The sequence below is a fragment of the Capra hircus genome, chromosome 2, assembly GCF_001704415.2.
Source record: "Capra hircus breed San Clemente chromosome 2, ASM170441v1, whole genome shotgun sequence".
NCBI classification, from domain to species: domain Eukaryota; kingdom Metazoa; phylum Chordata; class Mammalia; order Artiodactyla; family Bovidae; genus Capra; species Capra hircus.
In genome coordinates this window covers 869,574-1,008,222 of record NC_030809.1, presented here as the reverse complement: position 1 = coordinate 1,008,222, position 138,649 = coordinate 869,574, and the positions used below count along the sequence as shown (strand labels likewise).

The 138,649-nt window shown below is 56.6% G+C and overlaps 3 protein-coding genes and 1 pseudogene across 5 annotated transcripts; 2 read left to right on the top strand and 2 right to left on the bottom strand.

Moving 5' to 3' along the window:
* On the top strand, nt 55,834-79,562 carry RCC2 (regulator of chromosome condensation 2). 3 transcript variants are annotated; one of them, XM_018054712.1, is made up of 13 exons: nt 55,834-56,037; nt 57,056-57,341; nt 62,045-62,138; nt 65,126-65,269; nt 68,000-68,131; nt 68,498-68,586; nt 69,883-69,997; nt 71,895-72,061; nt 73,797-73,977; nt 74,257-74,362; nt 75,240-75,312; nt 76,706-76,783; nt 77,407-79,556. In XM_018054712.1, exons 2-13 carry the CDS (start codon nt 57,063-57,065, stop codon nt 77,509-77,511), a joined length of 1,563 nt encoding a protein of 520 aa, XP_017910201.1. In that variant the 5' UTR covers nt 55,834-56,037; nt 57,056-57,062; the 3' UTR covers nt 77,512-79,556. The 3 variants fall into 3 exon arrangements, with proteins under 3 accessions (XP_017910201.1, XP_017910202.1, XP_017910204.1); XM_018054713.1 differs by having other exon boundaries at nt 55,867-55,927; nt 77,407-79,562; XM_018054715.1 differs by lacking the exon at nt 55,834-56,037 and adding an exon at nt 56,400-56,418 and having other exon boundaries at nt 77,407-79,562.
* On the bottom strand, nt 80,540-99,513 carry PADI6 (peptidyl arginine deiminase 6). Its single transcript, XM_018054709.1, has 16 exons — nt 99,404-99,513; nt 98,519-98,702; nt 96,624-96,696; nt 94,015-94,079; nt 92,509-92,617; nt 91,621-91,743; nt 89,760-89,950; nt 89,411-89,514; nt 87,210-87,321; nt 85,743-85,850; nt 85,386-85,540; nt 84,540-84,696; nt 84,311-84,434; nt 83,247-83,317; nt 82,057-82,218; nt 80,540-81,024 (listed from the first exon to the last, which is right to left on the bottom strand). The coding sequence occupies exons 1-16, from the start codon at nt 99,493-99,495 to the stop codon at nt 80,791-80,793; spliced, it is 2,064 nt and encodes a 687-aa protein (XP_017910198.1). The 5' UTR covers nt 99,496-99,513; the 3' UTR covers nt 80,540-80,790.
* On the top strand, nt 99,494-105,369 carry LOC102174173 (annotated as a pseudogene).
* On the bottom strand, nt 105,451-138,395 carry PADI4 (peptidyl arginine deiminase 4). Its single transcript, XM_018054703.1, has 16 exons — nt 138,262-138,395; nt 132,755-132,935; nt 130,559-130,625; nt 128,978-129,045; nt 127,022-127,136; nt 125,487-125,612; nt 123,480-123,658; nt 123,218-123,321; nt 122,207-122,318; nt 119,978-120,085; nt 111,629-111,783; nt 109,656-109,797; nt 109,299-109,401; nt 108,395-108,465; nt 107,772-107,912; nt 105,451-106,178 (listed from the first exon to the last, which is right to left on the bottom strand). The coding sequence occupies exons 1-16, from the start codon at nt 138,351-138,353 to the stop codon at nt 105,945-105,947; spliced, it is 1,998 nt and encodes a 665-aa protein (XP_017910192.1). The 5' UTR covers nt 138,354-138,395; the 3' UTR covers nt 105,451-105,944.

Sequence of the window (138,649 nt, the reverse complement as noted above, 5' to 3'; positions counted from 1 at the left end):
GGTGGCATTGATGCCCGGGAGCTCAGTGCTCAGGGGGATGGAAGGGAGGGTGGTCCCCGAATGAGCCTCAGGAGACGCTGGTTCAGGGCCACTACACAGGGAGGCAGGCTCATGCAGACAGCCCTGAGCATCCGGACATACCAGGATCTTCTGGGCTGGCTTGGGGAGGTGTACACTCTGTTGAAGTCGGGGGGAGGGTCTGACTCTCCGCCGTCTCTGAGGCTTCAAGTAGGTCACCTCACCACTCTGAGCCTCACCCCTCCCCTGAGAGGTCAGCCAGAGAGACCCCAGTCGTCTGAAGCCCCCAGGCCAAACCTCAGCCTCCCCATGCTTGCTCAGCGTGACTCCCGCCCTGGGAAGCCTCCTCATCGCCTGGCCACGGCCAAGAAATGGAGCTGAGGAGTCAGCTGGCCTCTAGAACGAGGCTTGTCTGGCTTCAAATCTCAGCTCCCTTTGTTGAAGCTGGGAAACCTTGAGTAAGTTACTTAACCTCTCTGGGCCTGGTTCCTCAGCTATGAACAGGGATGATGATAATAAGACTTACCTCATGGGGTGTTGGAAAGACTAAATGAGCTCATTCATGTAACTCCCTCAGCAAAGCATTTGGCACAAAGGAAGCACCCAGCAAGTATGATGCCAGCCCTCGGCGGACAGTGGGTACACAGATGAAAGGCTGCCTCCAAAGACGGTGAGCTCTCCAAAGCCGGAGGTCATTGAGCAGGGGCTGAATGGCCACCTGTCAGAGACTCGGGGCCAGGCCACTGGGGTGACCTTTACAGGCTTCCAACTGTGAGCTCATGAAATCGCCCCCGTGGAACTGCGCGCAGTGCCTTGCTCCCTGCTAAGGCGGCCAGGATGGGACAAGGCGGGAGAGGGCACAGACAGAGGAGCAGGCGCTGCCTGGGGCGCATCCGGCCCCTACCCCGGCCCCTACGCCGCCCCCGACCGCGGTGTGGCCTGCAGTCGCTGCCTCCCCTTCGACCCCAGGTTGCCCAGCGGGCAGTTGATGCCTTTGAACTAGACTGGATCCAGCTGCGAGGGTCACACTCTGACCCCAAGAAGGGAGCTGGGGAAGATTCCCACTGCGTACACGTGCAGGCCAGGCTTCCCCTCAACCTGACCGTGAGGGGGTGACCTTTAACAGGCTCCCAACTGCGAGCTCATGAAATCGCCCCCGTGGAACTGCGCACAGTGCCTTGCTCCCTGCTAAGGCAGCCAGGATGGGACGAGGCGGGAGAGCGCACAGAGGAGCAGGCGCTCCTCTGTCCACTGAGGACATGGGTCCTGTCCACTGAGGCCCTCAGCAGAGTCCTCCTCCCTGAGTCCAGCACCAGCCATTCCCAGCCCCACCGCCACCTGCCAGGGAGCGGGGTGTCCCCGAGCCCAGAGCCCAGGGGTGTCAACAGCAGCAGAGACCAAAACACACACCCAGTGACCTCCAGAGCGTCCTGCTCCGACTCAGCGAGAGGCCGAGATGCTTGCAGCCCGAAAGCCTGACCTGGATTCTGTGCAGTCCAGTTCCGACCGAGGAAGAAGGGAGCGCAGGTGACGGCACAGTCCCCGGTGGCAGGGAAGGGTCTCGTCCGTCGCAGAGGCTGGCTGGGCTGGCCGGAGCCTGGAGGTCACGTCCGCTGGCTCCCCGCGCGGGGTGTGCAGTCGGCCCAGGTGCGTGAATCACTCACCTGCCAGACCTGCCGGGCGGGCAGGCAGGAGGCGGCCCCTGGCAGCCCACAAGGAAGAGCTAGACTGAGTCAGGCCAGGCAGGGCAGGGCAGGGCTGGGCAGAGCTGGGAGCACCAGGAAGCTGCCAGGATGAGAAGGGAGGCGGGGCGTGAGCAGGCCGGGGGCCGCCTCTGAGGGGGCCTGAGCAGAAGGGCCGGGCCCCAGCAGTTGCGTGCGTGCCGGGAGAGGGGCACAGGCCACAGGCGCGTGCAGGAACGTGACTCTCAAGTCGAAGCACTTCAGGTGTGAATCCCTGCCCTCTCCAGCTGCATGCCCGTCTCTCGAGCCTGTTTGCCCCTTGGCCAACTGCAGCAGTTGTGATAGTCCCGATACGACAGCATGCTCGTGAGAATTACATGAAACTCTGTAGGCATGGAGGCTCTCGAGTCCCGGCTGCAAGCTGATAGACTAAATGGTGACCAACAGGGGATGAATTTTCCGGAAAGCAGGACGGCACGCTCAGGCTGGCCCCGGCTGCGTTCTCACTGTCCGTGTCAGTCACTTTCCAGATTTTAGTAAAACATCTGCTGAGCTGATGAACAGCATGAGTATCTGGTCATCGAGGGAAAGGTCACCTAACCACAAACACTCTGCCCCAATTGCGTGTTCCTGAGATTCCAGGAAGGGGGTCTCAAAGGAGACCAGCCCCTGCCCGTAACGTGTTCATGGACAGCTTGCACTTCACTCCAAACCTGAGCTGGACCTTTCTCCACCTTCTGCTGCAGGACACTGACGGTCAAGGCTCCGGGGTCTTAGATCAGGGGCCGGCAATCTACCTTGGGCCAAATCTGGCCCTTCACCTGCTTTTGTAAATAAAGTTTTATCGAAATGGGCATGCACACTGGCTCATCAAAACATTGGGCAGGCTTTGGAGAGACAAAGGCAAAACTGGGAGTGGTGACAGAGAGAGCAGGGTCTGCAAAGCCAAGACCAGTTGCTACTGGCCTCGCAGAGAAAGCCTGCCGATCCCCGCCCTAGCCGATGAAGAGGATGAGAACAGAAACCCTGGGTTTTGGCTCTTAAATGTTTCGTCCACTCGATGAATAAGTTCCTGTGAGCCTTGCAAAAGTGTCTCCCCTCTTACAGAGAATCAGTCACTTGTCCAAGGCCGTGTGGGGCGCACAGTAGATGGACATTTTTTTTAACTTATTTATTTATTTGGTTGTGCCATGTCTTAGCTGCACCACGTGGGACCTACTTCCCTGACTGGGGATCGAACTCAGGGCCCCCTGCATTGGGAGCGTGGAGTCCTAGCCACTAGACCACTGGGGAAGTCCCTAGATGAACATCTTGAATCATGGGCGGACAGAGGCAGAGGCCTCTGGTGAGCACAGAGGCTTGGGGCACAAAAGGCTCAGCAAACCCAAGAAGGATCAAGACTCCTGCCCCATGGGAGAGGGTGAGCAGGCCTGGTTCACTGGATTCCCACCCGGGAGGCTGCCAACCTCTGGACCAGAGTCAGCCGGCCTGGGTTCGAGTCCAGCGGGAGCCAGCCGTAGGGCGGGAAGGGGACTAATACAGAATGAAAGCCCCCAGGACAGCGTTGGGGGCAGCGGGAAGCCTCCACGGCTAGAGCTTCCTTATTATCATTGGACTTAAAGCACGAGCAAAAGCTAAGGCCCTTCTGCCGCAAACGTGCAGAAGAGGAGGGCTCTGCCTGCCGGCGGGCCTGGCCGGGGCTGGTAAGGCCTGATTCTGGATCTGGGGTCTTGAGACAGGAGGCACCGTCTCCTACACGCCCCTTGCCTCCATTCCAGCACATTCCCTCAGGCTGGCCCGGGAGAGGCTGCCCCACCAGGAGGCTGTGCCCTCACCCCCAGAGCCCCACCCCAGAGGGCACGGCCTTCACCACCAGCAGGGCGGCCTCGTCCCCCAGAAGTGGCAGCACCAAGGGTCGTGGAAAGAGGATGGGAGAGGCCAGGGCTGCTCCGGGTGTTTCTGTCTGGAAGCCCGAGCCGCCACCCCCGACACACCCGTCTTCTGGAACTTCCTTCCCTGCCTCTCTGGCCCCTCCTCTCCCAGCCCATCTCCAAGGCCCAGTGGCCGAGGAGGGGCTGAATATTAGTTGAGGAAAAGCCATGAGTCCAGAAAAATGCTCAATGAATTCACCTCCACTTCTTTTTCCCAAACTGTTGGTCCCTCAAGAAGTTCAGGGAGGTTTGCTTTCTGCCATCAACATGGTAACCGGTTGCCTAAGCAACGCTCTGCTAGGTGAGGCTGCAGGGCGGCACTTGGAAGCACCTGTTTGCCGACATGGGCTGTGCTCACCCACAGCAGCTGATTTATTCGCTGATCCAGTGTTCCAAAGGCCCCCTGCCCCCTCCGAGCCCTTTACCCCTAGTCTGCGCCGCCATCTGTGCAGGCTCTAAACAGCCCCATGCCGAGCTTTCCACCAACTGAGGCTAAAAACAGAATCTGAGTGCCCGCTACCTGCCAGACCCTCTGCCCTGCCCCACAGTAAGGAGGGGCGGGGTCCTTCCTGTTCTTACAGCCTCACCAACCTCCCTCCTCCCCCAGTCAGAGCCCAGCACCAGAAGATGCTCAGAAAGGCTTGCAGGGACTGCCTGGTGGTCCAGTGGCTAAGATTCTGTGCTCCCAACGAGGGGGCCCAGGTCCCATCCCCAGTCAGGATCCCATAGGCTGCAATGAAGAGTGTGCAAAATGCAAGTGAAAGTGTTAGCCACTCAGTCGTATCAGATTCTGTGCAACCCTATGGACTGTAGCCTGCCAGGCTCCTCTGTCCATGGGATTCTCCAGGCAAGAGTACTGGAGTGGGTTGCATGCCCTCCTCCAGGGCATCTTCCCGACTCAGGGATCGATCCTGGGTCTCCTGCACTGCAGGCAGATTCTTTACCGTCTGAGCCCCCAGGGAAGCCCAAGACTGTGTATGCCACAGCTAGAGTTCCTGAGTGCCACAGCTGAGACCCAGCGCAGCCTAATAAATAAATAAGATAAATATTTTAAAAGGCTTGCTGCATGAATGAGTCTTCGCGGCTCTAGAACAGCGTTGCTCAGCCGTGGAGAGGCGAACATGCTGGACCAGCTAACTCTTGGTGTGGGGGCCGCCCTGCGCTCTGCAGAACATTTAGCAGCTCCTCTGATGCCAGCGGTACCCACTCCTCCAGGTGTGTCAGCCAGAAGTGTCTCCAGATGTTACCAGGTGCCCCCGGGGGACCGAGTGCTGGGTGGAGCACCCCTGCCCTGTGGCCATCAGTTTCACATGACGCCTGCGGCAACAGCTAAAGAAAGCAGACAGGGTCATCAGCCACTGTGTCACTAAGAAGCTGAGGTTTCTCAGCGTCAAGAGACGCGTGCCAGTGCGTGTACCCTCACTGCAGTCGTGTCCGACTCTTTGTGACCCCATGGGCTGCAGCCCACCGGGCTCCTCTGTCCATGGGATTCTCCAGGCAAGAAGAGTGGAGCGGGTTGCCGTGCCCGCCTCCAGGGGAGCTTCCCGACCCGGGGATCGAGCCCGCGTCTCCCGCATCTTCTGCACTGCGGGCGGGTTATTTCCTGCTGAGCCGCCCTTCAAGAGATGTGCCCCACGTCAATTAGGCAGCGGCTCCCATTCACAAAACAGAGGCTGGAAAAGGTACAAGTCACTACTGAGGGGCCAAAGGATGAGCGAGGGTGCTGAAGTGGAGTCAGGGCTGGATCAGGGACCACCGGCCCCCGAGCAGCTGGGGGAGACTCCCTCCTCCCACACCTGCAGCCCACTGGCCTCCAAGGCAAGCAGGCCCCCAGGCCAGGTCAAGCTGGCACAGCCTAACCAGCGTCCAGGGTGACTCACAGAGCCCCCCCGACAGACAAGAAGCCAGCTGACACAGAGCCCCCCACAGACAAGAAGCCAGCTGACACAGAGCCCCCCACAGACAAGAAGCCAGCTGACACAGAGCCCCCCACAGACAAGAAGCCAGCTGACACAAAGCACACACGTGTGCAGAAATTACTGCAGTATCTTTCTGAGTCTTCCGACTTTTAAATTCCAGATAGGTTCATCAAAGTGGGGACATTTCCGTCTGTGTGCGCTCTGGCCCAGTCCCCAACAACTCCCATTTCCTTTCTCAGAACCATTCCCCGCTCCCGAGGATGGATTCCACATTGTCACCACGAAACCCCACGGCGCGCACACCTAACACTCACAGTCTCTGCCTCGGAAATTTGGAACCGGGTCTCTACTGGAGGCCAGAACTGGGCACTTTCAATTCACATGCTGCAGGGCGGCCACCCTCTGCCACGCGCCCAGCGACGCTGAGAAACCCAGTCCCAGACGCAGAGGGGGAGCAGAGATGAGACGATGCCCTGGGTGTTTTCTCAACAGCCAAAAAGCCGAGACCACCAGATGTCTGCAGATGGACAGATGAATGAACAGAATGTGGCCCATCCACAGGATGGCGTATTATTCAGCCTTAAAAAGGACTGAAATTCTGCCACACCTACAAAGTAGATGAACTTCAATAGCGTTGTGCTAAGTGAAATAAGCCAGACGCAAAGGGTCGTGTTATCATGGGGCCGCTTCCGTGGAGGACTGGGAACAGGAGAATTCACAGAAGGTAGGGCGGCGGTCCCCAGGGGATGGGGAGGGCGGAGAGCTGCTCTTCACGGGCGCCGAGCTCGCATCAAGGGCGATGAAAATCGTTCTGCAGATGGACGGTGGCCACGGCCGCACGACGCTGCAAGCGCAGCTGAAGCCATTAAATAGTGCACCTCAAAATGGTCACACAAACAGGCTTGATGTTATCCGTGCACGCTCAGTTATGACCCAAGGACTCCACCAGGCTCCCCTGTCCATGGGATTATCCCAGGAAGAACACTGGAGTGGGTTGCCATGTTCTTCTCCGGGGATCTTCCCGACCCAGGGGTTGGACCCACGTCGTCTGCAGCTCCTGTGTCAGCAGGCAAATTCCTCACCCCTGAGCCTCCTGGGAGATTCCTCACCCCTGAGCCTCCTGGGAAGCCCCATGTTACACATATTTCACCACAGACTCAAAACAGAGAGAGACCGTAGGAGTAGAGACAGGAGATGCTGCCTGGGTTCCCAGCCCCTGTCTAGTTCCTGGTCGCAGCTCCCATAAGGCCAGGCTCTCTGGGTTTCTAAGACACCCCTGAATTCTCAGAATATATGTTCCTTTTTTGCTTAAGCGCACTCTTGCAGGGCTCTGTACCTGCAAATGAAAGGATCTTGGTCAAATATCAAGGGACAGTTACTTCTGGGGGGGGGGGGCGTCATCCTCTGCTCAAGGTCAGCCCCCAAAAAGGCCTACATAACCCAAGCATCTCTTCCTGACCCATCAGAGAACCATCCTCCACACATTTATTTTAAAACTGCTTAAATTAGATCCACAGCCCTCCCTGATAGAAATTCTTTCTCCACCCTCCACCCTCCCCCACCCCCTGCATTTTAATTCTAGTTTTCCCTTGTCAGCGTTTCCCAGTTCAAATCTCCACCCAAAGTCAGCAGTCTTGGGTCCAAAAGATTCCTTGCTAATTCCAAACACCAGACCCACCCTCAGAGGATGAATGTGCCTCTGCTGAGCACGTCCAAAGTGATGTCGCAGGTTCTGGGACGTTTCCAACAGCCGAGTTGAAGACACAATAGCCTCTCATCTCCCGCAGGGGTAAGCACTCACGTGTGTGCTAAGTCGCTCAGTCGTGTCTGACTCTTTGCGACCCTATGGACTGTAGCCCACCAGGCTCCTCTGTCCATGGGATTCTCCAGGCAAGAACACTGGGGCAGGTTGCCATTTCCTGCTCCAGGAGATCTTCCCAATCCAGGGATCAAACTCCAGACTCACATCTCCTGCGTTGGCAGGCATGTTCTTCACCACTAGCGCTGCCTGAGAAGCACTCACGAGTTAAAATCAGAGAAAGAGCATTTGTGGACCGTGCTCTGTTCTGCAGACCGTTTGCATCAGCTGGGGACATGCCAACACCCCATGTTCCCAGCAGACTAGGATTCAGTTTTACGCTTCTTGTCTAAGACTACATAGCCAACCAGGAGCTGGGTGAAATACTCTTACATAAACCATCTCATTTAATCTCTCAAACAGCTTGAGAGGCAGAGCTTATTATGCCCCATTTGAAAGATGAGGAAACTGAGGCTCAGAAAAGTGAACCAACTTGCCGAAAGTCACACAACTAGGGCGGATGCTGGAATTTCAGTCTAGGTTTATTTTCATTTCCATGGCCCAGGCTCTCATCCATGAGGAGAAGAGGGCTGGTGCTGTGGAGGGCAGAGCAGACTAGAAGCGGGGAGTCCAGGTTCTGAGCCTGGGTTCCTCCATACTGGCTTCAGGTCCTCCTAAACCACCTGCCCACAGCCTTGAAAGGGTGGAAGGTCGAGGCCGCGAGACAGGCTGGCCGTTGGGGCTGCGTGGATGCCCCGCCAGGGCTCCCTCTCCCGACCCCATCGTCTCCACCCAGGTTTTGCGAGCAGATTCGAGGCCAGGTGGGCTTTTCCAGGTGGAGGGATGGTGTGTCTCGGAAACGGACGTCATTTGCTCCCATTTGTTGAGAGACAAGCCTCAGGGGCGTCCCTGGTGACCCAGGGGCTAAGACTGAACTCTGGGCTTCCCTGGTGATCTCGTGGTTAAGAATCCGCCTGGAAACGCCAGGGACACGGTTTCATCCCTGGTCTAGGAAGACCCCACGTGCCACCGAGCAGCTAAGCCTGTGGGCCGCAACTGCGGAGCCCCCGGGCCTTAGACCCCTGAGCTCTGCAACAAGAGACGCCACCACAGGGAGAAGCCTGTGCTCTGCAGCCGGAGGGCAGCCTCTGCCCACAGCTGGAGGACACCTGCGCCCAGCAGCAAAGCCCAGTGCAGTTCAAATTAAAATTACAAACCTCCGCACTCGCAATGCAGGCGCTCTGTGTTCAGTCCCGGGTCGGGGAACTGAGATCCCACAAGCCACACAGTGGGGCCAAGAACCAGAGAGAGACAAGTCTCTGGACCGAGCCTGGACATTAGCAACCGCAGGTCTCACTGCCCTGCCGTCCCCTCTCCCGGCTCGTCCTCGAGGGAGGGGACAGGGTCAGTTCTCGCCTGTCGCTCTCTGAGTCCTCCGGCCACACAGCGTTAGAGCTCCCTGCACAGGCCCAGCAAGACTAACAGTGTGGCGTGAGGCCCGGCCAGCCCGCACGGGTGGAGTCTAATTACAACAGCAGTGGGTCAAACAAGCCCAAGTTGGAATCCAGCTTCCTCAGCAAGCCGTGTGGCCTTAGGCAACTCACTTGACCCCTCGACCTCTGTGTGCTCACCTGTAAAATGGGGATAATGACACTCGACCAGGAGGGCCGTCATAGGGAGTGAGTGAGCTTGTTTATGTAAAGCACTCACTGACGTGCTTAACCTTAGCCAGCCACTGATGTCTATGGACGCTGCCGTGCTTATCACCATTTTTATTGTAATGCCCCAGGAAAACCTTCCATGGGCTAGGCTGAAACTTACCTTTGGATTATTTAAGCTTTAGTAAGCAAAGGAGTTTGTTCCGTCCAAGGCACTTTTGCAATTTGTAACTATTAGTGTGTAATGTCGGAGAAGGCGATGGCACCCCACTCCAGTCCTCTTGCCTGGAAAATCCCATGGATGGAGAGCCTGGTGGGCTGCAGTCCATGGGGTCGCACAGAGTTGGACACGACTGAAGCGACCTAGCAGCAGCAGTGTGTAATGTCCCTGTGTTTGCTCAGGTTTTATCTGTGCTCTCCACTCTGCTGAAACTTCATGAATGTAGGAGCTCACCTGTCTGGTTTACCAGTACCCTCAGAAGTCTGGTGGCTCAGAGGGTAAAGCGTCTTCCTGCAGTGCGGGAGACCTGGGTTCAATCCCTGGGTCAGGAAGATCCCCTGGAGAAGGCAATGGCAAGCCACGCCAGTACTCTTGCCTGGAAAATCCCATGGATGGAGAAGCCTGGTAGGCTACAGATGGGGTCGCAAAGGGTCAGACACGACTGAGCGACTTCACTTCAGCAGTTAGCCTACAGCCTGGCACATCCCAGGGGTTTAAGCAACACTGAGTGAATGAAAAATAAACGTGAGAAATCTGAGAAAGTGACTTGGAGATTATCATACTCAGTGAAGTAAGCCAGACTGGAAAAGACACTTATGTACGTCACTTACGCATGGAATCTAAAAGAAAGATACACACGAACTTACAAGGAAGTAGACTCGCAGAAACAGAAAACGGGCTTAGAGTTACCACAGGGGAAGAAGGGAGGGATAGGTTAGGAATTTGAGATTAATGTACACACACTGCTGCTGCTGCTGCTGCTAAGTCGCTTCCGTCTTGTCCAACTCTGTGCGACCTCACACGGCAGCCCATCAAGCTCCCCTGTCCCTGGGATTCTCCAGGCAAGAACACTGGATATACACACTACTGTATATAAAACATTTAAACAAAAAGGACCTACCATATACCAAAGGGGACTATACTCAAGATTTTGTAATAGCCTGTAAGAGAAAAGAATATGAAATAGAGTATGCGTGTGTGAGTGTGTGAGTGTGTGTGTGTGTGTGTGAGTGTGTGTGTGTCAGCCGCTCAGTCGCACCCGACTCTGTGCAACCCCATGGACTGTAGCCCGCCAGGCCCCTCTTCGTGGGATTCTCCAGGCAAGAACACTGGAGTGGGTGGCCATTCCCTCCTGCAGGGGATCTTCCCGACCCAGGGATTGAACCCGCGTTTCTTACATTTCCTGCATTGGCAGGTGGCTTCTTATCACTTCTGCCACCTGGGAAGCCCCAGGTGATTCTCACCTGTCAGTTAAACAGACTCACTGAAAGGCTCAGGTCAGTTCATCACAAACGCGCATAATGGATTGAACATCTCCCCTTGGAGTTCAGGCTTTCAGCTGCCCCGTCGACACTGACTGTCCTGAACTGACAAGAAGGCGGGAGGCTCCAGGTAGGGCACAAGTGGGGAAGCGTCAGCTTCAGGCAGCTGCAGGGGCCAGAACCCAGCAGCTGGATTTGCTAAGAGCCTGCCCCGCCCCCAGCACCGTGCCACCCGGATTCACCCCCACGACCTAGTCTAGGTTTGTTAGTGTATTTCCCATTTTGCAGATGAGAATATTGAGGTTCGGAAAGATCTGAGTCTCGCCTGCAGTCACACAGAGAGAACGAGGCAGAGTTGGGATTGAAGCTTCTGTTTTGTTCAGTCTGGGCCTGACTTGGCAAATGTCAGCCCAACAGAGGTCCATCCCAGGCTGGGGTCTGGACAGTGGCATCCAGGTGGGGGCAGTCTGCCAGGTCAGAAAGCTGGTGGCACTGCCATTTGGAGTCATCTCTTCAACTGTCTGGGCCCAGAAGGGAGGATCCAGCCCCTCTCTACTGCAGGAGACAGGCCAGGCAAGAGGCCCAGCGCAGGGAAACTAAAGGGCTGCCCAGGCACAGCGGACGGGTAAGGCAAGGGGGCCACGGGAGGGCTGAGCCGCCAGGGTGCCCCCAGGTGCCATCACAGCCTACTTGGCACCCGCAGTGCCACACGGCGCTCAGCCCTCAGGCCTGCGGCACCCAAGGCAAGGCTCCCCGAGTCCTGAGAAGTTTAACGGCCGATTCCCTGGAAAGTGGCCCCTCCCGGCAACTCCACGGCCCAAGGCCTCGCTCTCCCCTCTGCCTCTGAAGCCCCTGGTTCTGGATGGCTGCCACAGGCTGTGTTTCCAAAAGCTGACGCCGCAAGACTTCCCTGGCGGTCCAGTGGCTACAAGTCTGCGCTCCCAGCATCGGGGGCCGGGTGCGACCCCTGGTCAGGGAACCAGACCCTGCACGCTGCAACTGAGAGCCGGGACAGCCAAAGAGAAAGAACTGACGCTGTGTCTTCAAACCTGCAAACAGGCCTCGGGATCACAGCCCAAACCTGGGAGGAAGGGACGGCGAGAAAGATGACTGACCTCTGTTGCCAAGAGAGGTTCTCAGCTGGAGTCTCATGACACTCAGCTCCACTCTGCAGGCAAATGTCAGCTGCCCACGAAGAGAAGCTGAGACCCTTGGGGCTGCCCTGGCCCTGCCTGGAGATGTGGAGAGGTTGGGGGGCAGGAAGGAGAGACGAGGACGAGCAAGGCCCAGCCTCCGGGGGTGGGCAGTGCGGGGGCGGAGAGCAGGCAGGAATTTCCAGGAGCCCCAGTGACTCGGGCTCCCATCTGGCAGAGCCGTGACGGCAGGGAGGGCTTCCTCACCCCCCACGAACGGCGATGCCCTTCACGGCTGGAGGATGAGCTTCTCCGTGTATCGTGGGTGCCCATTCCCAGGAAGGCTGGCTGTTACTGCTCCCAGGAAAGTCCCCGGTCTTTTCCCTGGACCTCAGTGTCTCCTGTGGGCCTTAGGCCTGATGCCCACCTGTCATCCAAGATGACGCCCACACAGGGGGCCGCGGGCACAGGCCTGAGAGGGCAAGTCATTTGTAAAGACAAGAGGTATTCTCAGCAACCTCGCTCAGACCCTTGGAGCCGCTGGAAGGCAGTCCCGGGAGGCCTGCTCCTGGAACTCTGTGTCTAGCCACTGTGACGGCCGGCACTCAAACGTCCGCAGTCTCCCCGAGCCCCCAGGTGACCCGAGGCGACTCGTGACTCATGAATCTGCCTCCTCGGGCTCTTCTTGCAGGAATGCAAGAAGGCAGGAAGCTGTCAGTGACCACCCACTAAGGTGCCAGGGCTTCTGTAAACCTGTCCACCTCCCGATGACTCCCTGAGGCAGGCGCCGCTGACATCCCCATTTTCCAGGTGAGAAGACTGAAGCCTGGGGTAATGCCTTGCCCGGAGTCTAGACGACACCATCTGTCCCCAAGGGGCTTGCAGGGGTCTTGGGAGGGGAGCGTTCCCCTAAGAAATGCAGGTGCTCCTTGGAGTCCTGGAAACCAGAGGGTGACGGAGCCCAGCCGCCTCGGCCTCGCCTCTGGGGAAGCCCAAAGTCCAGACCAGGGGTGTGGTTTGTCCCAGCTCGCGACCGGCCAGGCTGCAAAGCCAGTGCTGGAGCCCCGCCTGGACTGCGGCCCCAGGGGGTTCGTGGAGCTGGCGCAGCTGGTGAGAAGCAAGGAAAACCAGCGACAGCCTATTGGAGTCCATAGGGAGGGGTGTGGACACAGCTGGGGTCCCGCCAGAGCTCCTCGCTGGGCAGTGGAGACAGAGCGTCCAGAGGCGCCCTCTCCTGCCCTCCGCTAACCTGGGGACGCCAAGGGCTGCTGGGCGCCCCCTGCTGGCCACCAGGAACGTGTCCTCCCGGACCAGCACGCCCCAGAGCCCTGCCAAGGGCTCCCCTGCCTGAGACGCCGGGCTCCCAGTGGAGGGGCCAGGGTCCAATCCCCGTTCAGGGGACGAAGGCCTCACATACTGCAACTAAGCACTCGTGCCACAGTTAGAAAGCCTGTGCGCGGCAACTGAGATCCCGCACAGCCTAAATAAATAAATAGGGGGAAAATTTTTATTTTGTTTGGCCAAGAGGCAGTGGTGGGCTGCTGGAGGTCAGCACTAACCCGAGTCTGTGTTGTCCCATCTGGGTTCCACACTCACCGTCCCAGCTTTCCACGGCCAGGCATCGATGCCCTCCACATGGAGCTTGCAAACATGCCCACAAGTGCTCTGACTCCCCTCGTGGAGAGACAGGGTCTGCGCCTGAATCTGGGCAGCCTTGTGCAGCCAGCAGAACGCCACAGAAGTGATTCTGCCAGCTCAGACGAGGGCGTGTGCCTCCGTCCTGTTAGCTCCCACTCAGCCCTGAAGCCACCCCATGAGACAGAGACCAAAGGTCTGCCACGACGTGAGGAAGCCCCAGCTGCACAACGAGGTCGGGAGTCAACAACCCCGGTCTCAGCCGGGATCAGCTGCCAGCAGACGATTCCAGCAGCCTGCTCTCGAGTCAGCCTGGGCTTCAGGCCTTTCAGCCGAGGCCCCAGACAGCACAGAGCAGAGACGGGCTCTCCCTGTTGTACCTGTCCAAGTCCCTGAGCCGGTAAGCATCACAAAACAGTTGCATTCTGCCATGAAGGTTTGGGGGCTGTGTGTGTTTGGGGGAAGATGAGTTCAGGGACGTTAAAGCCCTCTTAGTGGTTAAAAGTGAGGGTGTCGGGAGGCTTCCCTGGGGTCCCGTGGTTAAGAATCTGCCTTCTCGTGCAGATGTGGGTGCGGTCCCCGGTCAGGGAACTGAGATCCCGCGTGCCTTGGAGCCCGCTAAGCCAGGACGCCACAACTACTGACCCCAACGCTCCAGAGCCCTCAAGCCCAACCGGAGAGCCCCACGCAGTGCAGCGAGGGGCCCAGCACAGTCCCCAAAACAGAGAAGAGACAGGCTGTGGGGCCAGGCCGCCGGGCCTGCAGTCCTCACCAGCTGGGTAACCTCGGAGGGGCGCTTAACCTCTCTGAGCCTCTGTTCCCACCTGTGTAAAATGGAGCTGATAACAGGGCTGCAGAGAGGTTTCCGTGAGAAAACGCTCATGAAGCAGTTGACAGCCACGGGCGAACAGGACGGGAGTGTGGCAACTGAGGACAGTTGTTACAAACAGCTCTGCAAATGGGAGGAGCCTGCCTCCAGTCCGATGGGTAAGAAAGTCCTGAACTGGGCTCATCTGGAATTCCTCAGAGAGACAGTGTGCTGCGAAGCCAGAAGGGGCAAGGGGAATGAAAGTGCACCAACAGGTGCTTTCTGGGTTTCTGATGGCGACTGGTGGGAGCCCAGGGACAGCCTTGCCTGGCCAGCCTTGTTTATGGAAGCCTGGTCTGGCCCTTGCCTAACCTCTGGGCATTCTTTCAAATGCGCCTTGGTCAACCTCTGGGGACTTTGAAAAGGGGCCACACAGTCTGCTAGAAAGACAGTGAGCTTCAGAGCCCTGGGTCTGGACTCAGGCTCCGCCACCAGCCTGGAGCCCCAGGCCGGCCGTGTGGCTCCCGGAGCCGCGTGCTCCACTGGGGAAGTGAGGGCCTGATGACGCGCGTTCGGCCTCTCACAGTGCCTGGCGAGAAGCGGGCTCTCAGTAAACAGAGCTGCTATTAGCACCGTTTCTCTTATTGTTTTCACTTTTCCACTCCCTGGCCTTGAAGAGCAGGAAACAATAGCCACCATTGACGACCTTGGTTCAGCCAATATTTCCGGCTCTCTCCTGCTAAGAAGGATCACTTCCTGATCCCTGGGTGGGTGCGGCCCCTGAGCTGTGAGCGCCCCGCGTGTCACTTCCGGGCTGAGCGCTCCGTCACCAGCTGAGACTCTGAGTCCAGGCACCGTGCCCGGCTCAGCACCACTCAGAACGGGGACCTCAGCAGCCCAGGTCTCTGCACGGCAAGACGCGCCAAGGCCCAGCCCATGGGCCATCAACAAGTAGTGAAAAGCCGAGCTTTCTTGTTTTCAGTTGCTAGGATTTGGAGGTGGCTTGTTTTGTCGTTGTTTTTTGGCCATGCTGCACAGCGTGTGGAATACTGGTTCCCCAACCAGAAATCGAGCCTGTGTCCCCTGCTTTGGAGGAGCAGAGTCTTAACCACTGGACCGCCAGGGAAGCAGGGCTCCTGCACCAAGCCTGATCTCAGCTAGATTCGACTCGCTCCTGCACCTGCCGTCTTCTGGTCTAGGGCAGCCTGTCTCGGGCTGCTCTCCACGGCCCCGGCCTCCAGCGCACGCTGGTCTCAGGTGGAGATTACAGAGGTCCGAGAGAGAGGACATGCAGGAGCAAGACCCTGAGACCCTGGCTCGGCAGCCACGTGCCCTCACTCTGCATAGGTTAAGACAAGGAGTGTAAACTTGATCCACACCAAGAGGGAATCAAAGCATGGCGGCCCTCTTGGGCCAGGATTTGAATGCAGGCCTGGTACTTCGACATTATGCCAACCTGTCTCTAAACTGAGTGAAACTGAACGTTTCTCAGCCATGTCTGACTCTTTGTAGCCTACCGGGCTCCTCCGTCCACGGGATTCTCCCGGCAAGAATACTGGAGTGGGTTGCCATTCCCTTCTCCAGGGGATCTTCCTGACCCAGGGATCGAACCCAGGTCTCCTGCGTTGCAGGCGGATTCTTCACCCTCTGAGCCAGTGGGAAGCCCGTCTTGTCTTTAATCTCGGCTCAAGTCAAGTGCTGAACTCCTGCCTCCTCCCTTTCCAGCTCAGGCCCTCGAACAGTATTCTAAGGATCTCACCCCTCCTAAGAGGCTCAGCGGCACGGCTCAATCACATCTATTTGCCTGGGCACCCATGCGTTCATTAGATTCCTACGTGCCTCTCTTCTATCAAGCTCAAGGCCATTCTGGGAATGAAATTCACAGCACAAACAGCTGGGGCACACTCAAGACATTGCAGAAATAGAAAGCAAGTCAGAGGGGGGACCAAAGCCAAAGGCTTGAGGGGAACCAGCTCCCAAGAGGCCGGGGTGGGCATTTATGGATCGTTACCAGCTACAGAGCTTTCCTCCCAGAAGTCAGTGGTCGGCCGCTGCTGTGGCCCAGAGGGACAACCCTGGGGCCAGGTTTCACCAGAGGGGTCTGCCCGGTGGGCGGCGCCCATGGGTGCTGAGCGCTGAACTGAACAGCACAGGCAGGATGGGGCTGCATCTGGGGCTGGACGAGTCCCGGAGGCCCTGCGCCCGGCCCGGGCCCTCTCCCCCGCCCCCGGGAGGCCCTGCGCCCTCTCCCCCATCCCCGGGGAGGCCCTGTGCCCTCTCCCCGCCCCCGGGGAGGCCCTGCGCCCGGCCCGGCCCTCTCCCCCGCCCCCGCCCGCCCCCGGGAGGCCCTGCGCCCGGCCCGGGCCCTCTCCCCCGCCCCCGGGGGGGCCCTGCGCCCGGCCCGGGCCCTCTCCCCCGCCCCGGGAGGCCCTGCGCCCCGGCCCCGGGCCCTCTCCCCCGCCCCCGCCCGCCCCCGGGGAGGCCCTGCGCCCGGGCCCCGGGCCCTCTCCCACACCCCCGGGGAGGCACTGTGCCCTCTCCCCCATCCCCGGGGAGGCCCTGCGCCCGGGCCCCGGGCCCTCTCCCCCGCCCCCGGGGAGGCACTGGGCCCTCTCCCCCATCCCCGGGGAGGCCCTGCACCCAGGCCCCGGGCCCTCTCCCACACCCCTGGGGAGGCACTGTGCCCTCTCCCCCACCCCCGGGGAGGCCCTGCACCCGGGGCCCCGGGCCCTCTCCCACACCCCCGGGGAGGCACTGCGCCCGGGCCCCGGGCCCTCTCCCCTACCCCCGGGGAGGCCCCGGGCCCTCTCCCCCATCCCCGGGGAGGCACTGCACCCGGGCCTCGGGCCGTCTCCCCCATCCCGGGGTCAGCTGGTTCTGCACATGTGGATCTTCAGCAAGTCACTCCACCTCCTGGAGCCTCAGTCTTCTCATCCATAAACCGGGACGATGATGTTGCGATGAGGATTCAGGGAAATCCTGTAAACGAAGGGCAGTGGACACCGCTGGAGGTCCAGGCGCTGGCCTGGGGAACATGACCTCGTCCTCTTTAACTGAAGATTGCACAGGAGGCCATGTGGCTTCTAACATAATAACAACAGCGAGAGCAAAGCAAACGCACACAACACATGCACGCCATTTTCAGTCCCCCAGCCTCACTGGGAGGAAACAGACCCAGAGCGTTGGAGCCGCTTGCTCAGCGCCACATAGCGCACTGGCGCCAGGGTGCAAAGCCAGGTCAGCTGCTCTAGACTGGGCTTTCCCCCACATCTGGACAAGGATGTCGCTCCGCCAGCCTGCCCTGAAAGGAAGAGAGAAGACAGGACGTATCATCCCCACCGTGTGGATGGAGAGAGAGAGAGAGGAGGTCCAGGCTCCCCCTGCCTCCCACGCTGGCTGCAGAGCTGACCCGGCCACCGCCCCCCGGCCCCTCACAGAGAGCAGGGCCTGTTCAGGGGCTCAGGGCTGGCTCGGTTTCTGTGGGGTGGGTGTGGGGGCACCCTGGATCATCCCGGACTCGCACTGCTGCCCTGAGCTGCAGCCACGTTCAGGGAATCCAAGTTTCCAGATGCCAACTGGCGCCCCAGCTCACACCAGGAACTCAGTAGACTCTTCCCAGGAAGAGCTGGGGTGCTGATCTTGCCCCACCAGGAGACACGGCTCCGGACGAGCAGGAGGAGCCAGGAAAGCGGGTGGGACAGCCTTTAATCTGGAGCCACAAGCAGCAACAACGGAACAGGTAAATACCGAGGCTTGACCACCATCATCATCAATAACAATGATAAAGGGAGCTGGGCCGGTAGTCCACAAGGGGGTAGTTTGAATTATCCCCATTTTACAGATGAGGAAACTGAGGTGCAGAGAGGTGCAATCACTAGCCCACGGTCACCCGTGCACGTGCTAAGCCTGACTCGGGCTCTGGGCTAAACAAGTCATGTGACCAACTTATTCAGTGTCCAGAAACTTCCATGGGGCATTATTGTAGCCGATTTACAGAGAAAAACTGAGGGCCAGCTGGGTGAGCCACAAAGCCCAAGATCACACCGCTAGAAATGTCCAGACCCAGGTCCCGGCACTTAACCACAGATGAGATAACCAGGTTGTCTCAACGCCGGCCCTTTGCTTCAAGGCCTTCTGAGGACAGGAAGGTCTGGGTTATTCACCCCCAAGGCTGAGCCCAGCTGGGGAGAATTGTGGTACTGAGCTGCCCTCTGCTGGTTGAAATGAAAAGAACGCCAAGAGGACTGGGGATGCATCTTCCTTGCCCTGATAATGTGGACATGATCCACAGTCCCCTCAGAGGAAATGGCCCATTTATGAGAGTGGTAAGCAGACAGCTCAGAAGAGACACCTGCTGGGTCTGAGCAGTCCTGGAGGGCTTCCTGAAGAAGGTGATCTGCGTAGAGCAATGGGGTAGCCTGATTCAGGAGGCCAAAACAATTTAGGTTTAATTGGCTAGGGCAATTAGCATAGGGCATCCTGACCATGATTTTTTTTAAAAAGCTGAAAATGTTATCTGAGCTGTTACCTTACAGAATGATAAGGTATTAGTGAGTCCAGAAAGATGAGAAGAACCACACGTAAGGACAGATAGAGGAACCCCAGGCCAGAGTAGACGGGGGGCAGGGGCCAGGAGCTGGGCCGAGCAGGTAGAATTGAAGCCACAAGTTTGCAGGAGGCCGTTAACCATCTGGAGAATGTGCTGGTCTATGAGCCGGGGGGGCTGGCAGCACCTTGTCACCTGGGAACGTGCTAGCAATGCAGATTACCAAATAAGCTTCCCCCCCCCCACCCCACCCACCGCAAGTGATGCTGAGATTTGAGAACCGCTGCTCTGAGCAATCCCTGAGGATGGCCAATCCCTGTCTGCATTTCTCATCCCCTTCAAAACCAGGTGAGCCCAGAGGAGGAACTGTCTGGACAGAGTCTTGAGGGCCAGTGGCTTTGTGCCATGGTTTTGCGGGCTGCTGATGTGCTGACGTTTGCTGCTCAGGATTGCTGGGCAGGGCAGCTCGCCTACAGGCTTCCAGCAAGCGCCAGCCGCAGCAGCGCGCCCACCCTAAAGGTGAGGAGATTGTGTCGGGAGGTGAAGGACGAGAGGTGAAGGACGGGGGTCCGCCGCGACACCCCAAGGACCAAGCCCAGCAGCCGGTCTAGAACTCTGGAACGTGGCCTCCATCATGACACCCACTGCCGCGGCCCTGACCTCCGTCTCTTTCCTCGTCTCCCCTCGGTCTCCCTGTCCTTAAAATAGCGGGGTCCCACCCCAGTGGTCATAGCAGCGCTCTCTGCAGCAGTCAAGAAGTGGCAACAACCGAGGGCCCGTCAACAGATGATCGGTTTAAGAAGCTGCGGTGACGGCGTCCCTGCGGCGCAGACGGTAAAGGAATCGCCTGCAAGGCGGGAGGCCCCGGTTCGATCCCTGGGTTGGGAAGATCCCCTGGAGCAGGGCACGGCAACCTACTCCAGAATTCTTGCCTGGAGAATCCTGTGGACAGAGGAGCCTGGCGGGCTACAGTCCATAGAGAAGCGAAGAGTCAGACACGACTTAGAGAGTAACACACACGTATATGCACACACACACACGCACGCACATATATGTGTGTGTATATATATATGTTAGAAGATTAGTGATAAAAAGGATGAAATGTTGCCATTTACAGCAACGCGGATAAACCCTGAGATTATCATACTAACTGAAGTCAGAGAAAGACGGATACTGTATGGTATCATAGGTAGAATCTAAAAATTAATACAAATGAGCTTATGCACCAAACAGACACAGACTCACAGACACAGAAGAGAAGCTCATGGTAGCCAAGGGGAGAAGAGAGGCGAAGAGGGAGGGGCTAGGAGTGTGGGATGAACAGATACACACGGACATACGCAAAGTAGAGACATAGCAAGGAGTGATTGAACAGCAAAAGGAACTATATTCAATATCCGGTAATGTAACGTATAATGGAAAGTAATCTGAAAAGTGCATATATACAAATACATATATAGAGCTGAACTGCTTTGATGTACACCTGAAACCAACACAACATTGTACATTAATCCTATTTCAATTAGAAGGGACTTCCCTGCTGGTCCAGTGGCTGAGACTCCCAACTCCCAGGGCAGGGGGCCCAGGTTCGATCCCTGGTCAGGGAAATGGATCCCACATGCTACAACTTAAAAATCCCGCATGCCTCAGCTAAAACACGGAGCAGCCAAATAAACAAATAAAATTCCGTTTGAAAGGAAAGACAGAGGGGAGGAGGGAGAAGGAACACCGTGGAGGGAGACAGGGTCCGGCTCTTTCAGATCTTCAAATCCGGGACTCCCCAGAGGCAGATACTGGCCCGTCCAGTCCGAGCCCAAAAAGAAAAGAGCCTCAAACCGAGCAGCCCTGTGCCGTCGCTTCAGTCGCGGCCAACTCTCTGCGACCCCATGGACTGTGTCCCCCCAGGCCCCCTGTTCCTGGGATTCTCCAGGCAAGAACACTGGAGTGGGCTGCCATTGCCTCCCCGGGTGACCAATGCTTCAGTGGGTCTGGCTCACTTTTCTCAGCCGCTGTTAGTCAAGTTAAGAGAGAAGTAATCTGTTATTTTCTCTTTGGTCCCGTTCAAAGCAGCTTCCAGTCTTTCCATGGTCACTGTGCCTCCTGCAAACCTGGGTGCGATTTCCAACCCCATTCCACCCTAGTAACAGAGACCTGTTCACTAGGGGTCTAAAGGGGCCCAGGCGGGTTCACTGGGCCGACGCTGCTAACAAAGGACAGGGAACTTAGCTGTCCAGCCTTGCTTTAAAAGCTGCCCTGTGCATCTGTGTTTCCTTCATCTCCCCCGATGTTCTTAAGAAAACATCCAATTTTCCGAGAGCATCTGAGTCAGTTCAGCATGAACCACGAAGTCACTGAACGCGCTCTCAGGCGCTCTTCCGGCTCTTCGACTCTTCTTCATGAAAAGAGGCGATGTCCTGGCCCCGCTGCGGCTCGCACTGCCTTAAGTACCGACTGTTCACTTACCCTCACACCTAACACTGGGTAGAGGATCCTTACATTTGGTTTCGGTTTTACAGAGTTCAACATCACAAAGCTATTAGGAAGCCCGGCCATCACGCGCGGCGTCGTTCAGCGTTAAAACGGGGAATTTGCCTTTCCTGGGCAGACCAATGCTGACTATACACTCCTCTGGGCACCTCTCCTCCCTGGGTGCACTTGATCCTCGCAGCTCAGAGACGTGAAGTGACTGCCCTGAAGGCACACAGCCATTTAGAGCTGGGCCAGGATCAGAACCCAGACTCCCCTTCTTCCCCTTCCCTTTGAGGAAGTGGCCCTTTCTTCTCTCTAATCAAGACATCCCGCACGTGTCATCACCTTTCGCTGCGCGGAGGAGTCTGGTCATTCTCAGAATTTGCCAGCACCTCTAAGACAACGGGAAAGCAGTCTCTGGGCCCCCTCTAGATACAAAACACATGGCCAGCAAGTGAGCTGCAGTGTGACGATCAGAGCGATACATCTGGTTCTGGTCACCTCCCCCGGAGGGGCCCCACACCAGCCCCCTTCCTGCTCCCACAGCTGAAAACAATTCTTCCCAGTGACTCCGGGGTTCTCAAGTGGAGGAGGACGCAATCTTACTCTCAGGGAACAGCTGGCGAAGTCTGGAGACGAGTTCGGCGGTCGTAACTGAGAGCAGGTGCGGTTGGCGTCTAGTGGGCCGAGCCCAGAGTCGCTGCTCAGTGCCCTGCAACGCACAGGACCACCCCACGACAAACCCTGCCGGCCCAGGTGCCCGCAGTGTCTGCAAAACGCCCGCAGTGGCCCAAGCACGGGAGTGAGAGCTCCTCACGGACCCAAGGAAGACGACAAATCACAGGCGCCAAGTGGGGAGGAAAATTCTTTAGCAAAGGGCCAGGCGCTGAGAGGGGAAGCTGATCTGGGCTTACTCACAACGAGAGGTGAAAGTTCCTACACTCTGTATCTGGAAAAGCTCTCACTCAAAAAGATACATGACTTCAGTGTGCACAGCAGCTAGAAGCCAAGACGTGGACTCTAAATGCCCACTGATAGACGAAGAAGAGGGAGCTGCCTGTGGCTCAGATCATGAGCTCCTTACTGCCAGATTCAGACCGAAATTGAAGAAAGCAGGGAAAACCACTCGAACATTCAGGTATGACCTAAATCAAATCCCTTATGATTATACAGCAGAAGTAAGAAATAGATTTAAGGGCCTAGATCTGATACACAGAGTGCCTGATGAACTATGGAATGAGGTTCGTGACATTGTACAGGAGACAGGGATCAAGACCATCCCCATGGAAAAGAAATGCAAAAAAGCAAAATGGCTGTCTGGGGAGGCCTTACAAATAGCTGTGAAAAGAAGAGAGGTGAAAAGCAAAGGAGAAAAGGAAAGATATAAGCATCTGAATGCAGAGTTCCAAAGAACAGCAAGAAGAGATAAGAAAGCCTTCCTCAGCGATCAATGCAAAGAAATAGAGGAAAACAACAGAATGGGAAAGACTAGAGATCTCTTCAAGAAAATTAGAGATACCAAGGGAACATTTCATGCAAAGATGGGCTCGATAAAGAAATGGTATGGACCTGACAGAAGCAGAAGATACTAAGAAGAGGTGGCAAGAATACACAGAAGAACTGTGCAAAAAAGATCTTCACCACCCAGATAATCATGATGGTGTGATCACTCACCTAGAGCCAGACATCCTGGAATGTGAAGTCAAGTGGGCCTTAGGAAACATCACTATGAACAAAGCTAGCGGAGGTGATGGAATTCCAGTTGAGCTATTTCAAATCCTGAAAGATGATGCTGTCAAAGTGCTGCACTCAATATGCCAGCAAAGTTGGAAAACTCAGCAGTGGCCACAGGACTGGAAAAGGTCAGTTTTCATTCCAATCCCAAAGAAAGGCAATGCCAAAGAATGCTCAAACTACCGCACAATTGCACTCATCTCACATGCTAGTAAAGTAATGCTCAAAATTCTCCAAGCCAGGCTTCAGCAATATATGAACCGTGAACTTCCTGATGTTCAAGCTGGTTTTAGAAAAGGCAGAGGAACCAGAGATCAAATTGCCAACATCCGCTGGATCATGGAAAAAGCAAGAGAGTTCCAGAAAAACATCTATTTCTGCTTTATTAACTATACCAAAGCCTTTGACTGTGTGGATCACAATAAATTGTGGAAAATTCTGAAAGAGATGGGAATACCAGACCACCTGACCTGCCTCTTGAGAAACCTATATGCAGGTCAGGAAGCAACAGTCAGATCTGGACATGGAACAACAGACTGGTTCCAAATAGGAAAGGGAGTATGTCAAGGCTGTATATTGTCACCCTGCTTATTTAACTTCTATGGAGAGTACATCATGAGAAACGCTGGGCTAGAAGAAGCACAAGCTGGAATCAAGATTGCCGGGAGAAATATCAATAACCTCAGATATGCAGATGACACCACCCTTAGGGCAGAAAGTAAAGAGGAGCTAAAAAGCCTCTTGATGAAAGTGAAAGAGGAAAGTGAAAAAGTTGGCTTAAAGCTCAACATTCAGAAAACGAAGATCATGGCATCTGGGCCCATGACTTCATGGGAAATAGATGGAGAAACAATGGAAACAGTGTCAGACTTTATTTTTTGGGGGGCTCCAAAATCACTGCAGATGGTGATTGCCGCCATGAAATTAAAAGACACTTATTCCTTGGAAGGAAAGTTATGACCAACCTAGATAGTATATTGAAAAGCAGAGACATTACTTTGCCAACAAAGGTCCGTCTAGTCAAGGCTATGGTTTTTCCTTGCTCATGTATGAATGTGAGAGCTGGACTGTGAAGGAGGCTGAGCGCCGAAGAATTGATGCTTTTGAACTGTGGTGTTAGAGAAGACTCTTGAGAATCCCTTGGACTGCAAGGAGATCCAACCAGTCCATTCTGAAGGAGATCAACCCTGGGCTTTCTTTGGAAGGAATGATGCTAAAGCTGAAACTCCAGTACTTTGGCCACCTCATGCGAAGAGCTGACTCATTTGAAAAGACTCTGATGCTGGGAGGGATTGGGGGCAGGAGGAAAAGGGGACGACAGAGGATGAGATGGCTGGATGGCATCACCGACTCTATGGACGCGAGTCTGAGTGAACTCCGGGAGTTGGTGATGGACAGGGAGGCGTGGCGTGCTGCGATTCATGGGGTCGCAAAGAGTCAGACACGACTGAGCAACTGAACTGAACTGAACTGAAGTATATAATGTGTATATAGTATGCCCTTAGTTGCTCAGTCGTGTCCTACTCTGTGACCCCACGGACTGTAGCCCACAAGGCTCCTCTGTCCCCGGGATTCTCCAGGCAGGAACACTGCAGTGGGTTGCCCTGCCCTCCTCCAGATGAGGAATACTACTCAGCCGTAGAGAAGAATGAAATAAACGCCATCTGCAGCCCCCTGGATGGACCTAGAGGTTATCACACTAAGTGAAGCCGGTCAAACAGAGAAAGACGGACAGCATGAGCCGTCCCCGTGTGCGGGATCTAAACCGTGATGGAAACGAATGCGTTTGCAAGACAGAAGCAGAGTCACCAACAGCAAACAGGCTTACGGCTGCCAGAGGGGACGGAGGGCGAGGGAGCATAAGTGAGCGGTCTGGCGGAAGCAGAGACGCTGCTAACCCACGACAGTACCGCACACGGCAGATAAGCGAAGGCGTTCTGCCGCAGAGCACAGGGAACCGCGTCCATGTCTGCTGTGAACCACGGTGAGGAAGAATATGTATGACTGAGCTACTCTGCTGTAGTAGAAGCTAACACGGCATTATACGGTAGTTATGCTCCAATTAAAAAAATACCCCCAAATGCCTGTGCTCACACCCAAGCCTTGGCCCGAGGGACAGAGAAGGCTACTGGACATGTCCTCCTTCACCAGTGGCTACAGACATGTCAGCCCCAAAGCATGGCTGTGGACCACCAGATTGGGCAGGTCGACCTTCCAAATCTTCTCGGGGCCACTCACACATCCCCGGTGCTGGGCCAGGCCTCGTGCAGTTTACAAACGTGATCAACCACCAGGGTCCCGCCCCTGGGGGGTTATTCCTGCAAGATCATCACAGACACCCTGCCTACAAGACGGCTCCTCCTGTAAAAGAAAGCATTTGCACAGCACCTGTTACAGAACAGACAGGCAGGTTTTATTCAGGGCCGACTGCAACACAGGCCTTCCCGGGTGGCTCAGTGGTGAAGCATCCCCTGCCAGTGCAGATGCAGACCTGGGCCCAGTCCCTGGGCCGGGAAGATCCCCTGGAGCAAGAAACGGCAACCCACTCCAGTATTCTTGCCTGGGAAATCTCATGGACAGAGGAGCCTGGTGGGCTACTGTCCACGGGGTCACAAAAGTGTTAGACACGACTTAGTGACCAAAAGAGGAAGAAATCCCCCAACTCTCAACTCAGAATACAACCAGAAGTGGGAGCGTATAGCCAAGGAGCGGGGGGGTGGGGTCTGAGGCTAGAAAATTCCTAAGAGGGGGCAGCAGGGCTTGGGGGGATTCAGGACTATAAAGAAAAAACCCACTGTTGTTTTCCCTTACACCCCCCCAACCACACACACAATACTCTGAACACTTCTGCACTCTCACCAAATGTGGGGTGTGTGTGTTGGGAGTGGGAGGCAGGATCCGAAACCACGCGATTCTCCCACACCAGCTTCAAGCCCACCAGTTCAACTCCACCCTACCACTGGTCACCCAGAATCTACATCAGATCCCACAGGTTAAGGGCTCAGACCCAAGAAGCCACTCACACACACTTCAGACACTAACTGGCGTCCAGGTTGCTGTCTGTGCTTCTGACCCACAGACCATAAATCAGAGATTGCCACAAGCCCCGCCCTGGGTTTTGTAATCAGCTAGAATGGCTCACGGAGCGCAGGGAAGCGCGTTCCTTGCCAGGCGCCCGATTTATTATGTTGCTGTTACCTAGACGCTCAGCCGTGTCCAGCTCTTTGCGACCCCAGGGACTGCAGCCTGCCAGGCTTCCCTGTCCATCACCAGCTCCTGGAGCTGGATGAGCTATTATAAAAGGACACCGGTCAGGAATAGCCCAGTGGAAGAGAAGCAGAAAGCAAGACATGAGGAGGGGGCACCGCGACCCCAGCACCGTCCTGCGTTCACCAGCCCAGAAGCTCTGAACCTCACCCTCTTGGGCTTTTATGGGGGTGTCATGACACACACATACCTGATTCCACCACTGGCCATTGCGAAGTGAACTCAGTCTCCTGAACCGCTCCCCTTCCGGTACACAGGAGGGAAGCTGAGAGGTGGGGTTGAAAGTGCCAACCTTCTAATCTTAGTTGGTGTCCCTGGCAACCAGCCCCCGTCCTTAGGGGCTTTCCAAAAGTCACCTTATTAACATCAAGTCAGGTATGGGTTGAAAGGAGCTCGTTATGAGCAACAAAAGACATCCATTTCCTTTATCCAGCTGGTGGTGGTTTAGTCACTCAGCCATGTCCGACGCTTGCGACCCCGTAGACTGCAGCCCACCAGGCTCCTCTGTCCATGGGACTCTCCAGGCAGGAGTACTGAGTGGGCATTTCCTTCAGGGTTTATTCCTCTGGAGCTATTCAATATTTCAGGAACTAAGTAACAAAAGTAAATATTATAACAAAAGATGCCCCCATGGCTCTTTTATAAGAAATGACGAGGGTTTTAGAGCTCCGTGCCAGAAGCAGGAGAAAAGCCTAATGTATATGTGTTGTTATAAATCAGAGAATGACACAGACCTGGCAGGATTCCTGCTGAAGGCGGGTCAGGGCGATCTGACATCAGCGGGAGGAGGTGGAGGAGAGGCACCTAGTCAGATGTCGGGGCTGACCAAACATCAGGGGCAGATCCTGGCTGAACTAACTCGGCAGGATTCTTGAGAAAGCAGGACAGAGCAGAGGCAAGCCCCAAGTCAGAGCCCACGCGACGGGACAGCTCAGAGGAACTCGCGCAGAGTTTGGCCAAGGAGAAAACCTTCATCAAGACTAAACAGACATAGAGTGACAAAGACCCGGAGCCCAGTGCGAGGTGAGATGAGCAGAGGACAGAGAAGAGCCAGGGATGGTCCAGGCATGAGAGACAGCTGGCTTCCTGGAGGAGGGGGCACAGAAGGGGCTGGGGAACAAGGGGCGTTGGACCAGGGGTCAGAAGTCCCTCGTCCGCCACCTGCCAGGTGGCTGTAAGGGGTCATCTTAGCATCTCAGCTCTCTGATGACCTCCTGAGCTCTGCCATGAAGTGAAACGGCAAAGGGTTAGAGGCCGGGAACCTTTTCCATCATAAAAAGTGCGGTGACAGATGGGTATGGGAAAGAGGCTCTGCTCAGCAATCAAGGAGCCAAGGCCTCATCCTTAGCTTCGCCACCAGCTCTCTGTGTGGCCTGAGGCCAGGGACCTCCCCTCTCTGGGCTCCGCTGTTTTCCTTGTAAAACTCGAGCATCAGATGGGCAGAACTTTGAGAAGCTTTCCAATGCTATTATCCGAGGTTTTATTCCTTTGAAGCTCCTACGTAATTCCAAGGCTTTAAATAGTGTGCCTACGCCGAAGCTATGACTCACATGTTTATACCTCTGAGCCTCTCCCCAACCCCGGACTCTGAGAGCCAGCTGCCTGCTCAAACTCTCCACTTGGTGTCCAACAGCATCTCACACCAGCAGGTCCCAAACTGAGCTCCCAGGAGGGCCCCTCTTCCAATCTGCTCCCCTTACCCCCCCCCCAGCTCAACCTGCTGCCACCGGGCGGGGCTCCCCTCCCCGCTGATGACAAGGACTCCGTGTTTCCACCGACATCCTTTTGTTCTTCGCCCGCACCCTGCAGCCAATGAGCGCAAACGGTGTCACCTTCCAACGGCATCTCCAGGCGACCCTCTCTCACCGCCTTCCCTGTGCACGGCCCTTCCCTAGATTTCACCTCGGTCTCCTAACTGATCTCCCCGCCGACCCCCTTCTGTCTCTCAGTCGTGTCCGACTCTGAGTAGTCCTTTGTGCCTCTGACTCTGTGCCCCATGGACTGCAGCACGCCAGGCTTCCCTGCACTTCACTGTCTCCCAGAGTTTGCTCAGATTCATGTCCACTGAGTCAATGGATGACGCCATCCAACCATCTCATCCTCTGTTTCCCTCCTCTCCTCCTGCCTTCAATCTTTCCCAGCATCAGGGTCTTTTCTAAGGAGTCGGTTCTTCGGAGAGGTGGCCAAGTATTGGAGCTTCAGCATCAGTCCTTCCAACGAATAGTCAGGGTTGATTTCCTTTAGGATGGACTGGGTGGATCTCCTTGCAGTGCAAGGGCCTCTCAAGAGTCTTCTCCAACACCACGGTTCACAAGCATCAGTTCTTCGGTGCTCAGCCTCCTTCACAGTCCAGCTCCCACATCCTGCTGGAAAAGCCATGGCCTTGACTGCGTGGACCTTTCTCAGCCCTTCCTCAACACAGCAAAGGGACCCACTTGAAAGATGAGAGAAGCATGTCCGCCTTTGGCTCAGTGCTCTCCAGGAGCCGCCCTGCCACTCAGCACATGCCGGAGCCTTAGATGACCTACCTGCATCTCCCGGGCGTCCCTGGAGGCTCACACGGGTGAGAATCCGCCTGCAATGCAGGAAGTCGGGCTGGATCCCTGGGTCGGGAAGATCCCCTGGAGAAGGGAACAGCTACCCACTCCAGTCTTCTTGCCTGGAGAATCGCATGGACAGAGGAGCCTGGCAGGAGAACCCCACCTCGGGCCCTGGAATGGGGGTCCCCCTTCCCGCAGCAACGCAGCCTTCTTGACTGTGGATGCTCAACGCAGGAGGCCTGCACCTACCTCAGGACCTTGGTGCCTCCTGTCCCCTTTCCCCAGTGTCTTCCCACAGGCATCCTCCTGTTTCCTGGCCAGCTCCATAGCCAGGACGTCTCCTTCCCAGCGAGATCGTCCCTGCGCAGCCCCGTCTGCAATTATAAACCTTCCACACGGCACTCCTCCTCCCCTCCCACTAGCTGCAGCCTTCCCTCAGTCAGGTCACAAGTCACGTCTGTATCTTGTTTACCGTCTCTTATTGTTTAGTCATTAAGTCTTATCCGACTCTTTGTGACCCCGTGGACTGCAGCCTGCCAGGCTCCTCTGTCCATGGGATTTTCCAGGCAAGAATACTGAGGTGGGTGGCCATTTCCTTCTCCGGGGGGATCTTCCTGACCCAGGGATCAAACCCATGTGCCCTGCAATTGGCAGGCTTTTGCAGGTGGATTCTTTACTGTTCAGCCACCAGGGAAGGCCTGCACGCCGTCCATCTCCCCACGACACACGGAAGCCCGCGAGGGCAGGGCCTGTCTCTCTATCAGCCACTGCTGTATCCTTGGTGCCAGAACAGTGCGTGGCTCACGGTCCAATAAATAACGGTCAAAGGAATACTTCTAACAGGTGGTACTTTGGAAGAAGGGAAGGAAACTTTTCCTTTCTTCCCTCCTAGGTTCTTTGGCTGGTCTAATAATTAAATTGACATAAGACAGATGAACGGGAGAAAGACAAATTTAATTGCGTATGTACAGGAACTCAGGAAAGTATGAGACTCAAAGCAGCGACGGAAGCAGGAAGCCTCGATACCTTTAGACAAAGAAACAGCTTGTGAAGGACGGACAAGACCCAGAAGCTTGGGCTTGGGCTGATAAACCAGTGAGGAAGCATCAAGGTTCATTTATGCGCGCTCAGTCGCTTCAGGCGTGTCCGAGTCTGCGCGATCCTGTGGACTGTAGCCCACCGGGCTTTTCTGTCCATGGGATTCTCCAGGCAAGAACACTGGGGTGGGACCCCGTGCCCTCTTCCAGGGGATCCTCCCAACCCAGGGATGGAACCTGCCTCTCCTGCATTGCAGGCAGACTCTGCCGCTCAGACACCAGGGAAGTCCAACAAGGTTTCTTTATACCGCCTTCTCGGCCCTGAATTCCCTCCTGCGATAAGATGCCACCGTTGACCCTCCTCGCTGAGGGAGCACACTCCACCTGGGAGACTTATTTCCTTCTTTCAGGGGACCGAGAAAGGCATAGTGTCTTTCTTGCACTGGCTGTTTCTCAAATACGTTTCATTCAAAATAATCAATATGCCAAAATGGCCTATTTGGGGGTAGGATATTCTGCTCCCTTCAGGTCAAGTTAACTCTCAGATATTCGCCTTGACTCCGAACACTGCTTACGTTTCCATTTTGTTCCACCGTCCCCTCCCCCGTCTCTACCTCCCAACTCCCGCCCCCCCAAACAATTTACATATAGGGCCGCCTGCTCTCCCACTTGTGGAGATACTCCTGGGCCGGCGCAAATAAATGTCCTGAGTGATCAGGGGAGCCTCCCCGTCCTGGTAGGGGTCACTGTTAAAGAAAACCGATTGGCCTGCCTCACTCCGCTCCTTGGCTATAAACCCACTCCTGAAACCACCTCCCCTCCCCCCCCCACCCCACCTGTGATGCATTCAGAGTCGAGGTCATTCCCTCTGCATACTGCGAGAGTCTCTCCCCATTGCCACTGTCGTTTCTGACATTCACGTCTTCGCCTGCTCCAGCAGCCTCATGGCGGCATTTGGGGTCTGGCTCCCTGACAGAACCTGGGCCCCTGCGTTGCGAGCACGGAGTCGTAGCCGCCGGACCCCAGGGACGTCCTCCTCACAGCTTTGAACCGTGTCCAGCGCATCCCTCTTCTCTTCAGCCGCCGCGAGCATCGTTGTGCCCAGGTCTTACACACGCAGGCACACGCACTCCTGACGGGTTGGGCTCCGGGCCTCCTCCAGCACCTTCCGCTTGGCAGGAAAGCCCCCTGCTGGGCTGTTTCTCTGTCTCTCGTTAGCCTCTCTCTCCTTACCTGGGTCCCCAGTCTGAATCCAGGCAGCTCGGTGAAGGTTAAAGCTGGGGGACCCTCGCCCCGGGACCCTGGAGAACAGGCACTGAGCCACCCAGGTGTTTGGCCAGGTGTCTGGCAAGAGTCCTCCTCCAGGTGCATGAGGGACAGAAGGGACCAGAGGGAATTTCTGGAGTGACTGGCACGGTCCATGCCTTGTCAAGGGTGAGACCTACCTGTCATATGCAACTGTCAGAACTGATCGGACTGGTAGCGGGCGGCGGGAGGGAGGCTCGAGAGGGGGTATTCATGTGTACTTACGGACGGTCGGGGGCCTCCCTGGAGGCTCAGACAGTCAAGAATCCACCTGCCATGCAGGAGACCCGGGTTCGATCCCTGGGTCGGGAAGTCCCCCTGGAGAAGGGAACGGCTCCCCACTCCAGTACTCTTGCCTGGAGAATTTCATGGGCAGAGGAACCTGGTGGGCTACAGTCCATGGGCCACGAGGAGCCGGACATGACAGCGACCGACACATAGGTGATTCACGCTGTTCACTCTGGAAGCCAGCACAACACCGTAAAGCAATTATCCTCCAATTAAAAAATTTTTTTAACTGATCAGACTGTGCCTCTGCACCGATGCGTTTCACTGCATGTAAACGTCCCCCTGGTGGAGAGAGTCTTAAGGAGAAAAGCAAGGGAGGGAGGGAAGGATTCCATTAGAGGAAGAGAGGGATGGGAGAGCAAAGGGTTAATCTCCCAGCTGGCACGAATGAACTGGGAGGTGGAAAAAGCAGTTTCCAAAAAATGCTGAAACTGCTCTTAAAAAGAGAGATCAGGTGTAAAATTCACACATGGGGCCCATTTTTTCCACCATACCAAACGCGTGGAGACTGTGGCCAAACCTACAAATACGTGCGAGGAGCCGGCCCGTCTCTCAGGCTTTGTCCGGAGAGCGTCTCTCTGCCGGGGGAAAGGAGGGGCCGTCCCTGGTGGAGTCAGGAGGACCCGCGGTTCTCAGGCGGAGGAGCAAATCCCGAAGGCCCCCATCCCAGCTCCAGGCTGAGATCAAACTCAGGTCTGCCCAGAACGAACAGCCAGTGTTGGGACGTCCCCACTGGTCCAGTGGTCCCTCGCGATCTGGGGATGAGGGTTCGATCCCTGGTCAGGGAACGAAGATCTCACACAGCAGCCTAAGCCGCCAGCCCCAACTACGGAAGCCCCTGCATTCTCAGGCCCGCCCACCACAACTGGGGAGTCCTTGGGCCACAAGGTAAGATCCTGCAAGATGCAAGGGAGATCCTGAGTGCAGCAGCTAAGACCCTAGGCAGCCAAATAAATAGATAGATTTAAATATATATACACACACACACAGATGGATAGTGTTATACAAGCACAGAGTGGCTGGGAAGAGGGAAGGCTTTAGACTCAGCAAAGAGGTCAGGGGTCAGGGTGAGCCAAAGGTTAACTACAGGTGGTGTGGAGGACCTAGGGTCAAGTCCTAGCTCTGCCCAGGATCACGGATGCTGCTTTGAGAGAGGCCCTCCCTGCTCCAGGAGAAGGAAACGGCAACCCACTCCAGTGTTCTCGCCTGGAAATTCCAGGGACAGAGGAGTCTGGTGGGCCATATCCCATGGGATTGCAAAGAGTCAGCATAACTGAGCCAGCACGTGCATGCGCGCATACGCCCATAACGGATACACGCATGCTACATACAGCTTCCCTGGCGGCTCAGACGGTAAACGGTCCGCCTGCAAAGTGGGAGACCCCGGTTTGATCCCTGGGTTGGGAAGGAACCCCTGGAGGAGGGCACGGCAACCCACTCCAGTGTTCTTGCCTGGAGAATCCCATGGACAGCGGAGCCTGGTGGGCTACAGTCCATGGGGTCGCAAAGAGTCGGACACAACTGAGGGGCTTCGCAGACACACGCACATATAGTACATGAAACCTAGCCCAGCACCCAGTAACTGCTCGATCCATACTAGTTAGCATCATTACCATCATTATCTCTCTTTACCAAACGTGAGCTCACCCTAATCAGTTCACCTCTCGGAGCTTCTGTCTCCCGGAAGGAACAATGCCTTATTGCAATAGAATAATGCGTGCTAAGTACTCAACATTTCCTAGAAAAAGCGCAGGAAATGGGAGCTTTAATGGTGATGATTTCTCAAAACAGCTGCCCTTTGTTTGCCAGCTTTGTTCTGGGCCCCTGGTCCATCTGTGTTTGGCATTTAGGTCCCTCCTGGGCGGGAACTAAATTGCTTTCTGAGGGCGCGGCCCCGGAGCAACGAGAATTTGAGGTTTAGCCGCTGCTCCTTGAGGTACTCTCACAGGTCATCACCACAACAAAACCAGCCAAAACGGCTGTCTTTCAGTTTTTAAAAATAAAGCTCTTCAGAGGGAAGACATTACTATAAGAAGGTAAGGTAGCGGAGTTCCGTGGACAAAGAGTGCCAGGAAAGACTTTCTTGACACAAGAGAACCCATCTTGGCCTAAGCCATTCCACAGTGCTAGCCCAGGAGCCCATCCCAGTAATTAAAGCTCTTCAGGGAGAAAATGCAGAAATGACGGAGGAGCCGGGAGCAGTAAGGCAGCCGCGGGGAGGGCCGGTTCCTCAAGGGATTTACACAATAACATGTCTTTTTTTTTTTTTTTTTGACCTTACCTAGCAGCTTGTTAGATGCTATTTCCCCAACCGGGGATCAAAGGCATGCCCCCTGCAGTGGGAGAGTGCAGTCTTAACCACTGGACCACCAGGGAGGCCCCACATAAGGATACATGGGCGCGTTCTGCAGGAGCTGAGGCCCCCACCAGGTAGAGGATGGGACGGTGCCCAGTTCAACCAGCTGAGCCCGGACTCTTGTCGACCTTCGCCCCAATTCTGCGCTGAATTCTCTACTCTAGCCCTCTCACGCATCGGCATCTACCCTTAGCTTAAAACGTCCCCAGATTTGCTGTTTGGGGAGACCCTGCTTTGGGAGAGATCCCCAGGGTTCTTCTTATTTGCTCTGAGGAATAAATCCTTCTTCTTCCCGATTTTTGGCTTGGTTGTGCCTATCGGCTCAGCACCCGCCAAGAGGTGGGCCCGGATGTCAGGTGTCTTTGCCTGGCTGAGTCACTAGCTGGCCGGGCAGGGGAGGCAGGGCGGCGGAGAGACACAGCCTGTGGGTTTCTGAGTGTGAAGTCAGGGGCTTTCCGTGCCACAAACAGGGTTCGCAGTGCTTCGCGGGAGAACCGTGGAAAAGCACCACCATGGAGAGGCCCAAGCGAGGCCCTGGGTCTGCAGCTGGTTGGTTAAAGTAAGTCCCACAGATGCGATGAAGTGAAAGTTGCTCAGTCGTGTCCAACTCTGCGGCTCCGTGGACTATACAGTCCATGGAATTCTCCAGGCCAGAATACTGGAGTGGGTAGCCCTTCTCCGGGGGTCTTCTCAACCCAGGGATTGAACCCAGGTCTCCCTCATTGCAGGCAGATTCTTTACCAGCTGAGCCACAAGGGAAGCCCAAGAATACTGGACTGGGTAGCCTCTCCCCTCTCCAGCAGATCTTCCCAATTCAGGAACTGAACCGAGGTCTCCTGCATTGCGGGCGGATTCTTCACCACCTGAGCTCTCAGGGGAGCCCATGTAGGTCAGTTACATCTCCATAAAACTGGAAGGAAAGAGTTTCCCCGTTCACAGGTCTGGAAAATGTCTTCAGCTAAGTCCACCGAGTCTGGTCTCAGGCCGTGCCAAGTTCATGACCTTTTTTTCCCCCACCTTTTCTCGGTTGCACTGCTTGGCGTGCCAGATCTTAGTTCCCCGACCAGGAGTCGAGACTGAGTCGCCTGCAATGGGAGCACGGAGTCTTAACCACAGGAGACCCCCTTGGTCTCGCATCGCCTCCAGCGTGCTAGAGCCCTTGCCGTGAAGCACAGCAGTGCTGCTGTTCCCTTCTAAAGCGCAGTCGACTCACCGCAGCGGTCGCTCCGATGGCTCCCAGGAACTGCTGCTGTGAGCGGCCACACATCTGCAGAGAGGCGGCTCATCGCACGTCCTTCTCCCCGCTCTTTGCTTCAGTGATCTCTGCGTCCTTTCCATATTTCAAAATGACTTTTTTTTTTTTTTTTTTGTCCATCACGTCCACTTATGTGAGTGTCCTAAAGCAGTCAAAGCCTCGGAGACAGAATGTAGAAGGAAGGTGGCCCGAGGCGGGCGTTACTGTTTCGCGGGTTTGCAGTTTCAGTCTGGGAAGACGCGAAAGTTGGGGAGATGGCTGGTGGTGCAGGTTACTCAACAATGTGACTGAACTCGACGCTGCTGCTCTGAACACTTCAAAATGATTAACGCGGGGACCCCTCAGCTGTCTAACGGTTAGCACTCCCCACGCTCATTTCCGAGGAGGGCCTGGGTTCCATCCCTGGTCGGGAAACCAACATCCCACAAGCGGCTCGTTGAGGCCCAGAAAAACAAAACATTTCTAAAAAAACAGAATGCTTAAAATGGTCAGTGTTATGTTTTATGTATGTGTATAGCCACCGTCTAAGACTTCTAACTGAGGAAAGAAACGCCATCCTGGGGTGAAGCCCATGGTGGCTGCGGCAGCAGGACGGGCCCCCGCACGCCCTCCTGTCCTGAGCAGCCAGGTGCCTGGGCAGAGCAGCTGCAGCGGCAGTCTGCGGGACTGAACCACAGGCAGCACAAAGGGGAGAGAAACTCACAAGAGCAGCCCCTGCCCTTCGCCACTTCCCTTCTTCCCGGGGACAGTTCCCCAAACGCCACAGAGCAGCTGGAGCCCAGGCAGAGCCCCGAGGGCCTGCCTCTGGGGCAGCAGAAACGTCAGGAAGCGCCAGAGGGGCGTTCTCCCTGGCCAAGCCTCTGACCTCGGTGCCTCAGCTTCCTCATCTGGGAAAGCGGGATAAAAAGACCATCGACTTCATAGAACCATTATGAGGCTTAAATAACCAAGTTAAACTCTGCAGAAGCAGCAAAACCTTTATCAGCAAGTGCTAAGCGACACATGTCTACCCTTTCAGTTCAGGCGCTCGGTCCTGTCGACTCTGCAACCCCACGGACTGCAGCGCGCCAGGCCTTCCTGTCCATCACCAACTCCCGGAGTTCACTCAGACTCATGTCCATCGCGTCGGTGATGCCATCCAACCGTCTCATCCTCTGTCGTCCCCTTCTCCTGCCCCCAATCCCTCCCAGCATCAGGGTATTTTCCAATAAGTCAGCTCTTCACATCAGGTGGCCAAAGTATTGCAGCTTCAGCTTCATCATCAGTCCTTCCAATGAACATCCAGGACTGATCTCCTTTAGGATGGACTGGTTGGATTTCCTTGCAGTCCAAGGGACTCTCAAAAGTCTTCTCCAACACCACAGTTCAAAAGCATCAATTCTTTGGCACTCAGCTTTTTTTACAGTCCAATTCTCACATCCATACATGACCACAGGAAAAACCATAGCCTTGAGTAGACGGACCTTTGTTGGCAAAGTAACGTCTTTGCTTTTCAATACGCTGTCTAGGTTGGTCATAACTTTCCTTCCAAGGAGTAAGTGTCTTTTAATTTCATGGCTGTAATCACCATCTACAGTGATTTCGGACAACAAGAAAATAAAGTCTGTCACTGTTTCCACTGTTTCCCCATCTATTTGCCATGAAGCGATGGGATCAGATGCCATGATCTTAGTTTTCTGAATGTTGAGCTTTAAGCCAGCTTTTTCACTCTCCTCTTTCACTTTCATCAAGAGGCTCTTTAGTTCCTCTTCACTTTCTGCCATAAGGGTGGTGTCATCTGCATATCTGAGGATATAGATATTTCTCCTGGAAATCTTGACTCCAGCCTGTGCTTCCTCCAGCCCAGCATTTCTCATGATGTACTCTGCATAGAAGTTAAATAAGCAGGGTGACAATATACAGCCTTGACGTACTCCTTTCCCGATTTGGAACCTGTCCATTGTTCCATGTCTGGTTCTAACTGTTGCTTTCTGACCTGCATATAGGTTTCTCAGGAGGCAGGTCAGGTGGTCTGGTATTCCCTTTACATATTCAATAAAGATATACTAGGTGTGTGGAGTATTTGGTGTTAGGAATTTAAAATGCATCTACCAGTGATGATGGGACCTTCCAGGTGGCACCAGTAGTAAAGAACTCGCCTGACAATGCAGGAGCGTTGGGTTAGATCCCTGGGTAGGGGAGGAAGGCATGGCAAGCCACTCCAGTCCTCTTGCCTGGAGAGTCTCATGGACAGAGGGGCCTGGCGGCTCCAGTCCACGGGTCACAGAGAGTCAGACACGACCAGGGAGCTGAGCTCACACGCAGTGATGATGCCAGGAACGCGTGCTGCTCTGGCAGAGTCCGCAGCATCCCTGCTCTTTCAGGGAGCAGTCTGCATCAGGAGCCTTAAAAACAGGCATGCCCTCTGCCCCAGTAATTCTCCTTCTGGGAATAAGCCTGAAACAGTGCTCCTAAGTGCAAACAAGCCCTGTGACTTTGTTTAGTCACTGATCCAGAGCTTGTTTTTCACACACGCATGAAGTGGTTTGGGAAGGAGCTGTCCTCTAGCGCATGGCATAGTAAGGACTGAAGGAAGTCTGTGTTTCTGTTCGAGGTTCTTATTTCAGTTTGACTCCTAAGACGGGGAGATTTCCCGGGCTTCTCTGAGTCAGCAGAGCTGCTGACCAGGAGAACTTCAGTGTCCCTGCCCCTGGTCCAGGCCTTACGTGTACCCCTAGAGGAACCTAGGAAGCCCACTCTCGCAGGCAGGTATTTTGCCTGAAGCACATTTCTTGGCCCCTGGCACGGCCAGGCCGGCTGGTGGAAAGCTGGGAATGCCCCCAGCCTGTGGTACCCTGGGTTGAGGGCCGTGCCCAGCAAAGCAAGTTTGAACTGGGTGCCTCTCCAAAGGCTTCTCGTCTTTACTTTCACGCCCAAACCCACGGTTCTCCAGGTTCCCAGGACTCAGGGTGTCCTGGGCTGAGCCGGTTGGGAGGAAGGCAGAGGTTTCGGGAGGCTGATTGGCTGCAGAGGAGGAAGCAAACTGGGACCCACTGTCTGGAGGGCGGGGGACTCCCGGGGACGCAGCGCACCGGGGGGACTCTCCCAGGGAGGTTTCACGAGGTCCTCAGGAGGAGGACCAAGGTGCGGGGTCCCAGCCCCATGACCGCCAGGGAAGTCCCTCTGCTGAAACTGTCGTGCGCCTTCTGAGAACTCCATCCAGCTCTCTGAGCATCAGAAAACCAGCAGTGGGAACGATAATAAGACGGGCTCCTCGGACTGTTCTGAAGATGATGTCATAGAATCTGTGAAGTACCTGACAGGGTTTTGAAACATTTGAACACACACGTGAGAAATTGCTCATTGTTTTCCAGAAGCAATAGAGTGTGCAGTAGAGATCGCTGACTTGGAACCAGTGGGACCTGTGTTCCGATCCTATATTACTAGACGCTTAACTGTGGAGTACTCACGTGACCTCCCTGGGCGCTCTGTAAACCAAGGTTGGTAACAATAGCTCCAAATCACAAGGGCTGCTGTGTGATATACAAGCAGAAATATTCACAGGAGAAAACAAGGCCTGTCCTGTCGTCGTCGCCATGATCACCATCATTACTGGTAAATCAGAGAAGGCTTCCGGAAAAGATAACCCTGGAAGGGTGGAAAGGCATTCGAAGGACTCAGCATGGCCCTGCGCACAGGACAAGCACCTAAGAAGTATTCTGCAGAACCTGGCGGGGAGGGGGTGGCAGGAAGGAACAGACCCAGCTTCTAGAGACAGCCTGGGGTCCAGGAGTGAGACTGGTCAGTCTTGTGTTTGAATCTGTATTGGGGTTCTCCAGAGACTCAGAACCAATAGGCCATACAGACATAAAATAGAGATTCATTGTACACAACTGGCTCAGTTGGTTCTGGAGGCTGAGCAGTCCCATGACCGGCTGTCTGCAGGCTGGAGGCTCATGAAAGCAGGTGGATAGTGCCAGGTTTGATCCCCGGGTCGGGAAGATCCCCTGGAGAAGGACATGGCAACCCACTGCAGTATCCTTGCCTGGGGAATCCCATGGACAGAGGGGCCTGGCGGGCTACAGTCCTTGGGGGTCACAGAGAGTCGGACACGACCGAGTGACTAACAAGCCCAGGGCCTGATGGGGGCAACCGCGTAAGTCTGGGTATGAGTCTGAAGTGCTAGTGATGGAGGCAGGAAGAAGCTGGGCGGTCCCCACTCCTGCAGAGAGAGCCGTTTGCCCTTTTGTTCTGTTCGGCCCTCGGGGGTCTGGATGGCAGCCATTCACCAGGCTGAGGCTGCTCTTCAGAGTCTATCAGTTCAAACGCTCGTCATTTCCGGAAACAAGCTCCCAACCACACCCAGAATTCATGTTTTCCCTGGCTATCTGCGCGCCCCTGTGCCCGGCCTGGCACACAGAACTAACCTTCACAGGGTCCTGGCTCTGCCTCCCACCGGCTGTGAGGATTTTCTCAGCCTCAGTCTCCGGGCAGGAAAGCAGGGTCCTGACGACACCGCCCTGCAGGCCAGGAGTCTGTGCAACGTGCGTGATGGGGACTTTGTAGGGGGCAGTCACCGTGAAAGCGCTGTTAAGAGTTCAACCAAGTAAGTCTGAAGGCCTGGCTTTAGTCAAGGATCCCTACATGGCACAGCAGCTCACCCAGCATCTGGAAGGCCACTCGGGGGAGCAGACAAATGCTAGGCTTTTACGGGAAGAGGGGCGGAGCGGGGGAGCTACTGACGCCCGCAGGGGAAGAGCAGGGTTTCACTTTAGGCGAGGATGGCTTCTTGGGTGGAGGGAGGAGCGGCAGGGATTTTATCACGAAGATGCCTCTTCCCCTGGGGGATGCCGAGGTCCCACAGGACAGATGACCTCAGAGGTGCTGACCGGAACACTCCAGGGTGGTGGATGAAGGTCACCTTTCTGGGAGAGGTTGAAACTGCAGCTTGGCCAGGTAGGACGTCTAGGTCTGGTACCACAGGCTTTATTTAGTGCCAGTGATGCCACTTTGGACCTGGAGCTTTCTCCGTGGCAGGCTCTTCGGGGAAACAGCAGCACCGTGCCCACTCCTTAGAGCTGCTCGCCCCTCCCCCGCCACGGTACCCTCCCCTGCCCAGGGACAAAGGGTCTGCCACCCCCTTCTCATCCTTCTACCTGGGCGCTCTCCCATCTCCTCCAACGTCTGCATTAAGCTCAAGTTTCTCTCTGCAGTTGGGGTTGGCAAACTTTGTTTTGTAAAGGCCCAGATTGTAAATATTTTTGGCTTTTTGAACAAAGAGTCACCCTTGGGGACCCTATGTGGGTACTCATATAATGAGGGAAAATCGATTTTCACAAATGCTTTAGTGTTGGTTTACAAAATTCTAAAGTAATAATTGAAAAGAATTTTTCAAACACAGATCTACCAATGAACAGAGCAAAATCCTTTAGGGAAGGGGATAACATTTTGCTTACCTGGGGTTCAAGTGCAGAACAGGTTCTCAACTCCCAGAATTAAGAACTTCTTAACTTGAATTTTATCTCTCTGAGTGCTTTGCCTTTTTCTGAAGGTCTTGGGCCATTTCTCACCAACTCCTTCCTATCACTTGTTCAGTTCAGTTCAGTTCAGTTCAGTCGCTCAGTCGTGTCTGACTCTTTGCAACCCCATGAATCACAGCACGCCAGGCCTCCCTGTTCATCACCAACTCCCGGAGTTCACTCAGACTCATGTCCATCGAGTCAGTGATGCCATCCAGCCATCTCATCCTCTGTCGTCCCCTTCTCCTCCTGCCCCCAATGCCTCGCAGCATCAGGGTATTTTCCAATGAGTCAACTCTTCACATGAGGTGGCCAAAGTACTGGACTTTCAGCTTTAGCATCATTCCTTCCAAAGAAATCCCAGGGCTGATCTCCTTCAGAATGGACTGGTTGGATCTCCTTGCAGTCCAAGGGACTCTCAAGAGTCTTCTCCAACACCACAGTTCAAACGCATCAATTCTTTGGCGCTCAGCCTTCTTCACAGTCCAACTCTCACATCCATGCATGACTACTGGAAAAACCGTAGCCTTGACTAGACGGACTTTTGTTGACAAAGTAATGTCTCTGCTTTTCAATACACTATCTAGGTTGGTCATAACTTTCCCTCCAAGGAGTAAGTCTTTTAATTTTATGGCTGCAGTCACCATCTGCAGTGATTTTGGAGCCCCCAAAAATAAAGTCTGCCACTGTTTCCACTGTTTCCCCATCTATTTGCCATGAAGTGATGGGACTGGATGCCATGATCTTCCTTTTCTGAATGTTGAGCTTTAAGCCAACTTTTTCACTCTCCTCTTTCACTTTCAGAACGTAACCATTCTGAGCCTCAGCTTTCCCGTCTGTAAACCGGGTGTAATAATCTGTGACAAGCGCCCTCACCAGACCGTTGAGACCCGAGGCAGAAGACCGACTTGGACCTTGAAAGCATCCTACCGTTGGAAACAGGGGCCTTCCGAGTTCATGGTTTTTAGCTGCCTTTTATTGGTCGAAACCAAGAGATTTTGACAGGCAGCCTTCAAGGTCTCAATGCAGTTGGTAGGGATGGCAGAGAAGGAATGGGAGAGGCATTAGTTACCAGGGGAGTCTGGACCGTTCCTGGTGTGAGGCTAACCCTGGAGCACCCCATGTGTTTGGGGAGAGGGGTGCGGAGGGAAGTGGCCCCACACGCCCCTCCAGCCCTCTGTAAATGTTCCTGCCTCAATCAGGGCCTCACTGTTCAGTCGCAAGTCATGTCCGACTCCCTGCGGTCGCAGGGACTGCGCGCGCCAGGTTTCCCCGCCCTTCAGGTCTCCCGGGCTTTGCTTTGAGCCGGTGATGCTATCTAACCATCTCATCCTTGGTTGCCTACTTCACCTCTTGCCCTGAGTGGCTGGAATTCTCTCCAGCTTGAAAGAGCCGGTGGGTGGAGGCAAGTATTTAGATTCTCATTGTGAAGCCCCGCCCCAGTCCTCCGGGCTGGTTTCCTCTCTTGATCTCCTTCCGCCCCCGCAGCTAAATTACCGGCTCTTAACAGCTCTTCTCCTGGGGGCTGCCCCCCTCTTGCCCCAGGCCAGGGATGTCGTTTGTCCCACAAATGAACTTCCAGGCAGAGAACATGCTTTTCTAGGGAGAGAGGCCCCAGACAGTGAGAAAGGGGACCCAGCAGAGGCCAGGAACCCAGGAATCCCTTTTCTGCTGAACTTCAGGCATGACCCAAGGCTTGTTAGCTCAGAACTAAGTAATCAGATACTTAGAGTCAGGGGAATGTTGGTATCTTCTTGTTTAATCGTTTTCAAATTATTTTAGGAGTGCAATATTTTCTTCAGACAAAATCCTGCAGGGATCACAAATAAAGGCAGGAGGTGGCCCAGTGTTGTGGTTTTTTTAAAATCCACGCTGGAAAGGGTAGGCAATCAACTTCAATTTTAAAAAAGGTTAGAAAAAAGGAATCACTTTCAACAAATGATACTGAAGCCCAGAGCTTGACCTAAATCGCACACCTCATATAAAAACGTGCAAACATTTTGCTGTACAGAAATGAGCACAACATTGCAAATCAACTATACTGCAATACAAAAATAAATTGTAAAAAGCATGCAAAAGTCAACTCCAAATGGATTACAGACTTAAAGGTAAAGCATTAAACTGTAAAACGTTTAGAAGTATAGGTGACTGTCTTTCACACCCAGGACTAAGGTCCTCAGCAAAATCCATGAAAGAAAAAACCTGATAAACTGGACTTCATCAAAATGAGAAAATATTTGTAAACCACAGACCTCACAAAGGACTCATAGCTGGGGCAGGGCTGGGGGGAAGCCTCTCAAAACTCAAGAGAAAAAAAATCCAGTTTGAAAATGGGCAAGAGACATTTCTGTTTTTTTGTTTTTTGTTTTTTCCTTTTTGGCCATGCAGGATTTTAGTTTTCAAACTGGGGATCGAATCTGGGCCTTCATCGAAGTCCTAACAACTGGGTCACCAGGGAATTCCCAAAAGATATTTCTGAAGAGGGTTTACAAATGGCAAATAAGCATGAAAAATATGGTTGACGTCACTAGCGATTAGGGAAGCGTAAATGAAGACTACAATGAGACATCACTGCCTCTTCCTACTAGAACAGCTAAAATAAGAAAGATAGTTTTCAATTTAAAAAAAGATAGTGACAACCGCAAATGCTGGTGAGGGTATGGAGAAAGAGCTCTCATACATTGCTAGTTGGAATGTAAAATGGTACAGTCACTCAGGAAAAGAGTTTGATAGTTTCTTTAAAAAAAAAACAACAAAATACTCTTACCTTACGATGTGGCAATCACACTCCCAGGCCATTTATCCCAGAGAAACAAAAACTTACGTCTACTCAAAAGCCTTTATACAAATGTTTATAGCACTTTTATTTGTAATAGCTCAAAACTGGCAATCAGCAAAACGTCCTCTATTTGGCTGAACGGGGCGTAGGTACCATGGAGTACAGCCTGTTAGAAAGAGGAGCAAACTGCCGTAGCACAGAGCCGCTTGAGGGAGATCTCAGGGGAGCATGCGGAGTGGACAAGTCAGCCTTAAGTGCATGATTCCACTTACTGGGCAAAAGGTGTGTTCGGGCTTTTCTGTAAGATCTTTCGGAAAATACACAACAAAACTGTACAGGTGGAGAACAGATCAGGCGGGGCTGGCGGTAGGGGGGGTGTGGGTGTGGCTAAAAGGTTAACACGGGGGGGGGGGGGCGGGGGGGGATCTTTCGGCTGTGAGGCAGCTTCCTATCTTGATGGCTGTGGCGGTTACACAACTCTCCCCCTGGATGTAAGCTGGCAGAGAACAATAAGTGTATGTACCAACGTCAGTTTCCTGGTCCTGATACTGTATCACGGTTGTGTAAGATGTGACCATCGGGGGGAACTGGGTGAACGTTCACAGGGCCCTCTCTACTATTTGGCAACTTCCTGTGAAGCTGTCATGATTTCACAATGAAAAGCAAATAAATAAATGTGTGCTTGGTAGCTTTAGCCGCGTCTGACTCTTTGCGACCCCGTGGACTGCAGCCCACCAGGCTCCTCTGTGCATGGGATTCTCCAGGCAAGAGCACTGGAGTGGGTTGCCATTTCCTGCTCCAGGGGATCTTCCCGACCCAGGGATCGAACTGGTGTTTCTTACAGCAGGTTCCTTCCTGTGAAGCTATAATGATCTATTTCACAATAGAAAGCGAATACCCACATACATACCCAGGCTCAGGGGTCACCCAGAATTGCATCTAAGTCCCGCTGCACTGTTAGCTCACTGCGTGACCTTAGGCAGTTTGCACCGCCTCTGGGCTTCGTGTCTCCCCCTGTAACACGGAACCGTCTCATCGGTTTGTGAGGGTTAACTGCGTTCCTGCGAAGTACCTGGTGCTTAACAAGGACCCAGCTCACGCTGACGTCATTATGAAAAGGCATATGCTCTGACTGGGCTTCCCTGGCGCATCAGTGGTTAAGAATCCGCCTGCAATGCAAGAGACACAGGCTCGACCCCTGGGTTGGGGAGATTTCCTGGAGTAGGAAACAGCAACCCGCCGCAGTGTTCTCGCCTGGAGAAGCCCAGGGACAGAGGAGCCTGGCGGGCTTCAGCCCACGGAGTCGCACAGAGTCGGACACGACTGAGCCGCTGAACAACGCCGTGCCCTGATGGAGAGGGGCTGGGGCGCCGGGCTCCCCGGGCTCTGGGAGACTCGGGCCCTGGGCTCCTCCCCCGGGGCTCCTCCGCGGCCCCTCCCGCCTGCACACCCGGGACACTCTGCGGCCATCCTGAGCACCGGCCATCCTGAGCACCGGCTGAGGCAACAGGGTGCCAGAGATGCGCGGGCCAGAGCCCAGCCTCACACAAGCTCCTCTGTCCCGAGGATGCCCTCTGGGCCAGCCTCTGGGCTCAAGGCACGGACGCCTGAGAAAACAGGAATAGGCTCAGCCTCATCACCTGGGTCTTATCCATGAGATAACCGAGATCCAGGGGAGTATAGTAAGGGGCCCAGGGCCACGGCACAAGTCGGGCTCTGTGGGTCTCGGGCTCCCCTCCTAAGGTCTAGGAAAGTAGCAAGCTGACAGCACTTGCCAGCGCCATCCTAAGACTCAGTCACTTAGGCCACCAAATGCGGCTCCACGGTAGCTTCTGTGTCATCATTCCCACTTGGAGAGGAGGGGAGCGAGGCACAGAGAGCTTATTTAACTTGTCCGAGAGCGCACAGCCATTGGCAGAGCTGAGCTCTCCACCTCCTCCCACACCGTCTCTCACCCTGTCCGACCCCTAGTCCCTCTTCGGGTCACCTGTGCTCACTGCTGCCCTGCGGGTCACCGGCATCCCTTTCTGGCCAGACTGCTCACCCAGAGGTCCCCAGCGCCCTGACTTAGACACACAGCGCTGGGTGATGATGGCATGGAAGAAGAACGTGCCTGTGTCCAGCCCAGCTCCTTCCTTCCCTGCAAGGCAGGGAAGGGGCACCAGCGGACAACTTGGCAACTTAGCGAGGACGTGCACGTAATGAGAGTTGTTTAAACCACCCAGGAGATAAAAAGTCATGAGTGGTTTAGTGTCAAGGTGGCCACTGGTGGGGACTGGGGAGTCGACGCCGTGTCCACCCTCCAGCCCGGACTCCAGACAGCTCCCCTCCCCTGGGTCTTCTTCCCTTTGCTTGCTCATTTCTCAGAGGAGGGGGCTAGACTCCAGCTGGAAAAGGCTTCTCTTCTGATGGACGCAGGAAGGATGCTCTTTCCCACATGCACACGAGACTCGGCAGGCCGGGCGCAGCCTCCTCCAGGCCAGCTTCCTGCTTCCTACACCCCATAATCAGGCTGGCGCTCGATGACGGGCTGCACGCCTGGTCACGCGTTCAGAGCCAAGACGTGCTTCATGGCTCAGGGCCAGACTGCGTGACCCCACGTGTCCACTCAAACGAGCCTGCATTCTTGTCTGCTACCCAGCCCCCTTTCACGGTGGATTGTTCTAGATCGTCAGTCTGGTCCACCATAGACCTGAGACCATCAGAGCTGGAAGAGGTGTCAGATCAGCAGATCCATGTCTCTCAGGCTAAGGTTGTATCTGAATCATCTTCCCCATTTTTGCAAGATCTATGTAACACCTGGGGGCTTACCCAGTGGCTCAGCAGCCAAGAATCCACCTACAATGAGGGTTCGACCCCTGGGTCGGGAAGATCCCCTGGAGGAGGAAATGGCACCCCACTCCAGTACTTTTGCCTGGAAATTCCCATGGGTGGAGGAGCCTGGTGGGCTGCAGTCCATGGGGTCCCTAACAGTCGGACACGACTGAGCAACTTCACCTTCACTTTTCACTTTCATGCATTGGAGAAGGCAATGGCAACCCACTCCAGTGTTCTTGCCTGGAGAATCCCAGGGACGGGGTAGCCTGGTGGGCTGCCGTCTATGGGGTCACACAGAGTCAGACACGACTGAAGGGACTTAGCACAGAGCGACTGACCACACACACAGGCGCATGTAAAGCCTGATTAAATGTCTCTTTAAATAAGCACCTATTTTAAACTGAAATGATCATTTTGAAAAGGAAACTATCATTCATTACTGAAAGCATGGATTGAGTTGCTAGTTAAACACACAGGTACGTATTTCTAATATGCACTGGGATAAATGGGCAGCAATTGGAATTTTAGAAATGTCCATCAGGGTCCCAGCCTGAACACCTGTGGGTGCAGAGCCACGGTGCCTGCGTGTGCTGTGCAGTCACGGGCCATGTCTGCGGCGTGTGTCTGTGGAGTACGTCCACAGGCTCGTTCACGGAGCCCACACCCATCCCTCTGTTTTGCAGTGAGGATGCCTGGGGTCCAGGAGGGCTGCCCAGAGCCCAGGCCTGACACCACTGAGGCAAATTCTGAGAAGAGGCCCAGGTCTCAGGGTTGAAGGGCGGTGAGGGATGGCATCAGGGATGTGGGTTTCAGAATCGCAGAGTCCCAGCCACCGCATTAGGAGCTGTCAGCTGAGCGGCCTGAGCCTCGAGCTGCAGCTCCCCTCGTGCCTGTCACAGAGGTCATGCCTGCAGCCCCGGGGCGTGTCTCACAGGCACCTTGAGAGCAGGTGGCCTGCAGCCATCCTCTCCTCCACTCTGCCCAGAGGAGCGGACTGCACTCCTACCCCAGGGCCTTTGCACAAGCTGCTCCTACTGCCTGAGCTGCCGAGTGAAGAGAGGAAGCCACGGCTTGTGGCCCCGCCTTGGTCCTGGCAGTTGGGGGTCCAGGGAGAGACCCCATCTGAGGCCATGATAGGGAGGCGCCATTCTATCCGGCCAGGCTGGTGGCAGTGCTGCTCTGAGGCGGGACCCGCACACAGCAGGCCCTCGGCGCACACTGAAGGCGAGCCGGCCCGTGCAGCCCACTCCCCAGGAACAGCGCAGCCCAGGGTAGGGGCTGGGCTCCGGCAGCACCCAGCCTGGTGTCACTGCTGGCTGCACACAGGAGAGATTATCCTCCAAGATGCTGCCTCTGCTTGAGACTCAGACCCACAGATCCAAGCGAGCGACTGCCGCCCATTCCAAAGTCAGCCCTTCTGGTTCCGGCCTCTGAGCCTAAGTGAGGCGTTCCCGGCGGGCCCGTGGTTAGGCCTTGGCGCTTTCACTGCTGGGGCCTAAATTCTATGCCTGGTCGGGGCCCAAGTGAGAGCCCTGTAGAGAGAGCAAGGTAAGAAATTAAGAAGGGTCATAATTAACAGACAGGGTCATAACTAATAGGAAGACTGGGCTTCCCCAACGGCTCAGCGAGTAGAGAGTCCGCCTGAAACGCAGCAGACACAGGAGGCGCGGGTTCCACCCCCGGGTCGGGAAGATCCCCTGGAGAAGGGCATGACAGCCCACTCCAGTGTTCTTGCCTGGAGAATCCCACGGACAGAGGAGCCTGGCGGGGTCACAGTCCTGGTGGGGTCATGGTCCCAGTCCCTGGGGTCACAGAGAGCCGAACATGACTGAGCACATAACTCATTATGCATCAGGAAGAGGAGGAATTTAAGAAAGTGAAGGAGGGGGGCTTCCCTGGTGGTCTAGTGATTAAGAATCCACTTGGCAACGCAGGGGACATGGGCTTGATCCGTCATCTGGGAAGATCCCACCTGCCGTGGAGCAACTAAGCCCGCGACCCACAGCCACCGAAGCCTGAGCTCCACAAGGGAAGCCACGGGCACCGAGGGGCCTGGGCCCCCGACTAGAGAGAGGCCCAGCACAGCTAGGAACCAGAGGGACAGAAAGAGAGAGTGCGCGGGTAAACAGACACGGGCCCACCGTGCAGTGCAGGAGCTGCATTAAACGTCCCGTGAGAACATGGCGTGAGAAAGGACGTGTGTGCGTGTAACTGAGCCACTCTGCCGCACACCAGACGTCAGCACAACATTGCGAATCAACTAGATTCCAAGCTGAAGGAAAGAGAAGGCCCGCAGCTGAGCTGTTCTAAGGGCCGCACAACCGGAAGCTGAGACAGGAGCGGGTGGGCTTGCTGGGCGGTGACCTGATCAGGTGACTTCCTGGCGCGCCTCACCAGGGAGGGGCGAAGAGACAGGATGGTTTTAGGAGCGGCGTCACCCTAAAGCCACACCGTCCCCCACTGCCAGGGTTCCCTTCAGTTTCAGAAGCCCTTTCATGCGTCACCCCGGGGAGGTGCCGGGCAGGATGGCTAGCAGCACTGAGAGCCTGGGAGCCCAGGCCCTGGGAGACAGCAGGGGCCGGAGCCAGCTCCACCTCTCATTCTGCACCTGCCGGGGAGCGTGCCTGCTGGCCCTACAGCCTTGCTGGAGGCCTCTCCCCTCTGGTGGGCCGCTCTGTTTTCCACCCCTGGCAGGGCCGGGGGCTCTCAGCGCTGCCTGGAGCCAGATCCCAGGGCTGGGTCTGTCGACAGACAAGGAAGAAAAGGCTGGGAGGCGCTTGCTTGGGCTGCAGCTTGGCGTTTCCACTTCCACCTGCGAGGCCTTGGCCGCGTGACCGCCGCTTGGTCTCCGTCTTTATCTGTGAAAGGGGACTGTTATGGGATGAGCTGTGTCCCTGCCACCCTCCGAAAGCCCTGATGCTACAGTCCTATCCCAGCTACCTCGGAATCTGGTTATATCTGGTGATGGGTTCTTTAAGGAGGTAATTAAGTTAAAATGGGGTCACTAGGGTGGGCCCTAATCCGGCGTGTCTAGTCTCTTTACAAAAAGAGGGGATTAGGGCACAGACATGCAGAGGCAGACACGGGAGGACAGGGACAAGACGGCCGTCTACACGCCAAGGGGAGAGGCCTCAGGAGAGACGGCACCTCAGACCTCCAGCCTCCAGCACCAGGAGAAAACAAATATCTGAGGTTTAATCACACCCCCCCACCCCCCACCCCTGGCAGATTGTTACACTGTTACAGCAGCCCTAACAAACTCATACAGGAGCCTACAATAGGAGCCAGGCTGTACAAATGTTAAAAATTAAACAGGCTTTTTGCCACTTAGAACAGTCTCTTGCACGTAGGTGTTCAACAAATGCCAGGGCTTGGTTCAATTTAAGACCTGCTCGCCCTGGGAGCTCAGCGGTAAAGAATCTGCCTGCGATGCAGCAGACACGAGTTCAACCCCAGGGCCGGAAGAACGGCAGCCCACTCCAGTGATCTTGCCTGGGAAATCCCGTGGACAAAGGAGCCCGACAGGCTGCAGTCCACGGGGTCACAGAGAGTCGGACACCACTTACGACTGAGCGGCAGCGCCGACGCTCTTCCGTCTGGCTGGCTGCGTCCGCCCCGTGAAGGTGGACATCGGACAGTCCAGGCAGCTGGCTCAGCGGGGTCCCCAGCGGCTTGCCTTGCTCGCTTTCCAAACGGCTTTTATAGCTCGGGATGACACGGCGTGGCCTGAAACGCAGTGGTTCCAGCCGGCAGGGCCGCCTGACACATTCATCAGGCTGGACGCCTTCTGGCTGTATCACAAACCTTCCAGGCACATGACCCAATTCCGCAGCTGATCTCAAAGCCCTGGTTTATCTTGGTCGTTCAAACTGTCTCTTGACCTCACCAGAAAATCACCTGGCTTCTTGGCTCCATTACATGTAGACGCCAGGTGAACATCTGTAAGGCCTGCGAACTGTTTGCCTTTTGCCTCTTCCTCTGATCTCAAAGCCATATATCCATCCTGCCACGGCCAGGGGAAGAATGGAATCTCTGCAGTAGACGGCTTTTATTTGCAAGCTTGGATGAGGGATAGTCTTAAAACTGAGTGGAGAGCTATTGATTAGAGACCAATTCTGCCAACTGGGCTTCTGGCACAGGCTGGGAGTGCACCATGAATCGTAAGTAAGCATCGTTGCAGAGGCAGGGAAGGGAAGATACAAACGACATACAAACATTGATGCAGATGATTTTGATCTTGTTTTTCCTGGATCTGAAAAATTAGATTGGACTCCCAGGTGTACTTGGTTTCATTTCAAATTTCTCCTGGACTCTGTTATATGAAAGCAGGGATAGTGGGATCACGCGGAGGGTCACTTCTTCCTCGAGGTGCTATAAAATCGTGGCCGCCCTCAAACCCTCAGGAAGAAAAGTGGGAGCACTGGCCCTAGGTACTGGACAGAGCAGAGGCTCAGTGAATATTACTTGAATGTCCTTAAATCTCAGTCTTCATTAGCCAGCGTGGAGTCTTGATGAGCATTCTATCCTCTACTAATAGACTAGAGCACAGGGGATAGCTGGAGAAGGGAATGGCAGCCCACTCCAGTGTTCTTGCCTGGAGAATCCCATGGACAGAGGAGCCTGGGGGGCTACAGTCCCTGGGGTCGCAAGAGTCGGACGCGACTCTGTGACTAAGACCCACACGCTGGAGAGCACGGCGATAGCACCCTGTGCTCGCAGCAGACGCTTTTGTTCATTCGCGTGTTTGTTTGGCTGGGCCGGGGCTTGGCTGTGGGCGCAGGGTCTTCAGCCTTCCTTGTGACAAGCAGGATCTTTGCCTGCTGCGTGTGGGATCTGTTTCCCTGACAGGGGATGGAACCCAGGCCCCTGCGTTGGGAGCATGCAGTCGTAGCCTCTGCACCACCAGGGAGGTCCCTGGAAGCAGGCTTCGGATAGCTTCTGCAGGGCACAGACAGGGAGGCTCTGCTTGTGGAAGGTGACAGGACTTCAAAGAGCTCTTTTCACACTTTCAGATGCATACAAACTGCCTGGGGGGTCTTAACAGAAATGCAGGTTCAGAGTCAGTAGGGCTGAGGCCTGGGATTCTCTGCTTCTAACAAACGTCCAGGTGATTCAGCGGCCGCGGCCAGGACCACCCCGAGTGTCTCCCAAACTGGTTCAGCCGATTCAGGCCTTGAATAATTCAGGCCTGAGTTCTTCCTGACTCTCCTCCCAGCCAGCTGTGTGGTCTGAGGTATTCTCGGCGCCTCTCTCGGCTTTGGCTCTTCATCCGCATAGGACATAGGTCAACAAACGTATACGGATGGCTGACTGCCTGCCAGGCTGCCCTGGGTGGTTGCTGGAGAAACAAAGATGAATGAATCATGAGACTAGTCCAGGAGAGGCTTACAGAATGGGGCGCTTGAAGATCCAACGATAATATTTAAAGACCATCTGGGTTCTAAAATTTCATGGCCTAATGGTAGAAAAGGCTTAAAAGATCTTCCCTTCCTAGAACACATCTTTCCAAACAGTATGACAGGCACCCACCACCAACCGTTGTTCTCAGAATCAGAGAACATTTAATCTAGAAGTAATAACCCCTCAGTTTAGCCCAGACCCTTTCTTGCCATTTTACTGATGGGGGAAACTAGAGAACAGAGGCAGAAAGCGCTGGGTCCAGGGCGAAATCGCTGGGTTCCAGGCTGTTTCGACTGTCTGTTTTTCCACCACATCGCACGTCGCTGGGGAGCTCAGCTCCGGTCAGGGCTCGGTCCCGCTCCCGCAGCAGAAGTCTCCACCGCTGGACTGCCGGGGGGTCCTCCAGTCACGCTTTCAAAGGTAGTGTCCTCCAATCGAAATAAAATAGGAACCACAAAATTTTATAAAGGTCATTTAAACATTTGTGCTGGCCACACTGAAAAGATGAAAAAGAAACAGGCGATGTTCCTTTTAATACTACATTTACCTAAAGGTCAAAGATATTATTATTTCAACAAAGGATCGAGACAGTGAAATCAGTAATGAGAGACTTCACACTCTTTTATGCTGTCCTAAGGCTTGGAAACCCAGGGTCAGGACACCGACAGTACACCTCAGGTTGCACTGGTCGCATTTGCAGCATGCTTCCCACGTAGGGTGGTAAATTTCCTCCACGGTGTATTTCCTCCTCCAGGGCATCTTCCCAACCCAGGGATCGAACCCAGGTCTCCCACATTGAGGGCAGATGCTTTACCAGCTGAGCTACTAGGGAAGCCCTATATTGTCTTATCCTAACTCAGCTGCATGGAGAAGGCAATAGCACCCACTCCAGCACTCTTGCCTGGAAACTCCCATGGGCAGAGGAGCCTGGTGGGCTGCAGTCCATGGGGTCGCAAACAGTCGGACACAACTGAGCGACTTCACCTTCACTTTTCACTTTCATGCATTAGAGAAGGCAATGGCAACCCACTCCAGTGTTCTTGCCTGGAGAATCCCAGGGACGGGGGAGCCTGGTGGGCTGCCCTCTATAGGGTCGCACAGAGTCAGACACGACTGACGCGACTTGGCAGCAGCAGCAGCAACCCAACTGCACAGAGACCAGTGTTTCAGTGGGCAGCAGCATCATTAGCTAACCCATGAACAGTGATCATTTTTTTTATAGACACTGGACCAGAAAGTTAATCTTCTGACAGGAGGTGTAGCTTTCTGTGGCCGAGTTGAATAGCATTCCATTTTCGGGAGGGGCCTTAATCGGAGGCTAATCTCACTGGACGTGTGACTTTATGAACACTCGGGGAGGCAGCCTCGGGTCCTGGTGATGGCAGGCTGGAAGGCAGAGCCCGCACGTCTGAGGCTGTGTGTGTGCAGTGCGTACAGCGCACTGCCAGCCACCCAGCAAGCGCCCGAGAAACCTTAGCCACCTTCTCTCCTTTCTCCTCTTCCAGGTTTGCACCAAGCTGGTCTGTTCCCAGAGAAGTGGCTCCATTCAAGTGAGATCCAATCAGAGCCCATCTCGGAGGTGGAAGTGTCATTTCCAGCCTGTCTGGTAGGTGCATCTCCCGGGGCGACATTTGTTACATAAGCTGCAGCATGACACACCTAACCGATGAATGTCGGCAGGCAGCACACCCATTTGGAAAGCCGCGCCGGCTTCCCCCGGGAGAATGCTGGTGTGGAATTGAGGCATGCAGTTGCAAAACTTAATTCTGCCATCTGACAAGTAGGGCCAGTTCTCGGGTGTTCTACCCGAAGCGCTTTTCTATGGCAGCACAACCTCAAGAAAAACCCGTTTCGGGGGCACCACACCTAGGATTGTGTGATGCAATCGGACATTAGCGTCTCATTGCATCAGTGTTTCTGACGCCCGTGTCTTTCAAGCCGGCAAAAAGCTTTATAATGGAGAAATAGAAAAAAGAAAAAGACTCGCTGGCTGACATCTAAAGGTACCGTCTGTACGGCTCCTAATTGGCCACACAGGGTGTTGGGCGGATAACCACCCACCCACCCACCGCAGCCTGACAAGCATTGGCATGCCATTTCCTGGAGGGGTCTTGATGGCATATTCAGGCAAAATTCTTGTCTGGTTGGCTCTGCTTATGTTTTGTATCAAAATATCAAGGTTTGATCCCCTAAATCTTTTTAAAGTCACAACTATTAAGAAGAGGCTTTCAGAGGGTGCTTCTACAGCCTGTCTTGACCTTTCTGAAAATCTCTGAAATGCACCAGCTGATTTCTTATTTTCCAAGTTCTTTTACATAAACGGCCTTGGCTCCCTGGACACACAGACTTTTGAGTCTGATCAAATACTTTAGGTTTAGGCCTCTTGCTTTTTCTGTCTTCCTTTGTACATTTGTTGCCTCCTGAATCCTGCTTCTTGCAATAATGGTTAAGAGATGGATTGACTGCAAAGAATCCTAGTACTCTGGCCATCTTCAGGAAGTTGCCTAAAATAGGAATTTCCTTGTGCAGAATGCTTAAGGAAAGAGAAATCAGGTAAAAATCATTGTAGGAGGCTGAGTGATATTGAAATAAAAATGTGGAAGGGCGGACCAGCAGGAGGAAAGTAAGCCTTTTTCCTCCCGCTCTCAGAATGAGGTAACAAGATCTTCCAGCAAAAGGCAACCCTTAATGTGGCAGCCAGGCTCTACACGAGCCAGCACTTGCTTGTCTCTTCAGCTCAAACCACATTGTTCTTCTCTACCAACCCTGTAAGTGCTCCTGGTGGCTCAGATGGTAAGGAATCCCCCTGCAGTGTAGGAGAGCTGAGTTTGATCCCGGGGTTGGAAAGATCCCCTGGAGAAGGGAATGGCAACCCAGTCCTTGAGGATTTCACGGACAGAGGAGCCATGTGGTTGCAAAGAGTTAGACTCCACTGAGTGGCTAACACACACCCAATCCCATGGGATACCCAGAAAGCATGTCTCTCAAGATCCCTAGACTTTTAAAAAATATTTATTTGTTGTGGCATGGGGGATCTAGTTCCCTGACCAGGGATCAAACCTGGGCCCTCTGCACTGGGAATGATGAGTCTTACCCATTGTCCCAGGGAAGTCCCAAGGCCCCTAGGCTTTTGTGTGAACTGTTCCCTCCATCCGCCCTGGAAGTCTTCCTACCCCTGTTCATCTGGTGAGTCTTACCCACCCTGTCAGTAACTCGGCTCAGATTGACTTTCTACAGGGATGCCTTCCCTGACCCAGAATAGGATGGATTCCCTTGCCAGGGCAGTCCTACATCAAGTATCACTTTGCAGTGCTTATGGAGGGGAGAAAAAAGCTTTCCTCCACCTGGTCCCTGGCTGGGTTTGAAAATTTTGCTGACAAAGACAGATCAACAGGAAAAAAGCCTACAGACCTATTTTAACCTAAGTTTTAGGTGTCACAGGAGACTTCATAAGGAAATGAAGTCCCAAAGAAACTGCGCTGCGTACTTTCCTGCTAGGTGTGACGAAGAGCGGACAGTCCAGAGGGACGGGAGAGGTGGACCAGCCTGAGGTTAAGTGTAGGACACTGGAGGCAATTTAGCAAGTCTCGTTTATCAAGATTCTTCCGAGTTTCCCTTTGTCTTCAGAGATAAGGATGTTCCTGTCGTCCTGGAATGTGAAGGGCATCTCTCACCTGAGGGTTTTAGGATTGGGTTTTGGGAAGAAGGTCAACATGACCTTCTGATTTCTGCTGTCTTCTCAAAATCTTTTCTTCAGTTTATTCAACAGCCAAGGTGGCATAATTGGGGACAGCATGTCTTAAACCACTTCACATACTTGCAAGTACTTGTTCAATCCTTCCCGTTACCCCGTGCATTCCGCTAGGGCAGAGACCGAGTTCTCACCCTTCGCAGCTAGCGCTGCGTGTCTTGCGTGTACGGGGGCCTCAGTAAGTATTGGTCTCTACGTGAAAATTTTCCATCAGGAACTCCAGTGCCTCCTTGGCCTCCAAATTTATTACTCTTTAACTCACTAATACAGGAAACATATCGGTATGTAACTCGACCATGTTAACAGCATCTTGCTACATAGTGGGGCACATTCTTAGGCAAGTAAAATATACAACTTCTCTCGGCGCTGGAGAAAATTATTCAAATTGTATTCATCTTTCATTCCAATCAGTCAATTAGGGCACGTCCCTTGTCGGCGGATTCGTAAGAAAAGTAACTATTCTCCAGCGAGTGTCCTCAGGTGACCTGTCTAGACGTGCCCGGGAAAAACAGTCTAACGCTCGCCTAACCCCAAAGTAATGTCTGATGCGCGGGGCACGTGGCGCCGCCCACAAAACGCGCAGGACGGGGGAGCGGCGCCGGGCGGCGGGGCGCCGGGCGCAGGCTCGGGTGGGCCGCGCGGCCCCGGGACCGCGGCGGGGGCCAGGCCGCCGGGTCCGCCGGCCGGCAGGGGGCGCGCGCGCCCCGGGCCCCGCGCCGCCCGCCCTGCCGCGCTCGCTTGCCGCCCGGCCGCACATGTGTTTCTGTTTTGTGTTGTAGCATTTGTTCTGGAAGCTCGTATTTACATTTTAAGTGTATCTGGTGAGTGGGCTGGAGCCCTCGTCTGGGCCGGGGAGAAAAAAAAGCCCTTCAGTTCGTCTTTTAGCCTCTCCTCTTCCTTTTTCTCTCCGGTTTCTCATCACTCTGAGCAGGTAGGGGCTGAAAATGAAATCGACAGCGATCAGTTTGCGGGGTCTGGGAAAGTTTGTTTTTGCTTTTTTTTCTCCTCTTTTTTTAAAAGAGGAGAAATGGTAAAAAAAAAAAAATGGGGAAGGGGGATGGGGGAATTGAATGAATAAAAAGGGGAAGGAAGGCGGATCCACGTGGTTTAATCGGAGACAGACAGAGCTCCCATTGTTCAAAATCAATAAAAAGAAGGGCAGACAGGGCTGGGGCGCGGGGACGCTGGGGAAGGTAGCGGCGGAGCCGGCCGCTCGGCAGCTGGGGCGCGGGGCCGGCCGAGCCGCACGCTCGGGCAGGGGCTGAGACTGGAGAGCTCCATTAAAGTTCTCATTTTTCGTGTCTGCGAGCAGGTGTTTGGGGCTGGGGGGCCAGCTTTATTCGCGCCGCCCCTCCCTTCTCCGCGGGGGACAGCCCCCCCCCCGGGGGGGGATTCGGCTTCTTAGGGCCCGAGGTCGGAACCCCCTGGCTGGAGCAGAACTGGGGATTCAGGCGGGCGGTTAAGAGAAGCGCATTTGAGTGGACTTGGGGAGGGGGGCGCGGAGACAAAAGCAGCAGGTGGGGCAGCCGGGGAGGGGTAAGCTCCTTCACCCCCCAGCTGCCGAAGGGGGACCTCTGAAGTGCCCCGAGGCCTTCCGTAATGAAAACCTGGTGGACCAGAGATTTCCTTTTTCTCTCCCATTACTTTTTGGGCACCGGGCTGCAATTAGGATGCGATGTGGGCAAAGCTAACTTGAGGATGGGCCTTGGGGGCCTCCCATTTATTTGTTCTTTCCTTGACCGGATTGCAGTCGGGGACCTGGGCTCCCGTGCGGGATTCCCCAGAGGCGGCGCGATTTCCTCCGGGCTCGCCCCCTCTCCGCCCGCCCCGTGGCCGCCACTTCGGGGCGGGCAGGGGAGGAAGTGGAGGCCGCGGGCTCGGCTGGCTCCCCTCCCCCCGCGCGGTTTATAACCCGTCCATTGTGCGCCGCTGCCCCGTGTCTCCTCCAGCGCGACCATGCCCAGGAAGAAGGCGGCGGCGGCCTGGGAGGAGCCGAGCTCGGGCAACGGCACGGCCCGTGCGGGGCCCAGGAAGCGCGGCGGCCCGGCCGGCAGGAAGCGCGAGCGGCCGGAGCGCTGCAGCAGCAGCAGCGGCGGGGGCAGCAGCGGCGACGAGGACGGCCTGGAGCTCGACGGGGCCCCCGGCGGGGGAAAGCGCGCGGCGCGGCCCGCGGCGACCAAGGCCGGCGGCGCGGCCGCGGTCATCACCGAGCCCGAGCATACCAAGGAGCGCGTCGTGAGTGCGGGGCCGGGCCGGGGGGCGGCGGGCGAGGGCCGCGGCGCGTCACCGCGCGTCCCGGCCGGGGGCGGCGGGGCCGGCGCAGGCCGCGGGCTGAATCATCGCCGCCGCCGCCGCGCAACAAAAGGGCGCGGGCCGGGGCCTACCCGACCGCGCGGCCGCTGGCCGTTGGGGCGCGCGCCCCGGGCCCGCGGGGGCGGGGCGGCCGGAGCCCGCCCGCGGGGGTCAGGGCCCCGCCCCCGGCGCCGCGCCCGCGGACGCCCTCCGCCTCCCCGGCGCGCCGGCAAGGGGACTTCTGCGAGTTGTCTCCGGCCGCAGGCGCGCGCCCTCCGTCGTCCCCGGGCCCCCGCGGCCGCCGCGCAGCCCGGGTGCTGCCGGGGGGGGGGTCCCGTCGGCGCGCCCGGGGCGCGGCGATCCTCGCCGGGGCTTTGAGGTTCCCGCCGCCTCGGCTCCGGCGCTCCGGGGGGGCGGGGCCTGGTGGCCTCGGCGCATGCCCCGTGCGGCTCCGCGCGGTCTCGCGCCGCCGGGCCGGCGGGGGTGGCGGGCTCCGGGGCCCGGCGCGAGGGCGCATGCTCCGGAGAGCCCTCCCCCTCCCCGAAGTCGGGAACGGGCCCCCCCGCGCCCACCCCCAGAGGTGGCTGAGCTTTGTTCACCGCTTGTGGTCGGAGGGCCCGGGCGCTCCGTGTGGGCTCTGCACAGGTTTCTCCCACACCTCCCTTGGCCTGAATAGGCTTTAATTTGCTCGTTAGAGTTGGATCTTCCAACCTTAGTTAAGGTTGTGACCAGTCCATATGTCTGCAAAACCTTGCAGAGCCAGAGATCTTAATCTGGTGTCAGGGGGACACCAGGGTGTGTTTAGGGAGAAGGCCAACGCTTTCAGCAGATGCTCAGATAACTCCAAATAGTGTGAACTTGCACCTGGGGTATAGTCACGGTCTGGAGAGATCCTTTTCTCAGTTCCAACCAGCATGCTCTTCCCCAGGGAAGCTCAGGCAGTATTTAAATGGTTAACAACCGGGCCCTTCTGGGTCCAGGTTATAGGTGAGGAAATTGGGGCACAGAGTCTGAGGGCCCGGCCCAAGATCACATGGAGCTAGATTTCCACGGGGCTCAGGGTTTTCCCTCCTGATGTCATCCTGAACACCTCTGCAGATTGTTAGAGGTGCTCTGTAAGCGCCATCTCATCGGAAGGGTCAGTGTGTCGGATGGTGGAGGAGGGTGGTGAAATGTGTCACCTGGGCTTGGAGACCAGCCCAGGGCAGCGTGTTGAGAAAAGGAGCACGGGGACAAGCATGACCCTCTATGTGGGGCTCTGGACGTTCTCCCTCCAGGCCAGAGGGGGTGGAGACGAAGGGCCAGCTGCTGCACTGCCTTCACCAGTGCTTCCAGTGGGAACAGTGGGCGTTTCAGAGCAGTGAGTTTAGTTATCCCGAAGCAGGGGATTCTTACCCTGCTGCTGAGACTGACCCCAGGAGGCAATCATGGGGAGAGTGTGTGCAGTGAGCTGGCCAGCACCCAGTCCTCAGCTCAGGGCAGGCAAGAGACTGAGGGTCCGACGAGGGATACTCCTCAGTGCTTCATAGCTCAGCCTTTAAGTTCCTTTTAGCATCAGTTGGTCCAAGGCCAGGGTCAGGCTGCCCCATTGCATTCCCAGTGCCTTGCCCTACGTGGGCACTGCCCCTCTCTTGGGTGTGTTCCTGGACTCCAGGGCAAGCACCCGGGAAGCAGTCCTGGGAATCCTGTCTGCTTCTGCAGGCCAGCGACTGTCCTCAGCTCGTTTCAGAAAGAGGCTTTTTACTGAGATTTTCGCAAGCCTCGCTGCCTTCCAGGGCTTTTGGAAAGAGGTTTGCATGAGGGCAGCTGCCAGGAGTTGTCTGAAGCCATGCTGCCTTCAGTTAACAAAGCTGCAGATGTTGGGTTTGTGAAAGATAAACCCCCAATACTTGTATGGTTGAGCGGCAGAGTCGCCTTGAGGAGAAGCTGTGTGCATAAAACATCCTTAGGATTTCAGTCTCAGAAAATGCTCTCTCCGAGGACTGTGGGGTTGTATCAGATGAGCCTTCTCCAACCCTGCAGTGTCGGGGCAGCCTGAATTCCCTGTGAACTTCACAGCCCTGTAGGTAAAGTGAGCAGCCTTGGCTGACTCCTGGAAGACAGCTGAGTGTTGCAGGCTCTCCAGGCCTCTGTAGTTCTTCCAGTGTTGGGTTGCTCAGGTTTTGTGGACTCTGCCTCATCTGAAAGGACCAGATAAATGCAGCTGAAAGCTGAGCTTGGAGCCTGTTTTAGTTGATAGCCCACTAGGGAATTGTTGCTGGCCTTTGTCTGAATGGTCTTCCCTCTGCCGGGAGCGGCAGCTTTCTAAAGGGTTGTATGTTCACAGCTGACTCTCAGTCTTGTAAGCATGCTTCTTGCACTAGGGCAGTAAACATCGCGTTGGACCAGAAACCCCACTTTGTTGCTTGAAGAAGTTCAGTACGTGTGTCTGCCGTGGCCGTTCTTCCGCAGCCCGCAAAACTCCACCCATGCTGGTGGGAGACTGTTCTCCCAGCTTTTGTACCACGTCATCTGTAGGCACTGGCACCATGGCTGCTGATGGCGTCTAAAAACCAGTTTTGGTCCCGCGGTGAAGGCCGGGACCCTCTGGGGCTCACAGCCCTGGCAGCCGTCCCTGGGGTGCCCTGCATGGAGCCCTTCCACGTCTGGGGTCTCCCGCGAGTGTGCAGGTTCAGCTGTGTGGCCAAGAGGGGCCTGGACTGTGATCTTTAAGGGATGTTAGAGGAGTTCCAGTCCTTACTTGTATTTTTTATTTCATATCAGGTGGAGGGAAGAATGGAATTAATAGAGAAATAAGGATAGGCAGTCTACAGCAAAGAGTTAGGTAGATAGTACAACATTTCATGTGAAGGAATGAGGCCCATGGCATTAAAAACCCAGACGAGGTACCACTCACCCTCCTTCCAGGAACACTGTCACGGGAGGAGACACAGCTGACCAGTTCACCAAGGATTCTCACAGAGTACCTTGGGTTCCCCGAAGGCTTGGGGGGTTGTGTAAATGCTCAGCTGGCTCAGTGACCGCTCATGCAGGTGCTGGCATCTCCAGGTCACAGGAGACGCTTCTGCCCAGGGTGATGGCAGCTAGTTCTGGCGGACTGCAGGTTCCACGACGGCTGCCAGCGCTGGTGACCGTTAGTGTGCTGAGCGCACCGTGGTTTGGAGCGGTTTACCGGTCTCTGCCCACCTAGGGGGGTCATGGTCAATTCCGGTCTCTCCTCTCCATTGTTATGGCCTGACAGCTCATTCTGTGGTGCTTAGGCTCCTCCTGAGTCTCTGCTGGCCCTCCACATGGACCTGAGAAACGGTGGAGAGCAAGTTGGTAATGTAGGCAGAGACCCAGGGCTGCTCCACCCACGGGGATCTGACAGTCCCCACTGCTGCTGCTCTCCTGCAGTAGGCCTGCAGAACGTTCCGCCAGGCCTGCCAGTTAAACAGAGAAGGGGAGATAACCAGGGGAAACTCGGCTCCCGCTCAAGTAATCGGAGCCTGGGTGCTGCGGGGCAGACTACCCTGGTTAAGGCCACTCTCTGAATAACTGAGATGTGGCAAAGTGGCTCTGCAGCCCTGGCTGCCTCGCGGCCCTTTGTACACAGGCAGACGGACCACGATGGGATTAGGGCGGGGGGGTGCCTGTGACGTCAGGTTTAGGTCACAGATCTCCCCAAGTGGAATCCACGGCACCCCCCTCAGCCCACACACGCTGGGCTGCCAGGATGCCTCGCCAGGGCAGTCAGCGTGTAGGGTTAGATGGCTGGATTTGCAGCTGTTTGGTTTGTTTCTTCTCAGAGCCTTCCAAGAACACTTCTCTACACTGAAGGAAAACCCCTTCTTTGCCTTTAACGCCCTGGAACGGTGATGGTGTGGAGGGTGAGAGCAGGACAGGGAGTAACTGCTCACCTGGCCTGCAGGGGGCCGAGTGGAGGCTCCGAAGTGATTCTGACAGACGTGGGTCTTAACGAGGGTACCGAGCCGGTCTCAGCGTGAATCCCACCTGGAACTGGACAGTAGCCTTTTGAAGCGGCACATGCTCCTGTGACAGTGGGCGCCTGGCCCTCAGGACGGAGGTGTGCTGGCCCGCAGCCCCCAGCTCTGGGCCAGGAGTGAGGACAGGCCCGCCCCGCCCGCCCGCCCTTCCTCCCTGCAGCGGAGCCCTGGGCCCAGGGAGCTGCTGCAGCCAGGAGCGCCCAGGGAGGATGGGGAAGGCGCCCGGGCCCCAGGGCTCCAGGGCCACGTGGGGCTCGCTGCGCTGGCGTCGGGAGGGTGCCACCTTGGCCCCAGGGCCGTGGTCCTAACATGCTCCCTGCATAGCGCAGCAGGCCTCTTGCAGACACCTGTGTGGCAGTCTGCAGAGCCGAGAGGGCGAGTGTCATTTGGCTGCTTTTGCAGTATTTAGCCAAAGGTATCTTAGAGAGAAGTCGAAGGGTAACGCTGAGCCTGGGCTCGACTGATGAGCTGCTGGGAGCTTACCAGTTCCCACTTGGAAAGCGATGACTGCCAGGGCCCCCGTGCACTGTGCAGGCCTCTGGGGCAGGCGCTAACGCTGCACTATCACTATCATCGTGTTTCATGCTATCGTTGGACAGGTGTGGGAAGTCAGAGCAGCGCTGCAAGCTAATTTTCCCCCCCCTCTCTCTCTCTCTGTAGAAACTTGAAGGGTCTAAGTGCAAAGGGCAGCTTTTGATTTTTGGGGCAACCAACTGGGACTTGATTGGTCGAAAAGAAGTGCCTAAACAACAAGGTATGAGAAATGATGTCTAAAACTAGAAGACTCTATCACTGATGGAGCGTTTCCCGTGTGCGTGTGTCCAGTGTGATTCTGGTGGCCACCCGCCAGGTAGGTACTGTTTACAGAGGCGCTCAGAGGCCATGGGATTTGCCCGGGGCCACACAGTGCCCAGGGCCACACAGTGATGGGACTGGGTTTGAACCCAGGTCTTCAGCAGGACTCTTACCTGGGCACAACTCTGGTTTTGGTAATTCTGTTGAGATAAAAATATAAATATTACCCTCAAATAAGCATTGATACTTTTTCCCCATTTTTCTTTCCATGTCACTTAGCTTCATTAAAATGGAGAGGCTGGTGCTGTGGAATGTCAAAGCGTCCTCAACATGGGTCACGTGTCAAATGTCAGACTTGATAGACATTTCAGAGGAGTTCATGTTTCTTTGCAAACTGCCAAACGGTTGCAGGAACGGTTTTGACAGAACAAGGAACAGTTTGGAGTTGGGAGAGTGGAGAGGTCCCGAGAAGTATCTTGGTCCCCAGATGGTTTCTGAAAGGCGGTGTCTTTCCTTGGGGGGAATACCAGCCCTTCCAAGAGGAGTGAGGCTGGCACTTTGCCACCTCTTATGGCTCCTTGATTTCACTTGGAAAGATTCCCAAAGTACTTTCCAGCATTGCCCGGTGAACAGATATTTGCGCACTGGCACTCCCGGGGGCCTCTGGGCAGGCACTGGCGACCATCTCAGTCCAGGAAAACAGCAGGCAGGGGCTTTGGAGGCTCAGGGTCCAGCTGAGTTAGAAATGGGCTTGAGCCACTTTCCTGTTGGGGCCAGCGCCCAGCCTTCAGGACCCAGCTGTCTGGGCCCAAGCTGCCTGGCGGCTGGTGGCACCGGGCACCTTTCCCGGGGTGCGATAGCATCAGTCCCCCTGCCAGCTCCTGTGCAGGAGTTGCATTGTTTATTGAAGCTGCTCTTTAAATGAGAGGCCGTGTTTGCAACTAGAGACGCTCGGGGCCCTGAGCAGGAAGTAGATTCCAGAGGGGAGCCCTTGGCGGAGCAGGGCAGCGTCTGGTCGAAGGACTAGCGCCCTGCTCGGCCTCTCTCTTAAGAGTGCCTTTTTGAGTTCTCCGAGGCCTACCTTTGCTTCCCAAATGTTTCTCCCTCCGAATGAAACTAAAAATTTGTTTAAGTCTTTCCGTGTCTTTTGGCTGCCATGACCTTGCCAATGGACATGAAGGGAAGGGAGGGAGAATTAGGTTTCCCACCTGTGTCAGACCTCAAGGGAAGGAGGGTCTCCCCGCCTGCCCCAGCTTGCCCACCTCTGCAAAGCGACCTTCCCTCCGGAGCCCATCTGCCCTTAGGTACGCATCGCTGGGCCTCAGACAGGCAGCTGCTTCCTCCTTTCTCGAGACTGCACAGTGATGGCGTGCTCCCCGACTCGGCCTGGGCCCAGGGCTTTAGTGAGCTCCAGCCTGGCCCACTTGCCTGGACTGCTGCAGTGCCTTTCATTTAACTAGGCTTCCCCTCAAGCTTACTTGGGAGGCCCTGAGAATTCCTGCCTCTCACCTCTCACAAACTGATGACATCTTGGCCTCTGACATCTGTGGAGCTCAGCCAGTGAAGACCCTCTGGCAAATCAGACCTTCTATCGACCGTGAGGGGTCCATTTAGGGCCGTTGGGTCAGCCATGGTGCCTCCTGGCCCTGTGTGCTGTCCACAGACAGGGCGCCCAGCCCTCAGCACAGGCCTGAAGGCCGTGGTTTCTGACTTGCTTTTGCCCAGCCAGTTGCTGGGTCTTCTCTCACCCTGCAGTAGTGGGGCAGTGTTTCCAGGCGGAGAAGCCCAGGGGGTTCTGAGTCGCGCTGGGGAACTTCCCACTTCTGTGGGACACCCTGTGTAACTCCCCTGGAGAAGGAAACGGTGACCCACTGCCGTATTTCTTTACTACAAAGTCCCACAGATAGGAGCCTGCTGGGCTGCAGCCTACAGGGCCACAGAGCCAGACTGAGCACACGCGTGCCACATGCGCTGAAAGCGAAAGGTGGCTGCAGTCGTGTCCGACTCCCTGCAGCCCCATGCCCTGCAGCCCGCCCCGCCTGTCTGTCCATGGACCGCGCGCGCCCCGCGCCCCGCGCGATTCTGAGAGGCTGCGCCTGCGCCCTCTGCTGGCGGGGCGCCTCAGCGTGGGGACTGACTGGGCCGGTAAACAGGCTTCCCCCTGGAGCCAGGGGCTTGGTGGCGAAGTTGGCCTTTCAGTCAGCTCCTGCATCCTGCCAGTCTGACGCAGTTGGTTTGGCAGCAGCTGGTATTTCATGATGAAGGCAATGGCACCCCACTCCAGTGCTCTTGTCTGGAGAATCCCATGGGCTGCAGTCCATGGGGTCGCTAAGAGTTGGACATGACTGAGCAACTTCACTTTCATTTTCATGCATTGGAGAAGGAAATGGCAACCCACTCCAGTGTGACTGCTTGGAGAATCCCAGGGACGGGGGAGCCTGGTGGCCTGCCATCTGTGGGGTCGCACAGAGTCGGACACGACTGAAGCGACTTAGCAGCAGCAGCAGCATTTCATGAAAGTCACCACAGGCCTAGAAACGAGCTTGTTTTTCTGAGAACCTCCAGTCGAGAGAGTTAGGCCAGAGGTTGGCCACACGCTGTCCATGAATAAGGCGAGGTGGGGCTGTGAAGGGGGCCTCGCCTGGAGCAGCACGTGGGGGAGCCTCGGGGCGGGAAGCGGGAAGCGCAGTAGGGTGGCCGAGGCGGGCAGGCCGCGGGGAGGGCCTCCCCAGCCCCGGGAGGCGCCGGGAGCCGCGGGGCAGCTGCTGGGCCGGCCCCAGCCGCCCGGGGCTGCGGGAGCAGGGCGCTTGCCTGCCGTCAGCAGCAGCGTCCCCACGGCCGCCCCGGAGCCCCCGGGGAGACTGGGGGGCGGTGGGGCCCCCAGGGCGGCTCTGCCCGGCGGTTGAGCTCGGGGGTGTCTGACGCGCGGTCCTTCCCTCCCCACAGCTGCTTACCGCAACCTTGGTCAGAACCTGTGGGGGCCCCACAGGTATGGGTGCCTGTCGGGGGTCCGGGTGCGGACGGTGGTTTCGGGGTCGTGCGCCGCCCACAGCCTCCTCATCACCACGGAAGGGAAGCTGTGGAGCTGGGGTAAGTACCCGGGGTCGCGGTAACCCACGGAGCGGGGCGCGCCGGGGGGCTGGCGGCCTCCGTCCTCTGGGTGGAGGACCCTCAGCTGCCCCCGCTCCTGTGTGTCCTCTCTTCGCGACGCCCAGCCAGCCTGCCCCAGGGCACGCCGCTGGTCTCTGCCCTCCTGCCTGGTTTCCAGCGGTTCGCCCCCGCTTTCTCGGCATCCTCTTTAAGCAGCCCTCTCCCGAACATTCCGACTGAACCTGCAGCTTTCTGAGATCGAGGGGCCTAGAACTGAATCCTATCTTATTTTAGGCTTGCGGTCCCCCCCAGCACCCAGCACAGTATGACGTAGACCTCTGTTCCTGCCACTTTAAATGCCACCAGCTTTCACATCCGCCACGCGGTGACACCAGCCCAAGTCTCTGCCCGGCTGTTCTGCAGTTTCTTACTCCGTTTGCCCAGTTAACTCTCCAGAAGTCATCTCTTGCCCTGCTCCTGGACTCCCTGGCCTGGGTGCAGGGGAGCTGTCCCTCTCTCTTCGCCTCCCTCCCATTTCAGGGTCCCCTGCAGCGGGCTTCTGTGCCAAGAGCCCGATTCCTCTTGCAGATCCTTCGTGCAGGCTCTGGCTGAGGCTCTGTCTCGTCCACGCCCTCTGCTGGCTCCGAGACTCTTCTTTCCGCGGGGGGTGTTGGCATTGATCCTCACCCTTTGTTTCTGGCCCTTTGGCTAGCTTTGCGTCCATATGACTGCATTTTTATTTTGGGCTGTTTGAACCATTTTTTGCAATTTCATGAGCGGCTGTACCAAAGTCCAAATACATTAACATCTGTTGTCTTCCCTGCACTCTGCTAATTTTGTGATTCTGTTGGAAAAAAGCTAAGCAGTGTGTCTGGCCCAAACTTAAACTTGGGAGTCTCTTGGTGACACAATGGCACTTCCACGCTTCCCACTTTCCCCTGGTGGGCACCGAGCCCTGTCTCTCCCCCAGAACGCTCCTCCTGCTCACTGTCCCCAACGCTGGATGCAGCCTCCTGTGTCGGGGTCCCCAACTTCAGGTGTCTTCATTTCTCATCTTTCTGCTGAATTTCACTCATGTGGTGTTTCTGAAAATGTCCCCTCTCTTGAACCTGTGGGCAGAGAATGATTGAAAAAGCTGTGCCCCAGAACCAAGATGTGTCCAATGAGCAGACTCGTCACTGTGGGGCAGGGCAGGGCCGGGGGGGCGAGCTACAGGGGGTGTCCCGAGTCCACGGTGAGGCCCGGGAGTATTAGTGCAGGGGCCTGGAACTCACGGGGTCTGCATGTGCCAGCCACCTGGGCCCCTCATGTTTGCAGAGGAATTGTGCCCCAGCTTGTTCTTGCCTTTCACAGTGAACTTGGGCAGTTTCCACTTGACGCTGGTGTCCCTCTGTCCCCCTGGAACACCGTAATCAGAGCCTCAGGATGGTTTTCCTCTTGTAATGGCAACCAGTCCCCCATTCCTGAGCCCTGTCCAGGCCAGCTGGGGCTCACCTTTGTGGCTTTCCTCGCCCCCTTTCATGACTGTAAGGTCAAAGTTCATTGTTGGGGAGGATATGGAAACCTCCCATGGTTTCCAAATTGCCTGGCTTTCTGGCCCCATAAAATCTCCCAAAATGTTTATTTACAAGTGTGGTTCTTAGACCTGGGAGAGGCCCACCAAGCGGTTTAGATTTGGAACTACTGTGACCTGAGTTGAAAGCTTAGGTAAGATGAAGGGCAGGCCAGCCTTCTGGCCCACCCAGCCCTCCATGTTTGCTTGGAGCTAAAAGGCTCTGTTAGGGGGTGGGTGTGGGTGTCATGCTCAGTCATGGGTGACTGTGACCCCAGGGACTGCGGCCCGCCAGGTTCTTCTGTCCATGGGATTTTAAAGGCAAGAATACTGGAGTGGGTTGCTGTGCCCTCCTCCAGGGAATCTTTCCGACCCAGGGTTCAATCCTGTATCTCCTGAATTAGCAGGCGGGTTCTTTACCACTGTGCCACCTGGGAAGCCCTGGGGGGCTGTGCAGTGCAGGGGGCCGGGCAGGGCTCAGCCTCCTGGAGCCTTCCTGCCCCGATTCCATGCCAGCACAGCCCAGAGGTGGAGGGGGCCCGTGTCCAGGGAGAGCCTGTGTTCAGAGCTCTGTGTTCTGGCCTTGGGCCATCGCTGGGGTTCACATGGCTAAGGGTCCTGTGAAGGCTGACCGGCAGGAGGTAGGGTTGGAGAGAAGTGCAAGGTCTATGGTAGACGCCCAGAGCACTGCGGGAGTCAGACTCCTGCGAGGCAGGTGTTACTGTCTTAAAATACCTCAGAGTGGAGCGGATGAGGGGATTGGCGTCTGGCAGGAACGGGGAGAAGTGAGAGCTGTGAGTTTCCATGAGCTCGTCCGCTCGTGTGTGACGTCCTGGCTGAACCTGCTTTGTACCATTTCCCTGGAGGACAGAGCTGACGAAAATGCCAGGATGGGTCCCAGCCCTGCCCCAGAAAAGAGGGTCAGAGCAGGTGAGGTGGTGGCTGGCGGCTGCCCGCAAAAGCGACTCTAGGGACGGCTCTGCACATCTTACCTGGCCCCCCAACTCTACCCGGCGGCCTTGAAAGGCTGGCATCGCCTGCAGCGCCGGGCTTGCTGTCGCCCGCCTCTCGGCTGCGGGTTTGGGGGGCGCCTCTTGGGAGACCCTGACTCGCCCTGTGGCTGCTCTGGCCGCCCTGTCCCTCCCTCCTGCTGTATCTGCCCTGCTCCTGACCCACAGGGCGAAATGAGAAGGGGCAGCTGGGCCATGGTGACACCAAGAGAGTTGAAGCCCCCAGACTCATCGAGGGGCTCAGCCACGAGGTGATTGTGTCTGCGGCGTGTGGGAGGAACCACACCTTGGCCTTGACGGGTAAGGAAGGGCCACTTCCCTCCAAATGGGGTCAGAGGCCAAATAGTCCAGCTGGGTTGGGGGTGGAGCTGCCCCCATGACTCACGGTCACAATCATAAAGATGCCCAGGGAGCCTGGTGGGCAGGTTCTCAAGGCATCGTGAGCCGCACCCACGGGTGTCAGTGGCCAAGGCTATGGGGGGGTCTGTGCCGGGCAGTGGCTCTGCTCTGAGGTGTCCCCCCTACCCCCTTGTGGAAGATTGCCTCACTTGCGTTCTTCCTGGCAAAGGAGCTGTTTTTCTGATTTTCCAGCCTTTGATTCTCAGTCTCGTTCAGGGTCCTCAGCGTTGTTTTCCCTTTGCTAACGATGTCGTTTTCTCCTTCCAGAAACGGGCTCCGTGTTTGCCTTTGGAGAGAACAAGATGGGGCAACTGGGCCTCGGCAACCAGACAGACGCCGTGCCCAGCCCCGCGCAGGTGCGGCCCGCGCCCCCTCGGGGCCTCTGCTCCTCTGTTTCGGGGCTGGGTTTTCTGGGGGGTCAGGCATCTCCCCCTTGAGTTGCTGGCTCCTTTCTAAAAGCAGGGTCTCGATGCTTTGAGTGGATCAGGTTTAATAGACAGCCACAGTTGAAGAACGTCCTAGAAACAGTTTTTTATTCCGACTGGAAATAATCTGTTCCAGAGGCCTGTGTGAAGCCTGTTCTGTTCTGCAGTGAGAATTGTTCCATGGATGTGATTTGTCTTTGTCTGAAAATACTCTTGAGTTTTGACCTCGTAACGAGTGACTTGCCAGGTGCTCAGCACACAAATAGGTTAGGTCATCTCTTGTTCCTGAAAAACTCTGGAGTCAACTGGGGGCTGGGATTTATACCTAAATATTGCACTTCTGCCATAAGGCAGGAGGAGGCTCGTGAGTGTCTTTTAGGGGAGGGACTCTGACGTCTTAGTCTGAAAAAGAGACCTTGGACAAATACACCTGTCGTTTGGAGGATTTTCGGAACATTGTTTTGTCAGCCATTTGCTCTGCAGTGGGATGAGACTGTTTCAGAGTGAGCCAGGCCGGGGCAGAGCCCGAGGCTCAGCGCCCCCTCCCAGTCTCATCGCCTTTTCCCATGATTTCCTGCAATGCTGACACTGCTCGCCCCCCGGTTTCTCCAGTCTGGCTTCCCCAGGCTGATTAGTTTGCAATAGAGAATCTTAAGCGCTTTCTCAGGTTTGTGTCCAAACCCCATGTAAAATTACTCAGGGCCTTTGCTGTCTTCTACCTCCTAATTTCAGACCATTATATTTTCTATTCACACCTTCAATCAAGGCTAATTAGCCAGCAGCTCTTAAAGTAGTAAAAGAGAAGGTGAACCAGTTCATTTTACTGATCAGCAGTCATGCTTATGAAAGCTTTTCTTTTTAAAGTCGCCGACACCCGAGGTAGTGAGGCGAGGGAGATGTGGGGGCTAAATGTGATTCTGGTTTGTCTCCTTGGACCCTCTTGCCCACAGCCCCAGTCAGTCGAATTCAGCGTTCACTGGGCACTAGAATGTGTGAGGCCCCCCGTTTTGAGGGTTAGAGAGACCCAGGGACATGATTTGCCTATCTGGGAACTGATTCTGTACTGGGCGGTGTTTCTTTACATATGTGCAAAGCCTTTGCCTTCAGCATTGTTGAGTCCATTAGAAATCCTTAGTAGCCTAGTAATTGTTTCACACCAACCGGTGGAGACTTTATCAATCTTTAAAAAAAAAAAATGTCTGAAAGTCTGCTGTCTTTTCTTTCCAGATAATGTACAACGGCCAGCCAATCACCAAAATGGCCTGTGGGGCGGAATTCAGTATGATAATGGACTGCAAAGGGAACCTCTATTCCTTCGGGTGCCCTGAATACGGTCAGCTGGGTACGCACGCACGTTTTTAAAAAGCTCTGTGATGTAACTGTACGTTTAAAACCAGCAGTCAGTGTGGGGCTGCACACACATGCTAGAAATGTGGGTAATTGATCGCAGATAATGGCCTTGATCCATTAACTGGATGTCCCATTTGTGGACCAGCATGTCGTAACTCACGGGGCTGTGGAGTCCGACAGGGACTTGCCTTAATGAAAGTCAGGGCGTGAGTCTGTCAAAGGGTTTTTTTCTCATTTGGGAATTCATTTTTATGTAAAATGATTTCAAGGTTTTTTTTCTTTACCAATTTTTAATCAAACCTATGTTCATTCACTTTCGTGTTTAAAGATTGGCCTTTATCGAAAGTGAGGAAATTATGCAAGAGTAAGGTGGTTTTGAACACCCTGGCCTGGCCACTGTTTCAGGCATACGGAAGAGCCAAAATCATTTGAAAGCAGGATTCCCTTCCGGATTTTCAGCCCTAAACAGAACGGGTGAAACTGACTTACATTTCACTGAGTGGAAAAGTCAGACTCAGAAGGAACCGGCAGTGAGTGGAGGGACCCCTTTTGGAAGAGGCCTGCTCTTCCAAGGTCTCCATTTTCCCTCCCCGGCGTCTCCCAGCCCCTGGCGGCGCGGCGCGGGCGCCCCCTGCTGGCCACGTGGCCGCTGGCGCGCGGGCTCCTCGGCGCCCGGCCGGGGCTGCCGGGGCTCCGCGGCATTCGGGCGCGGGGCTGGGAGGCGGTATAAATAGACTCAGGGAACAGCGCCTTTGTGAAACTAAATATACCTTAGTCAGAAGTGAGTGAGCAGGAACAGCCCCGTGCACACGCCTCTTGGTTGCCAGGGAGTTGCCAGAGCCTGCCGGAGAAACCGTCTCCGTGGCGTGGGCGCCGGTGCCGGCCGGCCGGCAAAGCGCCGGAAGTGAGCCCCCGGCCTGCCTCCGGAAACGCCGCGGGGCGCCGGAAGTGAGCCCCCGGCCTGCCTCCGGAAACGCCGCGGGGCGCCGGAAGTGAGCCCCCCGGCCTGCCTCCGGAAACGCCGCGGGGCGCCGGAAGTGAGCCCCCGGCCTGCCTCCGGAAACGCCGCGGGGCGCCGGAAGTGAGCCCCCGGCCTGCCTCCGGAAACGCCGCGGTGGCAGCCCGCTCTCCTGCCTCTTGAGGCGACCGGCGGGTAGGTGCTCCCTCCGGGACGTGTGGCGCCCTTGGCGACGGCGACGGCGACGGCGGCTGATGCTGAGTGAGCAACTCCCGGGCGCCCGTCCCCGCTGCGGCGGGATGCCTAGACGCCCGGGCTTGTCAGGCTCGCTGAAACGGGCTCTGGGGGACGGCCTCGTCTGTGTCTGTGGAGCCCGTTAGTCTTAACTCCGCAGCTTGTTGGAGAACCCGCCCTCGGTCCCGTTGTCTGAACCCAGGGTGGTCTCGGGGAATTAGAGCTTGAGCTGTGAGCTGTGCACGCGCCCCCGCGACAGTTTCTGGGTCAGCGCAGCACAGACAGCAGCGCGCCTGGTTCCGACAGCCACTCTAGTATGTTGGGTCGCTGGGGCGGGTTGGCCTTTCTGGCCCGTGGAGGGCCCTCGGAGGCCCCGACGTGGGCACGGAGCAGTTCAGCCTATGGGTATGAGAGCCTCCCGCGTGTCTGGCCGCAGCCCAGCCTTAGCCGCGCAGACGCAGGGGTTTTACAAAACTCCCTGTTAGGGATCGTGCCCTTGGGTGTTTCTTATTCTGATTTCTGTTCATTTTTTAAAGTAACTGCTTTCAACCCACAATATCAATTCCATACCCTGGATATGCCTCAGATAGGAGGATGCTACCTTGGCTGACCAAAGTCCCCGTGAGGCCCGGCTAGACTGGACAGGTGCCCTGCGCCCTGGTCCCTGCTGACTGACGGCTACCTCTGGTCACTGCAGGTCACAACTCGGACGGCAAGTTTATTGCCCGCGCGCAGCGGATAGAGTATGACTGCGAGCTAGTGCCCCGGCGGGTAGCCATCTTCATCGAGAAGACAAAAGACGGCCAGATCTTGCCTGTCCCGAATGTGGTGGTGCGGGACGTGGCCTGTGGCGCTAACCACACGGTAAGGCTTCAGTGTTTCTCACCTCAGTGGAGACCCTGGGCTTTGCAAAGCAGATAACAGCCCCTGGCCGCCTGGAGGGCTTCACACCGTCAGATGTCTGGGGGCATCATTTTCACCTGCCAGCTTCCGCATGGCGTTCACAGACGGGGCTGAGTGAGCAGACTTTGGGTTGGGGTCATACAGGAAGAGTTTTCTGTTTCTATCTTTTGTGTTATGTCTTTCCAGGTTGATGGTATCTCAGGGCGTTGAATGGATTCAGTCGCTGAGGGTGTTTCCTTAAAGGTCGATGTAGATCAAGGCGATGGGACTTCTGTATGCGTGTTTTTCCACCTCAGTTGCCTTCCTGTGGCTGTTCTGCCTGAGACTCGGGTCTCATCTCCCTTGTCCTGCTGAGAGTTCAGGGACGGGCTGTTCATGGGCAACTGGCGGTGTGACCTCAGGACTGGGCAACTTCGGTCCCTTCTGGTCCAATGGCTGCTTCTCTCATACAGTGTAGTCAGAAGAAATAGATCTTACTCACTCAGGCCTCTGACCTCAAATCATGTTTATAGGTTCTACATTTACACGATTCAAACACCAGACATCAAGGAGACTGGAGAGAGGAAGATGGGTTTTTTAATTGAAGTATAGTTGGCTTATCACGTTGTGCTGGTTTATGCTTCACAGCAGTGGGATTCGGTTATATGTGTCCTTGGGTCCTTTTCCATATTCTTTTCCGTTACGATTTGCTACAGGACAGTGACTGCTGTCCCCTGCGCTACAGTAGGGCCTTTTTTGTCGTCTCCTTGTTGTGTGTCTGCCAATCCCAGACTTGGAATTTATTCCCCTGCCCCCACCATCCCCACTTCCCCTTTGGTCACTGTGAGTTTGTTTTCTTGGTCTGTGAGTCTTTCTGTTTCATAAACAAGTTTGTTTTTGTTGTATTCTGGATAAGTGATGCCCTGTGGTCTTGCTCTTTCTGACTTCATTTCACTTCGAATGATCATCTCCAGGTCCCTCCATGTAGCTGCAGATGACATCATTATTTTGATGGCTGAGTAGTAGTTCATTGTGTATGTATCCCCCCCCTTTTTTTTTCAGAAGAGGAATTGGTGTTTTAATTAAAAAGATTTTTTTTTTAACTTACTTAAACTTACACTGGAGTGTAGAGGATTAACAGTGTTATGTTCATTTCAGGTGCATTCTCCCCTAAACTCCCATCCCTTCCAGGCTGCTACATAAACACCTGGTTCATCTTCCTTGTTTATCCATTCAACTTCCATGTCTTGCCTGTTGTAAAGAATGCTACAGTGAACACCGGGGTGGGTATAAAGACGGGTTTAAATTGTTGACTTGTCACCACGCGCACTGCGCCTGTGACCAAGTGGAGGTCAGCTGTGTGATGTGGACCTGCCTGAAGGAGAATGCGACGTGGGCAGGGCTATTCTTCCAGACTCTGTCTGCAGTTGAGTCAGGGCTGAAAGAGGAAGTGGAGTGCAGTGGCCTGCCCTAGAGACATCACTGTAATGGGGGAAAGGGGAAGACTGAAAACCTGAACAGCCATGTCTTAGGAATGGCGGAGGAGGCAGCAGGCATCCTGGCTGTGCTGCACCTGCTGGCAGGCCCCTCCCCCGTCCGCGGCAGGCAGAGGTCACCTCGGTGTGTCTGCCCTTTGCCCTCAGCTGTGGCCGCAGACTCGCAGAGCAGCAGCCCCCTGCGCGTCCCGTCCCAGCACAGTGCTCTCTCCCTCCTGCAGCTGGTCCTGGACTCCCAGAAGCGGGTCTTCTCCTGGGGCTTCGGTGGCTACGGCCGGCTGGGCCACGCCGAGCAGAAGGACGAGATGGTCCCCCGCCTGGTGAAGCTGTTCGACTTCCCGGGGCGCGGGGCGTCCCAGATCTACGCCGGCTACACCTGCTCCTTCGCTGTCAGTGAAGTAGGTCAGTGACCGTTCCTTGTCTGGGCCTTGGGAGGAAGGCGCCCAGAGTCCCAGTTTTCCTGCCTGGCTGCGTGCTCCACTGGGGAGGCCCGTGGCCTCTGCCATGGTGGAGACCAGGGACCTGATTTCATCAACTGCCCAGGCCCTGGCCAGAACTCTCTGTTGCCCCTCAGGCCTCGCGGGTCCCCTTCCTCTCCTCCTCTCCTTGGATGCTGCTGAGATGAGGAGGCATTCAGCCCCTGAGAGACGGTGACAGTGGGGGCGTGTTTCTCTTTCCCAGGTGGTCTGTTTTTCTGGGGGGCCACCAACACGTCCCGGGAGTCCACCATGTACCCGAAGGCCGTGCAGGACCTCTGTGGCTGGAGAATCCGGAGCCTAGCTTGTGGGTACGTGACCGTGTCTCCCGTAAGCGGGACGTCTGCCCCTGCCCTGGGCGTGGTGGACATACCTAGATGGTGCCCTGTCCCTAGAGGGCTCCACTCTTCCACTGGGGTGTCAGCCGCCCCGAATTCCAGAGTCTGGAGGGGAGGGACTCTGCTCAGAGCAGGGGGCGTTGGGAGGTCCTTGGACAGATGACTGCTGCTGCAGAAAGTCACTGAGGGTTTCACTCTTCAAAGATGGCGTGCTCTATCCGTGTTGCAGGTTCACAACCCTATTTAGTTGGGACATTTTAAGTTACCGTGATACAGTGGGAATGAGAAAGTGATTTTAAGTCAGTGGTGGTCTATTTATTTTGAGGGTACTTGTTGAGCTATGTAGCACTTCTCGGGGAGGAGTTTGGTGATGTCCGTTACCTGCCGGGTTTGGGGGAGGTGGCTCTGTAGTGCTTGGGTTGCTGTGGCTCTGATCTGAAGCCTGTGACCCCGCCCAGGTTCCTGTCCGGCAGGCTCCACCCCTTCGGAGGGAGCTCTTCGTCCTGGTTTGGTGTCTCTTCCTTTTCCCACCGTGTTTGTTCCTCTTAAAGGGACCGCCTGCCCCAAGGGCCCGAGAGCTGAGGGTGGGCACGGGCTGAGGAGATGGGGGCCCGTGTTTCCGGGCGCTGAGGGCCTCTCCTGTCTCGTCTGCTCTGCACAGTGGGCTCCAGGAGGCGCTCCTGGCCCCGTGCTGTGCTGTCGCAGATGGAGGCTTAGTGGGGCCAGCTTGGTTTTATGCTGGTAGGTTCGCGCCTTGCAGGGAGCCCACGAAAGCGCCTGGGGCTGCTGGGTGGTGGGGTGCGGGGCTGGACTGCTGGACGCCTGGCTGACAGCTGCTGCCCGTTTGCAGAAAGAGCAGCATCATCGTGGCTGCGGACGAGAGCACGATCAGCTGGGGCCCCTCACCGACCTTCGGGGAGCTGGTAAGCGGGTCCCTGCCGGGTGGGCAGAGCCGCGCTCGGGCTCCTGAGTCACGCAGAAAGGAGGAGTGCGCGCGTGCGCGCCTGTGTTCTTGGTGCATGCAGGCCTGCAGTGCCGCTTCAGCGTTCAAAGATGAGACGGTTTTTTGAAAGTCCTCTCTGGCCACATTGTTAGTGGAAACTGGGAAGTTCCAGGTCCTGTTTCCCCTCACGCTGTGTAAACGGTAATTGTGGGATGACGCGATAGGAGGGAGGGTGGTTGCTCTTCGCTCTCCCCAGGAGGGTTTCAAGCTACAGGATCAGCGTGCCCTCCTAAACCGTGGGGCCAGCAATGACCATGGATCTGGTCTTCCTGGTTTCCAGCCTCCGAGGTCATTTGGGGACATTGTTCCCTCATTTTTCCCAATAAGTTTGTTTGTGTTCCTGCTTGTAATCTCAGTTACTGGACTGATTAACCTTCCCCACACACTTGGCCTTCTCACCCAAAGCTTCTGGGTGTGGTGAGTTCTTAACTTTGAATGTCTTCATCAAGAACAGCTGGGCTGGGGCTCACCCTGATGTCCGCCTGTTCTCGTTGCAGTTTGGTCGTCAGCCTGGCTCTTGTGTTTCCTTCTGGGAACGAGGCCTGTTTCCTGTCCCCCTGTCATGGGTGTGGGGTGCTGGGGTGCTTCTCGACCCCTGTGCCGTCTCAAGGGCTGGTGGCCCTGAACATGCCTTTTCCTCGGGGCCGTGCAGTGGAACCTTGAAAGAGATGAGAACCAGGCTGTCTTTACGGGCCGTTCTGAGAGAAGAGGTCCCTAGCATCTGTCAGAAACAGACTCCGAGTGTTGATTTGGAGGCTTGGAGGGAACAAGGTGGACTTTGGGTCCCCCTCTCAGAGTTGAGGAGCCCGTGAGGCCCTTGGCTGGCAGCAGAGGAAGCTGGCCCCCCGTGGGGGCCCTTGTTTGAGCTGGGCTGGAAGGCCTTCACCCCGTAGCACATATTGTGCGCCCCCTGCACCCCTATCCCTAGGCTGGGCTGTGCCTCCGTCCCGTGTCCTGGAGTCCCTGCTGATTGTGGACGCAGGTGGGGACGGGGACAGCCAGCACATGTGGCCTAGGGCCCCTGAGGGCCGAGGCCGCCTTTCCCCTGTGTTCGCCGTGCTGCCATCTGCCTGGGGACTCTCCCCAGAAGGCAGCAGAAACCCTTCAGCTCACTTTTTTAGCACCTTGGTCCCAGGGTTAGGACAGGGCACCTGCTGGCGCCTGGGGGTGCCTGTTGCTGCCCAGGCCTGGCCTCGGGTCTGAGATGGCGGGGCTCAGCCACAGAGGCCCTGGGTCCGTGGGAGGCCCAGGCAGGCTGCCCTGGTGCCGGCTTTCTGGCTGGTGTTCGTGAGCATCCGTCTTCACCTCACCAGGGCTACGGGGACCACAAGCCAAAGTCTTCCACGGCAGCTCAGGAGGTGAAGACGCTCGACGGCATCTTTACGGAGCAAGTGAGTGGGGAGCCCTGGGGAGCAGGGAGAGAAGGTGGGCTGGGCCGTGCTCGTCTGCCTTTGCCCTCTGCACGTTGCCTGGTCTCGACTGCCGCCTCCCTGTGCCCCACTCTGGGGCTTTCTGGTAGGTGACCAGGCCGGCACAGGCGAGCCACACGCACCCTGAGGGCCGCCGGCCACGGCCCAGCCGCAGCCAGTTTGCTCCGGTGCGGGGCCTGCTCCTGTCTGCATCTCGCCTTCCCCTGAGGCTGTGGGGCAGGTGCTGGGGTGAGGCCCCTGCAACGGGCCCTTCGGGCACCAGCCCTTGTTGCTGAGGCGCGGGGTGCTTGTCCTTCCCACGAGGCAGGGCTGTGGTTCAGAGAGGCAGAGGGAGCCGCTGGCTCCTGCCGGCCATTGCTGTCCAGGCCTGCTGGGGCCCCAGATGGTCGGCGGTGGCCTCACCGACACTGGGGGTCCTCAGTCAGGGCCTTTTTGAGCTTTCCAGGGTGCTTCCGCTTTGACCTCTGTGCTGACCCCTGGCCAGCCTAGCTTCCCAGTGTCCCACGGTCAGCCTTGGGCTTGTCAACCCCAAACTCAGTGCCTGGCTGATGCGCCCTTGCCCACCCGGTGCCCGTGTCCCCTAGGTGGCCATGGGTTACTCACACTCCTTGGTGATTGCAAGAGACGAAAGTGAGGCGGAGAAGGAGAAGATCAGGAAACTGCCAGAGTACAACCCGCGGACCCTCTGACGCCCCGGAGCCCCCGCTCCACACCTCTCGCGGCAGCTGTCACGGCCTCTCGCACTGGGACGGGAAGTCAGCGAGGCGCTTCAGAAGCGAAAGTTGACCGAAGGTGCGCTTCTGTCAGACTCCCTGAGGCTCTGTTTTATAAGTGATTCAACGCCAACTACCTTTTCTCTATGCTTTCCAAAGTGGGTATTTTTTTTCCCCCTCCTTGATGTTTAATTAAAATATTTGCTCATAGTTGACTTACCATTCCTACGAAAGAGGCAGAAACTTTGAGCAATCTAGGCTTTTTTTTTAGGTTCCCCATCCCCCGCCCCGTACACTTCTCAAAAACACCCCTTTCCATTGTGGTGAGCATTGTGAGCCCGGCGGGTGCCGCCTGGGACAGGTCTCTATGTGCTCGAAAAACACATCACTCGTGGGAGCGGCAGTACCGTTCCCGCTGGTCCCCGCGTGCTCAGCAGCACCCGGCCCGCCGCCTTCTCGCTTTTCCTTCTGACTGGCCGCGTGCGCTCTGCCCCTCCCTCTGGCTGCCTGTAAGCCCTGTTGCCTTCTGGCTGTGACATTAATAGAACCTGCCGTTCCCCCCGGTGGGGGCTCGTGGATCTGTGTTTAGCCATTCACATCTACTTTAGCTGTCAAGTCCAAATGGAAACCAGGTGATCGCGGAACCAGTGGGGACTTGGGGGTGGACGGACGTGGTTCCAGATGCGGTTCGAAGGCTCCCGTGAGCTGGGGCCGCCTCGCCAGCACCTGCCGTCGGAGGCCGGCCAGCAGGACGGTGCGTCTGGAGTCCCTGCGCAGGAGGCTCGTCCTCTCTGTCCCGGCCTTCATCGCCTGCGTGTTTCTGTCTTTATCCCGAGCCCCTGGCTGGATCCTGCTGCAACAGCCCAGTCTGTTTCTGAGGCCTGGGTTCTTGTTCCACAAACCCAACTCTCTAGCCACGTTTGCTTGGCTGTGCTACCAAATAGTTGGGATGGTGGAAGAAGTCCCCTTCCCCGAGTCAGCGCAGAGGCTGCGACCGGCTCCCCGCAGGTGCCCTGCGCACCAGCATGTCCCTGGCGCTGCCTGAGTTACGAGGTGCCTTTCCCGGAACCCTCTTGCTCGGACCCGAGAGAGGCGGAGGCCCTGGCCAGGTCCGTGGTCTCTAGAGGGTCTGGACTGGTTTGGGTGCTTTAAAATAGCCGTTTGGGTCAGTGGTGCTTGTGGGGAGACGGGGGAGAGGTGCAGTGTGAGGCTGGGTGGAAGGGAAAGGTCAGTATTTCTCTTTTTTATTATTCTTGCTTCGCTTTTGTTACCGTTTTTGTCTCGATGTTAAAATGCCAAAAATGACTAGCCGTTGCTTTTCCTCTCCTCGCCCCTCCCGCCCCGCCGCTCCTGACGGCGGCTCCCTCCTCCACAGGGAAGTGGCAGCGCCTGTCCTGGCCAGCCCCGAGGCCTCGCGGCAGGAGGCCAGCCTGCATCTGTGCTAAGGTTTAGTCTGACTCCACGCTCGTCTCTGCTGTCTGTGTTTATAGTCCAGGGGAGAAGCTTCTGCTAAACTAACCTGATTTGTCCAAATCACCCTCTAACCACCATCTCTGACTCAAGCTTCCCCACGTAGAGCCCCTTGGTTTCCCCCAACAGAGCTCTTCCTGAAGCGGGCCTGGCGCCCACGCTCCTGGACCGGGTGCGGCTCCCTGGGGCTGTGCACCCACCCAGGTCCTGGCCCACGCCGGGGGCTGGAGCAGGAAAGGGATGTCCCCTCCACGTGAGGCTGCCCTGTTCTCTCCCAGTCACTGCTTGGAGCTCAGAATTGTAAAATGAACTTCTAACCGGGAAAACCCTTTAGAACAGGGAACTGGGAGACAGCTCGGCCCGGGGTGTGGCCGTGGCCCCAGACCCGTCTCCCAGCTCTGGAAGGAGGCTGGACGAGGAGCCTGGGCGTGAGGGGAGAGCCCAGGGGGAGGTGGTGGTTCGTTGAAGGTGCCTGGTTTAGTGCCCTAATTGTCCTTTTTTATATATATATTTCTTGGAGTAAACATTTTAAATAAACGGCGTCATTGTTTGCTCTGTTTCGGCTCCTGCATTTCTCTTTTAGTGGAACAAGAGGAAGGACACACAAGTGCTTCCCAGCGTGCCCCGCCGCAGCCCCGACTCCAGGCCCCCCAGAGCCCCGGGCTTCAGCGTGCAGGTTTTAGCCCTGTGTGGGTGGGGAGGTGGGTGAAGCCCCCTGCTGTCCCTGGAGGCATGCGACCCTCAGGGAGGCTTCAGAGCCCCATTGGCCCAACTCAGCTGGCTAAGATTGAGGCAGGGAAAGCGTCCTCGCCCCGCCCACCTCCCCTGCCTTTCATGGGGAGCCCTGCTGATCCCCATCTGGCAGTGTGGCGAGCTGTCCACCAGGGGGCACCTCGCGAACTCTGTTCCGCCTGAGTTGACAGCTTCTCCAGGCCACCTGCCTTGCAACACCTTCCCTGTGAGGCCTCTGGGATGCCAGCTGCTTTCTGTACTCAGATCAGCCCCTCCCATCGACCCCACCTCATTCCTAGTGTCTGGACTGCTTGGAGCTTCCCGGGGGCAGGGCAGGAGCAGCTGTGGTTAAACCTCAGCATCTGCATGGCCACAGGAGTCGGCCCCTCTCTCTTGGACACTGCAGGCTTCCTAGGGACAGAGGCGCAGCTTGCCCTTTAGAGGCTGTACCTGCCCACCCAGGAGACCGGAGCCTGTCCCTGCTGAAGCCCACTGTCCATAAGGCCCAGGGTCAGTTTCTTAGGACTGGCCCCCAGCAGCTCCCACCTGGCCAAAGGGAAGCCCTCTCCCTTCTCCCAGCCTAGAGTCTCCCGTGCAGTTCAAGCATCGAGATCCACCAGGGAAGATGACTGTGACCCGAGCCGAGTCACTTACTGCTCCAGGCAGCTCCGAGGCAGCCTGGCCCCCAGCCCTTCCCTGGGGTAGCCTGGCCCCGGGGTGTCCCAGCTGTTCCACTTCCCATCCTGAGCGGTTAGCCCCTGTCCCCACCTCCCCCCCGCCCCAAACAAGAGCACGGCCAAGATGCAGTCAGAACAGCCAGGACTTTAATGGGCCCTCAGTGACTTCTCTGCTGAAGGCCATTTTCCAAGCTCTCCCAAGGGGCTCAGGCTGCCAGCACTGCCACCCACTGAGCAACTGGGAGCTGGAGGCGCGTAGGGTTAGGAAGGGGGTCCCTGAGCAAGGCATGTACCAGACGCTGTCAACCAGACGCTGTCAGGTGGTGGCGGTGGGCCTTGCGTGCCGGGCAGGGCAGGGCAGGGGCGCTCAGGTGGTCTAGGGGACCATGCCCCACCACTTGAAGGCAAAGGGCACCCGGCGGATGCTGGCGCAGGAACAGAAGTCTCCGATCTCGGTCAGGTAGCAGTCGAAGTCGTCGATGAAGGTGCACTGGAAGCCCAGCGGCTCCAGCAGCTGGCAGACCCGCTCCTCCAGGCAGCAGGCGCCGCTGACCCGGGGCCCGAAAGGCTTGGGGATACCCAGGTTCAGGCCCATCACGACCATCTGCAGCTGTGGGGGCGGTTAGGTGGGTCAGGCCCGGACAGGGGTCAGAGTCGTCGCGGAAAAGCCCCCCAGTCTTCTAGGCTTCAGCTGTCGGGGGTGGTTAGGTGGGTCAGGCCTGGACAGGGGTCAGAGTCGTCGTGGAAAAGCCCCCCAGTCTTCTAGGCTTCAGGGAAGGCCACGGGGTTCATTCCGTGCAGGGAAAACCCAGCTGCAGCTGGGCTAGACCAGGTCCCCAAGCCCGTGCCCAGGCAGGCACCACTCACCCCTTTGAGCAAGCCTCCCCACTCCGCTGGACCCTCCAGTGACTCCCGCATTGCTCAGCAGCAAGACCAGAGCCCTGCCCAGCCGAGGCCCAGCTTGGCAACGTCCCCGGTTCCCCAGTACTGCGCCTCTCCCCGCGCCTGTCACCTCGCCTGCCTCTGCTGGAGCGCTCTGCACCCCCCGTTTCGCCGTTGGGGACCCCACACCTTCGCTCCGGCATCTCTCTTCCTCAAGCGCAGCTGCTCCCACCGTCACCCACACCTCCCTTCCCCCAGGGCCAGGGAAGTCTCCTACATTCCACACCCAGAAGGCCTCACTGGTTTTGTAAAAAGAACCATTTGCGGTTGAATGCAGGTCCTGCACCCCCAGGGCTGAGAGAGGCCTGCAAGTGTGTAAGAAATTGACAAGTGTCTCAGGTTTTTAGGCGCCTCCAAGAGGAGTCACAGTGGTAAGAGACAGGTCAGGTGTAGACCACGGTTGGAAAAGGCTTGGCCTAGCAGAGGTCTCATAATACCCACACTGCCAAATTCCCAATTCCTGTTCTAAATCAGAGGGTGCTGCAGATACATGGAGACTCCACGAGAGAGACTCTCTGTGGTCTTGTGCCCAGCAGATGGCTCAGCCCCTTCCACCCTGGTGTCGCCCAGCCGGGCCCCGCTCACCTGCTCCCTGCAGGGCTCTGCCCTAACAGGGGGGCCGCCCCTTCCTCTCAGGCACCCCTGTCTGCGGGGTCCCACCTCTAGTCTAGCCCCGAGGCCGGCCAGCCGCAGCCCTCACCAGGTCGGGGAAGTAGGGCCGGGCGTAGAGCCTCTTGGTCTGCTCACTGGGGGGCGCGTTGGCGATGTGCTCCAGGCAGAAGAGCTGCGGGATGGGGATGATGTCCTCCTCTTGCAGGCCCAACTCCCTCTTGAGGATGCTGCGGTTCAGGTGGATGCACTTCTGCGGGGGGCAGGGGGCCAGGGAGGGAGGGCGCTCAGGCGCAGCCCCGAGGAACTGGCCGCCTCGGCAGCGGCTGCGGGCAGGGGTCCGGCCCTCTGCAGCGGCGCTCAGCGCAGACGCCTGGTGTCTCAGGCCCGGATCTGCCAGCTCATCAGCACTGGGCCGGCCGGCTCCTGGTGCCAATTCCATGGTAGCGTGGGGGCCCCTTGGGCTTCGATCCTGGCTAGAGTGGGGGACCCGGGCGAGGGCACAATCGGTCCTCAGATCGTTGTCAGGCCCTTAGAGACAGAACCAGCAGTGGACCCCCGGGCACCTCCCTCCCCAGACCAGCTAATACCCAATGCCTGAGCCACCTCCCAGGTTTATGACAAAGGGCTCGCGACCCTACGCCCAGGGTGCGTGTCACTAGGACTCAGGGGAGCTGTTCGGACACCCACCTGGCTGCTGCCCACCCTGCAGTGCCCAGAAGCTCCCCCTGTTTCAAAGGTCAGGGTACAGTGCATGCCTTGGCTGGGAGCCCTAAGGACTCAGTGGGGCAAGCGGCGTTGTGCTAATGGGTGACCTTGGGCCCGTCATTGCCCTTCTCCAGGCCCTGGCTTCCCCATTAGAGGTTGTTTAATTTCTGGGACATCTGATTCTCATAGCTCGTGATTCACGTTTTCAAAGATTTGAGGTACTGGGCAATTTCACCCAGGAAGAGTCAAGAAGGCCCTGGGGTGCTCTCTAGAGCTCAGCGCTTCCTGGAGAAGCTGGGGGTGCTGAGAGAGCCCTGACTTTGGTCCAACACTAGCTGACTTTGGTCACCCTGGGGCTCAGGTCAGTTTCCCAGCTCACTGGCATCAGCTCTGTGCGCCTTGCCATCCGTGTGGACAAGGCAAGGTCACTTCATAGGGTCACTGTGAGGACTGGAGTCGGGCGTTGTGCGTGACGCTTGGTTGGTTATTACTGTGCAGTTAGGGACCCATTGCCGAGGTGGTCCTGGCCTTCCCCCGCCTTTTAGAGCAGGTCCCCCCATCCGTGGTCCGTACCTCGGCATAGTCATTCTGCTTCCTCATCTTTTCATCAGCCAGAAGTTGGTTGATGGTAACGGCCTCCCTCCCTGTAGGAAGGAGGAGAGGGCAGGCCGGCTGTGGGTCAGAGCTGGGCAGACTCCCGTCCTGGAGACAGCTCACTAGTTAAGCTGCCGTGCCAGCCAGGGACTATGGCGTGTGGCCCGACTCATCTCCAGGGGACCATTCTAGGTCAAATGTCACATCTGGAGACCCAGCAGGGTCCATCAAAGGCCAAGGAGGACTCCCGCCGCCACAACCGGCCCCTCCATCCCTGGCTGGAGTCGGGGAGCCTACCACAGGCTCTGAGGCAGGCAGTCTGGGCCAGGTTAGCAGCCCGCGCCTGCCTGGGCACCTCCCTGCCTTCCAATCTGGCTGCCTGCTACCTGTGGTCTCGACTGCGTTATTCAACTTTGTTCTTCAGTTGCCCAACTCTGCCATCAACTGAGATAACAGAGTTATTGGTGTGTGACAGGTGGTTCGTGCTCAAGGTCACCTTCGCAAGTCCTTGGACCGTGAGATCCTGAGCCCCACCCCAAAGGCTAGTCTGGAATTCTGCGTTTCTAGCAGACTCCCAGTTGGAGCGCTAAAGCTGCCGGTCCTCAGGCCACACTTGGAGGACTACAGCAGCACCCCGACCCCCCTTTCTAGGCTCCCAAAAGGGACAGGACAGAGCTGCCCTGGCAGCAGGCCCCACCGTCTGCCCACTGCGTCCTCCTGAAGGGCGACCAGAGGGCCGGAAGTCCCCGTGCCCAGAAACTTGTCCAGCCTCCCCAGAGAGGTCCAGAGGCTAGCGTTGGTAGCATCTGGTTTGCCCCTGGAGCACGGAGCTCCCCGCCGCATATATCCTAGCAGCCTCAGCCGTCCCAGGGTTTCTGGCTGATCTGCCCGTGCTAGTACCACCAGAATTACCCTGAAAGGGAACACAGCGTTCTAAGATGGCACGCTTTATGCTCCCATGCCTCCCGAGGACCCCTCCCATCGGGAGGGACAAAGCGGAGGTGGCTGTCTAGGAAGGACACGGGGGCCCGGGGCTGCCTTACCGTTAGAAATGAGCTGGTCCTTCCTAAGCCCTTCAAAGAGCATCGCGTCTCCATAGCCCTCCTTCTGTCTCTCCTTGAGCAGCTTGTAGCAGGAGCTGGGGCTGGCCAGGAGCAGCCGGAAGTCCTGGGGAACAGAGGAGGGGGGGTCGGGTGCCAGCTTCTCCTCCAGAAACTTCCAGGAGTCTTTGGAAGAGGGTGGGAGACATCCCCGCCTGCCCCCGACACAGACCTTTTTGCCCTCCACCTTGTACTGCATGGGGATGAAGCACATGAACTCGCAGGCATGGCCGGTCATCAGCCAGTCGGAGAAGAGTTCCACCGGGGCCTGGACTTGCTGGGCACGGAGGAAGTCCTGGAGGCTCTGACTCATGTTCCGGGAGTCCTTGCTAAAGGGAAGGTGGAAAGAATAGCCCGGGAGGCGGTGTGGCCCAGGTTGGCGGCCAACTACTCGCTGAGAGCCAGGCACCCTCCAGGTAACACGGTGCGCTAACCACTGGCCAGGCTGTACCGGGGGCAGGGGGTCGAGGTTAAGAATCTCTCACTACCGCACAGCACAGGGAGCGACATTCGACATCCTGTGATAAGCCGTAATAGGGAAGAATATGAACACAGGTCTGTATAACTGAGTCGCTTTGTGCAGCAGAAATTAAGACATTGTATATCAACTGTACTTCCAGAAAAATTGAAACTCTCTACTCTGGCTCAACTTGGGACTGAGCCAAGGGCTTCTAGAGGAAGCCTGAGCCCGGGGCGCAGCTATTTCCTGGCTCTGTAACAGGCGAGCGGCCACCGAGAACGCTAGCCTCAGCTTCCTTGGCAGTGCGTCCCGCTGGGTCAACAGGCCGACCAAGCGGCGCGTGCTTCATTTGAAACCCTGGAAATCGCCGCTCGGAATGAGCAGCTTGTCTGCTGTTTCCCCGCTAGTCTACGTGAGGGCTCAGAGGGCGTGACTTGACAGGTGAAGGCCCAGAGCAGATGACCCGTTGAGTTCGCCGGGAATCAGGAGGACCCAGGCGAACTCTGAGGGTCCCTCCCCTTGGTTTTAAGGCAGCCACCACCTGGCCTCCTGCCTCACCTGGGGTAAAAGCTGCTGCCGATGAGGACCCTGCCCAGAGGGTACTCTTTTCCTTGGGCCTTCACAGGGGGGGACACCATCAGTTTCCCAATGATGTCTATGCTGGCCACCGTGTGGTCCTGGGTGCGCAGAGTCAGGTAGCCAACCCCAGGGCTCTGGAAGGAGACCCGGCCAGGGCGGCCGTCAGGAGAGAGGGGCTTCAAGCCTCCGTCTTACCCGTTCCAGGCTCCCTGTAGAGTCCCCCACCCCCACCCCCCAGACGCCACCAGGGCCCTCTCCCCGGCACCCATCGCGTCCTGGCAGGCACCAGACCCGAGAAGGCGGACCAAGTTCAGATCAGTCAAATCGAGCCCCCACCAGTGAGTATTTCATGGGGAAATCGTCAGGCTTGGCAACCCGAGGGGTGTCCAGGACCAAGGAGACGGTCTTGTGAGGAGCCTGGGTATAGCAGAATGCCATTTCATCCTGGAGGAGACAGGGGGACAGGGGGAGAGTTTCTCTCGCTCCGTCAGCTACTCTCCCATGTTGTTTCCCAGCCACAGTGCCCCCTCTACACAGGCCCCCTCCGGGTACAGAGAGACGCCCCCGGGCTTCCTGCAAACTCCTGCACAACCCTCAAAACCCTGCGCAGGCATTCCCCTGCCTTGGGGCTTTCCCTGACCAGTCGCTCCTTTAAAACCTGATGAGTCACCCAAGACCCTTCCTCCTCTCATCTGCACCCTCGTCCATGAGCAGACCTTGCTGGTTTTATTTCCAAAATCTGTTCCCAGTGGACTCCTCTCTGGGACTATTCAGGGGAAGCCACCTGCTGTTGACGGCCTCTTGCCTGTGTGACCGCAAGACCCTCCAATCAGGGTCTCTTCTGTTCTTGCCCTCCCTAGGGTTGGCTCTATTTCTCAGCCAGAGGGTCTCTCCAAAACCTAAGTCAAGGACTTCCCTGGTGGCCAGTGGTTGAAAGACTGCACGCTTCCCCTGCAGGGGGCACGATCAGGGAACTGAGATCCCATGTGCTGTGCAGCACAGCCAAAAATAAGAATAATTTAAAAACCTTAAGTCAGAATATTCAACTCCCCTGATTCATACCTTTCAGTGTCACCTTGCTTGGGACCGGCCTCTTCCCTTCCTTAACTTAGCTTAATATTTCCCCAATAAATGAAATTCAGCTCTTACCTCTGACGACTGTTGGCTCTGGTCTGGCCACACCAGCTTTTCTGTTCCACACGGGGTGGATCTCAGCTGTATCTGTGCCCGAAGACCTACTTCCAGTCCAGTCCACCCCCACCCCAACCTTTGCACAGCCAGCTCCTTCCCCCTCGGCTTGAAGGTTGTCCTGACCGCCTACACCACCGAGGCTGATCTAGGGACTCATCTGACCGTCTCATTTTCCTGCTTTCACAGCGCTTAGAGTTCTGCTATGGTGAGGTCAGGGCAGAGGTCAGTATTCTTTCATCTCTGCTACACAGAGCGGGGCTCGGTTGTGAACAGAGAACCGGACCTCCAAAGGCTGGGCCTGACACTTCGTGCTCAGCCAGGGTTGAGCTGGACCCTGTAGCTGGAGGTGTCAGATCCTCGGAAACCTGGGGCTTCGGGCTGTGTGGTCTGTGGTCCTGAACGTGAACATTCTGGAAGGGGAGGAGGCTGGACCCTAAGCTCTACCCTTAGTGGCTAGGACTTGGGCAGGTCATTTCATTGGCCCCCGCTGGCGTCCCGAGAACAGGGCCGTCCCTGGTCAGTCTTAGCTCCGCTGGAGGGTTGAGTGACGCTGGTGAGGTCTGCCGTGTGTCACTCATGGGATCGCCCCCGCCCCTCGCCACGGGCTGTTACCTGGAGCCACCGGCCCAGGCGGTTGGGGTCCTCGTAGACGGATGCCACCTGGCTGTTGCTCCTCTCGCTCAGCTCCGTCACCGCGCTCACGAAGCCCTGGACCTGCAGCTCTCTGCCACGGGAGACGCGCTGGTCTGGGGAGGCCGCTGAGCTCTCCTACCTGCCGTGACCTCTCAGCCCCAGGGGAAGGGTGCCCCTGCCCTCGAGGGGAGCAGAGTGCTGTCCCCCCACTCACGGAGCCCCAGCTGGCACGCCCAGGCTGTGCCCGGCCCAGCCTCACTCAGCCCAGCTCACGGCGAAGTCAGATCAAGAGTCTAGCATCAGCATCTGCTCTGGGGCCCTAGGATCGGCTCGCCCCTGCTCTGCAGGCCCCTCCACCCGCTGCCCAGCGGTCTGCGAACCGCCTCAGTCTACCCAGGGGCGGTCTCTTCTCTCCCCACAGTGGCTGCATTTTTTCCTCGAGAAGCCGAGTGCCCCCTTGAGATGGCCGTGCGGCTGACATATTCACAGGGGTGTCGGGGGTGGGTCCTGAGCCCCGAGGCCTCGGTACCACCGTGCGTAGCCCCAGGCCGACAGGCCCACAGTGCGCACCTGTTCAGTGCTGGAGAGAACAATGGACCTGAATCGCTCTTCCACGCCAGTGTTCCAAAGGGACCTATTTCTCAGTTCTACACAGACAAGACTACAGGGAGCGAAGCAGCTTGCTAAGGTCTGGAGCGTCTGAGGTGCGTGCTAGGGAGGAGACGGAGCCCCAGTCCCGCACACCATCTGCGGCAGAGTGCCTCCCCCACGGGCGGGTCTTTAGATCAGAGTGTCAGCAGCGCCTCCTGTGAGTGAGCTTCTGTCTTCAGATACAGAAGGCACAGACAGACCTGGCACCTGGAAATCTGTTGTCAGGAGAATACCTCAAGCTCTTCCCTTCTCCCTTCTCATTCTGAAGCCTGGCTTTCCTCAGCAGACCGTACTCCCCTATCAGTCCCTTCCACGGCAGAGCTATTTCTATCCTACCCCTCCACCTGGTTTGGAGGAGGGACGGAGGTCCTTGCCGTAAGGTGCTCCATCCAGGCCACCGTGACCTCTTCCGAGCCTGGACTTGACAAGGTCTTCTCTCTGCCCTCCCATCCCAGTGGCTCCCAGATCAGCCGTCCAGATCCAGCACCTCCATCTTCCCCTCCCTTTGTCTGCTCCCTGGGTCCGCAGCTCGACCTCACTGGGATGCCCGCCTCTCAACCGCTTTTATTCCCGTCAGCCCACGTCTTTGCCTTTCTCCATATCCGACGTCGAGTCTGTGATGCCCCATATCAATCACATGCTTGTCCTTCTCCTTGGGCTTATCTGCCTGGAAAAACCCCCCGCCCTAGTTGGATTTAGTTCTGTTTATTCTTCTCTAGAACTCTTTTACTAAAAACAGTTGGGGAAACCCCCATTCTGGCAAGTCTCTAAGTTGGCAACTTCACCAGGTCCTTGGCACCAGACAGCCTCTCACCACCGGCACCTCCTCCAGCCAGTGCGTCCCGCTTTCCCTCCTAGAAAGTGGGCGGGCTGGCCACTTAAGGCCATGTGACTCGTCTGTTCTTTTCCCCTGTAAGTTTTCCCTTCTCTGCTGGATCTCACCTATTACCATTATTTTTTGCTTCCCTTAAAAAGAAAAAAAGACAGCTTTCCTGGGACTTCCCTGGTAGTCTGGTGGCTAAGACTCCGTGATCCCAATGCCGGGGCCCTGGGTTCAATCCCTGGTCAGGAACTAGATCCCACGTGCCATAACTAGAACCCGGCACAACCGAATTAAAAAAAAAACCCAGTGTTTGAGGGTCTGTTGCAGCCCCAGAGGCCACAACCTAAACACGCCCAGCCCTGTCCACCTCGCCCTGTCATCCTGCCTGCCCCTCTCCCCACCGTCTCCTGGTTGCTCAGGCCTCCTTGCTGGAACAGTCTCCGCCTTACCCTCTGTCCCTTTATTAATACCTGGCTTTATAGCCCTCCATCCTATGGGGAGCCATGCTGTCTGCCTCTTGGTAAGAGCAGACAGGGGCCGCTGTGGTCACTGATACAGCCCCCTTCATTAAGTAACAAGCCCTGGGTGACCGTCTCGGGGGAAGGAGTTCACCTTCCCGGTGACAGGTCCAGTCACCTTTACCTGCCCTGCCGGCAGACATAGCAGTCACAGAAAGGGCCCGGCCCAGGCAGCCTGGGTCTCTTACCTGCACAGGTACACCTCCAGAGGCATCTGGGTGGTGGGAGCAAAGATGCAGGGGGCCACCCGGAACAGCACTGTGTCTTTGTACAGCACAGTCTCTGGGACCAGCTGCGGAGCAAGACGAGGTCCCGCTCGTACCTCGCCGCGATGGGAGCCCTGGTTCCCGCCCACCCTCCCCACTTCCCCCAGGCCTCCAGCTGTTCAGCTCAGAGCAGCCCCCTGGGCCCTCACCCGAAGGTGACAACACCCCAGCCCCACCGTGCCCTCGTCTTCTGCCCGGCTGTGTGAGGTCTCCTTCCTCCACAGTCCCTACCCCGAGGGCTGCTTGGCTACTGGGGGGGGGGGGGTCATACCGGGTCTTGAGACTCTTCCACCAGGGAGGCCGAGAAGGAAATCAAGCCCGAGAAGCTGGCGGATGGAAACTCTAAGGCTTCAACATAGAAGGTTTCCTTCAAGGTACCCTTCCTGTCATCCCACTGGGGCGCCAAGGTGTAGGTGTGCTGGTCAGGCCCCAGAACCAACTCGAAGGCCGTGGAACCATCATCTGGAAGGAAAGGAGGGCAGAGCACTCCCGATGGCACATCTTTGGGTCGGAAGCCAGGCTGGGAGCCCCAGCAGAGGGGGCCAGGCTGGCTGTGCCCCTAGGTTCCTGGTGTTTGGGGCTCAATGGATACCTAGATGTTTGTTCATCAGTGAGGACCAGTTGCTCTTTAAAGACCTGCCGGGGGGTGAGACTCAAAAAAACACCTGCCTTCAGGAAGTGAAGGCGCATGGTGGTTCTACACTTTGACCCACTTGGGAGGAGTGTCATAAGTCTTCAAGGTGAGACTGTTCAGAGACAGGCTTGGGAGCCTCATCCAGTACAAGTCGGGCCACCAGCCTCTTGCTCTGGCTTGTAACAGCGATCACCGAGTGGGGCTGTGGCTCCCAGGTAGACGGGCTCCAGGCGGCTCAGAAGAGCCTCATCGCAGGCGCTAGGCATGCCGGCTGCAGGCTTGGCCTGGGTATGCGGCGGGCCAGCTGGCCACCCCAGCACTGGGGACACACCTGTACGGCCCCCTGCTCCTGTCTGCCTGCAGGGCCCCTCACTGGCCCGGCCCAGGCCGTGAGGGGGTGGGACTCCCCCACATCCCCGCAGGGCCCCTGCACAGGGGTCTCAGCGGGTGTGCTGCAGGGCTGGGGTGTGGCTGCCCGCGCCCTGGTCTCTCCCCTCTGCCGGGGCCTTCTCTCATATCTAGAAGCGTAACCGATTTCCCTATGGGCTTCCCTATATACCGGTAAGGGGGGGCTCGGACTCACTGGCAACCTCGCCCCTTTGGGGGCTTAACAGCCATCCGTGTCACACAGAATAGGCAGCCAGGGACTTCCCTGGTGTCCAGGTGGTTCAGCATCCACCTTGCGAGGCAGGGGACACCGGCCCGACCCTCGGTCAAGCGATTAAGACCCCACATGCCGTGAAGCAGCCAAGTCTCTATGCCACCACCCCTGAGCCCTTGCGCCCCAGCCAGGGAACCCAAGCACCGCAACGAGAGTGCCCGTGAGATTCAGCAAAGACCCGAGAAGGCCAAATTAAAACACAAAAAAGGCAGCAGCAGGACCAGCCCCAACAGCTACCTTCACTTGGAGGCCCCTCCTGCTCTTGTCCGCCCGGGCCTGGCCCTGCTCAGCCTGGCTTCCCCTGCGCCCTCCCCACCTCCATCCCAAGCCCCTGCTTGGTCCTTAGCTCTCTGTCCATCTGCCCTGGGCTTTAGGAGCAGGCAGCACGCTTATCCTTCCAGAGCTGGTGCCCTAGGGCACAGAGTAGGCGCTTCCTTGAACCGTGCGGCTTTCTCCTACCTTCCGTGGACCACTGGCCTGGAGGTGGGGCAGATGCCCTCTGATCTTCGATGGTACGTCTAGACCACCTCTTCGTTCCTCAGGAATCTCACCCCTCTGATGGGTACGCTCTCAGATAATGCCACCTGCCACCTTCCTCTCTGTACCTGACTACCACCCTCCAACCGCCAGGGCCATCGATGATGGCGGCTTTCATGATGGCGTCTTCGTTTCTAGAACCATGTGGGCTGGGGGCAGCAGGCAGAGGGCCTCAGGGACACACACCCAGCTGCAACAGACCCTGAGCTGCTGCCTTAGGTCCCCAGCAACCTCCTGCCGGGGACTCTGCCCGGGCCGAGGATGGCCACAACCTGCCCTGACACGCTCACACTCACTCACTTTGTGGCCGGTAGACTCTTGCCTTCTCCGACTCTTCCTTGGAGGTGTGGAGCACCACCCGGTAATTCTTTGTAATGCAGCTGGGCCCCTGAACTTTCAGCACCATCTGGGACAAACTCTTTACTTCTGAATAAGAGAGAAGGAAACAGTTTAGGGGCTTCTAGAGGCCAGAGCTCCAGGGGTGAAGGGGGCAGTAGGGCTGGGGGTCGGGGTCTTGTGTTAACACTGGAGCTCCAAAGACCCCTGACCTCCTGCCCTGGCCCAGGCCTGCGTCACTGTCTCTGCCGCTTGCCTCCCACATGGCCACAGGCAGCTTGCCATCCTGCGGGCCACCCCAGTGAGGCTGGCAGTTACCCTCTCAGTTGTAAGAGGCAGAGAGGTCCCCACAAACTCCTAGAACAGGGCCTGGCACAGCTGGTCAGCAAGGGTTTCCCTCCAGCTTTGGTGTGAACCAGGACACCCCATTCTACAGCTGAGACTTGGGATCCACGTCATGATCACAGGTCAGGACACTGTCCGGACACTCAGGGCCCTGCTCCCAGGCTACGAGCGGGTTTTCAGAAGTGTCTGGCCTCCACCTTGCAGGTTCTTGTCTAGCCTTCTCCAGCACCCATTATGACCTTTGTATGACCCCCGTTTTACAGGTGGGGAGACAAAACCAGGAAAGTTCACATACTCAAGTTCATGGCCAGGAAGTAACAGCAGTTTGTTATCTGACATTAGAGCCTGTGTTCTTGCCTCGGGGCCCCTTCCTGCCCAGTTCAGTCCGTTGACAAGAGGCTCGAGGGCCCAGAGCAGGGTGTCAGCTTGGAGTCTGGTTTACTGCGAGGTGGGGCAGAGCCCAGGGAGGGGAGGGGTGATGGGCCTCCATCAGCGGCCCGTTCTCACCTTCAGAGGAGAACACCTTGTTCTTGTCCACGGGCTGGCCCGCGACAGAAGGGCTGCAGTTCACAAGCAGGATGGCACCCCGGCCACCGGGGCCCCAGACCCAGGTTTTCTGTAAAGACGACAGGAACACTGGCTCAGGCCGAAGCCAGACGCGTCCTCAGCCTTACAGACGCTGCTCCACCTCGGGGCAGAGTCAAGCCTTCCTCCAGGGCGAACCCTTCAGAGTCCACTCAAGAGCCTCCAGAATGGGCCGGTAACAGCAGGTAAGAGGGCTGAGAGGAGGGAGGAGGTCTAGAGGTAGGTTGCCAGTTCCAGCCTCGGCTCAGGGTCATAGGAGGTAGGGTTTGAGGAGAGAAAGTGCAACTCCCTCAGTCGTGTCCAACCCTCTGCGACCCCCTGCACTGCAGCCCACCAGGCTCCTCTGTTCACGGGGTTCCCCAGGCTGGAGCGGGTCGCCATGTCCTCCTCCAGAGGATCTTCCCGGCCCAGGGAGCAAACCTGTGTTTCCTGTGGCTCCTGTAGTGGGGGTGGGTTCCTCACCAGCTGAGCCACAGGGGAAGCCCTGTGGGTTTGAGGAGACGTCCCCTCTGAGGGGAGAGCTGACCCTTTGGCCTACCTGGCTCCATGACCAGGCGAGGATGGCAGCCTAGTGACACCTAGTTACTGACATTTTAATTTTTTGAAAGTGTTAGAAATTGATGCCACCCGTTCTGATTTGAATTGATGCTTTTGAACTGTGGTGTTGGAGAAGACCCTTGAGAGTCCCTTGGACTGCAAGGAGATCCAACCAGTCCATCCTAAAGGAGATCAGTCGTGAGTGTTCATTGGAAGGACTGATGCTGAAGCTCTGATACTTTTGGCCACCTGATATGAAGAGTTGACTCTTGAAAAGACCGTGATGCTGGGAAAGATTGAGGGCAGGAGGAGAAGTGGACAACAGAGGATGAGATGGTTGGATGGCATCACCGAATCAATGGATACAAGTTTGAGTGAACTCCGAGAGCTGGTGATGGACAGGAGGCCTCATGTGCTGCCGTCCATGGGGTTGCAAAGAGTTGGACACGACTGAGCAACTGAACTGAATTTGACTTAAGAGACACTATAAGACCTCCCTAGTGGTGCAGTGGCTAAGTGTCTGTGCTCCCAAAGCAGGGGGCCTGGGTTCGATCCCTGGTTAGGGAACTAGATGTTGCAGCCAAGACCTGGCCCAGCCAAATATATATGTGTGTGTATATATATATGTTATAGAGACACTGGACACAGGACTTTCCGGCAGTCCAACAGTTCAGCTTTCACTGCAGGCATGTGGGTTCAATCCCTGACTGGGGAGCCAAGATCCCATATGCCGTCCCAGCCAAAGAAACCAAAGCATTAAAATAAAAACTGAGAAGTAATATTATAACAAACTAAATAAAGACTTTAAAAATGGTCATTAAAAGATAAATCTTAAAAAAAAAAAAAGAGCTACGAAGGCCAAAACGAGTCTGCGGTTGCTTCCAGCCTCACCTTAGCCTGTTTGTCAGTCGCCTCAAAGCGCCCGCTGCGGTAGACGTCCACATCCAGGGAGAGCTCTGCAACAGAGGAAGGGGTCTCAGCCATTGAGACCTGTGGGACGCAGCCTCTGGGCTGAAGGTAAGGACCCTCCGGATGGCCTAGGGCTGGTGTTAGGATCCTCCAGCCTTTGGGGCAGGCTGCTGGCTTAGAAGAAACTTCTTCAGAGGTAGACGGTGTCTCGTGAGCCAGCCTGGAGGGGGCCAGGCATCCGTGGGTCTCTCCTAACCTCCTGGGGGCCCACAGAACAGCTGCACTGTGGTCACAACGCCGTTTGTGCCTCTTGGCTGCTTCCCAGGTGATGCCTACTTGGACGGCCCACCTCCCTAGACTTCAGGAAAGCTCTTGGCGCTCTGAGTCACAGCCAGGGCTCAGTACGTGGGAATTCCAAGCCCCTTTAGGGCTGAGGATCTAGGCTTCTGCCCAAATATCACCATAGAGGCTCCTCCTGGGTCTTTATTTCCCGCCTCCTGCCCCCTGCTCTGACCCTACTGATTGCCTGTGACTTTACCCCAGTTCATAGCTCTTGGCATCTAGGATGCTATCTCTCAGCTGGAATGTCAGGGCCAAGGAACAGCCCTCCCCTGCTGCCATCCACTTAGCGAGGCCTGCTACCAACCAAGTACTGTTCTAGGTCCTCGGGGTAGGGCAGCACACGGGACGAGCCTGGCTGCTTTGGCCTCAGGGACGCGTGCGTGTCCCCGTGCACACACAGCAGTGGCAAGCGGTGAAGAAACAAAACGCACGTTATGTTCGAGGGAGAAATGCTGCGGGGAACAGGGGCCAGCGGGCTGTCTCAGTTTCAGATCAGAGAGGCTTCCTGAGTGTGAACAGAGGCCTGCAGGAGACAGGAAGTGACCCGTGTTAGTGTCTGCGGTAAAAGCTGTTAGGATGAGAAGCACACAGGGGCAAGCTCCAAGATCAGAGGCCAGAGTACCCAGAACAGGATGAGCAGAGTAAGAGAAAGAGGCTGCGGGTCAGAGGGAGCCTGGAGCCAGGCTGGGCGGGCCCGTGGGCAGTGATGATGCCAGCTTTAACCCGAGCATGGGCAAGCAGGAGCAGGCTCTGATTCGATGAAACGTTACCTGACAGCCTTCTAAAGAGGGGGCCTCTCTAGGGGCCGAACTGACCTGCAGAAGATCAAGGATGGAGCAGGGAACCCCGTTGAGGGCCTTGCTGAGGGCTGATCAGTGACCCAGGCAGAGGTGACCAGGCTTAGGCCAGGCTCAGAGCTTCAGAAGCGGCAGGTGGCTGGACCTGAGATAGACTTAAGGTAACCCGACAAGATTCACAGTCAACATGGGGCGAGAAGTCAGGGCGAACCCAAGGGCTTGGCCCTGACCAGCTGGAAGGATAGAGCTGCCATCGAGCCGGGTTCCAGGACTATTAGGAAAGAGACGTCTGGGGCAGGGGGAGTCAGCCCAGTGTTATTCGGTGTGAGACTTTGCTCAGACCCTCAAGGAGCTATGTTGGCCGGTAGGCCTCCGAGTTTATGGGAGACACTGGGCTAGAGGGTTGAGTCATCCGTGGGCTGTCTGAGCCTGCAGCACTCTGCCAGGCGGGTTGGGGGCATGAGTGTAGCCAGCGAAGGATCCAGAGCCGGAACCTGAGAAGGAAAGGGCAGCCGTGGAGGAGGAATCTGGGCACAGGGTCTCTGTGGCGTTCCAGGTGAAATGGCTCAAGAAAGGACCACCAGGGCCACGGACACTGCAGAAAGGTCCAGGGGGAGGAGAGTGGACCACTGAGGCGAGGGCAGTAGAGGCTGTCTGGTACCCTCGGCGGTGGGCATCTGGTCTGAGCAGGTTCACGGGAAGGTGAGGAAGAACTAAGGATGCAGAGAGGCGGGGGCGGAGTTTGAAGACACCATGGAATTAGGTCTAAAGGCAGATATTATAGCTAGTTCCTCAAGAGAACAGGCGCCACAGCTTGTTTCTATTAAGGGAATAGTTTGTTCCGGAACAATCTAAAAAAGGGCAGGGACTTCCCTGGCCGTCCAGTGATAAAGAACTCTTCTGCCAACACAGGGGATACGGTTCAATCCTCGGTCCCAGCGGGTCCGCGTGCCGCGGGACCTCTGAGCTCCTTGGGCCACAACTACCGAGCCTGAGCTCTGGAGCTGGTGCTTGGCGACAGCAGACGCGCCACCGTGAGATGCCTGAGCCCTGCCCCTGCTCCCGCAGCCAGAGAAAGCGGGCACAACCACGAAGATCCGGGGCAGCCCGAAATGCACACGAGACTTTGTTAGAGAGCGCAGCGGAGGGCAGGAGGGGAGGTGGCTTGCTCCACCAGTAAGAGCTGCTGATGGAATACTCGTGAATGAGGGAGAGTTTGTCATCGTTAAGCTCAACTTGGGACCAGACATCACCGACTAAAAGAGAGGCCGTCGTAGGGCCCCGACACGGGTGGGTGTGGACGTGAACACGAGGGGTCCCGACGGCGAGAGCGAGCGAGGCTGGCAGAGCAGCGGCTGAGCTTTGAGGGAAGCGGGCACCGAATGAGTCCACAGGGGCCTCTCATTACAGGGAGAGGCCCTGCCACTCCCCCTGGGCCCGGGGGACACTCACCAACGCCCGTGAGGTGGAGCACAGCCGTGGCCACGGGGGTGTCCTCCTTGGGCTGGTGGTAGAAGACCAGGACCTGTGGAGACCACCCGGGACCCCCGGGGCGTTAGCGGATGGGCCGGGGACAGGGCCCCGTACCCGGCTCTGGCCGTTTGCCTTCGGTCTCACGCCACAGCTTCTGAGCTTCCAGTGACTCCCGGGAGTGAGCACAGGGTCACTGGGCTGTTATAGCCCCCAGGTGTGACACGCCACGACCCTCCACCAAGCCCTTCCACACCGAGGCCTCACCACTGCCCGTCCAGGCGGGCTCTAACCACAGGGCAGAGAAGTCAGGACTGAACTATTGGCCAGTAGAAGGGGTGGAACAGGACTTAGGATCTGGGCTGTGCAGCTCTAGAGGTCAAGCTTTAAGTTGCCCTCCATGTCCTGCCTGCTACACCACCCCTCCTGGGACCCCACAAGATGGGCCATGAGGATGTGGGGCCTCCAATGGGCCAAGCTGCCCAGAAAGAGGCCGCCGGGGGCGGGGGGTGCCTGTCCTGGGTCTCACAGCGACCTCTGCTTGCAGAGGAGTCTTTGTACTTTTGAGAAAGCCCTGCCCTTCAGCCTCTGGCCTTGACCACAGGCCTTCATCACGAACCACAGAACTAGCCGTTAGCTGGGGCCCGAGGTAAGCGTCCGAGTCCTGGTGCTGCTGGAGGCGGAGCCCTGGGCAGAGACGCTTCTCAGGTGCTCTGGGCTCAGCTGGGCCACATCACAGCCTCAGTCCTTATCTGAGATGCTTGATAAGTGTCCTACCCGTCTCTTGGGCTTCCCTGTGGCTCAGCTGGTAAAGGATCCGCCTGCAATGCGGGTCACCTGGGTTCAGTTCCTGGGTTGGGAAGATGCCCTGGAGAAGGGTAAGGCTACGCACTCCAGGATTCTGGCCTGGAGAATTCCATAGACGGTATAGTCCATGGGGCCGCAAAGAGTTGGACACAGCTGAGCGACTTTCACTTCACCTGCCTGTTGGTGAGTCACCTGCCCTGGGCACGGGTGTAGGGGGTGTGTGTACTCCCCCTCAGTCATCCCAGCTTAGCCCCTGCTGACTCTCCTCTGGAACGTTCTGGCAAAAGTCCCCCGGTCCTAAACATGCCTCCCTCAGCTGTGCTGCCTCAGCCTCACACTGGGGTCACCTGGAGCTATGAGGCTCAGAGGATGGTTTGGTTGGCTGGGGCCGAGGCCTGGGCATCAGGTGATTTTAATTACTCAGCCGCCACTAACCGCTCAGATTCAGCTGAGCCCATTGCACGAGCTGAGAGTCCATCTCTCTGCCACGGGTCCCATCAGGGCGGCATCCTGCCCAGAGGATAGGGCATGGGCTTGGGCTTGGATCCTGGGTCTGTCCTGTTAGGGTGTGGCTCCGTTTCCTCACACATGAGCAGACGGAACGCCGACCTTGGGAAACGTGATTCGATACCTGGTACTCAGCATCAGACCCGTGGTAGCTCTTAAGTTTCATCAAGAGGCTCCATATCTGAGAGACCAGCCTTAGCCAAAAAGCCCATCTGAGTCCTACTGCTGAAACTTTTTAGGCCAGACCTTAAAAAAGCTAATTTGGAAGCTAGTGTGGTGGTCAGAAGCGTGAATGGGGGAGACAGACACACCTGAGCTTGAATCCCTGCTCAGCCAGTTATTGGCCTGGGCAGGGTGCTTCTCTGACTCTGTGCCTCAGTTTCTTTGTCTGTAAAATGGGGTCACAGTTTGGCTGCAAGCACTGAATGAGATCAGACAAAGCGTTTGGCTCTGAATTTTCAGACTCTGCGCTCAGGAGGCCCCAGCTGCCAGGAGGGAGCCCCCAGGGCTTGCGTCAGCGCCTCCCGGGAGAGCTGCCCTCACCTCCCCCCCCCCAGGCCTACCTTGCCCTCGTCCTCCGCGAAGTTGGGGGACGTCATTGACACCAGCACGTCCGTGGGGCACGACAGGGGCCAGCGGGGCGCGGCCGGCCCCTCCCTGCTCTCCACCGGGTCTGCGCCGCAGACGCGGACCACGACGCCCAGAGACGCGTCCACGGAGAAGGACTCACACGCCGGCGGGGCGCACCTGGGGGCCGGGGAGCAGACAGAGCTTGGCGCACAGGAGCCCCAACTTCTTGGCCCGGAGCGCAGCTGGAGGGGGTGCCCCCAGCCTCTCTGCTGCTGAGGCCCCCCAACTCACGGTCAAGGCACTTTTGGGTCCTAACACATCAGCCTTCCCCTCACCACATCCTGCTCCCAGGACCTCCGTGCCCTCCCACGACAAGCTGCAGCCCAGACCCCCGCCTCCCGCGGATGCTCTGGAAGTTGCTAACCTACATCTTATTCTTGAACGCCCACCTTCCTAGGAGGGGAGGGCCCCTTGTCTGAGCCACGAGGGATCCCTACGGGGGAAAAGCAAGGCCTGGCAGGTCTGTGCCGGGGCCGGGGGAAGGCAGGGGCCTTGAGAGTCACCTCCCACCGCAGCTCCAGCTCACAGGAGCCTGCTTCATCAGTCTGCACGGCCGCCTCGGGGGTCATCCTCACCCCTTTCATGGGGAAGGGGACCGAGAGAGGGCAAGGCACGTGCTTCCAAGGGCCCACAACCTAGGAGCAGCAGAAGCAGGACCGGGAGGCCCTTAAAGACCCGACCTCGGTTCCTTGAGATGGGGCAGGACAGCGGGGTAGGTACAGAGCGAGCAGTTAGCCCCCGACTCCCGCGTAAGCCAGGGGTGCCCCAGGCAAGGAGCCTCGCCAGCCTCCCTGCCCGGACCTCTCCCAGCTCCTCACCCACTGATGTCTAAGAAGAGCTCCACGCCCAGCACACACACAGCATGGGTTGGGCTGTCCAGGGACAGAGGGACGATGTTCCGGAAGGCCATGGCACGGCCCTCTGGGCTGACCACCCCACCCGGCAAGACAACCTCTGACAGCCCCGAGGCTGCGCCCACCGCCCGCCCCTCTTATGGGTTCAGGGGCCTCCAGCCCGCCCCCTTGTTAAGGAGGCTGCAGCAGCTGCCGGAGTGTAACTGATTTCCTCCGCAGAGGTTTGCTGGGAGGAGAGGCGCTGCTGAGGTGCAGCTGGGGTCAGAGCCGGGGCAGCACCAATTCATTAAGCAGCTAGTGCCTGCAGCTCTGCAGGGGCTGGGGCTGGCTGCCTGGAGCTCTGGCCTCCAGCTGGAAAGCTGGTGCCTGGGATTGGTCAACCTGGCCTTGGCGCTGAAGGCTTAACTAAGCTGGGAGCTGTCAGGAGCAAGGATCTGTAGCGGGGTGCGTGGGGCGCTGGTCAGGAGAGGGCACGGGGCAGCCCCTCTAGACTTTGGGGCCTCGGTCGTAAGGTGTGGGTTTCCTGGAAAGTGGTAAGTGATGGACCAGTGGTTCCCAGGGCTCTGAAGCTGACTAGGAGATGGCGCCTGTGAAAGCCTCGAACCCCTGGGGATGGTCCAGGCAGCTGCGTGCCCTCCCCAGGGGATTAGGGGGCTCCTTGAGCACAGCTGTGTCATCAGCGCCCAGCAGGGGGCGGGCAGGGATTGGTGGAAAGAGCGGACGAAGGGCCCCCGCTGAGCAAGGTCGCCAGCAGCTCCGTATCTCCGCCGAGTTCACTGAGCCAAGAAATGGGGACACCTGCTCTAGCCCACGAGGCTCGCCAGCGAAGTTTAAGACTTTAAGTGTGGGTTAATCCAGCACTTTGGCCACCTCATGCGAAGAGCTGACTCATTGGAAAAGACCCCGATGCTGGGAGGGATTGGGGGCAGGAGGAGAAGGGGACGACAGAGGATGAGATGGCTGGATGGCATCACGGACTCGATGGACGTGAGTCTGAGTGAACTCCGGGACTTGGTGATGGACAGGGCGGCCAGGCGTGCTCCGATTCACGGGGTCGCAAAGAGTCAGACACAGCTGAGCGAATGAACTGAACTGAACTGAACTGAACTGATGGTTCTTCTTGAATACATATGACAGGCACATGCGTCCAAGTTCAAAAGGCGGCTTGCAACACAGTTTCCCTCCTTCTGTCTCTCCCGTTAGTTCCCTAATGTGGAGGCAGCCAATGGCATCGGGTTCTTCTAAATCTTTCCAAACAAACGTTACAGGTCCCCAAGCCAACGGGAACCTATGTCCTCCCTCCTCTTCATTTCTCTGCTGCTCAGGGCTCCATACCTTGCTGCTTACTTCGCAGTGTAGCTCGGAGGCTCTTCGTATCATGTAGGTATGAGGCGTGTAAGAAGCACCCCGGCCCCTTTTATGGCTGTGTAGCCTTCCGGGCGAGTCTGCCTCACCATGCGCAGGCATTTGTCCCGACCTTTCGCCCTGACATGATGTTGTGATGATTAAGCTGTGTATAACAGCCGGGGGGGACATAAACTGGGTACCGTGTGAAGGTCACTCAGTGAGCCGGGCTTGGTGAATTTGAGATTGAAAGAAACACAGCCCTTTGTTGGAGGTTTTAGCTTTGCAGTGTAACTGTCGGGAGTGGCTTTGTTCTGGGGGCTCTTGCAGGCAGGGGGTGGCCAGGAAAACTCTAAAATTTTAGCCCCTCAGGTAGGAGGCACCAGCCATGTGTAAGCTCACACTCCAAATGGCTCACTCACACCCAGCCATCTGCTCACACACGTCAGCCAGAGGCTGGCTGGTGGGTGGGGTGGTCTGACTCGGGAGGGCTGGAGAGGGCGGGGCTCAGGGCTCTGGAGCAGAACAGCTCAGGAGCTCAGTCCCCCCCACCCAGGGGCAGCCCTGCCTTGTGCGGGGGGCCCTCGGCCGGGTGCAGAGACACCTCGGGCGCGAGAGGGGCTTGGCTGTGTCTAGCGCAGGTCCTGCATCCCCTCTAGGGGATGTTTGCTCACCACTGACTCCCCAGCACCCACAAAACAGCCCTGGACACAGTAGGTGCTCCATGCACTCTTGTGGCCCCGAATCACTAAATGACCCCCAACCCCCTCCCCCTGCCGGACCAAAATAACCCAGTGGGCTTCCCCAGGTCTCCCAATGAAGTGAGGTGTTTGTGACCTTAAAACAGCTCTGCGTGGGTCTCCACACTTCCTCGCATGCTCACCCCATGCAGGAAGTCCTGCCTCAGCCCCGCAGTGACACTTCTGCCTCACTCTGGGGTGGTCAAGTCCCAGCGTCCCTGGTGGACTCCATGGTATTTGGGGCGAGGGCACTAATTCCCCAGCTGCTGCAGGCGATGGCTTCGGGCTGCTCACAGCAAGTCCCCCTCCTAAAATCATCTACTGCCAGTTCCAGAGGTCATCATCACCCAGCCTTGGAGGGCAGCTACACCCACCGTGGGGAGACAACGGGCAGGCTGCTTGTCTCAATTCAAGACAACTCTGAGGACTCAGCCCCAGAGCGTCCCGGGGGGTTTCCCAACCCTCAGTGGCCGCTGGATCCCAGCTCATCACCTCCTGCTGCCCCCACCCCCACGCCCTCCCAGGTGTGGTTCCTAAGAGCACCCCCACAGCCCACCAAAAACCTCCTGCGAGGAAGCCTTCATTTCAGAGTCTGTTTCCAGGAACCAGACATAAAACAGTCACCAAACAATCTCAGTTGAGAAGTTTGAAAGTTGCTGTGCAGCGCTCAGTTGTGACTGTCCAGTCAGAGCTGTGGTTTTCCCAGTAATCATTTGATGTGAGAGTTGGACCATAAAGAAGGCTGCTGCTGCTGCTGCTAAGTCACATCAGTCATGTCTGACTCTGTGCGACCCCATAGACGGCAGCCCACCAGGCTTCCCCGTCCCTGAGATTCTCCAGGCAAGCACACTGGAGTGGGTTGCCACTTCCTTCTCCAATGCGTGAAAGTGAAAAGTGAAAAGTGAAAGTGAAGTCGCTCAGTCGTGTCCGACTCTTGGCGACCCCATGGACTGTAGCCTTCCAGGCTCCTCCGTCCATGGGATTTCCCAGGCAAGAGTACTGGAGTGGGCTGCCATTGCCTTCTCCGAAAGAAGGCTGAGCTCTGAAGAACTGATGTTTTCCAACTGTGGTGCTGGAGAAGACTCTTGAGAGCCCCTTGGACTGCAAGGAGATCAAACTAGTTAATCCTAAAGGAAATCAACCTTGACTATTTGTTGGAAGGACTGATGCTGAAGCTGAAGCTCCGATACTTTGGCCACCTGATGCAAAGAGCAGACTTATTGGAAAACATGCTGATGCTGGAAAGACTGAGGGCGGGAGGAGAAGGGGACGACAGAGGGTCAACAGAGGATGCTGGGAAAGACTGACGGCGGATCAACAGAGGATGAGGTGGTCGGATGGCATCACTAACTCGAGGGACGTGAGTCCGAGCAAGCTCTGGGAGAGGGTGAAGGACAGGGAAGTCAGGTGTGGTGCAGTCCATGGGGTCGCAGAGAGTCGGACACAACTGAGCGACTGAACAACAACCCACTCCGGTATTCTTGCCCTCTTGCCTGGAGAATCCCATGGACAGAGGAGCCTGGTGGGCTGGAGTCCACGGGGACGCAGAGAGTCAGCCCCAACTGAGCGGCTAACAGAAGGGCTGCCCTGGCTTCCCAGTGGCTCACTGGAAAAGAATCCACCTGCCAGTTCAGGAGACCCGGGTTCCATTCCTGGGTCGGGAAGATCCCCTGGGGAAGGAAATGGCAACCCACTCCAGTATTCTTGCCTGGGAAATCCCACGGGCAGAGGAGCCCGGCGGGCTACAGTCCATGGGCTGCAAGGCATTCAGACATGACGTAGTGACTATACAACAGCACCAGGGGCTACTCTGACCATCAGCTCCTGTCTCCAGCCTTCTGCAGCCTCAGGGATCTGGCGATACGTCCAGCTTTCGTTTGCTGAGCTCAGTCGCTGCTCCAAGCCGCCCTACCGGTCAGGTCTGGGGACAGCCTCACAGCAGCCTCCTGTTGTGCCCGGCCCCTTCTGTCCCAGCAAATCCCGAGGAGGGCTGGGGGGGTGGTGCGGATAGCTGATTGTGTTCAGAGAAGCCCATGGTGAGCTGGTGTGTGAATCCCTTCCTCCTCGGTCCGGTGAGGGCAGACGCTCCCAGTGACCATCCTCCCCACCATCACGGTCTCCGCGCCCCCGCCTGCAAACGGTATCTCTGGATGTTTTCTAAGCCTCCCAGGCTCTACGCAGCTGAAATCTGGCCTCGATTTTCAAGACCTCAAGTCACTGAGTTTTATTTTCTAGAGAGGAATCGAAGTCCAAAAGTCACGGTCATGAAAGAAAGCACTTAAGAAGGACGCGGTGGGGAGGCATCACCTCATTCCACAAAGCCTGTGGCCCCTACTCCGCGCCGCGTGTCTCCAGCAGGAAACGAGGGACAGGGGCCGCTGTTCGGGGCCTTCACGCTGCCGGAGTGGGACCGACAAGCGGGAGGGTGCGCGAGGCCGCAGGCGCTGCGCGGGGGACAGGCGGCTCTCCCGTCGCGCGTGCCTTCTGTGCGTGTTGCTTCTTCTCTGGGCACAGCGTGAATGGGAACCCGACTCTGAGGCTGCACCTTTGCCCTGAAACCTGGTAAACGACACTGCGTGGTCTACGGAGAAGCCTGAGGCTGGAGGCACTGGACCCCTGCTGCTCTTTCTGCCTGCCGTCTCTGATCGGTCTACACTCACAGGTTTATTTTTTATCATGAATTAGGAATGCATGTTGCTGTTTAGTGGCCCAGTCGTGTCCGACTCTTTGCGACCCCATGGACTGTAGCCCCCCAGGCCCCTCTGTCACTGCGATTTCCCTGCAAGCAGCTGCAGGACGGTGACGCGACGTGCTGTGTTCCTGACTGTCCAGCAGGACTGCGGAGCCAGGGGCGAAAGCGCCGGCACCCACCCCAAGAAGGGGAGAAGCGCGAGAAGACGAAGCGAACCCCCCCCCAGAAGATTGGAAGAGCTGTTTTGAGCTACTTCTTGCAAAATCCCTCCTCTCCTGGGAAGCCCAAAACTGGCAAGAGAAGCAAACAGCAAGCCTTCATTAAGCCGTCTCCCGAGGAAGCGCAGCTGTGGTCAGAAGCATTTGAGGAGCTGCTACCCGGTAAATATGGTCTTGCTGCATTCAGGGCTTTTGAAAAATCTGAACTCTACGAAGAAAATACTGAATTCTGGCTGGCCTGTGAACACTTCAAAAAAAACCAAGTCACCCCAAAAGCAGTCCTCAAAAGCAAAGAAAATATATACTGACTTCATAGAAAAAGAAGCTCCAAAAGAGATCAACATAGCCTTTGAAACAAAAACTCTGACTGCCCAAAACATACAGGAGGCTCCCTGCGGCTGCTTCACAAGTGCCCAGAAAAGGGTGTACAGCTTGATGGGGAACAACTCTAATCCCCGTTTCTAGGAGTCAGAATTCCACCAGGACTTGTGTAAAAAGCCACAGATCACCAAGGAACCCCAAGCTACCTGAGATGAAAATGGGAGCCCAGGAACAGTGGCCATTTCATTTTTTTCCTAAGGGGAAAGGCTGTCACCTGCAGAAAAGACTGTGCTTGAATTTAGCCGGGGTGTCCAGGAAACGCCGCTCAGAACTATTGATTCAGAGCAGGACAGTGAATCAGGAAGCCGGTCGCCCTATAGGAGAAGCTGGTCCCGGGACAGCTGTAACTGATGGGCCCCAGAGAGAGAGAGTGGTCTAAACGCGCTGTGTCTCACACTGGCGAAGCTGGAGCTTGAGACTGGGAGGTGACAATGCAGGACTACTGGTCCAGAAGCGTTTACAGTCAGCAGGCCCGGGGCTACGTGGCCTTGGCCGGCTGGCTGGACATCTCCCCTGAATCAGTCCTTGTTGCCACACAGTGGTTTAGATGTAGTTTCTTTAGTTCTAGGTAACAAAGGCAGAGGAACCAGAGATCAAATTGCCAACATCCGCTGGGTCATGGAAAAGGCAACAGAGTTCCAGAAAAACACCTATTTCTGCTTTATTGACTATGCCAAAGCCTTTGACTGTGTGGATCACAAGAAACTGTGGAAAATTCTGAAAGAGACGGGAATACCAGACCACCTGACCTGCCTCTTGAGAAACCTGTGTGCAGGTCAGGAAGCAATAGTACCTCTAGGAGAGAGGAGGTATCAGCTGATGGGCCAGTTGAGTAAGAATTGACCGTCCTTAGAACTGAGAAGTCATAGCTGCTGGGAAGATGCTGCTTCCATCTCTAATGCTTTGGTGGGTCACAGGAGGTCAGACCATCACCATGGGATCAACCTTCTAATATAGTCTTGTAAAAATCAAGCTTACTGTTGAAAATGCAAGAACATTGCTTTAAAGCCCTTCACGAGTATAGAACAGCTAAACAAGAGAAGCAAATTGCCGTAACAGAGACAAAGCACGGAAACTATCCCCTAGCTAAGCCGGAGTCTCGGCCAGGAGCTCCCGAGGGCGGGCCCGGCTCAGGGCTCCATGCACCACCACTTGAAGGCGAAGGGCTGCCGGCGCACGTTGGTGCCGCAGTGCACGTCCCCTTGCCGGACGTGGTAGGCGTAGAAGTCGTCGAGGAAGGTGCAGTGGAGGCCCAGCGGCTCCAGCAGGGACCGCACCTCCTCCTCCAGGCAGCAGCGGCCGTTGATGACGGGCCCGAAGGGCTTGGGGATGCCCAGGTGCCTGCCCAGCACCAGCATGTTCACCTGCAAAGGGGGCGGCCAGGTCAGGGGCAGCAGCGTGCGCCTTGCGGCCCCACCTGAGTGTCCCCTATGACAGCCCCACTTCACAGGCCAGCAAACGGAGGCCCAGAAAGGTGATGAGAGCTACTGAAGGCCAGGGAGTGAGGCTAGGTCCTGTACCCAAGCCTTCGGACTCTGGGTCCGTGTTCTCAGCCCTTTCCCTCCCTCCTCGCTGCCGCTCTCCGGCAAACTCGAGTCCTCAAGGCCCGGCCCAGTGCCGCTGCCTCTGTGAAGCAGCCTGTGGCTCTCCAGATTTGGGCAACTAGCCATCCTCTGGGTTCCCACAGCTCCCAGCACAGCGCCTGGCACAGAGGAGGCACTTAACACAGATCTGTTGATGTTACGATCCGGTGAATAAGTGACTGCACACTTTATAGCACTTTCCATACATAATACGTTATGTAAACGACTGTTTCCTCCACCGTCGTTTACATAAGGCATTACACTGGGAGGTGGCCTATGGGTTCGAATCCCAGGACTTTTACATAGCTGTGCGGCCTCGGGCAAGTCACTTGGCCTCTCTGCGCCCCATCAGCAGAAAGAGCCAAGCACGCTTCCGGGTGTGACAGTCGCGTGAGAACAGGCGTGCGGCCTGGGCAGGGTGCAGTGAGCTCGGAGTCAGTCTCCAGGCGTGCGGCCTGGGCAGGGTGCAGTGAGCTCGGAGTCAGTCTCCAGGCGTGCGGCCTGGGCAGGGTGCAGTGAGCTCGGAGTCAGTCTCCAGGCGTGCGGCCTGGGCAGGGTGCAGTGAGCTTGGAGTCAGTCTCCAGGCGTGCGGCCTGGGCAGGGTGCAGTGAGCTCGGAGTCAGTCTCCAGGGCTCAAGAGTCGCTGCAGGGACACCTCGGCTCTCAGACTCGGCCCGTGCCGGCTGCCTGGCACTCTCGACCTCTCCACCTGCTCCACACCCAGGCCCTCGCCCCCAAGCTCCAGTCACAGCTCCCTGTGAGGCCTCACAGGGAGGAGGAACCGAGTCAGCCCTGAGATTCCTTGTCTGAGACGCTGCACCGCCAGCTTCAGGCATCAGCTTTCTTTCCCCTGGGGCTAAGCTGCAGAAAGAAATGACGTGCTTGGGGCCAAGGACCCTTATTCAGGAGAGGGGATTACGAGGATGGTGCTCCCTCCTGCCTCGTTTGAGCCAAGGAATCCTTTCTTTCTAAACAAAATTTTCTGCAATATCTCAAAGCATAAAACAGAGACGAATCTAAAGCATGTGAGGGAGGCCCTGTCTTGGAACCCCAGAGTCCTGGAGAACCCAGTCTGCAAACCACCCGCCTGGATCTTACTTGGCCCGACACAAGGAAGCCCACAGCGGGCAGCGGAGCCAGACCCCAAGCTCTGAACCCCAGCTCTCGCCAGAGACCTGACTCCCTGTGCATCAGCGGGGTGACAACAGTCTTTCACCCCCAGGCGGTTGCCTCTTAAAGGCGCTGTAAGCTGGAGAGGGCCACACAAACCCCAAGGGGTGAGGAGACAGCCAAGCCTGCTGGATCCACAGCCCAGGCCTCTTGGACTTAAGACTGCGGGCAAAGCTGGGTGGGCTTGGAGGTCCGCATCCTCACCATGTTTGGGAAAAAGGCTTCGGCCTTGGGGGTCCCTCGCGAGTCTTTGATGAGCTTGAAGAGCTGCGGGATGTCCACGATGTCCCGCTCGGCCAGGCCCAGCTCCCTCTTCAGCACCGCCCGGTTCCAGTCGATGCATTTCTGGGGGGCGGGAGGAGGGGCAGCGGTGGGCGGGGCGGGGACTCGGGGGCGGGGGGAGGGGCAGCGGTGGGCGGGGCGGGGACTCGGGGGCGGGGCGGGGCTCGGGGGTGGGGCGCAGGCGGGCCGGTTTAGGGGAGGGCCTGAGGCAGGGCCAGGAAGGCGCCTCCTGGCCCCTCTGCTGCTCGCCTCTGCCCCTCCCCGGCTGTCCCTGCCTGCCCCGCCACGCCAGTGCTTGGCCTCTTGCACGCCTCCATGCCTGTTTCGGGGTCCGCCCTGTCTTTCTCTGACTTTGCCAACTCTTTTCTCGCACACACAGACAGACACACAGACACACACACACACACACACACACAGATCCCGGACTGATCACCCGGAAGGCTCCGTCCTGGTCTTCTAACCTCGGGGTGGAGAGCTGGGCGAGGGGTGGGGGCGAGTGTCAGGTTGCTGGGGGTGTGACATGCCCTGAACGGCCAGGCTAGTACCTCCACGTATGAATTGTGTTCTCTCAGTGTCTTGTCTGACAGAATGTCCTTTATTTTCTGCTGTTTTTTTTCTGTCATGGAGAAAAAGAAGCAGGTGAATTCAGAGATCCACTTTGCTCTTCCCAGAAGGTCCAGTAGGGACTCAGTTTTCCCATCTACAAAATGGGGGCAGCGATGATTCAGAACACACAGGTGTGTTATGAGTACCTGGGAGGTAAATGACTTTAATAAAATAATTTACACTGGGTAAGTTCTTATTAAGAGCGTTACTTTCAGTCTCGTGAATTCTCTCATCTCCAAAGGGCTCCTGTTTCCTGAGGGGCAGAGGCCTGACCGTTGCCTGATGCTCCATGACATAGACAGACGCTAGGTGAAAGCTCTCAGTCATAGCGACATCAACCTCTGACTCCAGCCTGAGTCTGCAGACATCACTGGAAACCATATTTCATTCTGTGCTCCATCCGGATTAAGCTTTCTTTCAGGTCCTCAGACACAGCTTGCTTTCTCCTGCCTCTGAGCCTTGGCTATTCCTTCTGCCTGGATTATCTGGACTATCTTTAGTCCCATCCCACTGCCCCGTTTATCTGGCCAACTCCTGCTCAGCTCTCATACTCAGGCCTGACCTTTCTGCCTCCTCCAGGAAGCCTTCCTGGGACTCCTCCAAGACACCCCTCAAAGCCCCTGTGTTGTTGCTTCCTGAACTCACTCGCCCCGGACTGTGAGTCCCGAGGGCAGGGACCTCCTCCTCCCTGTTCACGCGGCACCCCTAGCGCCCCGCACAGTGCCTGGTGCCCGGCAGCGGGGCAGAAGATGCCAGAGGCCTGAGTGATTCCATCTGGGGACGGGAGACCACGTATAGGCAGAGGAAGCTTCCCAGGGGAAAGGCCAGGCGCAGCCAACTTACTCTTGACCCCTTGGAACAGCAGGGCCTCCCCGTGGCCCTCCTTCAGCTGCTCCTGGAGCAGTCTGTAGCAGGCCCTGGGGCTGGCCAGGAGAAGCCGGAAGCCCTGGGGGCAGAAAGCCCGCAGTCAGAGGTTAGTTTGGATCCTGGGGCTCCCGGGAGGAAGGCTCTGCCAAGGGTGTGGGGAGCGGGGGCTTGTACCTAAGCTGGCTGCTTCTTCCATGCCCCCTTCTGGGTGAGGGAGAAAGATTTGGGAAGCTAAGGTCAGTGTCCCCACCCTCCCCGGCGGAGGCAGAGCTGAGCCTGGGGACCCGGGAAGGAGGCCTGCGGCTTCCTTCAGGCAGCCCCCCAGGACCTCACCTTCTTTTGTGCCGGAACGAAGCTGAGGAACTCGTCCACGTGGCCCACACACAGCCAGTCAGAGTAGAGTCTCACCGGGGCCTGCACCTGCTGGGCCTGCAGGAAGTCCTGCAGGGTCCGGTGCATCTCCTGGCTCTCCTTGCTGCCGGCAGAGGGGGCCACGGGGAGACAGGCATGCGTTCAGGCTGTGGTGCTGGAGAAGGCTCTTGAGAGTCCCTGGGACAGCAAGGCCGACCCAGTCAATCCTAGGGGAAGTCAGCCCTGAATATTCACTGGAAGGACTGACTCTGAAGCTGAAGCTCCAGTACTTTGGCCATCTGATGCCAAGAGCCAACTCACTGGACATGAGTTTGAGCAAGCTCCGGGAGATGGTGAAGGACAGGGAAGTCACGTGTGCTGCGGTTCATGGGGTCACAAAGGGTTGGACGTGACTGAGCAACTGAACAGCTACAGCAGCAGTGGGGACATGGGCGTCCCTGCTGGCTCAGCTGCTAAAGGGCCTGCCTGCAGTTCAGGAGACTGGGTTCCATCCCTGGGTCGGGAAGATCCCCTGGAGAAGGAAATGGCAATCCACCCCAGTATTCTTGCCTGGAGAATCCCATGGACAGAGAAGCCTGGTGGGTTACAGTCCATGGACTCACAAAGAGTTGGACGCTTGTGACCGAGTGACTAACGCTTCCACTTTCACGGGGAGACGGGGGTGGGGGAGTCCACGAGGGCAGGAGTCACCAAGGGCGTCTCTGAGGGCCTGGGACTTGGTGAAGCGGCCAGGACTCTCCAGGGAGGGGTTCAGAGCCCGGGATGCCTTCTGTTATCATCGTATCTCCTACCATCTGAGAAGTTTAGAACCTGTCACCCCAGGTTTCAGAGTCAGTGAAGGATGCAGGGCCAGTCCTTAGCCTCTGCAAGCGCTGCCTGTTGACTCAGCCTGGATGCTGGTGTCGTGAGCAGCGTCGCCGTGGGTGTGGAGCTGGTCCCACCGAGTCAGTGCCCCCTTGTCAGCTGTGCGCCCTCGAGCACGCCCCGTCACCGCCCCGGCCTCCACGCTCTCCCTGCCCCGACCTCCAGGCGCCTTCAGGACCCAGCCCTCACTCCCTCTTGCTCAGTTTCTGTTCTAGCCCCTCTGGCCTTGAACCCACCGAGTCCATTCCTGCCTCAGGGCCTTTGCCCGTGATCTTTTCCAAAAGCGCTTATTTATTTGGCCGCACCGGGTCTTAGCTGTGGCTTGTGGGCGCTTTAGTTGCAGCCCGCAGACTCTTAGCTGCTGCATATGGGATCTAGTTCCCTGAGCAGGAATCGAACCCGAGCCCCCCTGCGCTGGGAGCTCGGAGCCTCAGTCACTGGACCAGCAGGGGAGTCCCTGCCCAGGAACCCTGCTCCAGAGCCCCGCGCGGCAGCGCCCTGCTCGTCATCGGGCCTCGGGCCCCGCCCCAGAGAAGCCCTCCTGGGTCTGCCTACGCGGCTTCCCTCGCCTCTTCTGCTGCACTTCTGTGCTTTCTTCACTGCTGGAAATTCTTACTTGTTAGCTTTTCTGTGGCGCGTCGTCCCCACTAGGACAGCGGCAGGGCTTGCCCGTCCTGCTCAGGGCCACACTCCCTGCCAGCTCCTGGCTCAGGGCCCGCGCAAAGCAGGTGCTCAGCAAACATTCAGCGGCCCGAGGCGTGCAGGTGGCCGAGCTTGGAACTGGGCTCCCCACTGGGTGTTCTTTGCTGTCTGCTTTGATTCCCCACAATCCCTCAAGTTTGTTGAGCCCTCTTTTTCTTCTTCTGCACTGAGAAGCATGCAGGGTCTTCGTTTCCCAGCCAGGGATCCACCCCAAGCCCCTCGTGTTGGAAGCGTGGAGTCTTAACCCACGGGACCCCAGGGATGTCCCCGCTGAGCCCTCCTGGCCAGGAGCCAGCAGGGAAGCCCTCTGCTGCACCCCACTCCCCTGCGCCCCTGAGTCCGCCCCGCTCCCTGCCTCCTCTCCTCACCTGGGGTAACCACTGTCCCCAATGAGGATCCTGCCCAGCGGGTACGCCTTCCCCCCGACTGTCACTGGGGGGCTCACTTCCAGGTTCCCAAAGGAGTCGAGGTCAGTCACACTGCCCGTCTGGGGCCCGCGAGTCACGTAGCCAAAATCTCGACCCTGGGGAGGGAGGAGCAGGGGCCAAGAGTTAGAGAACCCAGGGTCTTGGGGACGAGAGCGTGGGGTCCAGGTTTAAAGATGAGCTTGCTCACAGAAGAAACCCTTCGGCCACTGGTTCAGAGCAGGTCCCGTTACCGTCTGAGGGATTCTGAAGGAAGGCTGAGTCAGCGCGGGCAAGAGAGGGGTTTATGAGTCTCTGCGGGGCGCATTCTAAGCCTTGCGTGTGTGCCTGCTCAGGCGCTCAGCCGTGTCCCACTCGTGACTCCATGGATTTATAGCCTGTCAGGCTCCTCTGTCCACGGGCTTTCCCAAGGAAGAACACTGCAGTGGGTCCCCATTTCCTGCATCAGGGGCTCTTCCTGACCCAGGGATCGAGCCCACTTCTCCTGCGCTGGCAGGTGGGTCCTTCGCCCCTGAGCGCTGGGGAAGCCCACTCCATAAGCTTTAACTCGGGTGTGAGAATGAGTCTGCAAGGCTCCATCTCTGTCCTCAGAGCAGAAACTACGTCAGGCAGGCTGCGGCTCGAGCTGTCTCTACAGCAGACGCTCCTGGTCCACAGGGGCGCGTCCCGGCCTGGGGCTGCAGTGGGCCTCCCCACGAGGCTGCGGCCCCTCGTCCTCGAGAGAAGACCGCGGGGGCGGCGCCTCCCACCCCGCGCTGGCTTCTGGCTGCCGGCTGCCGCTGTAAGCCGCCGGCTCTGAGCTCAGAGGTCTGAGTCGGCCTCACGGGACCGGAATCAAGGGGCGGCAGGCTGGCTCCTTCTGGAGGCTCTGGGAGAGAACCCGTTTCCCTTCCTTTTCCAGCGTCTAGTGGTCAGCTGGCTGGCGGCTCTTCTTCCGTATTCAGTGCCCATCACTCCAGTCTCTGTTGCTGACATCAGAAGTCTTTTCCCATCCCGGCCCCGCTTCCTCCCTTTCATGAGGAGCCTTGTGAGGGCATAGCGTCCTCCCAGATCACCCAGGAGAATCCCCATCGCAAGGTCCCTGACTTAATCTCATTTGCAAAGCCCCTGTTGCCATGTAAGACGGCGTCTGCTTCTGGGCTTAGGGCCCATCTGAGAGGCCGTCCTCAGCCCGCCTGCTGCACCTCTAACCCGTGCTTCTGTGCTGTGCTCAGTCGCTCAGTCCTGTCTGACTCTTTGTGACCCCGTGGACTGTAGCCCACCAGGCTCCGCTGCCCATGGGGATTCTCCAGGCAAGAGTACTGGAGTGGGTAACCTATCCCTTCTCGACTGACCCAGGAATCGAATCGGGGTCTCCTCCGTTGCAGGCAGATTCTTTACCAGCTGAGCCACCAGGGAAGCTCACCTCCAACTCTACTGCCCACAAATTGATGGTTTGTACCCTGGGCCTTCATGGGGGCCACAGACGCCCTGAAACTTGATGCCAAATACTGGGCTTGGGGCATGTTTTGTGGGAAGATGAGTAGCCTCAAGCGGGTCTGTGACTCCACAGGTCTAAAACCCATTCTTTCCAAATCCTCCCTTTCTCTCTAAAACCCTTGCCAACCTGACCTCCTCCCCTGCTGGGCCATCAAAACTGCTCCCTTGAGCTCCTCTGGTGGTCTGCTGGTTAAGAGTCCACCTTGCAGTCCAAGAGACCAGGGTTCAATCCCTGGTCCGGGAAGGTCCCACTTGCCACGGGACAACGAAGCCCATGCCCCCAGCTACAGAGCCTGTGCCCGAGACCCGGGAGCTGCGATTACTGAAGCCCAAGCGCCAGAGCCTGTGCCTTGAGACCAGAGGAGTCACTGCCGTGAGGAGCCCCCCCACAGCTGGAGGAAGGCTGTGCGCAGCGGGGAGCCCCCACAGCAAGCACCGGCCGGCCAAGAGTCAGCGTGGGACAGATGCCCCTCGGGGTCCCTGCGGCCACAGTCAGCTCAGCGCGCAAGGCCTGGGCTCCCTTGTCCCTGAGCGGCGCCTGGGTCGGCTGGTCGCCCCCAGCCTTCCCACGCTCTCTGCACCTGGTGTTTGGGACATCGTGGTCTCCCTCCCTTTGCTCCCTCCGAGTCTCCTGCGCGCTGGGGGTGGGGGTGGGGCACAGACCGGGTCCTCCTTTCACTCCCTCCCCTGGTGGTCTCGCCTGGCCTCGAGAAATACCGTCCACATGCTGGCCGTGGCCAGGCTCACAGCGTGGCCTGCATGTTCCTGCCAAACGCCGTGAGCGCGCCCCCGGCCTGCCTGACGCCCCGCTTGGAGGCTGACCAAACATCTCACACTTGCCCCAGTCAGAACTGCTGACCCTGCTCCCCACTCCCTCATCCCCTGCCTGTCCCGAGGCCCTCCCCTCCCAGGGGGTGGTGCCTGCCCCACAAGGGTCAAGGCCTGGAGCCCCCCCTTGTCAATCCCGCACAGTGTCAGAAGTCCTGTTCGTTCTGCCCTCAAAGTGTATCCCAAGGGACTTCCCTGGTGGCCCAGGGGCTGAGACTCCTCACTCCCAGCTCAGGGACTCTGGGTTGAATCCCTGGTCAGGGACCTAGACCCCACACGCTGCAACTTAAGCTCCTGCAGGCTGAAACTAAGGCCTGGTGCAGGCGGATCAGCAAGTAACTATTAAAAATAAAATCACATCCCAAAGCCGACTGCTTCTCCACTCCCTTGCCCCATCATCTGTCACCAGGTTCAGTGGTGACCTCGTCCCCGATCCCCCCACCCCACCCTTCCTCGCTGTGATCCATTCTCAACATGCAACCAGAGACTGCCTTCAACAGCACCAATCAGATCAAACTCGTCCTCTGCTGAAGACTCTGCAATGAAGCAATAATTCCCCAGAGCCTCAGATTCTGAAGAAATGGCCTCACAGTGGCCAGGAAGCCCCAGGACCCGTCTCCCCCAGCGACACCCATTCCCGCCACGTGCCTGCCTCCCCACCTCTCTGCCTCTTGCTCACTGGGTCCCCCCTTCCGGCCTCCTCACCACTCCCTGGGCCTGCCAGGCACATCCCGCCTCAGGACTTCCGCACTGACTTTCCCGCTGCCCAGAACCCTCTTCACCCTGACATCCGTAGAGGCAACTCCTTGACCTCTGTGGGGTTTTTGCTCCGGTGTCAGCTTCTCGATGAGGTCTCCCCTGACCATTTCATTTAAAGTTGCCATCTAATCCCCCCAGCACTCTGGCTGCTGGCAGCCCCGTGATTCCGCTTTCCTTTTCTGTAGTACTTGACTGCACCTCCCAACATATAATGTAACTTATTTATTCATTAGGCTTACTGTTCTGGCCTTCCCTGGGGGTCCAGTGGTTAAGAACCCGCCTGCCAGTGTGGGGCACACAGGTTCGACCCCTGGTCTGGGAGCTAGATCCCACGTGCCACAGAGCGACCGAGTGCGTGTGCCCCAGCAGCTGAGCCCACACACCGAGCGCCCACTGCAACCAGAGAGAGCCCGTGCAGCCGAGAATAAATAAACTAAAAACACTCATCGTTGCTGTCCTACTGCCCAGAGCCCTCTTCTCCCAGACATCCGCGGAGTCAGCTCCCTTGCCTCTGGAGTGTTTGCTCCACTGTGAGCTTCTCAACGAGGCCTCCCCTGACTATTTCATTTGTCTATCTCTGAGCTAGAATGACAACCCCATAAGAGTAGGGGCCTCGGCATCGCTCAGCAATAGATCCCTACTGATCCCTACACGGCTGGACACGGACTACGTGCTCAAAGAACGTGTGATGAAGGGGTGATGAATTCACCCGGGTCGCTGCCCTGGCGCCATGAGACGAAAGGTACAAAGGCTACAGGCGTGGGTTCCTGCAGTCCAGGGGTTTCCACTGTCTGCAGAAGAGGGTCCCCCAGAGTGGGGTGTGCAGGAGATGCCCGGACGGGGGGTACTTGCCATCGATCCCAGCACAGACTTAGAAGGTGTCCAGGTTCTCCTCCAGTCTTTCTGGTCAGTCAAAGAAAAAGGTCTCAGAGTGGTGGGACAAATCCACCCTTAACACCCACTCACCTCCTGTCTTAACAAGGAGAGCAAAACCTCGATTCTGAGCTTTTGTGGACCTTTGTGTGAAGATGGATTTAATAGCACTCTTTGTTTTCATTCAGTTTAACTTCAAGGGTAAACGCTTCTATTTTTGGCAAGCGCCCTCGGTGCTCCATTTACTGGTTTAAAGTTTACTGACGTCGCCTTGTGGAAGGAACAGCCCCCGCGTGTCAGGCTGCGCGCCAAGTGCCTGGTGAGCAGTGATGGCACCATGGCTCAGCCCCTGCCTGCGTGGCGCTTCCAGCTTATCTGGGAGGCAGAGGGTGGGAAGCAAGCAGGCTGGTGATGTATAAGAGACTCCAGGAGGAACAGGCAGGTGGAGAACACCAGGGCCGTGGGTGGGTCCTTCTGCCTCAGGCTGGCCTCCCTGAGGGCACAGAGGCTGAGACCTGGAGGTGGAGATGCAGCCAGACCCTGAACTGGGGCAAGCGCCGCAGGCAGCGGAAACAGCAGGTGCAAAGGCCCCAGGGTGAGCACAGCTGGGCGCATGTGAAGACCAGGGAGGAGGCCAGTGGGGCTGCAGCCCCGTGAGGGGCAGGGAAGTGGCCCAGGGCTGGAGAAGCAGATGGCGCCGTAGCCTGGTGAGGAGCTTGATTCTTATCCCAATTCTTCTTATAAAATTTATTTTATCTATTTATTTGGCTGCATCGGGTCTTAACTCCCTGGCCAGGCGAGGGGGAATCTTAGTTCCCCAACAAGACTTTGAACCTGCATTGCAAGGAGGGTTCTTAGTCACTGGCCACCGGGGAAGTCCCTGAGAAAGCAAGCGTGAAGGCGTTAGTCGCTCAGTCCCGTCTGACTCTGCGACCACCCCATGGACTGCAGCCCGCCAGACTCCTCTGTCTGTGGAAGTCTCCAGGCGAGAGCCCTGGACTGGGCAGCCATGCCCAGGGACCGAACCTGCATCTCCCGCATGGCAGACGGGCTCTTCACCGTCTGACCCACCAGGAAAGCCCAGGGGAGTCCCTGTTCCACGATCCCCAATTCCTTTCCTGAGTGATTTGAATCAAGATACCCCAACCTGGTGGCTCAGATGGTTAAGAACCCACCTGCAATGCAGGAGACCTGGGTTTGATCCCTGGGTTGGGAAGATCCCCTGGAGGAGGGCATGGCAACCCACTCCAGTATTCGTGCCTGGAGACTTCCTTGGACAGAGGAGTCTGGCGGGCCACAGTCCATGGGGTCACAAAGAGCTGGACACGACTGCGTGACTAAGCACAGTGACCAACACCCCTGACTGCCATGCGGGCTAAGGGACCACCACAGCCTCCCTCCATCTGAGGCTGTCTATAGGAAGGCCAGTTTTCATTCAAATCCCAGAGAAAGGCAATGCCAAAGCATATTCAAGCTACCACACAATTGCACTCATCTCACACACTAGCAAAGTAATGCTCAAAATTCTCCAAGCCAGGCTTCAGCAGAAAGTGAACCGTGAAATTCTAGATATTCAAGCTGGATTTAGAAAAGGCAGAGGAACCAGAGATCAATTTGCCAACATCCACTGGATCATAGAAAAAGCAAGAGAGTTCCAGAAAAACATCTGCTTCTGTTTTATTGACTATGCTAAAGCCTTTGACTGTGTGGATCACAATAAACTGTGGAAAATTCTGAAAGAGATGGGAATACCAGACCACCTTACGTGCCTTCTGAGAAATCCGTATGCAGGTGAAGAAGCAACAGTTAGAACTGGACATGGAACAACAGACTGGTTCCAAATAGGAAAAGGAGTACGTCAAGGCTGTATATTGTCACCCTGCTTATTTAACTTCTATGCAGAGTACATCATGAGAAACGCTGGACTGGAAGAAACACAAGCTGGAATCAAGATTGCCGGGAGAAATATCAATCACCTCAGATATGCAGATGACACCACCCTTATGGCAGAAAGTGAAGAGGAACTAAAAAGCCTCTTGATGAAAGTGAAAGACGAGAGTGAAAGAGTTGGCTTAAAGCTCAACATTCAGAAAACGAAGATCATGGCATCTGATCCCATCACTTCATGGGAAATAGATGGGGAAACAGTGGAAACAGTGTCAGACTTTATTTTCTTGGGCTTCAAAATCACCGCAGATGGTGATTGCAGCCATGAAATTAAAAGACGCTTGCTCCTTGGAAGAAAAGTTATGACCAACCTAGACAGCATATTGAAAAGCAGAGACATTACTTTGCCAACAAAGGTCCATCTAGTCAAAGCTATGGTTTCTCCAGTGGTCATGTATGGATGTGAGAGTTGGACTATAAAGAAAGCTGAGTGCGGAAAAATTGCTGCTTTTGAACTGTGGTGTTGGAGCAGACTCTTGAGAGTCCCTTGGACTGCAAGGAGATCCAACCAGTCCATCCTAAAGGAAATCAGTCCTGAATACTCATTGGAAGGACTGATGCTAAAGCTGAAACTCCAATACTCTGGCCACCTGACATGAAGAACTGACTCATTTGAAAAGGCCCTGATGCTGGGGAAGATTGCAGGTGGGAGGAGAAGGGGGCAACAGAGGATGAGACGGTTGGATGGCATCACCAACTCGATGGACATGAATTTGAGCAAACTCCGGGTGTTGGTGAAGAACAGGCAAGCCAGGTGTGGTGCCGTCCATGGGGATATAAAGAGTTGGACACGACTGAGCGACTGAACTGAACCAAATGGCAGAGACGTCATGACCCCAACTAAATCCCTGCGCCGGCAGCACGCAGCACGGGAGAGCCAGTGAGTTAAACTCAGGTCTCCTTTCAAAGCCTCCCGCGTGGGCAAGGTCAGCCCCTCGCCCTTTGGGGAACAGAATGCTGCTTGGACAGCCGTTCACCGAAGTGCAGCTCGCACCTCACACTCCCTCCTCCGTCTTCTCTGGGTGCCTGAGGTCAGGGGGCTGTCAGGGCTCAGAGCACAGGCCTGGGGCTCTCTGAGAAAGCAGGGGCAGGGTGCTCATGGCCTGCTTTGAGTTCCAGCTTAACTGTCTTTTTGTGTGACCTCAAGAAAGCCGCTTCACCTTTTGAGCCTCAGTTTCTCCATCTATGAAATGGGCCTAGTGGTAGCACCTACTATTAGAGGTTGTCAGACAGATTACGTGAGCTCATGTCGGCATTCAGCACTGTGAGTGCCACAGGACGTGAGCCCCAGATGTGACCGTTATTACAGTTGTTACCGTTTTCATTATTCTGTGCTGAGTTTGCAGGAAGCGACCCAGTTAGTCAAGCATGACTCAATGCTACGCTCTCACCTGACCCCCTAAACACATGTGGAGACCTTGGCTGATAAAGTCACACCGAGGAAATGACCACTCTGGTCCTGAACAGCCTGCGTGTCCCGAGGGGAGCCCCTGAAAGTCACACTCCCACCCAAAAGACAGAGCCTCCAGCTGGATGCTGAGGAAGGTTCTGGTCCGGGCCCTACTCCCACCTTGCAGAACAGCATCTTTTTTTCTTTTGGCTACACCACAGGGCATGAGGGATCCTAGTTCCCTGGCCGGGGGTTGAACCTGTGCCCTGAACAGTGGAAGTGCAGAGTCCTAACCGCCGGACACCAGCGAGGCCCCACGAGCATCTGCAGTGGAACGAGAGTGCCCACGCCCGACCTGCACGCTCAGCAGGGCTTTCCTGAGGGACAGCTCGAGCTCACAGCCAGAAAGGGCTTTGGGAAAGGCAAGACCATATCTCATCACATAACAGAAATATCCCAGGAGGAGGCTTTCTGAAGATTCAGGGGCTAAGACTCCGCGGTTCCAACACACGGAGTGCAGGTTTAATCCCTGGTGAGGGAACTAAGATCCCACATGTCAAGCCACGCAGCTGAAAAAGAAAGTTAACATAAAATAGTAACTTTAAAAAGGGCTCCCCTGGCGGCTCAGCAGTAAAGAACCCGCCTCCAGTGCAGGAGACTCGGGTTTGATCCCTGGGTTGGGAAGATCCCCTGGAGGAAGACACGACAGCCCACTCCAGTATTCTGGCCTGGAGAATCCCACGGACCGAGGAGCCTGGCTGTCTACAGCCCAGGGCGTTGCAAAGAGTTGGACACGACTGAGTATGCACACACACAGAGAAACGCAAACTTAAAAACAAAGATAGCGACGGATAGACGGATAATTTAAAAAAAACTGCCCCTCCACCTGTGCGACAGCTGCTCGGCGTCCTGCGGCCCCACGCGCCTGCGGGTGCTCGGTGTGGGGCGGGGGATGGAAGCCAGGAAGGAGGCGGGAGCCGGGCGTGCACGCCGCGCCCAACCCGTGCGGCACGTACCAGCATGCACTTGATGGGGAAGTCCTTCAGGCCTCTGTTCCTCGGGGAGTCAAAGACCACGGGCAGCGTCCTGTGTGGGGCTTGGGTGTAGCCAATCTCCATCTCGTCCTATGCAGAGAGAGGGGCAGGGAGGCTGTCACACCTGCTCCCGACGCCTGGCGCAGGGATGGGGGCTGGAGAACCATCTGCTCTCTCTCCCCGTGGGGTCAAGGGCAAATGCACTGGGTTATTCAACCCCAGAAGAGGGGCTCTGGGAAAGCAGAGCTTACTGTCCTGTGCTTAAATCCACGTGCAGAGGAATCAACCCAGGTGCCCTTCACTCTTGCTCCTGGTGGGTGCCAGGGACCCATGGTGTACCAGCCACGGGCCCTGAGCTTGAGGGGCGACCCAAGAGCTGGGCGTTCAGCACCCAGAGCTAGGAGGGGAGGGAGGTGAGATGTCCATGGGAACACAGAGGGGGCCTCCCAACGCAGCTGGGATGGCGCAGGGGAGACTTCCTAAAGAGGTTCTAGTGTGGTACAGGAACTCTACTCAGCTCCATGACGACCCAGATGGGAAGAGAGCCTGAGAAAGCGTAGGTACACGTGTATGTGTGCCTTCCCTGTGGCTCAGCTGGTAAAGGATCTGCCCGCCGCGCAGGAGACCCCGGTTCCCTTCCTGGGTCGGGAAGAGCCCTGGAGGAGGGATGGGCTGCCCACTGCAGTATTCTTGGGCTTCCCTGTGGCTCTGGTAAAGGATCCGCCTGCAATGTGGGAGACCTGGGTTTGATCCCTGGGTCGGGAAGATCCCCTGGAGGGGCGGATGGCGACCCACTCCAGTATCCTTGTCTGGAGAATCCCATGGACAGAGGAGCCTGGCAGGCTACAGTCCAAGGGGCTGCAAAGGGTCAGACACGCCTGAGCGACTGAGCGCAGCGCAGCACGGGCACAGCTGATTCACTTTGCCGAGGAGCAGAGACTAACAGCGCTGTGAAGCACCGGTTCCCTAACGCAAATGAATAATGAAAGCGAAGTGAGAGCCGCTCAGTCATGTCCGACTCTGGGACCCCATGGACTACTCAGTCCATGGGATTCTCCAGGCCAGAACACCGGAGTGGGTAGCCTTTCCCTTCTCCAAGGGGTTTTCCCAACCCAGGGATCGAACCCAGATCTCGCACATTGCAGGTGGATTCTTTACCAGCTGGGCCACAAGGGAAGCCCACAAATGCATAATAATAATAAGAGTGCTGCTGAGCTGGAGCCTGGAGGACAGACGTAATCCTGCCCCAAAAGAGGGCGGGTAAGGCCCAGCTGAGCCCCTGGGACAGAGACGGGAGGGCGCAGATTGGATCGGGTGCACAGCTGGCCTGCATTCCAGCCGGCAGGCGTGACGTTGGCCATAAAACACTATTAGGCTGAACCATCTTGGAGGTTCACACTGCCATTCCCTGAGATGAAAAATGGTGACGTTCCAGCCATTTCATCTAGTTTGCTCTAACACAGGTGGAATGATAGGAAAGGCAGAGAGGGTATTATCTGGGGGTTGTGTGTGTGTGTCTCAGCTGCTTCAGTCGCGTCCGATTCTTTGCAACCCCGTGGACTATAGCCCTTCAGGCTCCTCAGTCCATGGGATTCTCCAGGCAAGAATACTGGAGTGGGTTGTCATTTCCTCCTCCAGGGGCTCTTCCTGACCCAGGGATCCTTGTGACCCAGGCATCCAACCCGGGTCTTCTGCATTGCTGTCAGATTCTTTACCGTCTGAGCCACCAGGGAGGCCACATTTGGGGGTTAGAAAGGAGTGCTGATCCAGGGTGGCGGACGTGGGGCAACTGGATCGGAGGTAGCTGAGGGGGGAGATGGGCGCCTCGGAAGACGCTGGAGCAGGGCTGTGGCCTGGCCTGGGGGCCGAGCCCGGGGCGGCCTGCCTGGAGGCAGGGCTGCTGGAGCAGCCGCTGGAGCCCCAGCCCCCGAGCTTTGCAGCATTTGTTCAGTTTCCTGAGGTCGTCTGAGAGTTTTCAAGCAGGAATGAGGTCATCTCGGTGACACGGCTAGCAGGCCGTTTAAATGTCAGCAGGGTCGCTTTCCTGAGCCTCCCCCGTCTGCGGGGACCCTGGGAGGCTCTTAACTCCTCGCCGGCCGAGGAAGGGTGGCCAGCGGGGTGCGGGCCAAGCCGGTGGAGTCGGGGCCTTGTGCCCCTTGACCCTCGGGGTGTGCCTCCCGCGCCCAGCCCGCCTGCCCCGAGGGCACACACCTGCATCCACCGGTCATTCACACTCTCGTCCTGCGCACAGACGGTCAGCTTGCACTTGGCTTTTTTGGCCAGCGCGGTCAGTGACATCAGGAAGTCCTCATTTTCAAATAACCTAGAAAGATCAGGAAGAAAGAAAAGGTCCTCGGGGCCCCTGATTCCACACCCAGCGGCCTTGGCTGGGCTCTGAGGAGGCGGGCTGGACTAAGGGCGGAGCAGGCGCAGGAGCTGAGGCCAGGACACAGGACAGGACCCCCGTGGTGGGTGCTTCGAGACCCCTGGAGCCCGATGGAGACCCCCGCTTGCCCCGTCTGTCTGCTCTGAGCATGCTGTTTCCCTGAGCTCTGCTGACAACCCAGGAGGGGACCAGCAGGCACCCTTCCAGCGAGCAGAAGGCAGAGCCTGGAGGTGAGCGTCAAGGTCACGCCACGTGCTTTCAGGTCCAGGCCTTGCTGGCTTCCAGGCTGCGTCCTGACCACTAGGTTACACTCGCAGCCCTCCTTCCCCCAGATGGCAGGAAGGGGACGGGGGAAGGCCCCCCGGGGCCCTGCGTGGTTATCAGGGGCTCCCTGGCCGCGGGATGGACGCCCAGGGCCCCCTGCCGCGTGCCCTGCCCCAGGATAGAGAACGCGAGCTCAGAGGTTGGTCAGGAACGGGCGTTGGAAATGAGTGCCCGGGGTTCCGCGTGCAGGGCCGCCCTCGTGGGAGCCCGGAGGCCTCGCCCGGAGGACCAGAGCTCTCATCTTCCGGGTCTGGCGAAGTCCAAAGGCCCCCAGGCGCTAAAGCCACCCTCAGGATGCTCGGGGCGGAGAGCGACAGGGAAACAGCGCCCACGATGACTTCCCTGTCCGCTTGGGGCGCCAAACAAGCCCCGCCCTCAGCCGGCGCAGCGGGAGCACCCCTCCCCCATCCACGCTGCGAGGCACAAAGCCCCCCGGGGTCCTGCTCCAGGGTCTCCCTGGGGGGGTGTGTGTGTGTGTCTGGGCCCTGCCCCGGCCCTCCAGGGCCCCTCACCTGCACACGTACACCTCCTTCGGGGGCTGGGTGTTGGGGGTCATGATCCAGGGGGCCACACGGAAGACCACGCTGTCCTGGAAAAGCAGGCTTTGGGGGAGCTCCTGCGGCGGGGGGGAGGGCGAGAGAGGGGCTGTGAGAGCAGCCAGGGGCACGGGGAGCCCCTCCCGAGCTGGGCCGGGGCCTGGAAGCCCAGCTCCGCCCCCAGCACCTCCCCGCCACGCCCCCCACCCCGCCCCCGCCAACCCCCAACCGGGCCTACCGGGTTGGACGCGTCCAGCAGGGAGAGGTGGAGGGAAACGAGCCCCGGGAAGCTGGCGTCGGGGAAGGCCAGGCCCTCCACGTAGAAGCGCGTGCTGCGCCGGCCGCCCGGGAGCTCCAGCAGGTGAGACGGGCGCTCCGGCCCCAGGACCGCGCTGTACCGGGAGGGCTGCCGGCCCCCTGGGAGCGAGCAGGGGGTCAGCGCTGCGTCCCTGTCTCTGAGGAGCCTGAGCCCCTCCTCAGGGGGAGAGGGCTGAGCCTCAGCCGCGACATCACCGAATGGAGGCCCAGGACCGGCGTGATGGGGTGCCTGAGTCCCACCCAGTGCTACAGAAAGCCCAGCATACGTGGTAGTCCGCTCTTGCTCTCGTCCACTCCCTGCCTTTCACCTGCTCGCAGCTGACCCCGAAGGATCAGGGAGACAGTCTTTGTCCTTGGCGGCACGGAGCACACGGTCTACTGGATAAGTGCGTCCATGTTAAGTCACTCCAGTCAGATCTGACTCTTTGCGACCCTATGGACCCTAGCCCAGCAGGCTTCTCAGTCCGTGAGATTCTCCAGGCAAGAATACTGGCTGGGCTGCTGTGTCCTCCTCCAGGGGAGCTTCCCCATCCAGGGATCGAACCCGTGTCTCTTATGTCTCCTGCATCGGCAGGGGGGTTCTTCACCACCAGCGCCACAGCAGGGAGAAGAAATGACAGTCAAAATCTCAGACAGCAATGAGTGCTGGAGAGTCAGGGAGGGCTTCCTGGAGGAGGTGATGCTTCCACAGAGGCAAGGAAAAGACAGTCAAAATCATAGACAGCAATGAGTGCTGGAGGGTCAGGGAGGGCTTCCTGGAGGGGGTGATACCTCCACAGAGGCAAGGAGTTGGTTTGTGGCCAAACCAATGTCAGTCTAATCCCTGCGGTCTGAATGGAAGTAAGTCAGGTCTGCTCCTCAGCACAGCCCTCATAGGCCCCCCACCCGGTACAGACGAGAAGCTGCAGTCACTTCCTGCCTCTGTGACTGGCCCCTCCCCTCTGGCCTCTCTGCTCGGCCTGTTCACCCTCGTAAACCTTGCCTGGTGCTCTCAGCACACCGGCCCCCCTGCATCCTCGAACCGTGGGCACAGCCCACCTCAGGGCCTTTGCACCCGCGGTCCCCCCTGCCCCAGAGTGCCCTACCCCTGATGTTCCTCCGTCTCCCAGTGCTCAGCGACCTTCTGGGGGGCCTCCCCGACCGCCCTCTCCCCCTCCCCTGCTGCACCCTTCTCTGCAAGGACACATTTAGCGCCTTCTGGGGCTGCAGGCAACGACCTTTCACGTATCATCACCCCCATCCCGCCGAGGGCAGAGACTTTGCTAAGTTCTTTGCTCTGTCCCCTGTGCCTAGAGCCGACCTAGCGCGGACGGCAGGGGCCCCTGAGCCACCGAGAAGCTGCTGCTTCTGACCAGCAGATTGTTGAACAAACAATTGCACGTTACAGGTGTTATGTGCAGTCAGCTTGGATTCAACATCCCCTGTGGGGACTTCTCCGGCAGCCCCATGAGTAAGACGCCGCACCTCCACCACAGGGGGCGGGGGTTTAGTCCCTGCTTGGGGAACTAGGGTCTTGCATGCCACACGCTGTGGCCAAAAAAAAAAAAAAGGAAAACAAACAAAAACCCCAATTGCTTTCAGAAACAAGAGCAAAACAGCTCCTGCAAATGAGTCTTCTGTGTGTGTGTGCATGTGTGTGAGAGAGAGAAGAGCCGGACACACACGATCAGCTTCGGCAGTGCTTGGGAGGGACGGCGGGCCCTTCTCTGCGCTCGCCCGGCACCAGACCCCGTCTGTTGCCTGGGTCTTGTCTGTGCCCTTTCTGTGCCCATCTGTTCAAAGAGGCCCTCCAGCTCGCTCCCTGTTGCCTCCTCGATTCTTAGAACCTGGCACGGGGGAGGTGCTCGGGAATTTTCCCCAAGGAGGGTGTGGAGAGGCTGAGTCCCTTTGGGGGGGGGCGGTGAGGTGACAGCCAGAGGTGACTCACCATTGTCTTGAAACACCCTGACTTTGTCCATCTCAGATTTGGCCACGTGGAGCACCAGCTGGTGCTTGCTGAAAAAGTCCTCGGGGGTCTTGGTGCTCAGGATCACCAGGGACAGGTCCTCCAGGTCTGGAGAGAGAAGGGCATGGCTGAGACGTCAGCCCCTGAGACCACCCTCCCCCCAAGACCACCCTTCATCTCGTCACCTGGCTTTATTTTCTTTACGCTCTTTTCAGTTTTTAAGTGATATTTTTCAAGTGACATTTTTCATTTTAGAATTAAAGCAAATCAGGGTTTGGACATGACCTCTCCCACCAGGATGAGCTTAGGATGTTAGCTTGGCGAGGCAGAAACCACATCTGTCTTGCATGTTGCTTTGCTCTCAGCTCTGAGAAGCGTCCAGACCAATGCCTAGCACGAGACAGATGCTCAGTAATTGTTTGTGGACTGAATGAGTGGAGAAGCTTCTCCCCGGGGCCCGCGAGGGAGATGAACCAGCCTGAATGGTGGCTGGCAAAGACGTGGGGAGAGCAGAGCCGGACAAGAGTCGCGTGGTTAAGGGCGCTGGAGTGGGCGGGGCGTGAGCCCTGGGTCTGTGGGAGCTTGGGGAGTCGTTTCCTCTCTCCACGCCTCTGCATCCTTGTCAGCACGCAGGGCTAGGCACAGAGCCCGCGCGGAAAGGGTGCAGTCACAGGCGCAAAGCCCGAATTATAGCACCTTGCATCCTGGGAGGGTCCATACAGGTACGTGTGTGCCAGGCGCCATGGAGACGCTGCTCCCTGGCATCAGGACACGCCAACTGCCCGCAACTTCAAACTGCATCCAGCTAGGCCATTCTAGCAACTCCCGCAGGAAGGCAGTAGCTGCTGCCCTGGCCAAATGACCTCACTCCCTGGGCGCCCTCCTCCAGTGCACCTGGGCCGTGCGTCTCCCATCCTGGCCACCACTCGGAGGTGTGCCAGCAGGGCTCCTAAACCTGCCCCGGTGCCAGGATGCCCGGGCTCAAATCCTGAGCCACACGCTTACTGGCTGTGTGACCCGGAGCAAATTGCTTAACTTCCTGTACTTCAGTTTTCCCATCTGTAAAGTGGGGATGAGAACCATACATACTTCTGAAGGATCAATTGAACTAATAGTTCTGAACTGGTTGGAGCAGTGCCCAGTCTGGCCAGGGCTCAGAGTCGCTCTGACCTGAGTTTGGGGCTCTAGTCAGGCTTTTGTCTTAAATTATTTGGGGCCCCAGGCTTGAGCTGAGAGCGGAAGTTTGCATTAGGCAACAGGCTGGAGATGGAAACGGTCCTGGAGGAGGCGCTGGGACGCTCGGCCTCGCTCCCAGCCCTCCCCTGGCTGCTGTGTGACCTTGGGCGGGTCACTTGCCCTCTCAGGACCCTTGTTCATTCCTTCACCTATGTAACCCGTGTGCTAACAAGAGCATGCTTCCAATAAGCCTGATTTCTGAGGACTGTTGCCAGGCTCAGGACGAAAGGCTTTACAAAAAGACAAAAACCCTATTTCCGCTAGATCTTGGGGGTCTTTACCGTTGTCGTCAAGCTGCTCATCCTGGTAGTCCACGGCAGAAGAGTTGGGGTTGTCTCTGTCACAGTTCACCAGCAGGATGGCGCCCTGCCCACGGGGGCCCCAGGTCCAGGCCCTCTGTGGACCCAGCAGAGACGGGCACACTTAGGAGCGCGTGTGCCCCTTCCGCTCCTGGGGAAGCCCGCCGCCTTGCCTGGCACCTCGCAGTCTCGAGTGGTTTACACACCTCGCTCCCGCATCAGGTAGTGTTCTGGTCCCGAGAGTGGACTTTTGCCTCCCCCCAAAGTCATAAGCAAACTCAGTTCATCCATTTTAAAAACGGAGCCCAAGGGACCTCCCTGGTGGTTCAGTGGCTAAGACTTTGCCTCCCGGTGCCGGGGGTGTGGGTTTGATCCCTTAAGGAGGGGCTAAGACCCCACAGGCCTCGTGGCCAAAAAAGTCAAAACGTTAAACAGAAGCAATACTGTAACACACTCGATAAAGACTTTTAAAAGATCCACATAAATACATCTTTAAAAATTTTTAAAAAATGAAGTTAGGAGGCCAAGACAGTAAAACTGATTTCAACAGCTTTTAAAAACTGTTGGATTGGCAAACCAAACTGAGCTAAACGTTTGTGTCAAGATTCGAATCTAAATAGTTCCTCTTGAGAGAACTCTTAATTAACTCTTTCCTGAAAGTGTGGGCACTATTCTCAGCAGCTGGCTGCTATCTCTGCGAAGATGAAAGCAAATGGAGCGCCCCTCCCATCAAGGATCTAAACAGTGACGCCATCCTCTGTTTGTAGCAGAGCGTTCTGCCCCAGGGGATGACTGCAATTTGGGAAAGACAGGAGGGCGGCTTCCCCTCCCAGAGCTGCAGCTCCCCCTTCACTGCTGACCGATCCCACAAGGGGACCTTCACTTTTGACAGGTCCTGTCACCCTTAAGTGCGCACCAGCATGTGGGGATTGCCCTGATGCTCCAGTGAATAGGTCTCGGCATTTCCACTGCCTGGGGCAGGGAAACTAAGATCTTGCAAGCTGAGCAGCGTGACCAAAAAAAATTTAATTGGTTAATTAAAGTCCAGATCAGCATAAAAATGTGCAGGCAGCTTTGGGGCTTCAGGGACACCACGAGGTTTATCCTGAGGTTTAAGGCAACTCGTCACCTGTGTATTCCACCACCCTACATTTCTGCAGCCTACACTCCCTGCCCCACCCACCCGCTTCCCTCCGCCACCCACTGCCTCTTTTCTCTATTATTCCCCCCGTGTGAACCTTGCCCACCAGTCGCTCAACTCTAGCATAGGGCATGCTACGAGGCACGTTGTTGCTGTTTACTTGCTCAGTCGTGTCCGACTCTTTGTGACCCCATGGACTGCAGCCCGCCAGGCTCCTCTGTCCGTGGGATTTTCCAGGCAAGAATGCTGGAGTGGGTTGCCGTGCCCTCCTCCAGGGGATCTTCCTGACCCAGGGATTGAACCCCCATCTCTTATGTCTCCTGCGTTGGCGGGTGGATTCATTAATACCAGGAAGTCCCACGTGCGGGATCTTAGTTCTCCAGCTGGCGATTGAACCTAGGACCCCTGCAGTGGAAGCGTGGAGTCCTAGCTACTGGGCCATGAGGGAATTCTCCACAGCCTAGATTTTGGGGCCAGGGTCCTGACCTGCCTGCAAATTTTCTCTGCTGTGCATGAACTGGGTGAATCTGGCTTTTGGTTTGAGGGATGACAGGTTCTCTGAATATACAATCATGAAAATGTAGTTTTGTAGACTCGATGGGGCCTATATAAACCAAAGCAATAATGGTATTGGCGGTTTTAATTTTCTTTTTCTCCCTAAACTTGTATTTCTTGGCCTATTAACATGGATATATGAAACACACTGCTGTTCATCCCATCACCACCAGGGGGCGTGTAAGGCGAGCCCAGCAGAGTCAGGACCATTCAGGGCCAGGTTGAGGTCAAGCTGTGCGTACCTGGTCCTTCACGCTGCCCGTGGGCTTCATTTTGCCAGTGCGGCTGATGTCTGCACTCAAGGAGATTTCTGAAATCCCAGCAAATAAGAGGAGAGGGTTGGTGAGGATACCAGACCAAGGGTGGGGCACTTGGTCTGGCCCCAGATGGACAGTCCTTTCCCCAGGAGGTGTACCTGCACGAAGGATTTTTTGCCTCCCCTTCAGAGGAGACACAGGATGTAAGACTCCCCATGTCCCCTGAGAAGTCTGGCTGCAATTCAGGCAGAAGAGCAGGGGCTCCTGACCACAGGCATCCTCCTTGGGTGGGAGGCCATGCCACAACCGGGACGCCAACCAGACCCTGTGTGTCTGCCCCGTGCGCTCCCACCCCAGGGCTTCAGAAAGAGTTCCCAGCCACCCCAACGGGTGTATGAGGCAAAGCTCCTGCAAGGACACCTTGCCCCCTCACAGAAGCCTCTGGCCCACCTTCAGCACCCGGTGAGCTTGCAGCAGGGGGCACAGTGGTTGCTTCGGTCCCACCTGACTTTCTGATCTGTGTGCCGTGGGACAAATCACAGCCTCAGACATACCTGCTCTGTCCACACGGCACGGGTGAGAAAGCATATGCCTTCCCCTCACCAGAACACTCGGCAACGTGACCATTCCAGTGACAACTGTGCGGTGACCTTATGAGGTCACAGAATGAGATTGGCCTGGATGACCTTGTAAACACACACACGGCCGTGAGTCAATGTTGGGCCAGAGTGCACAGCACTCGCTGGCCAGAGCGCCCTGGCTCCCTGGCTAACCAGCTGTGTGGTCTCGGGCAAGTCTCTATACCTCTTGTACCTCAGTTTCCTCACCTGTAAAATGGGATGATAGTGGCAATTTCACTGGACTGTTGTAAAGCTTAAATGTAAAGCCTTGGCACTCTGTCCAGCATAGAGTAAGTGCTAGATAATAATAATAAAATTATTAAAATGTGTTTTAGTGAAATAATGAATGGAATTTATTTATATTCATATTTATTAATGAAATAAATAAATGACATTTACTATGAAATAAATGAATGAAACCTTCATATGCTGTTCATATATTTAATGTACATTTACATAATGCTGGTATTATGATATTATTGTCCAATATGAAGGCAAGTTCAAACATACTTTATTTGAAGAAGAATACTAAATAAATCTGAGTACAGATCACTGACATGGCAAAAATGGTGAAGGTGGGATGAAAATCATTTGGGGGATACTGGTCTACGTTATTGTATAAGACAGTATTATCATCTATTTTTCTCATGAATATTTGAGGTTTCAAAAAGGTATAGAGACTCATATGTCAAAAATCCACATGCCCTTCCTAAGCTGGGAAATAAAACACTGACGTGTGATTGAACCTCCCTGCAAACGCCTGCCTCCAGCTGTGTTTGTGGCTCACTGCCTGGGGAAGGAATGTTTACGAGCGACCAGATGTGTGGCTGTCTAGAAATGTTTCTTTTCTCCACTTGGTCTCGAGTAAGCGTCGGGGTGTAGTCTCTCCTGCGCGGGGTGTGTGGAGGGGAGGGGGCTGAGCTCCGAGCTGCTGGGCATCACTTACCGACCCCAGTGACGTAGAGCAGGGCTTCAACCGGGGTGGGCGCGGGTCCATGGTACGAAATCCGAACCTGCGGAACAGGAGCGAACCCGAATGACGTCCTTAGTCACTCAACAGACACCAAACGGCCTGCTACGTGCCGGCTCGGAGCGGGGTGCCGAGGAGACGAGGAAGGGGCTCCCAGCCTGTTGGGAACGCCCCGGCGCATGGCGCTGGAGGGGCAGTAACACCCCCAAGTGACTGTGATGCGTAGAAGGGGGTCCTTCGGGAGCCGGGGCCCGGGGCTTGGTCTGCCTGCCTGGTGTCGGGGAGGCACCCTTTGAGGGGGTCCAGCAGGGACCGCAGGAGTCCAGCGGTTGGGGGTGTGATGGGAGAGGCGTGAGAGGGAGGCTGGGGTGACAGCCGCGGGGAACGCTGGCCAGCAGGGGCAGGGAGGAGGCCTGAGGAAGCAGACTGGGAAAGGCTGGGCCCCAGCCTCCAGGGACCGGGGAGCAGGGGCTTTGAGCAGGGCTGGCCTCTTCAGGGCAGATGCCGTTGAGACAGAGAAACACCAGCCCCCGTCTCCCAAGGCTCCAAGTCCAGGGAGAACCCATCCGATGGGCCCCGTCTGGCCGAGCATCAGGAACCACGCTCCCAAGCAAGAGGGTGGAGGGGAGTTCCCCAGAGCAAAACCCAAGAGCTGCCCCCAGAGGAAGCAGAGCTCCTGGGGGCCACACTGAGGCGTCTGGACCTGCCCTGTGGATGGCGGGCACCCAGAGAAATGTCGCAGCTGCCGTCACCTTGCGTCTAAACCGTCTACCTCCTGACCGGTCGCCCTGCCTAGATCTAATCGACTCACTCACTGCAGCCAGTGGGTCTTACCAATGTACGTTTACGGTCTCGCTGCTCCTGCATGAAAGGTTCCTGTTGGCTTCCTATTGCCCCAAGAGAAAGAGGTCCCGGATGCCAACCCTCTCACACTGGCTCCCTCTCTCCCCGCTCCTTCCTCTCCATACAAGCCTTCTCAGCTTCCCCGACACGCATCTCACCCTCTCTCATCCACAGTGCGCACCGAGGCCACATCCTCTATGTTGAGCTCTAGCTCTTTACCCCTCTTAAATAGGTCATTCACAGCACCCTTCAGCTTGCCGCTTCTTCCAGGAAGCGTCCCCTGATTACTCACTCGCTGAGCAGCTTTGATGCCCAAGGTCTGTGTTCCTACAACAAGAAACAACTTTCTGCCCCCGGGGAGAGACCGTTTGACCTCCCCTGCTGGGAACAAGTGGTTATTGGCCCAGATCTGTGTGTGAGAACCTCCGGAGGGCCCTGATTATCCATCTATAGTCAATGTGAGTACAGCGGGTTAAACGGTGATTCCCCAAAAGACATGTCCACCTCCCATCCCTGGATCCTGTGAATGTGACCCCCATGTGGGGGGAAAAAAAAAGATGTTTGCGGATGTAATTAAGGACCTTGAGATCATCCTGTGTCATCCAGACAGGCCTTGAGTCCAGTGACAAGCGTCCTGCCAAGGAGGCAGAGAGGGACTGAGAAGGAGGGGCGGGCCCCGGGGGCAGAGACTGGAGCCACGTGGCCATCAGTCCCGGGATCCCGCAGCCAGCAGCAGCGGGAAGAGGCAAAGAACTGATTCCAAAGAACACGGTCCTGCTGACACCTTGATTTCAGACTTCTGTCCTCCAGAAACGTGAGAGAACAGGTTTCTGTTGCTTTAAAACCGTGGCCCTGTGTTACAGCAAGCAGCCTAAGAAGCTAAGTGCAAGGCCAGGGCCAGTTTCCCGGGCTGCCCGACCGTGCGCCTCCCAGCAGACACCCCGTTCCTAGCCGTTCATATTGTCTGACGCTCTCGCCCATGGGCTGTGAGCACCTTAGGGGCTGCGATCTCACCTTCTTGCTCGTTAAAATCTTCAGGGTCTGACAGTGCCCGGCACAGAGAAGGCGATTATTAAACATTTGCTGGATGAATAAATTTAATCAAAACCCTGACCTCCGTGAGCCCCCGACATCTCGATGTGAGGATGGTACGGGGGGAACAAGCTATCATGAGTTCTGTTGGAGACAAGCAGGCTCTGAGAGTGGGGAGACCGCGGGTCGATGCTGGACAGGCCGACCTGTTAGGACCTGCTGACCCTGGACGGGCTGAGGGGTGGGCCTGTCGGGACCTGCTGGCCGCCCCGCCTCCCGGCCCCGCGCTGCCCTCACCTGCTGGTCCCCTGTGCTCTCGCTGGCCACACTCAGCTTCAGGCTCACGTCCAGGCCGGGCTCCAGGGGCCACTGGGACGAGCCTGTGGGACTCTTCTTGGATGGAGGCCTGTGGGCGACCTTCACGACCACTCCTGGGGAGGCGGTGATGCTGAAGGATGTGGAGCCCTTGGGGGCAGAGCTGTGGAGGAGACAGAGGGGGAAGACAGACGGAGGCGGTGAGGCGGAGCCCAGCCTGCTGCAGCCGGCCCCAGGGCTTCTCCCTTGCCGCCAGTGCAGACACCACAAGGCAGGCAGACTGACCCTGACCAGTGGTAATAAGGAGGTTTTCAGGAGGCAGCGGGCTTCCCTGGGGGCGCAGTGGTAAAGAACCTGCCTGCCAACGCTGAGACATAAGCGACGCGAGGTTGGTCCCTGGGTCGGGAAGATGCCCTGGAGGAGGGCGTGGCAGCCCCCTCCAGTGTTCCTGCCTGGAGAATCCCATGGACAGAGGGGCCTGGTGGGCTACAGTCCACGGGGCCACAGAGAGTTGGACACGGCTGAGCGGCTTAGCACGCACGCACGCCTGCAGGAGACAGTGAGGAGCAGAAAGGAAACCCCTGACCCGGAGGACTGATTCTTGAACTGGGAAGCAGCATACCAAGGCACACGCACGGGTGTGTGCGGAGAGTGAGGCGCACACCCCGAGGTCTGCACACAGACGTGCACACATGGGGCTGTGCACACGTGAAGAATCACACGAGCTTCTGTTTCTGGAGTCGTGGCAGGCCGTGCTCTAGAAAGCAGCTGGCTCGTGGTTAGAGCACAGTCTCGTTTAAACACTTATTCAGTTTCTTTGTGTGGCTGCTTTGGGGCTAGTTGTGGCCCTCAGGCTCAGGAGGCTCAGCGTATGGGACTTTAGTTCCCAGACCTGGGATCGAACTTGCGTCCCCTGCATTGCAAGGTGGGTTCTCCACCACTGGACCACCAGGGAAGTTCTTAGAATGTGCTCTTTGATGCGCTGCTGAGATACGGGAAGTGACAGGAGTTGTCAGTGGCTCCCTTCTGTATGTACACATGCACACTTGTGTACGCCCGCAGACGAGCGCACCTCACCGCACTGAAGAGAACCAAAGACAAACAGATCTTACAGGTTTCCGGAAAGAAGAAAAGTCCGGTCGCCCATTAAGGAATAATCAGTTCAGTTCAGTTCAGTTGCTCCGTCCTGTCCGACTCTTCACGACCCCATGAATCGCAGCACGCCAGGCCTCCCTGTCCATCACCATCTCCCGGAGTCCATTCAGACTTGTGTCCATTGAGTCCATGAGGCCATCCAGCCATCTCATCCTCGGTCGTCGCCTTCTCCTCCTGCCCCCAATCCCTCCCAGCATCAGAGTCTTTTCCAATGAGTCAACTCTTTGCATGAGGTGGCCAAAGTACTGGAGTTTCAGCCTCAGCATCAGTCCCTCCAATGAACACCCAGGACTGGTCTCCTTCATAATGGACTGGTTGGATCTCCTTGCAGTCCAAGGGACTCTCAAGAGTCTTCTCCAACACCACACTTCAAAAGCATCAATTCTTCGGCGCTCAGCCTTCTTCACAGTCCAAATCTCACATCAATACGTGACCAGTGGAAAAACCATATCCTTGACTAGATGGACTTTAGTCGGCAAAGTAATGTCTCTGCTTTTGAATATGCTATCTAGGTTGGTCATAACTTTTCTTCCAAGGAGTAAGCGTCTTTTAATTTCATGGCTGTAATCACCATCTGCAGTGATTCTGGAGCCCACAAAAATAAAGTCTGACACTGGTTCCACTGTTTCCCCATCTATTTGCCATGAAGTGATGGGACCAGATGCCATGATCTTCGTTTTCTGAATGTTGAGCTTTAAGCCAACTTTTTCACTCTCCTCTTTCACTTTCATCAAGAGGCTTTTTAGCTCCTCTTCACTTTCTGCCATAAGGGTGGTGTCATCTGCATATCTGAGGTTATTGAGATTTCTCCTGGCAATCTTGATTCCAGCTTGTGCTTCTTCCAGCCCAGTGTTTCTCATGGTGTACTCTGCATATAAGTTAAATAAGCAGGGTGACAATATACAGCCTTGACGTACTCCTTTTCCTGTTTGGAACCAGTCTGTTGTTCCATGTCCAGTTCTGACTGTTGCTTCCTGGCCTGCATACAGATTTCTCAAGAGGCAGGTTAGGTGGTCTGGTAGTTCCATCTCTTTCAGAATTTTCCACAGTTTATTGTGATCCACACAGTCAAAGGCTTTGGCATAGTCAATAAAGCAGAAATAGATGTTTTTCTGGAACTCTCTTGCTTTTTTTATGATCCAGTGGATGTTGGCAATTTGATCTCTGGTTCCTCTGCCTTTTCTAAAACCAGCTTGAACATCAGAAAGTTCACGGTTCAGGTATTGCTGAAGCCTGGCTTGGAGAATTTTGAGCATTACTTTATTAGCATGTGAGATGAGTGCAATTGTGCGGTAAAGTTTGAGCATTCTTTGGCATTGCCTTTCTTTGGGATTGGAATGAAAACTGACCTTTTCCAGTCCTGTGGCCACTGCTGAGTTTTCCAAATTTGCTGGCATATTGAGTGCAGCACTTTCACAGCATCATCTTTCAGGATTTGAAACAGCTCAATTGAAATTCCATCACCTCCACTAGCTTTGTTCATAGTGATGCTTTCTAAGGCCCACTTGACTTCACATTCCAAGATGTCTGGCTCTAGATGAGTGATCACACCACCGTGATTATCCGGGTCATGAAGATCCTTTTTGCACAGTTCTTCTGTGTATTCTTGCCACCTCTTCTTAATATCTTCTGCTTCTGTTAGGTCCATACCATTTCTGTCCTTTATCGAGCCCATCTTTGCATGAAATGTTCCCTTGGTATCTCTAATTTTCTTGAAGAGATCTCTAGTCTTTCCCATTCTGTTCTTTTCCTCTATTTCTTTGCACTGATCACTGAAGAAGGCTTTCTTATCTCTCCTTGCTATTCTTTGGAACTCTGCATTCAGATGCTTATATCTTTCCTTTTCTCCTTGTCTTTTCGCCTCTCTTCTTTTCACAGCTATTAGTAAGGCCTCCCCAGACAGCCATTTTGCTTTTTTGCCTTTCTTTTCCATGGGGATGGTCTTGATCCCTGTCTCCTGTACAATGTCACGAACCTCAGTCCATAGTTCATCAGGCACTCTATCTATCAGATCTAGTCATTTAAATCTATTTCTCACTTCCACTGTATAATCATAAGGGATTTGATTTAGGTCATACCTGAATGGTCTAGCGGTTTTCCCTACTTTCTTCAGTTTCAGTCTGAATTTGGTAATAAGGAGTTCATGATCTGAGCCACAGACAGCTCCCAGTCTTGTTTTTGTTGACTGTATAGAGCTTCTCCATCTTTGGCTGCATAGAATATAATCAGTCTGATTTCGGTGTTGACCTTCTGGTGATGTCCATGTGTAGAGTCTTCTCTTGTGTTGTTGGAAGAGGGTGTTTGCTATGACCAGTGCATTTTCTTGGCAAAACTCTATTAGTCTTTGCCCTGCTTCATAATTAGATTGCAAGTAGACTTCTCAACAACAGTAATGAAATCCAGAAGACAGTTAAATAACATCTTCAAAGTATCTTGAAAAAATAGCCGTTAACTTTTATTTGTGTACATAAAGTTATATTTTAATAAAAACGTTTTCAGATGAAGAACTGGCATTTTAATTTAAAACCAATGCATTTTCACCAAAACAACTCCTGAAGATACACTTTAAGAAGTTTGCCTTAAGAAGAAGACATCCAATGTCAGAAGCATCTGGATGCAAGGAAGAATGGTGAGCAGATAAAACGGTAAATACTTTGGTTAATCCGAAGAGTCTTGTCTGTATTTTAGAAGTTTATAAAAATATCAAAATTGTGACATTAAGAAAAAGCGGCAGAGTGTAGGTTGGGAGGGGTAATGAGAGGTAAAATATTCCGAGGTGCTTGATTGAAGAGAGGGTTAAGGTAGTGTTTAACCCCTGGTGGCTCAGGTGGTAAACAATCTGCTTGCAAAGTGGGAGACCCAGGTTTCATCCCTGAGCTGGGAAGATCTCCTGGAGGAGGGCATAGCAACCCACTCCAGTACTCTTGCCTGGAGAACCCCATGGACAGAGGAGCCTGGTGGGGTACAGGCCACGGGGCGGCAAAGGGTCGGACACGACTGAGCAGCTTTTACTTTCAACATTTTATTATTAAAATGTAAAGGTATTCACCGGAAGACTAGAAACAAAGTCCATAAATTTCCATACATGGAGAAAATGCAATAATTTTTTAAGAGAACAGGAAAATTTCCTTCAAAAAGGCAAGTACAGAGAGCAATGGACAACAGAAAGGTAACTGGTAAAAACAAGCTTCCTCTTCTGTAAAATGGGGACAGCGCTGCCTTCCTCACGGGGGGTTGACTGAGCTGTGTGTGCCAAGCGTGACGTGAGTGTCACCGTGACCGTGTGAGCCAGCGGGGCTGGAACCCCGGGCTCGATGGACAGACTGCCCTGGCGCAGGGTGGCCCGGATGATGGTGGGCCTCCTCCCCCCTCAGTCCTTACCCTCTCGGCCTCCTGCCAGCCTCCGTGTCCCCAGGAGGCCCCAGACACTTCCTGCGGTTTGCTGCCCCGCTTCAGGAGGCAAGCGACACTCAAGGAAGTGTGCCAAGCTGTCCTCTGGGCGCTCTTCTAGAAGCACAGCTGCTCACCTGTGGCGGCGGAAGCTGGAGGCTGGCACCGTGCCCACCGACAACGGCAACGGCCCAGCCTTGCCCACCACGAGCAGCTTAGACCTCCCTGTTTAGCTAGAGCCTGGCACGGGGCTTGGCTGCAACAGGGGTTCAGTTAGCATTTGTTGAAGGAATGAATGGACAGAAGAACCACCACCAGGGCAGGCCCAGCACTGTAGTAAGTGCACAACAGACATTCTCAAGGTTTCCACACTTAATCCCTGCAAGCACCCTACAAAGTGGGTATAATCCCCATTTCACAGATGAAGAAACTGAGGCTCAGCTGCCCAGGGCATCTCAGCTAACCAATAGCAGGGCCGGGCCTCCGCCTCCGCCGCTCCATGCCAGAACCTGTCTCATCATGCCCGCGCTATTGCACACCCACGGAGGGAGGCTTGACTGAGCAGCGCAGGGCAGCCCAGCGCAAGGGGAGCTGGGCCGGGGCTGTGAGATTCGGAGGCCAGACTCATTCCCAGGATCCACGCACTGTGCGACCTTGGGCGAGTCACAGGACCTCTCTGCGCTTCACGGCCTCAAGTGTGAGAGGATGTGGTCCTGCTTGCCCTACCAGGTTTCCTGTGCGGTGAGGCCCTGGGGAAGCCCCGCTCGTCTGTGGCGATGAGCCGCTGCCTTGAGTCCAGGGGAGTCCTGGGGCCACTTGGATCTCGGCCCTCCGGCTTCTCCCTGGCAGTGGCCGCCGCTTGAGCCAAACCCCTCGTGTGGCAGCAGAAGGCGTTCACCCACAGCCCCAGAGCTGCCCGTGGCCCCAGAACGTCCCCTGCTCACCTGTAGACATCCAGCTGCGACTCGGTGCCCAGCACACACACGGCCTGGGTGGGCTGCCCCGGGGCCACATGGACCACCGTGCCCCAGGCCATCGCTGGCCTGTGCGTCCCTGCGGCTGCAGGAGGCCCCGGGGCTGCTGCTTTTATCTGCCCAGCGCCCAGAGGAGGCCGTGAGTCAGCGCCTGCGGTTTGTGGCTCAGCCCTTCCTCCCCCGGGGCCGGCGGTGTCTCCCCGGCCCCTCCTCTGTCCTGGAGCTGCCCCCAGGCCCGGGACCCAGTTTGGCGCTGATGCCAGGACTGGTGGCAGGCTGGTTCGGTCAGCGTCCTGGCAAGAGCTGAGGGTTTCGGAAGCCTGCGAGCGGGGGTGCGGGTCTGAGGTCTCATCCCGCC

Coding starts and splice junctions, on each gene's coding strand:
- RCC2 (XM_018054713.1), top strand. CDS start 57,063: ATGCCCAGGAAGAAGGCGGCGGCGGCCTGGGAGGAGCCGAGCTCGGGC. Junction 73,978..74,256: donor CTTCGCTGTCAGTGAAGTAG/GTCAGTGACCGT, acceptor TCTCTTTCCCAG/GTGGTCTGTTTTTCTGGGGG. Junction 74,363..75,239: donor ATCCGGAGCCTAGCTTGTGG/GTACGTGACCGT, acceptor GCCCGTTTGCAG/AAAGAGCAGCATCATCGTGG.
- PADI6 (XM_018054709.1), bottom strand. CDS start 99,495: ATGGCCTTCCGGAACATCGTCCCTCTGTCCCTGGACAGCCCAACCCAT. Junction 98,703..99,403: donor CTCTTCTTAGACATCAGTGG/GTGAGGAGCTGG, acceptor CCCGGCCCCCAG/GTGCGCCCCGCCGGCGTGTG. Junction 96,697..98,518: donor TCGCGGAGGACGAGGGCAAG/GTAGGCCTGGGG, acceptor TGGTCTCCACAG/GTCCTGGTCTTCTACCACCA.
- PADI4 (XM_018054703.1), bottom strand. CDS start 138,353: ATGGCCTGGGGCACGGTGGTCCATGTGGCCCCGGGGCAGCCCACCCAG. Junction 120,086..122,206: donor TGAATGACCGGTGGATGCAG/GTGTGTGCCCTC, acceptor CTCTCTGCATAG/GACGAGATGGAGATTGGCTA. Junction 107,913..108,394: donor AACACAATTCATACGTGGAG/GTACTAGCCTGG, acceptor CCCGCCCCCCAG/AAATGCATCGACTGGAACCG.